Here is a 144,179-nt window from a genome sequence, read left to right as displayed (position 1 = left end):
TTTAGGGAACGAGAATACAAGCGAAGAGCAGGGGTATCACGTATGGGCGGAGGGGGCCGCCCCTAATGTTTTCAGTCGGTTGGTAAGCAAATTTGAGTCGATAAAACATTGGAGCTAAGCGCCACTATTTTACTTACTCTTTTTTCTTATTTTTTTTTTAGAGATAAATGAGGTGATGAAAATGTATGACAAAATCAATGAAAGAAGATCAGTCTTTATCGGTAAAAAAAAAAAAAAAACGAAGCGATTTTAACTGCAATATAACCAAAATCAGTTTGTAAAAATGGCCAGTGAGTTAATAAAATACATTCCTCCCTCCCCTCCCCAACATTCTGGCTAGCGACGCTTCTAGCAAAGAGCCAATTAGGTATCTTTAGGCTTCCTTCTAAAAATAAAAAATTGCCTGTCAATTTTGGAAGCAGGTGCGTGTCTTTTTCAGGAGGAAGTCATACAAATCAATAATGACAGGTGTGTTGTGGAGAGAATGTAGGTAAATATGTAACAAATTTGGACATTTCAGGTAGGGGAGGGAGTCGAGAGGTCCCGGCGTGCATGCCAGTCCAAGAGGCTCGGTGAATTAAGAATTCCCCCGCTAAGGCAAATATTTATTAAACTTTTGGGGGAATAATGTTCCGCATGATTCACATCTTACCACAGAGGTAGAAGGGGGCATAATCCCTCTATAGATTGCCAGGGAACGTAGTTAAAATACCCTAAATTTATAGAACAATCGGGATGTATTGGCCATGGAGCATTTTTGTGCATCTACCCTTTTGCTCCTGAGCGAACCACTTTCTGTGCCCCAGAGCAACCCTTTTATTATCCTCACTTTGCGACTATGTGTGCCAATGAATGTAACCTTATAACATATTTATTATTTAAAAAATTTATTACAAAAAGAATTTATTAATAAGGACACATTAGAAAAAAACGTGCAAACATTCGCTCAATGATAAATCATCCTTTATTTCTTCGCTGGATTATTTTCTTTATTCGAACTCATGATTTTTCTATACAAACGTTATATCACACTTTCAAATGACTATCAACATTAGCTATCGGAACCTTTCAACTGTTAATCAAGTTACAGAACCCCTTTCATCCCCCCAAAAAATTGCAAGACGGTAAACCTACCCTAAAACTTAGATTCACGAACAGTTCTCATTTCCTTAGATTAGTGACGTCATTAGGATGAATAAAAATAAGAGTTTGTGATACCAAATAAGAAACCACCTATGAAATAGCCGTCCAACATCACAACGCACTTAAAAGAAAAAAATAAATATATTTCAATTGATTAAGTTATAGCTCCCTAAGAAAGATGATGTTAAACTTAAAAAGAAAAGAAGAGAGACAACCACTTAAGTCCTGTCTTCATTATGGCTTTTTCAGGCGTGTTTTTTTTTACTTTTTGCGGCAGCTCCAGTCTCTGTTAGTACACGTGGTGGATGGATGAAAAACTATTTTCACTCGGCCGACTTCGCCTGAAAAGGCCATAATAAAGACGCAGCTATACCAACTTTGAGCAGTTCACGTTATTGCAATACGGCACACGACACGCTTTGAGTCACAGCGAATGCCAGAAACTTTGACATCTCCTAGTCTGTGGACCAGTAGCTTCCTGGAAACGAAGACGAGGAGGACAAAAAATATTTAAGGAGGATTCGGAGCCATTGGGAGAGTCCGAAGATATAGCTAAAGATAGGGTTACAACTAAATATTACCAAAGGACAGGGACAAAGGACCAGGAGGACAAGAAATAACTAAGGAGGATTCGGAGCCATTGGGAGGGCCAAAGACATAGCTGGACACAGTAAAGACTGACTAAAGATTACCAAATGACAGGGACAAAGGACCGGGAGGACAAAAACAAATATTTAAAGAGGATTCGGAGCCATTGGGAGAGTCCGAAGACATGGCTGAAGACAGGGTAAAGACTGACTAAAGATTACAAAAAGACAGGGACAAAGGACCATGAGGACAAAAAAAAATCTAAGGAGGTTTCGGAGCCATTGGGAGAGTCCGAAGATATAGCTAAATATAGGGTTACAACTAAATATTACCAAAGGACAGGGACAAAGGACCAGGAGGACAAGAAATAACTAAGGAGGATTCGGAGCCATTGGGAGAGTCCGAAGATATAGCTAAAGATAGGGTTACAACTAAATATTACCAAAGGACAGGGACAAAGGACCAGGAGGACAAGAAATAACTAAGGAGGATTCGGAGCCATTGGGAGGGCCAAAGACATAGCTGGACACAGTAAAGACTGACTAAAGATTACCAAATGACAGGGACAAAGGACCTGGAGGACAAGAAATAACTAAGGAGGATTCGGAGCCATTGGGAGAGTCCGAAGATATAGCTAAAGATAGGGTTACAACTAAATATTACCAAAGGACAGGGACAAAGGACCAGGAGGACAAGAAATAACTAAGGAGGATTCGGAGCCATTGGGAGGGCCAAAGACATAGCTGGACACAGTAAAGACTGACTAAAGATTACCAAATGACAGGGACAAAGGACCAGGAGGACAAAAAAAAATATTTAAAGAGGATTCGGAGCCATTGGGAGAGTCTGAAGACATGGCTGAAGACAGGGTAAAGACTGACTAAAGATTACAAAAAGACAGGGACAAAGGACCATGAGGACAAAAAAAAATCTAAGGAGGTTTCGGAGCCATTGGGAGAGTCCGAAGATATAGCTAAATATAGGGTTACAACTAAATATTACCAAAGGACAGGGACAAAGGACCAGGAGGACAAGAAATAACGAAGGAGGATTTGGAGCCATTGAGTGGGGTCCGAAGACATAGCTGGACACGGTAAAGACTGACTAAAGATTACCAATGACAGGGAAAAAGAACCAGGAGAACAAAAAAAAATATAAGGAGGATTCGGAGCCATTGAGAGGGTCCAAAGACAAGGCTGATGATAAGATAAAAACTGACTAAAAATTCCCGAAGAAATTACAAGTGACAGGTCAAAGTATTCTTCAGAAGTAATTTCTAGGTCCTTAGGTGTTGGACTGGACAGTTAATCTTCCCACCGAAAGTAGGTAAAATAAAGAATCTGCGAAATGTCTGTTGATAATACTGATACTGTTTACCAAATGACAAATGTTGTAAAAATATTTTGTTTACCAAATGTTGTAAAAATATTTTGTGTTGAGAAAGATATTCAGAAGCTAATTTGGCGATTAAATAAATTTTTTATAGATTTTGCCGACATTTTATCAACAATATCTATTTTATATAGTTTAAATGGTGTATATTTGACTTGACTTAACTTGAGTATATTTACTGGAGTATATATATATACTATGGAGTATATTTATATACTTTAAAAAAAATTTATACTTTAAAATGGAGCTTACATAGTTCAATTCAATTTATATATTTATATCAAATAAATTTTGCCATCAAGCCATATCTAGCTCTAAAGGAAGGGCTGAGCACGAGTGTCGATTTGGGAGGCGAATTCGTCTTAAGAATTGCATATCCATTTTAATCTTGACAAATAGGATTATTTCTTTCTGTAAGATTCGTCTTAAATTACACAGTCTTAAGTTAAACAAAATATAAAGATAAAAACACACTTTTTTTAACTTTATAAATGACATACATATTAATAACATATATTCATTATATAGAAAACTAAATTCACAACGCGATCTTGTAGCCAAGGGTTGCAATAGTTAAAAAAGATTAACCGCTTATATGCAAAAGAAACTTTTATATATGAATTAATAAGATTTTTAAGAAATGTATATACAAATATACACAAATGCGAATATAAAAACTTGGAAAATTAGTATGTATGTATAAATCAATAACTAATGAGATGATTAGGCCCAACTGATAAAATAGATAGTTAGACTTAAAATATTGTTTTTATATTTTAATAAATATTTTAAAAAATAATGTTTATTATAAGGGAGAGCGTTCGTGAGGCGACTGACTTAATATCATACGTATGAAGTTAACTTATGCGCATGATTTTATCCATGCAAAAGGAAAGAAACCAATATATAGGACTCGTGGAATAATACACATTCGTCACAGAAAAACGAAAAAAAAGATCTCCAATAGTAGACATCTAGTGGTTATTTCATATGTTATATACAGAATAGCCGTGTAAACCATCCAAAAAATAGTATATTTGTTCGGTTAAACGCCGTTATATATGCTTATGACACATCTATATCAACCAGAGATACTTGAGAAACTTCTTGATACCTCTTTTTTATCCAAATAAATACCTAATCTAAAAGAGAAGGGCGTAACTCCCGTTTTCGTAATTTTAAATGAGAGAAAAGGTAAGGATTGGATTCTAATCTTGGGGTTATAGGCAAAGGGCTAAAACTTTTTCAAGGGGTAGTGAAAGGGCTGGGCAACACAGCTAGAAATTTGAATCTTAAACTCTTCCCCCTTTAGTGTCTTTCATTCTTTTCAGAAACAGTGTTGTATGCACAAATGCGAAATTTAAAAAAAAAAAAAAAAACACCATAAGAAGTAGTTGTTTTAGGCCCTGTAATTGTATAAGATAGCTTACACTATAGAAGATATTTTTACTCATATTATTATGCAAATTTTGTTTCGCACCAAATAAAAGGAAAACATTCTTAGTAAAAGTGTATAGTTAATTAAATCCTATTCATAGCAAATTATTAAAGTTACAGAAAATATAATCACAGAATTGAAATATTTTGAGTAACGTGAAATATTTCCTTGCCTTAAAGTACCAGAGGAACATAGAAGCTACTTATAATAATACTGTGACTGAAAAAGTTTTTGTTCTTTTTACTGGTTTAAAACTTCACACAGTAAAACAAATCAGATGAAATTCAACTTTTTGTTCTCTTTATTATTGAGCCCAATGATGCAAATTCCGTAAAAATAAACTTCAACTACGATCGCTCTGAACTTCTTTTTGTACTAAATATACTCTGATCTTGGACGGCTATTATAGATTATTACTAAAATCATAAGAAAAAAGATTCTCCATAACCAATACTGGCACACAGGACGTCGAACCGTTTCAGCTGCTGCGTATTTTTTACATGGGGATAAGGAGCAAGCCTGTTGCCCAGCCTTGCCACAGCGGGGATAGATCCCTGAGCTCCGTATTGCCAAGCAGACAGTCAATGTACTGTGCTACAACAGGGTCACAAAAAAAAAATTATATAAATTGTTGGGTATATACGGCAAAAAAGGATTATTGACTTAGATACAGTATTAATAAAAACTGGTCTGTTAAAGGCAGCGCCCATTTTTAGGTAGGCTCATTTTGAGTAGCTGCTGGAAGCAAGCGTTAATACCCTCTAGTTTGTATAAAAATAAGAGACAACTTTGTTGATAAATTGACATTTGAGAAACTGAAGAAAGAACAGTTAACAGAAAGGAACAAAACACTAAATCAAAACAGGTCAAACAAATCGCAGATGCCTTCGTTGTCACGTAGATTAAAGTTGTAATCTTTCGAACATGGTGGCGGACTCAACCGGAAAAACACTGAAAAAAAAAAATGTTTTTTATTAATTATTATCAAACTTACATACAGGGCAAAGAGCAGAGAGAGAATGAGGTTGGGATCTAACTCTTCCCCCCCCCCCGCCCCTCTGAAAAAGGACCATACTGTAGCCAAAAGTAACATAAACTGTGATAAATAAGAAGGCATAATGTAAGACCTTCTCGAAATTGTACGAAACATTTTTTTTATGCTTACACCCTAGGGCCTTCAACTAACCACAAATGGTTGATATAGTTTAACAATCTTTCCAGCATCTAATCTGATTCTCAAAACACTGGGAGTTTTTACTTTCCTAAAATTTTGATCTTTAAAACGTCTCTACTTTTTATGTCGTTTGTTCAAGGTCTAAAGAAATACTCATTGTTTAAGTGATTGGTGATTAATCACATTACATTCTAATCCTACAATAGGAGAACCGTCAGACTACTTGCAACAGTTTCCCATACCTTGAATGTTTTTCGGTAAAACGAAGTATTTGTGAACGTTAAGTGAGGCTTTGTTTTTTTGTTGTTTTTTTTTTCTTACCACTCTTTCTCGTATCCCGGCAATATTTTTTGTATCTCAAATAACGATTCGAGGTCAATTATCTTTGATTATTATTGTTTTCTTAATCACCCGTTTTTTTACTTCAATTATAATCAATCACAAACGACTTGATTTTGCCTAACCGGGCGTGTTAGTTGGTCATCACTTCTTCCTAAATAATAATTAAATTCCACAGTACCCACGGAATTTTTTTATCTAAGAAAATCAATTATGATTTGCAATCACATTCTCTCTTCACCCCTCTACGGTGTATGTGTTGTAACTTTATACCTTTTGTATCCCTTCACCAATTATGTCTGTTTTTAAAACACTATTTATACGCAAATGTACATTTTAGAACACGAAAACAAGTATTGCATACATGTTTTCAAGACTTTCGATAAGTTCGCCATCTACATGGCGCCGCCATACTCCCCGATTTAGCTTGCTTTTTTTCTTTTTTCTTTTTTTTCTATCTACTTCTTGTCTTTTCCTCTTTCTCTCTTTTTCCTTTATTCCTTCATCCGATAATTTTCTTGTGTGTTGAGTAGCAAGGTATGAATGTTATTTTAATTAGCTGAGAGTGATAACCTCGCTTGCCCTTTCAAGCTTATTGTCTTTCTTGGCAGGCGAAAGGCGAATAGTGTTTGTTTTCTTTTTTAATAAATGTATATCTCATATCTCACAAGTCTGGTACCTACGGATTAGATGACGTGCCGATCGGCGCGCGCCACTGATGAGAGACTGCCGACATGGAGAAAAAATTCGCCGGCGTGCCAATGTCATGTATTAACAAAACATTTGAGCTGCTTGGACCTATGATAATATTGAAAAGCCACAGCAATTTTGATTTGTTTTAAATTTTGCGTGCTAAAAACTGGGGGGATAAACGAATTTCGCATTTTATCGAAATTAAAGTTAACGAATTTCAAAATGTTAGTGTAAATTTAAAATGTAAAATGTAAAAAATAAAGTGTAAAATTTAAAATGTAAAGTTAACGAATTTCGCATTTTAAGTTCGGTAAGCAAATAACTTATTTTCGGATAGAAATAAATTTTACTTTCTTCGTCTAAAGTGAGCCGATTTGGCGAAACTACGAAAATGTAAAGTTAACGAATTTCGCATTTTATCGAAATTAAAGTTAACGAATTTCAAAATGTTAGTGTAAATTTAAAATGTAAAATGTAAAAAATAAAGTGTAAAATTTAGAATGTAAAGTTAACGAATTTCGCATTTTAAGTTCGGTAAGCAAATAACTTATTTTCGGATAGAAATAGATTGTTACTTTCTTCGTCTAAAGTGAGCCGATTTGGCGAAACTACGAAAATGTAAAGTTAACGAATTTCGCATTTTATCATATCCATTGCAAAAAATTTACAGAAAAGATTTCAGAAAAGAAGAGAGGAGTAAGATTAAAAACTTGTGCGAAATTTAACAAAATCCTTAACTTTTTTTCTAATTTCTGAAGCAATTTTAGGTTTTGATTCGTATTTAACTATATTTATTAACTAGACGTATCACTATGAGACTTCTTTCTACAGAATTTTGACCTTCTCCGTCAGATCTTGAATTAGTATCAAAATAGGATTGAAATTTTGAACCCTGAGATTCTGCTGTAACTACTCCGTTTTTTTTCTCGAGTTCAGTACAATTTTGGACTTTCGGTCCAAATTTTACCGAATCTTAATGATTTTCGGGTGCTCCCCCCTCCATTGTGACCCCCCCAGCCTTCTAGAATGGAGATAGAAAGCAGCATCCACTTGCTTTTACATGCATTGCGGCTTCCAATGTTCAAATTTTGTCCTAGCTATGGCCTCCAAACTGGGTCTATTTGATGTTTTTCTTCCTCTGTCCCCAAAGGAACTGAGTCCTTAACTTCTTCTGTGTTGTGCTGCACTAGTGCTGTTGTTTGTGTCACGTTTTTCTCGAATCTACGTGCGTCATTATGTAGTACGTGCCCTCAGAGTTCTAAAAGGCGTTAACAGACTCGTCTGTTTATTCAAATTTGAACGATATGTCATTCCGAGTGTTTGGAACAGGTTTGAAACTCCTTCCTAATAAGAGAAATGGCTTCAGCCGGCGGTCCATTACCGGAAAAAAAAATTGGCGGCACGCTTGAGCTCTTCGGCGGCATGCCTAAACTTTTTGGTGGTGCGCCTCGGCGCGCCGCCGTTTTCCCTGAAAATCAGACAATCGCTGCCATTGTGGCATCGGGGTCTACTAAGGATCCTCCTGAGAAACTCGAAGATCATCCAAAAGGATCTTTGAATTAATCAATGAATTTTATTTCCCACTAAATAAAGACAAAATGTCACTAGTGGAGTAATAAATGAAAAAAAAAGAAAAAAAAAGAACAATAAAAAATAATTACCGCACAGGTACGTAATATACAGGACAACAAATAAACATTAACATCGCATAGCATCATATAGTTCATTTCCCGTTAAGCTCGTATACAACATCTCTGCTCTTTTCTGAACAACCGTGTACGGGTCTGGTATATTGCATCGGTTACTAATCGCTCTGTTACATTTCCAAGGAGGCACTCGCAAGAGAAACTTACAAAACCGGAAGAAGCAACAACGCACCGTACGTTTATTCTGATCACATAAAAGAGCCCAAAATGGAGAGAGCGCTAGCACATATGGTGTAACCATCGCCGAAAACAGCTGGGCCCGAATCTGTCGACTACATGAAGCTTTCGAAAAGACAAGCATACCGTAAGTTTTTTGGAATTTGCTAGCAAAATCATCGATTAACAAAGAACGTGTCAAAGCCAATAGAACATCACAATGAACATCACAGCCAATAAGAACAAAGAACAAAGAGAAAGAACAAAGAACATCACAGCCAATAGGGAGACCAAGGTACACTGTGCTTGATGATGGTTTTACTATTTTGTTACCGAGTTTTACTTCGGAAAAACTCATTCCATGGAGCTCGCAAAAACCCATTCTATCTATAGCAAGGCCGTATTCAGGATAGGGGGGTTAGGTGGTTTGGCCCTCCCTTGAAATGTTTGTCTAACTCGTAAAAACGTAATAAATATAAATATAACATTTTTTTTGATGCGTTTATAAAGTTTTTTTGTACCCCCCCCCCGATTAAAAAAAACCTTTTGTACCCCCCCCCCCTACCACCGACAAAAGTCTTGGATATGACCCTGATTTATACATGAACGTACGGAAGGGGGGCAGATGCCCCCCCCCCCTAGAACTTCAAATTTACACTAGATATGGTTTAAAAAGCATTTGATAAAAGGTAGATAGTTGAAAAAGCTGGAAATAAACAGCTGAAATGACAGAATAAAAGTTAAACAAGAAGCAATTATCCATACTGTCTTGGAAAGACTTAGCTCTAATCCAAGAAGATTGATTAATGCTGAAGCTTATTGATGATTTTTGGTGATTACTTATTAATAAAGATTTCACAGGTATGTTAGAACGTGCTGGCAATGTAAGGTTTAGTGACTTGCCAATATAACTTCAGCCCCCACCCTTCATCACAGAATTGGCTGCCCCCCCCCTAGAGAAGAAGCTACGTACGCCCATAGATCTATAATCTATTATAAATCAGTATGTTTATGATAGAACGCCTTTTACGGACGAATGATAGGCTTCCAAATATCGTGTTTATCGGCCGTCCATCCGGACCTAAAAGAAAAGCAGGACGTCCTCGAATGGGTGGGGAGAGTTTACAAGAAATAATTTAAAAGACATTGGAACTTCAAGGGGTGGTAGTCAAGAGTTCAGCTTTGAATAGATGGGGTGTAAGGGGAGCATACCCAGCTGTGTAGGCCCCCTGCTACTTGGTACTACAATAAGTTCTTTGCAGTATTAGAGAATGGGATATTCCAATTAAGGAATTAAAAGAAAGACTCACTTTCTTGTCCAGGTGGTAATTGAGACATATAAGGCATTGCTTCCTCGAAACTGGTTCCCACTTTTATTTCTGAGGCGATTTCTATTTCTTGAACAGTCTCTATTTTGATATCTGGGCTTATGCCTATTTCTTCAACCTCAGTCTGTACATCTTCTTCTATACAATTCATAACCTGAAGTAAAAAAGAAAAATAAAGCAACCTGTAGTTGAATGATGTAACCATAAATTTTAAATAACTAACCAAAATAACCGTAAATCTTTTATTTTGCTGAAATTTACAAGATTTTTACAACAATCTTTCCACCATATGTTGCTAGTCTCTATTGGTTATTTTTGTCACAATAGGGAAGGAGAGAGGCTGGTTAACAAGCAATTTATACAATTGTCATAGAACATTATGAAAAAAAAAAAATGAAACGGTAAATTACTTAAGGCGACCTCCAATAATCGGGGGATCAGAAGTTCCATAGGGATCTTGACATCAAAAGAATCAGCTCGCAATATTGATTCCAAAAATATAAATGTAATTAATTAAGTAATTTTTATGTTTCTCCCTAGTGGATTAAACCTTGACTTTAAACGCTAAACTACTATTTTTGGCCCCAATTGGGCAAAAATATTGTTTTGTAAAACAAATGGCCAAAAATGGCACTCAAACATGCTGCTATCAGTAAGTGGGTTTCATCATTAGCTTGCATGCGGACATTACTTCTCTATGACTTCCCAGCTACACAGTTCAAGGTTTGTAATTTTTATTTTCAATGTTGTAGAAACTGAATATTTGATATATAATAAGATTTAAGTGCTGAAAGATACACAGTTCAAGATTTGTAATATAATTTGTTTTATAACTAAATAATCATTTGATAAAAATATGTTATGAAAAAATTCACGCAATATTTGAGAACAAATACATTTATTGAAAACTTATTTCGTTACACACTTGTGATAGGTTTCAGATAGGTGTGATGGATAAACAATGGAATTTTCTTAAAATTTAAGTTTTTTTTATTATATCCTCGGCTCCCAATTTCATTACAGTAACATTATACTAAATTAATCTGCAACACTATCTCAAGGAATATTTCTCTCTGGAAAAATAATTATTTGGGAAAAAATTTTGTAACAAGGAAATATTTTGTATGAAAGGATTTCATTATATACTGCAAAGGTATGGGTTTGACCAACCACATCAGGGACGTAATTTCCAATTGGGTAGGAGGGGTAACTGCCCCCTCCAGATCCCAATTTGCACCCCAGACCCCTTCAGCTGAATTTTTTTTTTAATCTTGTCAAAACTTTGATAAGCCTGCATAATTCAAGCACCCAGCGAAATGGGTCGGTTTTCTTTAGTACATCTTTTCCATTATGGGACTATATGGCTCATTTTTCACTGTCATTTCCCCTTGATCTGGGAAAGCTGGCTCCAATTTTACCCCCACCCACGATTTTGACGAAATTATGCCACTGAACCACAATCTTTATTTAGCCACCGTCCCCAAAGAAAAGACACTTTATCCAGTTTTATTCATCTAAAAATTCCGATTTGTAAAGACTATATGTAGATATCCCGATTTAAAATCGAATGAGCCCCCTTCGAAGTTTATACGACCATCCCTTCCATAAAAACTTATATGCCCTCGGGGCATAATTTATAACACTAGTTCCCGGGTTCTAGGGGGCTGTGTTATTCCTGGAGTTTTTGTTGTGTGATCTTTGGTCTATTTTGAACAAAAATGCTGTATAAAAATTCAATCGGGCGCATTTGGAGAAAAGCAGGTTGGGTGGGGGGGGGGGCTAGTTGCCATAGGATCACTTTTGAATCTTAAAAATGGAAATAGAACTTTTACCTTCCAATCATCTGAGTACCCTCCGAAGTTTTAACGATAACTCCTTCCTTAAAAACCTTGTATGCCCCGGGGCATAACTTAAATCTCTTACCCCGGGCTCTGGGAGGGAGGGGGTATGTTGACCCCGAAGTTTTGTTATCTGATCGTTGGACTCTTAAAAAAAAATTGCTATCTGAAAATTTTAACCGGATGCATTTGGGGAAAAGAGGGTATGTGTGTATGGGGGGGGGGGGGGAAGATGCCCTCCGATCACTTTTGATGATTCTTAGAAAGGAAACTAGAATTTTCAATTTCCAATCAAATGAGCCTCCTCTGAAGTTTATACAACCACCACTTACATAAAACCTTATACTTCCCCGGGGCATAATTTATAACACTTACCCCCCGGCTCTGGGGGGCTATGTCGACCCCGGAGTTTTTTTTTTATTTTATCTTCAAACTATTTTGAACAAATGGGTATCTAAAAATTTTATTGGATGCATTTGGGGAAAAAAGGGCCTTGGGGGGCTTCCGATCATTTTTAACTCTTAAAAAAGGCACTAGAAATTCCGATTTACAATCAAATGAGCCTCTTCCGAAGTTTATACAACCATCCCTTCCATAAAAACCTTATGTGCCCCGGGGACATAATTTACAACACTTGCCCCCGTATTCTGGGGGGCTATGTTATCTCTGGAGCTATTATTATATGATATTTGGTCTATTTTGAACAAAAAGGCTGTATAAAAAACTTGATCTTCGAAAATTCAGGGGTAAATGCCCTGTGATCACTTTTGACTCAAAAACATGTAACTAGAAATCTCAATTTTTAATCAAATGAGCCACCTCTGAAGTTTATACGACCACCCCTTACATGAAAACCTTATATGCCCCCGGGGCATAACTTAAAATACTTGCCCCGGGCCCCGGGGGGCTGTGTCGACCCCAGAGTTTTTGTTATCTGATCATTGAACTATTTTTAAATAAATGGCTATCTCAAAATGTTTATCGGATGCATTTTGGGAAAAAAGGGCATGTGGGGAGCTAGTTGCACTCCGATCACTTTTGACTCTTAAAAGGGGCACTAGAAATTCCGATTTCCAATCGAATGATCCCCCCCCCCTCCCCCGAAGTTTATATGGCCACTCTTTCCATATGAAGTGCCTTTGGGAAAAATAAACAAATAAATAATAAAACATTGGAGCCTTATGGCCTTTACTATAGGCACTCTGAAAAATTGTTGCCTCTTTTTTTAACTAATCGTTCTCAAGTGCTTAAATATAAAACATTTATTCCGATTTTATCCCTTATAAGGATTGATAGCCTCATGAGTGACCACACAGATCGATGGAAGTATGTGGACGACCTGTCTACAATAGAGCTTTGTCGACAAAATATTAAAAGCTCAATTATGACATTACTTGATGACGTCCACAGGAAGATTCTTCGTCGAAGATGAAAGTTAGCGCTAATAAATCGTCAGTTATGAAAATTATTTTTTTTAAACCCACCGCTTCTTTCCCAAACCTCATTCTTCCCAAAATTCTGTTACATGTATTAACCTACTTGAGGTGACACTTACTGCTGACTTGAAGTAGGATGCCCATGTTCAAAATACCCTCAAGCAAGTGTCTCCTTCGGTTTCTTTCCTAAAACTTTTTAATGAAATTTTCCTCCTAAGGATCCCCCTAAGGATCTTCTCCGACTTTAATATTCTTTAATCCGGCTAATACTGGAGTATGTCATTCTGTCTTTTTTTTCAGAGCCTATTTATAAAATTGGAAATGTCCGAAAACAAGCACAGAGTCATAAATGGTGGAGCCTAGGTTTCATACCATTATCTACTAGGTAAGTTCAAACTCACCACGTTGCCCGCGAGAAGGAATCTCCTGTGCCTCCATTTCAGTGCCAGGATCCTGTTCCCCAATTACGTTCCATCATCCCCGAATCCTACTTTCCCACCCGCAACAAACCGTCCCGTATACAGTCCCAAAAAGTCCCAAAATTGACTCCCGTCCCTGATAAACATGAAAGAGATCGCAAATTTTATTCCGAGTTATGTTGAATCGTATAATACTCAGGGAAACTAGTCATTAATTTTTTATTGATTTTTTTAATCAAGTTTTGACTCACGTAATTTATGTATTTTGTACAATGAATTATGTTTGACGTGAACATCAGCGATGACAAATTTTTTTGATACGATATATATGCACTAGTGCTGTTTGTGACGCGAAATTCAAGTCCGGCAACCATACTGTGAAAGAAATTTTTAAATTAAATTCTATTCTATTCTAAGTTTCTAACACGCCTAAATAAGAGAGTGCCTGTTTGTAGCGGGAGCAGTGACGATTAATGTGGTGCGTCTAAATCTTAGTTGTGTTTGACCCCCTCCCCCTACATGACAGTCAGATAAATTCCGAGCGCAGAATCGATTTTTGCGCAGGTAAAATTACTACACTGAAGCATCTGAGTTGTTTTTTTTTTTTTTTTAACCAAACAGGCAAGCACAAAAATGTTGCTTTCCGAGGATAAACAATGACAAAAAAAAAAGTTCAAATTTGCAGCTAAGTAAACACTCAATGGTAAATACTTAAATGTGTAGCATAAGGGTCTCTCCTAGGTAATTTAGAAGACCACACTGCCTTGCCATGACGATAAATAACAGTTCGAATAGAGATAGAATAGAGTTCGAATAGAGATCCTTTTATTAGACAATGAATAAAAAAATACTATATATTTCGATCAAATATACAGTGATCGTCATCAGCAGAAATACTGGTGATGACAAATTTCTGCTGATGAGGATCACTGTATATATGATCGAAATATCCAGTATAATTTTTTTTTTCATTGTCTAATAAAAGGATTTGTCCCTATTCGAACCGTCAAGGATCCCTCCCAACGTTTGCTCTTCTTTCTTATCTAATTTTATTCTTTTCCTTGACAGAGACCCACAGCAAAAAAAATAGCCATTTTAATAGCCCAATAAATTAGAATAACCGCAACAAATCAAATTAATTAATTCTCAAGATTAGCTAAAAAGCAGCAATATATCTCAAAATGTGCCAAAAATACTTCCTATCATTTGTTCCTCTATTATACCCATTTCCCTTCTTTTCACTGAGGGAGAGCCAGAGTAGAAAATTAACTATTAAATTAGCCACGCAAGTTAGATTAGACGAAATAAAATTAGCTTAATTAGCCAACAAATTGGCCACTTACTTGACAATGTGTAGCAATAGGAATTCCTCCAACCATCTGCTCTTTTATTCTGGCCATTGTTATTCTCTTTCGTAAAGGGGGGTTATAGTAGCAAATTAGTTACATAAATTAGCTACAGCAAAATGGTAACCTAAATTAGGCAAAAAATCAGTCACATACTGCAAATTTTGCAACTAAAAATTTTCCAAAGAGTTTGCTCCTCAAACGAATCAATTTTTGCCCTTTCCTTGAGGAAGAGCCACGGTAAAAGATTAGCTTTTAAGCTAGCCACAACATATTAGTTTAATTAGCCACTTAATTCAAAACATTCAGCAACATAATTTATTTTACCGTCTGCACTTCTAGCCTATCCATTTTTATTCTTTTGACAGAAGGAGAGCCGCTATAGAAAATCAACTATTAAATTAGCCACATCAAATTCAGCATCATTTGCCACTTACTTCAAAATGTGCTGCAATAGGAATTCCTCCAACCGTCTGCTCATCTATCCTATCCATTTTTATTCTTTTTCTGGAGGGAGAGCGACAGTAGTCCATTGTGGCTTGCATAGATTCTGAGAGGGGTAGTTCCACAATAACAGGGTGCTGTTGTTCAGGTTCTTTATTGACTAGCATCACAGAGATTGGTTCATCCTCCGATTTTAAGTGCAGTTGAAACTGATGGTGCTGCAAAAAGAGCTGTTAGATGAGGAATATTTCCAATAGTTCCAAAACAGCTTTTATAGCATTACAGACTCGATGGTCAATCACATACAACTTGGATGAGCAAGCCCTTAAATGCAAGCCCTTAAATTGCTCTATACGAAATTATTCTGTAGATTAACCAGTACAAAAAGTAGCGTGCAATAAAATAGAAATAAAAATTATGCATGATTCGTAAAAAAGTAACTAAAATGCATTTAAACAATTTTTGAAGTGAACTGTAAAGTTTTTAATTAAAATTTGTTCGTTTCTCGTTTTTTTTTGAAAATATATAATATATGCTTAATTCAATGAAATTACTCCAAGAAAGGTATTTTTAAAAATTCTGGAGAAGGGGGGCAAAAGAATCTAGGAGGACACAGGTCCTGCACCCCCCCCCCCCTAATTGACGTCACTGAAAATTATATGACAATACTTATATTTCATCTTCCTTGTCACAAAGGCCGTAAAGGAAGCTAAGCATTTTTAGGAACAGGCATAAATTTTTTTTCAGTTTTATCTTATTTAGGGTTCAGGGACACTGCAATGAGTTTTTAGTTTTAAAAACTCATATGTTTTTCATTGGTTAAACTAATACATTTCCTCAAGTTGGGGATAATTACGAAATGCAGTTACTTTGAGAAAAGAACTAACTTCTGTTCCACTTAGACGAGTATGACGGGAAAACCACGTAAACAAACTATCTCAGGAAAGAGTTTCATTTCCTCGGGTCATTGAGAAGACGAAATTAATCTGAATCCAAGAACTAGTTTCAGAAGAAGAATAAGAAAATACAAAGAAATTGTGTCAATGGTTGATCGCGTACAACTTGGAAGAGCATAAGTTTACTGAGCAAAATTTTAGCACTTTTGCTCAGGGTTGCCACCTATAGCAGGAAAGTGCTATTCCAGCACTATTTTATATGTGTAGCACTGTAGTACGTGCTCAGGATTTCCAAGATACCACGAAAGTGCTATTTTAGCACTTTTAGCCCACATAATTGTAGAAAAAGCCAAGACATATAGTCCGAGTGATTGAGAGGCAAAGTCTGGGATACGGCCTTTTTAGGATTGTATAGAAATGATGTGATTTCATTTGTTGATAGATAAATCTATCTATCATTCATCCATAAGCCATTCCTAGGGTAGAACTAAGGTAGATAGTCATAGAATTAAGGGATGAAAGATTTGATTGATTTTGGGTTGACGCGTGACGGACAATGTCCACTGGACTTGTATGCAAAAGTCTGGGACTGATAATCGCTGCGTAGCACGCAAATTTGGACAATTGTAGCAATCTAGGAACTGATCGCACTGACAACCCTGCCTACAATAACAACAAAATAGGAATATTATTCCCCATTCAGCATTCTCTCTCCATTTCTTTATGTCTAGGCATTGGCACGGGGGGAGTGGAGTGGGGCTAGTATGGAGTAGACTGGGAGCGACTCTGAACACACAATAAGTAGACATTTTTTTAATGTGATGAAGCAATAATTTGTTATCAAGTTCAGAAGAAGGGATAAGCTAAACTGTTATTATAGCGAGTTGAGAAGCAAGCCTGCCAGTTTTGAATTCACTGTCAGTTAAATTTTGTCCCACATGCACCCTTCCCCGAGATTTTATTGCCTCCCCCCACTGATTATGATAAAATATTTTTTTCGCATCTTCATCGAAATTGAAAAAAAAACCTACATTTTCCTGGGTTGTTGCCCCTTCAGACCTTTAGCTAACGAAACTCTAGAATAATCTTGAATATAAACTCTAGAATAATTTAGAACTATAATTATTGGCCACTTAATACCAATTTCCCAGGAGAATGCCAATTTTTATCTCTAGGGGAGTAAAATATCATCCTGTGAAAAAAGCTTTTTGATTGTTTAATATTTCATATTCCTCAATCAGAATACTTTCCAAATATAATATTCGCTATTATGAAACTTGTGCAAGTTTTCAAGTCCAAAAGTTCCAACTGAAGTTGATGGTTATGCAAAAAAAAATAATTCAAATCATCGAAAAGAGTTGACTTTGCATAAAAAGAAAATTTTAACATAATATAGTCATAAAAAATGCAAGTCAATGGCTATTATATCTAAATGTGTGCATTAATGATAGGATGGGCTATAAAGCCACTCTTTGAAACCTTTATGTTTAAATATGATTTTGAATAATTTGTCTTAATCATACTCCTTTGAAATAAATCGCAAGCATTAAACTTAAGCTATTATGCCTAAGATGGCTTATAGTCTAATGTAACCATATCCAAGAATTAAATTATGGTTAGAATTCTCCGAGGTAAAAATTTTTCGATACTCCCCCCCCCTCCGCCCCTTTACTTCCGTCCTTGAAGAATTCAGATATCGCGACAGGTAAAGCTATATTTTGTATTCAAATCCTCTTTGTATATGATCGAAAAAACTTCTATATTATTATTATATTATCATAATACTATCGATCATAGTCTCCCAGAGTCACAGCTATAGTCTATGTTAAAAATAGACTATTCAACTCTACTAGAGAAACTGATTGAAAATGTTCCCCAAGTTATTTTTTGGAGGGTGGTTTGTGGAGTTTCGGGCTTGACGGATCATTAGTTAATGTAATTCTACTTTTATCAGATTTACAGCAACGATCGGATTTTCATCCGTGTCATGTCAAAAAAGTAACCCTAGAACAAAAAACACAAACTTTTGCATTTTGTTCGAGAAGGTTTGGCCACATGTTTTTTTTTTTTCCTTTTTTTTAGAGGGGATTGTGTCGATCCCCCTCTCGTCATTTATTACAAGTCATCAGCAATAGAAAAGTTGAACAGATTGGAAAGTCCAGGCGCAAAGGTGACTTTACTATTTTACTCTATAATTACTCTACTTTTTTCCTTTTTTGCTTAACTTATATGATTCTTTATTTACTCTATATTGAATTTACTTTGCGAGCATTTTATTATACTTTGTTATTTTATTTTTTTCTATTATTCCACGCTCCACCGTTATTTTACAATTTACTATTACATGCAATTTATTTTTTTCGACGACAATCTTTCGTTAATAAACACTGCTGTTCATGTCTTTTATCAAAGATATCAGTCCATCCATAGATTTTAAATTCTATGAATTGATATTTTCAAAACTCATTCCTTCCAGTTACCAAACAAAAGCACCAATTATAAAGTGCATTAACTAATGTAATGTAATGTTACATTAGTCAATATAATGTAATCCTGGGGTGAGGGGGCAAAATTAAAGCCAATTTTCCCAAGTCAACTGAAAGTAGTTTGAAAAATGAGCCAAATAATACCATAAAAGCAAATATATACTAATCCACGTTCGTTTTAACATAAAAAAAAAAATAATACGAAAAACATGGGTCCATTACGCTTCCTTATATATTCCACATTAACCATTAAGCAAATATAACGCCTTTGAAACTTCTGATTCCGCACCATAGACCCCATAGCCTTATCATCAAGAAAATAGGTAAGCCTGGTTGGTCGCAAAATTGTAAAAATGCTCTATACTTCTGCAACGTTCTCCTGCTTTGCAACGTTTGCTCAGGTCAAATTTTTTTCCTGATATTTACGGCTCTTTTACTCCCTAAAATCTATCAGTTCAAGGTTAGGTTTTCTTGTTTTAAAACTTTCGAAAGTGGATGTGAATTCAACATCTACATCTGAAAACGGAAATATTTGTCAAGGCAAATACTGGGATGTTTATACTAAATAGTATATGGAGTAATTGGAATAATTCATTATAATTAAGCATTATAATAGTCATATATAATTTCAAACAATTATTAACACAATTATAGTTGTATGTAATTATTACAAACCATTGAAGATACAAACAATTATTATAGTGATCAATGAAAAAAATATAATAATTAAATTTAATCAATAACTAATTATACATTTTCATGTCAAATTATTAGCCTAACTATACGGGATATAATGGGATAATTGTATACTATAAACCTAGATTATGACAAAGGAAGAAAGGTCCGTCCTTTGATTACATTACATTAACTAATTACATTAGTTAATGACCATACGACCATTTTAGAGTCGTAAACTACCTTGGATAATTATTCAAATTAAAGATCTCCTTTGCCATCTAGTGTTCATGGGCTTGGAATAAGGCAGGGCCGTAACCAGGACTTTTATTCAAGGGGTTATAATTTTGAGAGGGGGAAGGGTTATACAAAAAACGCGTCAAAAATGCGCTTTTATATATTTTTAATGTTTTTACGAGTCGGGCAAACATTTCGAGGGGGGGGGTCAAACCCCCTAACCCCCCCCCCCCCCCCCGAATACGGCTTTGGAATCAGGACCGGGGTCCTGAATGTGAACCTGATGATTTCCTTGGTGAGTTTTAATCGCACCTTCGGGACCAGAATATTCAGATTTGGCTTACTTGTGCAGAGAAATCTAGCATCCTGCGTTTTTACAACAAGATTAAAGTGGTGTATGGTGAGGAGTTTGATTGGAAACCGAACCTACCGTAAAGAGCCCTCAAGTGTGGACAAACTGTTTACAACTGCATAGGGAACACTGGGAGTCATATAACGAGGATGCCTTGGGAGGTAGGTATCCTTATTCCCTTTGTAGAGAATACTGGGATGGAGTGAGCATTTTATAAGCAATTGCCAAAGTTTAATAAATTCCCATGGAGAAAACTTTTAGAGGGGATACAAAGTTTTATACAGAAATATGTGAAGCCACGGAAGGTGATTTAAATGTGCTGAGCGTTATTGCTGTTTCGTTCATTTCTGTGGCTGTTGTTATGTTTATAGCCACTGGTTTTTGATTACACACATATAAATAAAATCCATTTTTCACTCATAGTAAAATTGACCCCAGATGAGTTGAGGGTTAATAGAGCATATATTTGAAACAGTCCCAACCATTTTATCATTATTGTCAAAAATTGCAAAATACATCGAGTGAAATTTCAAATTTTCAGAAAATAGTGAGAGGAGAATAATTTCCCGGAGAGAGATCAATTGTCCATATTTTAGACGTAGATTATGTTACTGGTAAGATGAATTTATCATACAGCCATTGAAAACATTTAGGAAAATGGGGACAGCTAGGTATCAATCCATACGACAATACTGAACTGGAATATTAGTTTCCCCCTATTATGTTATCCCCTCTAGCGCCCAAACTAGTAATCATTTTTGAGGAGATGGTATCATTAACCAACTAGCCCTCGAATATTATCGGGTAATAGCCTAGATAGCTACCTTCATATAAGGAAACATGTTAAGAAACCAATTCTTACTTCATATATGCAGAATAATCATAGCTAACACATTATATATGAAGCTATCCTTTATCTTCGTTTCTTTTATTGTTTTACACTTTTTCTACCAAATTTCTGAATTTCTTTTTTGTATCTATTCGCTTAGTCTTTGTTCAGTTTTGAAAAATGTTTTCAAAGAAACGCCCAAGCGCCATCTTCATAACCCAGCCTAACCTAACCTAATTTCTCACTATTTTTCTATTAAAATGTGTTATGAGAAATAATTAAGATGGCAGTGATGGTGTTTAATTTGTATTTTCGCCACTGCGGTTTGTATATAGTGACATCTATTAAAAATTTTTATAGATCCCGATTGTTTCAGCCCGAGTTTGAAAACTGAAAAAATACTTATCGAATTCATGCCTTTTTTAAACAATTTGGTAGAAAGTGTAAAATACTGAAAGAAGTGAAGATAAAGTTTACCTGCATGCAAAATGTGTTAACTATGATTATTCTGTAAAAGGTTAGTTGGTGTAGATTATTAAGTAAGGTGGTGCCTAACAACCAAAATATAGTAGCCAAATGCAGACTGAAGTAAGTGGTTAGATGGTGCAGAATAGTAAGGACGGTGGTGCCAAAGAACTAAAATATAGTAGCCAAATGCACACTGCTGTAAGGGATTAGTTTGTGCAGATTATTAAGTAAGGTTGTGCCTAACAACTAAAATATAGTAGCCAAATACAGACTGCAATAAGAGGTTCGATGGTGCAGAATAGTAAGGAAGGTGGTGCCAAACAACTAAAATATAGTAGCCAAATACAGACTGCTGTAAGAGGTTAGATAATGCAGAATAGTAAGGAAGGTGGTGCTAAAGAACTAAAATATAGTAGCCAAATGCAGACTGCTGTAAGAGGTTAGATGGTGCAGAATATTAAGGAAGGTGGTGCCAAACAACTAAAATAGAGTAGCCAAATGCAGGCTGCAGTAAGAGGTTAGATGGTGCAGAATATTAAAAAAGGTGGTGCCAAACAATTAAATATAGTAGCCAAATGCAGACTGCAGTTAGAACCATTTCTAAAATTTGAGTAGAAGTATTATCACTTACCTCACTTTGAATGGGAACTTGTAAGGAAGCTGAAGGTGGCGCTTGGACTGTTAGAATAGTATCTTCTGGAAATGATTCACATACATCATTATGAGTTAAATAGGCAAATGGTACATTATCTCTTTCTTCTGTAATATTTTTCAGACTCTGCGTCATCCACTGGAAAACACAAATTTTTTGTATTTAAATGGGCATAGTATATAAAGCAACAATAAAGAGAAAAAACTTTCAGTCCCGATACGTACAATATCTGCCCCTTATTTAAACAATTGCTCTTCAAACTAAATATTTCCCCATATTTAAAATAACTAGATGTAGACTAGATGGTAGAGCTAGGTGAACAAAATCAGCTCAAATATCAATTCCTCAGCTTTCTCTGAAGTATTAACCAAAGTTTGTGTGGAAAGCGATTTCTTTAAGTCTGATTCACACCCATGCTTAGCTAGATATCATTGTCTAAGTATAATTATCCTCTTTTGATCATAATTTGGCGTCTCTTTTATAAACAGCATAGATGATGACTCGCAGGGTTCGAGTTTGAACAAAACTTTAGCCCAGACACCTACAAAACGGTTTATTTTGAATAAATAATTCTAAATTCATCAAACAGATAATTTTTTTCCCGATCTTAGTCGTTGATATTTTTGAGAGAAACAGTTAGTTGTATATAGACAGAGTATTGAACGAGGAATAGAATGGTTTGTTTACTTTTTGGCTATGTCTTTAAGGACATTTGTCATCTTATACGGCCACAAGGTTTGCATTTCTGCACACATAAGTTAAGAATAAAATATATGAAACTTATGAAGCCAAAAAATGCATGAAAAACATAGAACTTGTCCCAATTCATCCAAGTTCAGAGCCATTTCAGGGGAAAGGGAAAATTCAGGGGAAAGGTTGGAGTAGATACTTCAAAAAATTGAAATGTGGATTGAAGAGCATTATCTGAAGCGTGCATAAGAGACCAAATTACAGGAGAATGCTTAAAAAACGGGGATTTTAAGGGGGGGGGGGTGTATTTTCAACAAACACGATAGTTGTTGATGGACAAGAAATCTCAAAATCTTCATTTATTGGAATTTTACCCCTACTTTGCCAAATTTGTTGTGTTGTTGCAGAAATGGTTCTATAAGATAAGTTTATTTTTGCCCGCTTACAAACATACAAAAAGAAACAGAGTAAAGAAAAGAACAAAATTACAAAAATCAACTTCAAAATACAAATTAATTTTTAATTCAAAATTTAAGAAACGAGGGCTAAATAACAGCACTCGTAAAGAAAGCTAAATGGGAGAAAACGAAACAAATTGTCCTTATTAAACACACAAACTCCACATATTTTCCGACATATAAAGCATCGGGAATAGGATAAACTGCAAAATAAAACTATCCTGCAAAATAACACATAACATAAAAAAACTCAAATAACACAAAAACTTAACAGCGGCTTACAGGGCTAGATACAAACTAGATACGGCTTACGGCATTATAAACAAGAAACTCAGTCATTAACTGCAAGTTCTACGAGTTTATAACCAAAAGTTGGTGAGCTAACGTTTTCCTGTAAGGTTGGCAGGCAGGAACTCATAAGCAGGACAACGTGTGCACAGCAAATCAAGCTAAGATCGCTGAGGTGAATGTAAAATCCGTTGTTAATCATCCTGGTCAGAGTAGCTGTAAAAATGTTAAACAAGCAGGACTTATAGTTGAAGAGCCAATCTAGGCACCCTTAAGGAAAGGAGAGCAAAACGTTCCCTTGCGTTTCGCTATTTATGCGCTTCATAACCCTCGGACAGATAACCTCATTCCCTAGTCAATATTCACCGCTTCAACCCCACCTCCCGCGTTCTGCTTCAACAAAAATCCCCCTTCTTGCCCCAATAAAAGTTTCCATTGAAAAATATAGAAAAACTCTCATCCCTTACATAGTTGACATACACAATCAGTGAATCTCCTCCCTCCTCCTCCCTTTTTATCTTATAATTTTTAATCTTCATTTTGCAAACTTCGAGCTTTCTATTTTTTGGTCGTATAACTAAATTGTTTCTGTTTTAATTATTTTATTCTCTTTTAATTTTACGATTTTTCATTGTTTTGATGTTTTGCTGATTCGGCATTGACCCTTTATAATTTTTTCGTTGTTTTTTTTGGATTTTTTTTTTTTATTGACACTAAAGTGCGAATTCGGCACATTTGGGCTTGTGATAGCCATTTTTCAGTAACAAATCTTATCTTAACCCTGCCTCAGTCCTTAATAAGACGGATAGACCTGCTGAAATATCCTTTTCAAGTTCGACCATAACCTTACTATGGCTATACAAATGTGAAAGTAAGGATGTAACACCAAAATCAGGAGACACATCAACATTTTAGATTGGACTATTGAATTGAATGCTGCTTGTATATTCACACTAAATAAATCCATGGGATTTCCAGAACCCTCTGAATTTCATAAAACTGTCTTGCACCCCTTTTAAAACACAATATTGCAATATTTTGCAAAATATTTATTTACATAAGTACCAAACTGGTGTTTACAAGTCAACCTTTAGAAGGAGATGATAGAAGATTATGGAAGGGGTCTCAGGGGATTAGGAGGGAGGCCTCCCCCTCTCATTGTGCTTAAACATCCTATTTGAATCAACCAAAAGTCTTTTACCCTACCACCTGGGGTATATGCCTACTTAGCTAAGAAATTTCTTACGTAGATGGCAATAAGTTAGAACTGTCTCAAAAATCGACAAAGGCATTTTTGTGTGCTTCCTGTATCAAAAATTTATATTATAAGTATTTACACTCATCTTCCCTCTCCGACAACATGGGAAATCATAAGTGAATTATGTATTTTTGTACCACATGATGTAAAAATAAACACATTTCCCCCTAATTACAGTGAAGCTGGTAGCAAGTCACTTCAGCTAAATATGGTACACCTTTCAAAAAATTTAGAACTATACGCCTTTTTTTCTAAATCAATCTGCTATCGTCTTAATACTCTAATTTAACACTTTTCTTTGTTGATTTTTTTCTTTTCCGTTGCTTTTAAGTTTCCAGACATGAATCCAAAAACACAAAGTTACTCTTTAATCAAAGCTATTTACATAAAATCACTAGTTCCTAGCCCAGTGGCTTGCACGCTACACTTGAAATCCATTGTCCGTGAGGACAAGGGTTCAAATCCTGGTGCTGTTGGCTTTTTAGTTCGGAACTTTGGTCAGTGGCATGACTCTGTAAGCTTAGCTAGTCAACCCAGCTCAAAATGAGTACCTGGAGAAATCTAGGGAAGGTAAACAGGAAGGGTGTGCAAAAGCACAGGATAGCTGGCCCCCAGTGCGCTTCTTGGCTGCCATGAAGCAAAGATCAGCACCGCCGGTAGGAGCTGTAAAGGCGAGTGCTATATTCCTTGCTTTTTTTATATAGCCCCACTATTGCCATACACTTACATAAGAAAATAGGCAATGACTAACCCGTCAATAGGAGGGCACCCCAACCAGGACTCTAATGATATTCTTATGAAACTCTTCCAGTTCTCTGATCAAAGAAGTAATAAGTTTGATGATAGCAAAATATGTCAAAGGACTAAGAGCTTACTTCTCTCTGGATCTTAAAAATCGGTCCTTTGCCATAGAGAAATAAAGCTGGATCTTACTAGCTTAATTTGCACAAAACTACCTGAAGATACTTCGTACTTCCATTTCTAGGACTTTACATTTACAACTAGCAATAAGAGTTCCTAAACTGTGCTCTTTTGAGGATCTAACATCTTTTTAATGGAACAGGGTCTTCTACTCCCGTGACCTAGCTAATTTGAGCTACTAGCTACCTAGCTACTTAGCTACCGAGCTACTTAGCTACCTAGCTAGCTAATTTGAGCTACCTAGACCATGGAAATGCACAAACAATATTCTATGTGGGCTAGCCTTCAAAAAATCCTTCCTATGAGAGGGCTAAGGTTTTAAAATGGTTTCCTTTTTTGTCAAAATAACTTATTTTTTCCTTAGTGTAAATTGTTCATCTTGCCCTTGAAGGATCAATTTCAAGCAAATTCCTTTTCTAATTTTACTCCATTTCTAAAACCTGGCATCTAGACCTACAAATAATGATAAGATGCTCAAACTCACACTCTTCTGAAGATCCAGTATCTTTTCAAATGCTTCCAAATTGGCAATTTCAGCCCTTAATTTGAGAACTCTGAAGGATAATTCTTCTGTATTTGTTGATGCACTGCCACCTCTAGAAAAAAAGGAATATTAAAAATAAACTCAATGAGCTAAAGAAAATGCCGTGGCGCTAGTTCACGAAGATTTATGGGAAGGAAGGGATTTTTTCAATTTTTCTTAATGAAAATACAAATAAGAAGTATTTTTTATAACTAGAGGGGACAATTTTTGTTTCTTTTTTCAATTTTTTCTATGGACACACCTAAAAAAAAAAAATCCAGAGAAGGCATTTGCCATCCCTAAAAATATAACCTGAATTCCAAGGTGTCAGCATGCAGCACTGACACCTTGGAACTTATCTTATATTTTTAGTTTAATTTAGCTCATGGGTCAGCATTTTTTGGCACACTGAAAGATTTTGTTGGCATATTCTTTATACTCTCCCCCCCCCCAACTCAAAACTCAAGCTCCTTCCCAGCTTTAGAGGCCACATTAAGGACCAAAATGAAAAATTACAACATTTTTCTAAAGGCTTCTGTATTCATTATTGAAATGTGGATTGGCTGTCCAAATTCAAAAAGACATTAAAGTCATTTCAACTGAAATTCAATTCAACGGAAATTGAAATTCAACTGAAAAAAATTCGAATGAATTTACTGAAAAAAATGTGCATTGTCAGTTTAAAATACATAAGCTGATATTTATTCCCTAAAATCTTAATTAATTTTTGTTTTCTTTAAGTTATAAGTGAAAACATTTAAAAGAATTTTTTTTCAGTAAAGCACAAATTATATTCTGGCTTTTAGAAAGCATAGGGTTTAGAACCCTACTCAGATTAATAAAAAATACTTAATTTCTGCTCGTTTTGAGTTTGACTTATTTTAATTTCTGTTTGTTTTGGGTTTCATTTATTTATTAATACTGATTTGTGGTAGTTGTATGTTTGGTAGATTATTTGATTCTATTTTTGTTCATTTTTGTTTTAATGGAGTTCTTTACTTTTTTTTTTAAAACTTATACTGTGCAAAAAGATTTTTTTAATTAATTTCTGTTCGTTTCATATTGACATAGTGTTTTTCAGGAAGAAAGAACGAGCCTTTTCTAAAGTTAAACAACCATTCCTTCCATAAAAACCTTTAATACCCCCTGGGGATAACTTACAACCCTTGCCCCTAAACTCTTGGCTTTGTTTCAACCACAAAATTCATTTAGACTATTTTGAATAGAATGGCTATCTCAAAATTTCTATTAGACACATTTCGGGATAATATGACGTGTGTGTAAGGGGGAAAGTATAGCTGCCCTCCGCTAACTATGACTCTTAAGAAGAGCACTAGAACGTCTGATTACCAATCCAATAAGCCCCCTTTGAAGTTTATATGACCACACTTTCTATAAAAATCCTATATGTCCCCAGGGCACAACTTACAGCCTTTGCCTTGATGGCTGGGGGGATTTGTTATCCTCAAAGACATAATTTCCAGACCTTTCTGACAGATTTAACAAAATGGGTACATCAAAATTTTAAGTCGAGCTATCTGAGGAATTGATAGGTTCAGCGGGGGACAATTGCTATCTTATGGCTGTCGGAGAATAAAAAAGGCACTAGTCCTCTCAATTTCCCATCAAATGAGCCCTTTTTGAAGCTTCTACAACAAAACTTTCTATAAAAGCGTTACATGCCCCAAGAGCGTAACTTACGACCCTTGTCATGAGTGCTATGGGGGGAGGGTTGCCATCCTCAAAGACATAATTTTCATATCTTGCAGTTATGTTGAACACACTGACCATATGGAACTTTTGGCTGTAAATGGTTTGGAAAATGATGGGCGTTGAGGGGGGGGGATTATCCCCCTGACTACTTTCGACTATTAAATAGGGTAATATCCCTCTCAATTTCAAGTTGAAAGAGCCCCTTTTGAAGTTTTTACGATGACATTATATGCCCCCAGGGCATAACTTACAACCTTAGCCCTGAAGGCTTTTGTGGGGCTGTCATGCTCAAAGACATAATTTCCGGACCCTTCAACTAACTTCGAAAAAATGGCTATATCGAAATGTTGATTGTCAGTGTTTGGGGAAATGATGGTTATGGGGGGGGCATTCACCCTCCGATCGCTTTTGACTATTATATAAGGGCACTAGCCCTCTCAAGTGCCAATTGAATGAGTCATTTTCGAAGTTTCTACGACAACGCTAAAAGACCTAATTTCCAGAACTTTCAATAACGTTGAACAAAATGTCTACCTCAAAATTTTGATTGGATGTGTTTGGAGAAATGGTAGGCTTAAGAGGGGCGTTAGTTGCCCTCCAATCACTTTTGACTTTTAAATAGGGCACTAGCCCTTTGAAATTCCAATTGAATGTGCCCTTTTTCAAGTTTCTACGACAAAGCTTTCAATAAAAACCTTACATGCCCTCAGGGTATAACTTATAACCCTTGCCCTGAGGGCTCTGAAGGGGTTATCATCCTCAAAGACCTATTTCCAAAACGACCTATTAGAAAGACCTATTTGTGTTTGGATAAATGGTGGGCTTTCCATTCACTTTCGACTATTAAAAAGGGCACTAGTCATTTCAATTTCTAATCAAATGAGTCCCTTTTGAAGTTTCTAGGACAATGCTTTCTATGAAAACCTTATATGCCCCAGGGCATAACTTATTACCCTTGTCTTGAGGGCTGTGGGGGGGGGGGAGCTGTCATTCTCAAATACCAAATTTTAAGAACTTTCAATTGTGTTGGAAAAAAAGGCTATCTCAAAATTTTGATTGGATATGTTTGGGGAAATGTGGGCGTGAGAGAGGGGTTAGTTGCCCTCCAATCACTTTCGACTATTAAAAAGGACACTAGCCCTTTGAATTTAAAATCAAATAAGTCTTCTTTGAAGTTTCTACGACAACGCTTTCTATAAAAATCTTATGTGCCCCCAGGGCATAACTTATAACCCTTGCCATGAGGGCTGTGGGGGAGTGTCCTCCTCAAAAATATAATTTTTATCTGGAAATCAACTACGCTGAACCAAATGGCTATCTCAAAATTTCGATTGCATGTGTTTGGGGAAATGGTGGGCATTGAAGGGGTGTTAGTTGCCTTCCAATCACTTTCGACTATTAAAAAGGGCACTAGCCACTCCAATTTCCAATCGAATGAGCCCTTTTCAAAGATTCTACGACAACTCCTTTGATACGAAGTGCCTTGGTCTACCCCCCCCCCAAAAAAAAAAATAATACATTGTGCCGACATCATTCTTTACTTAGGCAGCGCGACTGCGCTGCCTATGATAATTCTAGTTTACATATTTAAGTTCATTTCGCCCTCCTGTTTACAAGAATCAAAAGGTTATTATCAAGTTGAAAATCAAAACCGTATGTTCTGATTTCTATTTTGATGTAAATCAAAATATAAATTTGAAATCATAAATTTATAATAAATCAAAATATAAATTTCTTCCATAAACCATTGGAAGAAATATTTCTCATGTGAATTCTTCTAAGCACGTTTGGCACTCCTGACTGACTTCAAGAAGACTAGGAACTCTGCTGTCCTGTCTACGTTTAGGGGGAGATAATCATCTATAATAACTAACCAAAACGTTCAATCTTTGAGAATAATGTATAAATACATAAAAATGTATAAAATTGTGGTTTAAAATGAATTTTTAGACATCAGGCACCAAAAACAAGAATTACAACATTCTTCTAAAGCTGTGATACCCAACGTGGAGTGTAGGCTCCACTAGTGGGGCATGGCAACTTTTTATGAGTCATGGGCAGGACATGCAACCTTTGGCTGATTATACTTTAGAGCCTTAATTTTTAAAAAAAAAAAAAAACATTTTTCATTTGAATGACATCACATTCAAATGCATTTAAAGAGCAAAACATGATAGTACAGCAATGACGTTATACATTGTAGACAAGGTGTTGTATTTAGACACATTTTTTCATTAGAATAAAATATGCCTAGAGGACAACCCAAAAAAGATACCCAGTTAATGCCCTTTTAAGCTTCCTTTAGGTGAATAAACATAAAATTTGAACAACAAAATTTAAATATTACAGGGGAGATCACATGGGCACCCATATGTGGGGAAGGGGGCGGGCTCTGGCCCCCCTCTGGTTGAATGATGCTACCTTATATTTTATGTGTTTTTGTTTTGAGATTGCTATTATACAGCAATATAAGTGCCGATTAGACCACTTAAGCCCCCCCCCCCCTAAAGTTCAGCTTATGGGCGCCCATGGGGGATCAAGATTTTTGAAAGTCCTACGTGGAGTATGGCCCAAAAATCGGTTGGGAACACCCGCTCTAAAAATTTTGCATTCACACTTGTAGTGTGGAATGGATGTTCAAATTCAAAAAGATATCAAAACCATTTCTTATTAATTCTAATGCAATCATTTAATTTTGTTTCTTTTTTCTCTTTACGATTTTTTCTCTCTACTCTTTACTATATCAGCTCCTAAGTTTTCTCACTCAGTTTATGCCACCTTAAAAAAGTGGACTATATCTATTTTGATTTGATCAAATCTTTAAGCTTAAGAGAGGTCTTAAGCAAGAGCTTAAGTAAAAGTTATTCCAACTCTTACTCTTGACTCTATTCCTTAAATTCAGAAAGGGACATGGCCCCAAAGTATATGTCATCGGTGAATTACCTACCAAAACCAAACAAAAAACTGTCTACAACTTGTTATTTCACACAGACATACTAAGAAAACTTAGCATTCTGGTAGTAGATACTAGGATGATAAGATAACACTGGTGAAAAGAGGGTTTGCTCGTAACAGATGAATTATCTTTGGAATTTTTAGAGGTGTCTGTGCCCTGATAAAAGAGGAATGGTGGTCCAATAGCATTCAGGTTTTAATTCTCTTTGTGGCAAATAATTACGTCTATAAAAATTTAAAACATTCAGTTTCATCAAAAAATGGGCTGCTGCTTTTAGGATATCCTATGCAGAATTATGGCATAGCTCTGATATAGACACACGTAGAAAAAAATACTGAAAGATAAAAAATCTGATAAAGGTACAGCCTACTATACATGCTAGAAAGAATCACAAAATAAAAAAAAGTGCAAAATAAAAAAACTTACTTCCATTTGACACTATTTTTACTGATCTTCTCTATGAGTCCAATTCCTTCTAAGACATTTGTTATATCATATATTCTTCTTTTCTGTCTTACTTCTAAAATTTCTACAGCCTAAAATTTCACATAAATTAAAAATTTCAAAAAATTTCTACAGTCTAAAATTTCAAAAACAAAATAAAATTTTGTTTTATCACTTAAGTTTTATGTTACTCAACAAAAGATTGTCAAATATTAAGTGGGTAAACATTCAGTTTACCTTTGTTTTCTGCAATCTAGGGTGGCTAGCCTACAGGGGTATCTATAAATTAGATTATTGTATATAAGATGTCAATCTTCATAGGATAAGAGACAAAGCCTTTACATCTATTTTCCAGCAACTAAATGAAACCACTTAAATAGTGACTAGTCTAGGCTGCTGATTATATTTTATGATAGTTTTTCAGTAACAATTTAAAAACTAATCTTGCAGCTTCTGTTGTAATGTTTAAAGTCAGTATAGAAATGGAAGATCCAATACTAAAGTTAACTAATACTACAAAATAGAATGTCTTTGGAATGCCACAGTAGACAGAATATACAGTATCAACAAATGTTATACTCTCCATTAAAAAATGTGACACAGAGTTAAGACCACACAATATTCATTCTCCGTCTTCGCGCACGCGCAATGACAATTGTTTCCAATCTACATATCACAATGAGCTTATGGAAACTGAAAAAAGGTTATGACGTATATTGCCAGAGACGATATGCGCAGTATCAAATGTGTATTACGTTTGGAGAAAGAAGACGCTACAGTCTACAGTGTTGGAGTGCATAATACCAAAACTATTAACAAAAATTGAGGTGTCTTGTTTTTACATGGGCAATATTTAGTTATTTTGGTGCAATCTAGAATGCCCAGACCACTGGGGTGTCTAGAAATTAGGTTATATAAGATGTAAATCATTCAAATTTTCAGTTTGTTTTTGTTTTGGATCAGAGTTGAAATTTTTTTTCTTGACAAAATCTACCATCTTCTGTTAGAAATTAGCTTAAGATTACCTAATAAGGTTATTGCTACTACTAAAAAAAAGTTGCAAAGCAAAACGATGACCCACCCTGTTCATCATTTCTCATTTAGCCACTTCTTTTAAACTACTGAAAGTTTTGAAATTTTTACAACCTCACCTCACAGCAATCTGGAGTGTCTAGAAAACAGCTCATACAAGATGTCAATCTTTTTAACAAACAAAAATTAGCATTAATGAAAAAATGAAACTTCAAACAAACAGAAACTGCAATAAAGCCAAACTAAAAATACAACGAAAATAAACTTAATTGATTGCTCAATTAGAAAGTTTGTTTAAATAAGGCACATTTGAAAAGAATAGTTTTAAAGGGAAAGGAAAGTGATGAGAATTAGGACCTTTTAAAACTAAATGAATTGTTAAAAGTTTTATGACAAGATATTTACCATAAACAGGCATGGTTTTACTTATCCTCAACAACATCCATAAGGATAGAATATCATTTATAGTTCATATCTAATAATATAGATATAATATCTAATCAGCTGTCCTCCATAACAGCTCATGCACAATTATATGTCATTGTACATAATTTTATCAAGCCTCAAATGAAAAAAAAAACTTCGTTAAATGAACCTTTAAAATAAATGTTTGTATTAACTAATTATTTTGTATGAACTATGTGGATCTTTAAGAACAAATGCACCACTGTGTGATATTACTATCTCTAAAATTGAAAATTTCAGTCTATAGTTTTTCAATATCTCAGAATTTTCCCTTGATGTCTTTTTGGGACAATTTGTGCCAAAACCATCATTTTCTACCATAAAATGGCTGAAAATTCCACTTCGCTGTGGCAAATCTGTCAACTACTTGAAAAAGGCTGATAGAACTTTCAATCCACTCTAACGAGCTCTCCCCTGATATTCTAAGACCATTGGTTTCAAAGAATCACCCCAGAGGAAAAAATAACAAGCAAACAAATAAACCCAATGCCAAGATCACCCTTTTCATAAGAAATAGAAATTCCATAGTTTAAGACCCCCCCCCCCCCATCTAACCTTTCCAGTTTTTGTGCTGGTAACCATATGAAAATAATATTTTTTAATATAAAGAAAATATTTTTCTGCAATGAGAAGGGAGTTATTGCCCTACAGTGCCTATATTCATTTTTAATCATAGGCGGCGCGTTAGCGCTAAGTAAAGAATGATGTGGGCACAATGTGTTTTTTTTTCTTCAGCCGCGCACTTCGTACCGAAGGAGTTGTCGTAGAAACTTCGAAAAGGGCTCATACGATTGGAAATTGAAGTGGCTTGTACCCTTTTTAATAGTCGAAAGTGATTGGAGGGCAACCAGCCTCCCCCCCCCCACGCCCATAATTTCCCCGAACACATCCAATCAAAATTTTTGAGATAGCCATTTTGTTCAGTGTAGTTGATTTCCAGATAGAAAGTATGTTCTTGAGGACACTCCCCCACAACCCTCAGGGCAAGGGTTTTAAGTTATGCCCTGAGGGCTTATAAGAACGATGTTGGCACAATGTACTATTTTTTTTCCTTTAGAGCTGGGCACTTTTTAATAGTCAAAAGTGATAGGAGGGCGACTAGACCCCCCCCCCGGCCCATCCTTCCCCCAAACACATCCAATCAAAATTTTGAGATAGCCATTTTGTTCAGTGTAGTTGATTTCCAGAAAGAAAATTTGTTTTTGAAAAGGAAACTCCCCAACAACCCTCAGGGGAATGGCTTTATGTTATGCGCTGAGGGCATGTAAGGTTTTTATAGAAGGCGTTGTTGTACAAACTTCAAAAAAGGCTCATTCGATTGGAAATTCAAAGGGCTAGTGCCCTTTTTAAGAGTCAAAAGTGATTGGAGGGCAACTAGCCCCCCCCACGCCCTTCATTTCCCCAAACAAATCCAATCAAAATTTTGAGATAGCCATTTTGTTCAGCGTAGTTGATTTCCACATAGAAAATGTTTTTGAGGAGGAAACTCCCCCACAGCCTTCAGGGCGAGGGTTTTAAGTTATGCCCTGGGGGCATATAAGGTTTTTAAAGAAGGCGTTGTCGTAGAAACTTAAAAAAAACCTCATTCGATTGGAAATTCAAAGGGCTAGGGCCCTTTTTAGTAGTCGAAAGTGATTGGAGGGCAATTAGGCCCCCCCCCCCCGCCCATATTTCCCCAAATATATCTAATAAAAATTTTTAGATAGCCATTTTGTTCAGCATAGTTGATTTCCAGATAGAAAATATATTTTTGAGGAGGACACTCCCCCACAACCTTCAGGGCAAGGGTTATAAGTTATGCCCTGGGGGCATATAAGATTATTTTTGAAATCTTTGTCATAGAAACTTAAAAAAGGGCTCATTCGATTTGAAATTCAAAGGGGTAGTACCATTTTTAATAGTCTAAAGTGATTTGAGGGCAACTAACCCCCCTCTCACACCCACCTTTTCCCCAAACATATCCAATAAAATTTTTAGATATCCATTTTATTCAACGTAGTTTAAATTTTTGGAAATTAGGTCTTTAAGGATGACAACCCCTGCCTTGAGCCCTCAGGCAAGGGTTCTAAGTTATTCCCTGGGGCATATAAAGTTTTTATTGAAAGCGTTGTCGTAGAAACTTCAAAAGGGCTCTTTCAATTTGAAATTGAAAGGGCTAGTGCCTTTTTTAATAGTTGAAAGTGATTGAATAGCGACTAACTTCCCTCTTACGCCCACCATTTTCCAAAACACATCTAATCAAAATTTTGAGATATCCATTTTGTTCAATGTGGTTGAAAGTTCTGGAAATTAAGTCTTTTAGGATGATAACCCCCTCAGAGCCCTCAGTTCAAGGGTTGTAAGTTAGGCCCGGGGGGCATATAAGGTTTATACAGAAAGCTGTTGTATATGATTTATAGAATAGATTTTAGTCTTCCTCAAACCCAATTTTTATTTACAAGATACTCTACCTATTCATGAGGTAGACACTTTGCGAATCGCTGGCTGGACGCTGGTTTTCTTCATTATTCAACAAGAGAAGTAGAAATCTGGTAAAAACAAAATGGCTGTGGCATTTCAGAATCATTGCAGAATAGTTGAAATATCTAAGAGCTACGTTTTTATAACAGAATTAATAATCAAAAATAGTATTATTTTTATTCCTCAAAAATTACTGTATACAAAACTTCGAATACCGTATCACAAAATTAATCATTTATCTGTGAATATTAGTGTGTCGAAAAAAAACTCCTTCAGGCAAACTTCAGAAGTATATTAGAACTGCGGGATGTGGCTATACTTATCGTGAATGAAAATCAACTGATCCACTCTGTATGGACTGAGGCCATTTCCTTTCTAAGTCACTATCAGGCCTACCACCAAAAATGGTCTTTCTGTGGTCACACTAGTAGCAGGAATAGACAATAACTTTTCCACACCACCCAGGAGGTAGATATCAAGGCGCGTTTTTTTTATAGAGGTATCGCCATTAGCCACTCATCCTCTGATTAATTTTCATTAAAAATAATTATTGAATATTTCGAAAATTGTTTTTAATGAAAATTAAATAAAACAAGTTCTTACTAAGCCAAATTTAATGAATGTATATTTTTAAAAAATATTTAGTATGGTCCACTTAGCCTCCTATAGAGCCCACGGCTTGGTTTTATAAAATTGACATATACTTTGCGTAATATTTAAAAAAAAAAACTCTTTTCCATACCATACAAGAGGTAGAGATCTAGGTACAACTTTTTTTTTTTTAGAGGTTTCGGCAATTTCTTTTACTCGTTAAGATTAGTCAAATATTACTTGTAAATAGTGCAAGCAAGTGAGAAACTAATAGCCAAGTTCAAGTTCTTTATGAATCAATAAAAAATGTTTTGACAAAACCATCAAATTAACAACTTACAGTGAGAATAACTCGTGTGTGGGTTTATATACACTCAACAATAAATAATAATACTATCTCCAGATACTTGAATAAAAAGATTGCTCTTCAACTCTCCGTACGGTAACAACAAACAAAATCTGAATAAATTCAAAATAACCAAATAAATAAAGTGAAATGAGGAGCATCCACCCCAGAAAATAAATCAAATTAATAATTACTGATTACGTGATTCATTAATCTAATTTTATTATTAACCAACGATTTATTCAAATCTATAAAACTATGAAAATTATTCCAATTATATATAATACTATGCCTTGGTGAAAAATGGGACCTTTCAGATTTTATTAAAGCCTGATGGACTACAGAACTGCCATGGGTTCAATATACATGCACAACCTAATCATCATCCTGAAAAAATTTATTATGCAAATAAAAATACTCAGGCAAAAGACCTTGAACGCGTTTAATCATATAAGGCACAGAATGGAAAGAAGGGAAAAGATCTAGTGGAAGGATATTTAAAATTTGATACATACTTTTTGTTGACAATTTACAAGGGTAAGAAAACGGGCTAGGCAGGCAATTTTTCAATAGACGCAGAGCTTTATTTTGTTGCCTCTGAAGGGGAATAATATAAGTTTTAAAAGGATTCAAAAAAATAATGGGACAGTGATTTATATATCAATGTACTAGAGAATGATAGAGAGATTTCAGGGCAAAAAAAGACATAATAAATTTCAGATGATTCATCATTCCAATATTTCTTGCCAGTTTCATTCGAAGATAAATTGCATGGCTTTTAAATGATAAACTTGAATCCAGTATTATCCCGAGATATTGAATATCATCAAATTTTTCAATTTCAATGGGTAGGCCTTGAATATTAATCATCATAATTTCTGGTGCTGTTTTACCAGTACAAGAGAAGATGATGAATTTTGTCTTAGTACAATTAATAGTAATTCATTTCTCAAAAACCATATGTAAGCCTCTTCAGTGCTGATTCCAACCTAAGCTTCAAAGATCTAGAGTCGGGCCTACTTACTAGTTGTCTACTATAGCCACTAACCCTCTCTTTGATTTTTATTAATTATATTTACTCAAATTTAATATATATACATTTTGAAAAAGTATTGAGTATCTTCTGCTAAGTTTCCCAGAGCCCAAGTTTTCCCATATGAAGTAACTTTATGGGGCAAGTTTATTTCTAAAATTTAAATAAAACACGTTACAATCAGTGTAATTTTAATAAGACATTCCAGTGTTCGAACTTTTTTTTAGATATTTTAAATGGCGGATCCGTAAAATGAATGTGCATTGTCTGTTTAATATACATATTCTGATATTTAGTAATCAAAAAGTTAATATTATTTGATTTATAAAAGTTATAAAAGTAAAAACATTTATATTTTTTCAGTAAAGTGCAAATTATGTTCTGGCCTAGGGAAGGCATAGGGGTTTTGAGCCCTACTCATGTTAATTTTTGCTTTTTTTTAGTTTGACTGTGTTATTTATTGTAATTTCTGTTCGTTTTGGGTTTCATTTATATACTGATGCTGATTTGTGGTAGTTTCATGCTTGGTAGATTATTTGATTTTATTTTTGCTAATTTTTGGTTTAATGGAGTTCTTTACTTTTCTTTGAAAAACTTATTTTGTGGAAAAAGTTTTTTTCATTAATCCCAATAAAGGAAGATTATATATTTATTTATACCTCCTCCCCAGACCCTTTTCTATATTTATCTGAAGACTCATTAAGATTTCAAAAATTTAGGTAGAAAACTGCACTTTTTGGGGGATCAAGCACACTCCCACCTGCACAATGGCCAACTGGATTCATAATAGCTGATGTACAACTATGCACCATTGTACACGTTTTTAGTAAACATCAAGTTAGTCAACTTATTTAAGTGAAACTCTGAAATAGTGTGTGCATGTAACTGTTAGTCAACAAGTTAGTCAAACTCTGAAATAGTGTGTGCATGTAACTGAACCACAAGCAACTGAACCACTGTGTAACTGAACCAGCATGCAACTGAACCCCTGTGCAACTGAACCCTCGTCTAACTGAACCACCGGGCAACTAAACCCCATTTAACTAAACCCATGTGTAGCTGAACCCCTGTGTAACTGAACCACTGTGCAACTGAACTGCTGTGCAACTGAACCCTTGTGTAACTGAACCATCATGCAACTGAACCACTGAACTCAGACTTTCAGAACTCTAAAAATATGAGGCAATATCAATGGGTAAAACACAAGTTAGAATTTTTGCTTGTTCAACCTTGTTGCAATTGTTTGTTTCTTAAAGCCATGAAATAGACGCCTGTCAAGACCATTCATACAAAAGCTTTGTTTTATTTTTATTTTTTTTAGAAGATCTGAAGTCACAAACCATTAAAGCTGATTTATTTCCCTTTTCCTTAGATGAATCAGACCTTTCTGGATGTTAAGTAATAAACATATGTGTTCAAAATATTTGACCTTTGTTAATCTAGATGATGGATTTTGATCAGATGTCTGAGGAGATTGCAGCTAAAAAGGATATGGGGTGAGGACTGGTTGCACTCTAGCCCTTTTTTCAACATTCCTTCAACATGTCCAGAAAGTTTAAACTTCATACCCTCAGGTTAATACCCTCAGCCATTCTCGACACATTGCAGATATGTCATCTTGCATAACTGGATGCACAAAGTACTTCTTGATTTATTTGAAGATGTTCCTAAATATTTTCCAAATGATGTGACAGCTGATACCATCATTCATTCTAGATACTGGTATTTCCTTTTAAAGCCAACAAAGGAAAAGATGTGTTTTGATTGTGTTTGGCATTTTTCTTGATATTTCCCTAAGGTTTGACCTTAATGCTCCATACTTCTTTTATATAGGATCAAACATACCCTCTTTTCTTGATAAAAAAAACCACCTTGTATGTTAACAATAGGCAACTTGCATAACTTACACCCCTTGCACCAGGGGCTGTGAGCCCTGGTGGCATAGTTAGATTAACCTTTGATCTGTTTTCAGTAAAATGGTCATCTAAAAATTATTGATGGAATGTATTTGGGTAAAAGAGGGTGGGGTGGAAGCCCTTCAATCAATTTTAACTCTTTGAAGGTGCACTGAAACTTTTGATTTCCAATCAAGTGAGCAGCCCCCTGGCCCCAAGTTCATACAAAAATATTTTTCATAAAAACTTTATGCATTAACATTGAGTAACTAGCTTAACTTACAGACATTGCTCAAGGAGCTGCTGGTGGGTTTGATAGCCCCAGAGACATGGTTATTTGACCTTTAGAATGTTTTGAATTTTTTTTTTTTTTTTGATAGGATGCATTTAGGAGGAAAATGGCAGTTAAGAGGGAGAGGCTGATTGTCCTCTGATTCTCCATTGAACTTGAAATTTCAATTGAAGGAGCCTTCTCCAAAGTTTGTATGACCATCGCTTCTATAAAAACCTTAAATTTTAACAATGGGTAGCTTGCAATAACCAACAGCCCTTGCCCCAAGAACTGTGAGGGTTTTTGTTAATCACGTTTTATTGTTTGATTGGAAATTGAAAGTTTTAGTCCCATTTTAAAGTCAAAAGTGATGGAGGGTAAAGAGCCCCTCCCCCCCGGAAAAACACCTGTGGAAAATACAACCTTGTGGAACCCCCCCCCTGGAAAATACCTCCCCGCAAAAAATACCCCTTGCAGTTGGTTGGTATCCCATCCCTTTTGACTTATCAAAAAAGGACTAGAACTGCCTGGGGATTTTAACTAATTTCTATGTCCATCCTCCTCTTGTCTCTCCCCTATAGCTAATTCTGTATTTATCTAAAGGCTGAAGTTGAGATGTTTTGGCATTAAAATGCACTTTTAGGTATCTCCCTCTCTCCATAGCTATAAAACAATCAGAGAACCCCAATAAAAAATTTTAGGTACCTTTTTAAGTTTTGTAATTTGTCCATTGCTTACAGATAGTTTTTGTTATTGGGAAACATGGACTTTTTTTGCGTGGGAGTTTTCTGAAGGGGGGGGGGAGAGTTTCTAGACGATTTTCCATGAGAAGAAAAAATTTCACAGAGGGGGGATGGGGCAAGACTTACACATAAATTCCTCTTTTACACTTTCCTTAGCTAAACTAAAAAATAACAGAACCCAAATAAAATATTTCAATTTGGAAAGCCATATTTTCTGCAACTGGTTATTTTCCAGGGGAAGTTTTTTCCAAGGGAGGGGGGAGTAAACGCAAAGACCCGTAGACAGTGAAAGGGCAAAGGGAACCGCCATTAGCAGACATAAAAAAAGGAAAATTAAATCTGGTTTTAAGAGTTTGTGATGTCCAATTTTCTTTGTTTTTGGGACAACAAAACAGAGCTATTTTATTAATTAATTAAAAAAAACTTTTTCCACAAAATAAGTTTTTCAAAGAAAAGTAAAGGACTTCATTAAACAAAAATGAGCAAAAATAAAATCAAATAATCTACCAAGCATGAAAGTACCACAAATCAGCATCAACAAATAAATGAAACCCAAAACGAGCAGAAATTACAATAAATAACCAAGTCAAGCCCAAAACAAGCAGAAATTAACATAAGTTGGGCTCAAAACCCCTATGCCTCCCCAATGTCAGAACATAATTTGCACTCTACTGAAAAATATATAAATGTTTTTACCTTTATAACTTTAATAAATCAAATAATATTAACATTTTGATTACTAAATATCAATAGAGGGAGAAGGAGATAAGTACTTCAAAATACCTTCCCAGGACATATTTTAGCCTGTAGACCCATCCCTGAAAGTTTCATTTTCCTAACCTCACCCCTCTCCAATATAGGTAAAAGTAACTAAAGTAGAATTTTACTGTATTTTTTTCAGTAAAGTGCAAATTATGTTCTGATCTATATATATTTCTTTAATAGGCTATAGATTTCTTAAAGAAAACAGCCAACATTTTCCATCTATATTAGTTATTTTGGGACATCCACCATATGGCTAAAGTGGGAGTAAAGTTCATTTGGGATGCAAATGGATGTTAGAGGCTATTTAGATTGAGGATGCAATTCCAGATAGCCTATATATATATTTGCACATTAGGGGGGTGGGGGTATATATTCTGTGAATATATAGGTCCTAAGAACTTCAAGAATTTCTTAGAAAAACTGTAAAAACAAGGAATGAAGTGAAGATAAAGGCTCTCCCCCTGCAAAATGTGGTAACTAGGAGGATTATTCTGCATATTATGGAGCAAGAATTGTTTTCTTAATATGTTTCCTTATGTCTAGCTGGACTCCTAGGCTTAAAATACTATTTGGCTGGTTGGTTAATTTAAGGATTTGTATATAACCTATATAGACTGTCAAATAAGCTAGGCCTATCTGGTGGTATCCTGTTATTTTGTTAGCCTAGGCCTATTAAAATTTGACCATTAACATATTTAATTATCAAATATTATGCTATGTGAGTATTTTGAGAGTCGTTAGGTGAAACCTTCAAGCTCTAGCTTGAATTGCATATATTTAGTCCATTGATTTTTGATCTACTATTGTTGATTGGCTATATTCCAATGCTTAAGGTCATTAAATTGTTAGCATCAACATACCGACTTTAAATCAACTATTCCATCACTAGCTTCTTGTAATAAAGAGACAAACTTGGATGTTAATAATCCCAGTGACTTTTCAAATCTTGTTTCATTAGGATTCAGCAAATACAACGTTTCAGACATGTTGTAAGATCTTCAAAAATCGAATTTGTAATTTCTTCGCTAAATTCGATGATGATTTTGGTAGTTCTAGGTACTTTATAGATGGCGTTGTTGAACCCATCGGAAAAAAAGAGCCAAAACTTACATTGCGTTCTTCTGACGAAATTAACCAAAGAATTAAAAGGGAGAAAGATGAAATCTCAAATATTTCAGTTACTCGGAATGCAAAATTTAAACATTTATAGATAAAAGAACGACTCAAAAGACAATCACAGTAACCTTTGAAATTTTTAATTAGGTATTTGCTTCAACATATCGAAGTCAATATAGAATTTAAAAAAAAAGAAAATCTCATCTGGTGGGAGCTACTGGAATGAAATTTTATTCTTAGGTTGTGACTGTTGGCTTTTCGGCTTTAAATTTTTAAACCATTCGTTGAATTTTGATTTTAAACCGGGTTTAATTTAAGCGGCGTTATTTGATTTTTTACTAGTATCTAAAAAAGAAAATATTTACTGGTTAAAATATCTACTACAAAAGGTAACACCTCTCTGGATGTTACTTGTTCTAACATGAGTAAGTATTACATCCCCCACAAGCGCTGCAATTATTAGGAGGCAGTTACCACTATTGTCTTCTTTTTTCTCCCTCTTCAGCATTGAACATTCCTTTACTACCTCCATTGGGGTTTGCCGTAGGCCTTTTTTTCTTTTGGTTCATGGCTGACCAGTGAAAGTTGGTCAGAACTTTATAATTCTAATAACGTTGATGATACAATTTTGATTTTTCACAAAAAATCAATTGATTCCTACTCATTATGTTTCCCAGAAAAAAAAATTCAGGAAACACTCCAGTGATAAACCTTACATAAATAATCACATAAAATGCTAATCCACACAAAAATAAATTTATTTAACATAAGTAATTTAGCTGAAGCAAATAAATTAAGAAAGGAATTAAAATGTCAAATTAGAAAAGCTGCCTGAACCTACAATAAAAATAAAATTTAAAACTTGTGCCATGATAAACCAAATAATTGGTGCTCTAAAATTAAAACCCTTACCGGCAAGAGTCAAGAACAACTAAATTTTAATTTAAATGAACCTCCAAAGACCCAGCTAATAACCTCAATAAGTTTCTGACTTCTATTGTCCAGAGTCTCCCACCACTATCTTACGTATTTCCAGATGTTCCTGATCCTTTTTCATTCCCCCATATTTCCCCACTTGATGTCGGAAAAAAAATTGAAAAACTAAAACGATCAAGCATTTGCCCCTTAGATATTCCTTGTCCTCTTATTAAAGCTTTCAGTGACTGCCTTTCAAAGCCCCTATCCACCCTGTTTAATGAAATTACTGAATCTGGACAGTTCCCTCAATATTGGAAACAAGGTTTTATTACCCCAACCAAAAAGAAAAATGGGAAGCCAGGCATTGATGGTATTCGTCCTATTACCCTCACCTCAATTTTTTGAAAATTCTATGAAATTTTTCTCGCAGACTGGCTTAATAAGAAAACCTTCCCCCTCATGGATCTTAGACAGTTTGGTAATCTCAAATCCACGTCAACCTCTCATTACCTGATCCTTCTTGTTGATACCATGGGTAAATCGTAAAAAACAATGTTGGCACAATGTATTGTTCATTTTTTTTTTTTTTTCATACCAGGGCTCTTCGTATCGAAGGAGTTGTCGTTGAAACTTCGAAAACGGTTCATATGATTGGAAATTGGAGTCGCTAGTGCCCTTTTTAATAACCGAAAGTGATTGGAAGGCAACTATCCCCCCCCTCCCACCCCCCTCATTCCCCCAAACACATCCAATCAAAATTTTTAGATAACCATTTTATTCAGCGTAGTTGATTTTCTGATAGAAAATAAGTTTTTGAGGAGGACACTCGCCCACAACCCTCAGGGCGAGGGTTTTAAGTTATGCCTGGGGGCACATAAGAACGATGTTTGCACAATGTATTATTTTTTTCTTTTAGAGCAGGGCACTTCGTATTGAAGAAGTTGTCGTAAAAACTTCAAAAAGGGCTCATTCAATTGGAAATTGGAGTGGCTTGTGCCCTTTTTAATAGTCAAAAGTGATTGGAAGGCAACTGACACCCCTTCCAAGCCCACCATTTCCCGAAACACATCCAATCTAAGTTCTGAAGTAGCCAATTTGTTCAGCGTAGTTGATTTTCAAATAGAAATTATGTTTTTGAGGAGGACACTCCCCCACAGCCTTCAGGGCAAGGGTTGTAAGTTATGCCCTGGGGACATATAAGGTTTTTATAGAAGGCGTTGTCATAGAAACTTCAAAAAAGGCTCATTCGATTGGAAATTCAAAGGGCTAGTGCCCTTTTGAATAATCGAAAGTGATTAGAGGGCAACTAACCCCCCTCTCACGCCCACCTTTTTCCCAAGAACATCCAATCAAAATTTTGAGATATCCATTTTATTCAACGTAGTTTTAAGTTCTGGAAATTAGGTCTTTGAGGATGACGACCCCCCACAGCCCTCAGGGCAAAGATTGTAAGTTATGCCCTGAGGGCATATAAGGTTTTTATAGAACGCGTTGTCGTAGAAACTTCAAAAAGGGCTCATTCGATTGGAAATTGAAATGGCTAGTGCCCTTTTCAATACTCAAAAGTTCTGGGAAGGCAGCTAATTTCCCCAAACACATCCAATCAAAACTTTGAGATAGCCATTTTGTTTCACGAAGTTTAAAGTTCAGGAAATTATACCTTTGAGCAGGACACTCCCCCGACAGTTTTCAGGGCAAGGGTTATAAGTTATGCCCTGGGGGTATACAAGTTTTTTTCGAAATCTTTGTCGTAGAAACTTCAAAAAAAGCTGTTTCGATTGGAAATTCAGAGGGCCAGTGCCCTTTTTAATAGTCGAAAGTGATTTGAGGGCAACTAACCCCCCTCTCACGCCCACCTTTTCCCCAAACACATCCAATAAAAATTTGTAGATATCCAATTTATTTAACGAGGTTGAAAGTTTTGGAAACTAGGTCTTTAAGGATGACAACCCCTCCCCCCACAACCCTCAGGGCAAGGGTTGCAAGTTATGCCCTGGGGGCATGTAAGGTTTTTATAGAAAGCGATGTTGTAAAATATCAAAAAGGCCTCATTCAATTGGGATTTGAAAGGGCTAGTCCCTTTTAATAGCGGAAAATGATTGAAAGGTAACTAACCCTCCTCTCACGCCCACCATTTCCCCAAACACATCCAATCAAAATTTTGAGATATATATTTTGTTCAACGTAGACAAAAGTTCTGGAAATTAGGTCTTCTAGGATGATAACCCCCTCAGAGCCCTCAGTTCAAGGGTTGTAAGTTATGCCCTGGGGGCATATAAGGTCTATATAGAAAGTTGTTGTAGAAATTCCAAAAGGGGCTCATTTGTTTGGAAATGGAAATTGGCCTTTTTAATAGTCGAAAGTGAGTGGAGAGTAATTGACCCCCCTCTCACACCCACCATTTCCCCAAACACATTCAATCAAAGTTTAGAGATATCCATTTTGTTCAACGTAGTTGACAGTTCTGGAAATTATGTATTTTAGGATGAAAAACCCCCCAGAGCCCCCAGGGCAAAGGTTTTAATTTATGCCCTGGGGGCATGCAAGGTTCTTATAGACAGAGTTGTAAAAACTCCAAAAGAGGCTCATTCAATTAGAAATTGAGAGGCTAGTGCTCTTTTTAATAGTAGAAAATGATTGGAGGGTAACTAACCACCCTCTTACGCGCACCATTCCCCCAAACACATCCAATCAAAATTTTCAGATTAGCCATTTTGGTCAACGTAATATAAAGTTCTGGAAATTAGGTCATTGAGGATGACAATCCCCCCCCCAACCCTCAGGGTAAGGGTTGTAAGCTATTCTCTGGGGGCATATAAGGTTTTTATTGAAAGCGTTGTCGTTGAAACTTCAAAAGGGCTCATTTAATTGGAAATTGAAAGGGCTAGTGCCTTTTTTAATAGTTGAAAGTGATGGGAGAGTGACTAACGCCCCTCTCACCCCCACCATTCTTTCAAATACATCCAATCAAAATTTTGAGATAGCTATTTTGTTTAACGTAGTTGAAAGTTCTAGAAATCATGTCTTAGAGGATGACAACCAACCTCACAGCCCTTAGGGTAAGGGTTGTAATTTATACCTTGGGGGCATATACGGTGTTTATAGAAAGCATTGTCGTAAAAACTCAAAAAGGGATCATTCGATTGGAAATCGTAAGGCCTAGTGCCCTTTTTAATAGCCGAAAGTCATTGGAAGGCTTGAAATTTTTATAGTAAAGATCGATGTGGGTATAATGCATGATTTGTAGTTGTTGTTGTTGTTTAGACCAGGGCACTTCGTATCGAAGGAGTTGTCGTGAGAATTTCGAAAAGGGCTTATTCGATTGAAAATAGAAAGGGCTGATGCCCTTTTTAATAGTCGAAAGTGATTGGAGGGCAACTAATCCCCCTCCCATGCTCACCTTCCCATTTGCCTTTATGTTCAAAAACTAAATGTTGCCTTAAGATGAAATCAAAATGCACTTTGTTAATGCTATTCCCAATAAGGCATCTCAGCAGTAACCCAAGAACGACTGAGGGTATTATGTTCAAACCTTCGGGGCTGCTTCTGCTCTTAAAATTTAACCAAGTCAAAATAGCGTAAGTGTATAGAAAGCTATCAAAGAAAGTAAGCAGATTTTTTGGCGAATGGTATCAAGTTTTCCATTTCAGGTCAACTAGAGGAGGTATGAAACGAAATTAAACACTAATATTTGTATCCAGATTTTTAAAAGGATGTATGTTGTTAAAAATTGCTGAAAATTTTTCTCCGGCATACAAATAGCAGATCAAACTATAAAGTCTCAAAAAAACGAAAAGATTTAAAGTATTATTTTCTTTTTCCCTGGAAAGACTATGTCAATATAAAACGAACAGAAATTAATTAAAAAAACTTTTTCTACAAAATAAGTTTTTCAAAGAAAAGTAAAGACCTCCATTAAACAAAAATGAGCAAAAATAAAATGAAATAATCTACCAAGCATGAAATTACCGCAAATCAGCATCGATAAATAAATGAAACCCAAAACGAACAGAAATTACAATAAACAACCGAGTCAAACTCAAAACAAGCAGAAATTAACATAAGTTGGGCTCAAAACCTTTATGCTTTACCAAGGCCAGAACATAATTTGCACTTTACTGAAAAAAATAAATGTTCTTACTTTTATAACTTTAATAAATCAAATAATATTAACATTTTGATTACTAAATATCAGTATATGTATATTAAACTGACAATTCACATTCATTTGTGTTTTTTTTTGTAAAGTGCAAAATATGTTCTGGCCTTGGGAAGGCATAGGGGTTTTGAGCACAATTTATGTTAGTCTCTGCTCGTTTTGAGTTTGACTCGGTTATCTGTTGTAATTTCTGTTCGTTTTGTGTTTCATTTATTTATCGATGCTGATTTGTGGTAGTTTCACACTTGGTAGATTATTTGATTTGATTTTTGCTCATTTTTTGTTTAATAGAGTTCTTTACTTTTCTTTGAAAAACTTATTTTGTTGAAATTTTTTTTTATTTAATTACTTGAAAAACCTAACATTTGGCTTAATCTGATTTCTATTGATCTTCAAAAAGCTTTCGATTTGATTAACCACAATTTACTCATAGATAAACTTATAAATGAATTCTACATTGAAACTTTCCTGGTTAAGCTCGTTGCCTCTTTTCTCTCTAATAGATCTCAAGCAGTTGAATATCTAAATTGTTTCTCAGATCATCTCCCCATATTTAATGGCATTCCTCAGGGGACTATTCTAGGCCCTCTACTTTTTTCTCTTATGATTAACACCCTTTCAGCCCTTTATGACAATAGGTAGAAATTTGTTGATGACTTGACAGTATTAGAGATATGTCATAAAAACACTTTTAGCAACCCAATGGGCACACTCCACGATATCGCATGTGAGGCATCTTCCCTTGACATGACAGTTAACCCTTCTAAATCCACAATTATCTCAGTAAGATTCCTTAAATCCCATCCCCTTTTTCCTATTCCTCCTGAAAACTCTGTCACATCTCTTAAGCTTCTTGGTGTTACAATTTCTTCCAATTTGAAATGGGATGCCCATATAAATAATATCCTCACTTTCCCTCCTTAAACTTTGAAATTAATTTTGCTCCCCCTAATTACATTTACTGCACGCATACATTTCTTTCGTGCATCCCATATTAGAGTATATTTGTCTTGTTGTGCAACCTTGCCTCTCAAATGAAGCAACACAAAAGATTGAAAATGTCCAAAAGAGGGCTCTAAGAATTATCTTTATAGAGGGCAAAAAGTACCATATTTGCTTTTGTTAAATATTTCTAAACTAGAGACCCTCGAGCGGAGAAGAAATAATTTGTGCCTCAGTTTTGGTAAGTTGGCATTTCTGAACCCCCGTACTCCAAACCTTTTCCCTGAATACCATGTACCTGATAGAAATCGTCCTCCACGAACTTTGTCCCAGCCTATCCCCACCTAATCTCCCATTCTTTGTACTACCTTGCGGTATAATAAATCTTTTATCCTTTTTTTTACTGATATAATAAATAGTTGTTAATTTGTACATAAATCTTATCTTATCTCTAACAGATAAAAGAAACAGCTCGTTTTTTTTGTTCCCTATCCCCTTTTTATGTTGTTTTTTAAGCATTTTTTAATGTATATATTATTTAATTTTTTTAGTTTTATCAGTTTTTATCTTTTTAACTAGTTGCGATTTTGCAGTGTTTAATATAACTTACAAAGGAATGATATATCATTCCGATATGTATATTTTTTTTTTATTGTTTGCCAATTTTTTAGTTGTTGTGCTTTTGTTATGATTTTCTTGTTTATTTGTTTTTTCATGGACTTTGAAATTGAAATTCGGCCCTTCGGGGCTTGTGATAGTAATTTCTCGAAATAAATATCTATCTATATATCTAGTATAATAGAGTAATAAATATTACTTTTTGTGTCACAAAGCTCTCTAATTTTGAATCAGTAATTGATTAATAATCCGCTTTGGTACTTTTGGAAATAATTTTCTCCGCTATGCTTTGAGAGAAAATATTTGATTGGATATTTTGTCAATTTTTCTTCAAAACTTTGATTTTGATCAATGAACCATTTTGTAAATTTTTGATGCTAACCAGATCAGGCATGAATTAAAAGGAAAATAAAGTCCCTTTAGCTAGGAAAATTTTCCACACTTAAAGTTTAATACCATAGTTAATTGTTTTTAATCCTTTTCCTCCTTTAAATCTTCGGTCCCATGGTATTTGTAAAGTATTTCAGCTCATCTATATAAGACTGTAGAGTCTAGCAATTTTTGTGAAATCTAGCATCCGGCTAGTGTAAGCAAGATCTGGTAGAGTTGTGCACCCCTGTAAGTGGTTGGGCCTGTAGTCTAGAAAAAAAAGCATCGTAAATAGGGTAGGAAATGCATTTCCTCATTATAAAGTGAGTGTGGTAAGACAGAATACTTACCTTAGGTAACAGTTTATTAAGTGCTAATTATTTCTTTATTCCTTTTTCGTATTTACTGCAACAGGGAAAGAGGGAAGATGTAGAACATGTAATAATCTTCCTGTCTTTTCTAGGTGTTATGAGATTGGGTTTCAAATATGAATCTTGAATTGTTTACAAGGTGACCATGTTGAGGTTCTGTCAATGTTGTGTTTATTAATTAATCTTTATTTCATCAAAGAACCGGTACTTGTTAAGAATCCAGAAACACGCGAAAAAGACCGCATCGAATTCTCGAAGATGCTTACTGAAAAACAGGTTTTCGCTGCTTAGTGAGGTAATGCTCACTCCCTGACTACTTTAGTTTTTTGGGATTGAAGGGGAAAAAGAGGTACCTAGGTTAGGTTAGTACCGAAACCAAAGAACCTTTTGACTGAGTTGGATTTTATTTATTAGTTTCTTCGTTAAAGTTTTCTCTTATATCTGCTTAGCTTTTATATTCTCTTCTTCAGACAATTCCTCACTCCGCATCTATCATTTCTCGGAAACTTTTTAAAAGTTCAACAGAAGTGTCAATTATTTTCGCTTGATCAAACAATATACAATGGTACAGAAGGTCAAACAGATGCTCTGCTGACCGAAAATAAGTGAAACTTCAGCTGGACTTCTACAAAGTTTCCGAAAAATAATAGAAATTAAAAAATTATCTACGGGCATATTAGTATCAATAGAGATGAATGAGAATATACATTAAATCCGATTTACAATAACTTAATTAGGGGGCAAGTTAAAATTTCAAATAACTTTAACATTAACGAGTTGCAAAATGATCCACAAAAAGAGTCAACATTATAATCAAAAATCAGGATGAAATCAATACTGGGGAGAGTCAACGTATCTCAGCTAGATTAACAAGTTAAAAATTCATTTAATATATAATACATAAGTTTTCTTGACCTGTGTCCATTTATAATCTTACGGCTTTGTAAGAAAAAGCAAACAAACTCCTCAGTAGAGTTTTTCCAAATTAATATGTTGACTGCTATTAAGTAAATTTTATAAAAAAGCGCCTTCCCAGATATTTGCGATAATTTTTGTTCCCTTGATAATTCTCAATGATAGTTTATACCATTGAACGCTAATGAACCGAATCCAAGAAGGTCAAAGAGGCTAGCTTCCGCCTTTACTTTGAAAAGAATTGGAGAATTAAACAATATGTAGTTTTATTTGATTTCGTATATAAACTTTTGTTTTAAATTTTTTTAGTTTAGTTTTTCTACTGATGACGGTCACTGCATATGTGAGCGAAATATCTGGTGTTTTTGGTGAATTTCTAAAACTGTTTGTGAAACACTGTCTATTAAAGGGATTTTATCCCTATTTGAACTTTTGTTTAAAATTTTTGTTCCTTTTAAGCTTTGACACAGCTCTTTCTATTCATGGGATTTTTTTGATTTTTTCACTGAGGAAAACCAATCTTTATACGTAAGGCTATTTTGTCAATAAGAAAGAAGGCTGGTCAAAAAGAAAGAAGATGCCAAAAACGTAAAATGCCAAAAACGGTCAAAAACGTAAGGCTGGTCAAAAAGAAAGAAGATGCCAAAAACGGTCAAAAACGTAAGGCTGGTCAAAAAGAAAGAAGATGCCAGATTTTCACTACCTTGAAACTTAAAAAAAAATGGCACACGCAATCACAGGCAGGGCCTTGGGAAATGGGATGGGCGGGTGTCCCTGGAATCCTTAGATTCGTAGAGTATATAACAATAACTGAGGTTTTTTCTCAAAACGGAGTAAAAACAATTTTTCTTATTTTTAACCATTACAAGACATTGCAAGAAAACATAAACAAGATAAGCCGTTAAGTTTTTCGAGATAAATATGTAATATTTTTATGACTTTCGTGACTAATATGCGCAATTCATTACATCTACACTAACAAAATATTTGAGCATAAATTTGATTTAAAAGCGAGCCATTATGCCAGTTGAACTCAACTGAACCAAACTGACAAGTTGAACTCAACTGACAATTTCTGCAATTGAAGCATAACTGGCTTGCAATTGATTCTGAAATGATTGATTATTTAAAACTTCAAATATTAAATTTGAAACACGAAAGGTTTGGAATTTTATATATTTATCAAATTAATTGCATAATTCATAGTGTTTCTAGAGTAATTCATAGAGGGTGTTTCAAAGAAAAATATATAAAGAAACCCCGAAGACCTTGACGATAAATAAAAGTTCAAATAGGGATAAAATCCTCTTAATAGACAGTGTTTCACAAATAGTGATAGAAATTCACAAAAAATACTAGATATTTCGGTCACATATGCAGTGACCGTCATTAGTAGTAAAACTAAAATAACACACTTTAAAACAATAGTTTATATACGAAATCAAATAAAACAACATACTGTTTAATTCTCTAATTCTGTTCAAAGCAAATGCGGAAGCTAGCCTCTTTGACCTTCTTCGATACGGTTCATTAGCGTTCAATGATATAACACTTGGAAAGAGGTCAACCATATTGGGTGAATTGAACTTCACTCTTTCAGATTTTAATAAATTATCGTAGATAGAGTTCAGTCCCAATTCACCTGTGTCACGATTTAAAGTTATATTATTGAATAAAATTTTCTTTATTTCAAGAGTTTCACGACCCCGGTCCCTAGAAATCAAAGAGACTTTATCGAACAAAATAAAATGGTCTGGAATATTGAGAATGTGTTCTGAAAGAGCTGACGTAAAATCTTAAGACTTAGAATCTTGCTTTAAAGCCGAAGAAATAGAATCTTTATGCTGTAATAATCTCTTTTCCAAATTCTGGTTAGTATGTCCCACATATAAGATTCCGCAAGTACATGGGATCTGATAGACCCCACTTTGTTTCCCCAATGAAGTTAGATCCTTCCCAGAATTTAAAAAACTACCCAACGTATTATTACTCTCTAAAGCTACCTTTAGACCATTACTCTGTAAAATTCTTTTAAGTTTTTGACTTAACCAGGGTAGCCTACATATGATAAGGAACAAAAACATCCTTTTACTGAGTTGTCTCCAAGACTTCCTTAGAAATCTCTAGAAACCTTTTTCTTCTTTTGGAAAAAGTCTGGTTAATTAACCACTCTGGATACATGTTACTTATTAGTATTTTTCTCAGAGAAGACAACTCCTCAAAAAATTTTGGAGAGCAAATACTAAAGATCCGGTCAGTGAAAGAAATGATCAAACCAATTTTTACTTGCCGAGCGTGACCGGAACTATAAGACAAAAATCTATTGTTATTTGTCGGTTTTCTATAAATTTTAAAATCCAAACTGTTGTCATTTTTAAAAGAAGAACATCAAGAAAAGGAAGTTTTCCATTCTATTCTAATTTGACAGTAAAATTTAAATCACCCCCCCCCCCAACAATTAAGATGTTCCAAAAATCCTTCAATTCTTCCTCCCCACAATCCCCTACTGAAATTATGTTATCCATATACCGGTCCAAAAAATAAGTCTTAAAAAATATAAATCTAACGCAATTGTTTCAATATTCTCTACAAAAACATTAGCTAATAAAGGGGATAAAGGGGCCCCCATCGGTAAACCATATACTTGTTCAAAAATTCTCCTCTGAATTGAAAAAAAAATAAGAGAACTTATTGCACAACATTACAAAATACATAATTAGAGAAACTTCCAAATCCGTTTGCCACTAATCAAGTCCAAATTTCTCAACAGGTTTTTTAAGAAGAGTTTCGGCTGCTTCTACATCAATATTTGTGTACATTGATACAATGTCGAAGCTTGAAAGCAAAGAACTTGAAGAAATTTTTACTTTTTTCAGTTTTTCAACCAAATTCGAAGAATCCTTAATTCAAAAAATTAGTGCAGACAAAAGTGGCTTACAGATTGACACTAACCACTTGCTCAAAACACTTGTTGGCGACCTTGTATTTGACACAATTGGTCATAATGGTAGGTTAGGCTTATGAATTTTGGGAAGTCCATATAATTTAGGGCACAAGGAACAACGTGACAGGAATTTGTAATAAAGTTGAACTGTAATTTTCCCTTCATCCTTTAAACACTTTAATTCGTTCTTAAACTTGTTTGTGAAAGAGTCTGTTGGATTATACGATAGCTTCTTGTATGTTTTTTCATCATTTGGTAAACTTCTTAATTTTGATTCGTAGTCCTCAGTATTCATGACAACTAAAGTGTTACTCTTATCTGCTTTCGTAATGGTAATTGAACAGTCCTAGTACGACCATCAAAGACATAAGAATTCTAAAAAACTGGAAAAAGGGTGGCTCAATTCGTTTGGATTAAGTCTGTATTTTGTGTGGTTTAGAAGTTAAATTCTCTTTATGTTTTTTAGTTTGTTCTTTTTCTTCTTTTTTTGTTCTTTTTAGTTTAGTTTGTTCTCCGCTCCTTTTAGTATGTATCTAAGCGGGCAAAAATACAATTATCTTATTGTAAACAAAAGTTTAGAACCACAGATCAGCTGACACTGACTACTGACACTAGCAAAAATTTATTTTCAAATCAACTGAAGGCACGTCAAAATTACGTATCAAAACTAACAAAAACCGGTTGAGCGATCGAAATATTCTCCCCCCCCCCATCCCCTGGCCGCCCTAACCCTCCAATTTCTCATCACAACCAGCAAAAAAATTAACCTACCTTTCCATTAGAATTCTTATCGGGATGACTTAACTGTTTAACTTATTCGTGTACAAAGTGACAAAATATATAAGTAAAATTTACAATTGATTCTAGAAATAGTTTAATTAAAATCGACAGAAGGCATATCAAAACGATGAAGAGACTCATGATACAAATCTTCTTCTAGCTCAACACCATCTTCAGGAAAATAAGTGGGAAATGGAGGAGCGGTCTTTGGAAACCTGAAATAAACACGTCATTCAAAAAAAAAAAAAAAAACTACGTGGAAATACTGTAGGACTAAAGAAAAATTATGTGAAACTAATCAATTTATGGAATCAGGTAGAATCAAGATGCGTTAAAAATTACCAATATTGTATACAATATACAATATTATTATAACGCGGTAATATGTTAAAAATTACCAATATTGTTTCCGCCTGAGCCATACTACGGTCATAATCGTACATAAAATCTGTACATAATCTTGTACACGACTACATAATCTTACATAATCTATGAGTACAAGATTATGTACATAATCTGTACATAATTTTGTACACGACGTTCGTGATGTTTTGAGTTGAGCAATGCCCAATTTTGAAGTATTTAACCAATCAAAGAGAATAGTTGAAGCAATTTTTTTTTTAATTAGAAAAGATGGAAGCTCGGAGCAACAGCTTTCCTATATGTTTGATAAAAATTGGCAAAGGATACAAAAAAATAGTATTAGTAGACAATACTTCAGAACAAATTAATGTTTAGAATAGGTTTTCCAAGTAAAAGTTCTAGCTGCTTCAATATTTCCACTCTTTTGGTACAGTGTGTAATGTTGAAAAATCCATATTATTTATAAGTATTATAACTTTCTTTTTTTTTGTGACCATCGTATGGTTTGGGCATTATGCGAGTTACAAAAAGCCAAAACAGAAATATCAGTTTTATCTCCTCTTTACATTAAATTTGCAAGAAATTCTTTAGTATATCTTCACCTTTATGGCACTATATGGCTCATTTTTCTATTTTCAGTCCTTTTCACTTGATTTGGGAAAAGTAGCAAAAGTATTTGCTTTGTAATTCAGGCGAAATTTTCCATACCTATGCAAATACTGGTTATTCTTACATTTCATATAAGAAATGTATTTACATTTCATATAAGAAATGTATTTACATTTCATATAAGAAATGTATCTACATTTCTTTTTTATCTGATCATCGTTGGTTCTGAACGTAAGAATACCCCACAAATTCACACACGACAAAATTGTCTATATTGTTTTTCATTGTCACTTATCTAGTAACCGCAGATAATGTGAGCCTCTGCTTGATGTCTTGGCGTCACCATAGGTTCGACAAAACCACCCTAGGAAAAATACAAATTCTTCCTTATAGTTGTGACCTTTTTAGATGGTTTTAGTGCCAGAAATGTCAATATGCCAGTTAAAGAAAAAAAAACAAAAAAAACTATGTAGCCGAGTTGGAACCCAAAATCGAGGACTCAACATATGGTAAACTTATGTAAATTAGTCTTCGTTTTACTTAGCAACCTCTAAGCGAGTCAGTCATCTGTGCTTGCTACTGTTTCCTTAAGAAAGTGGAGGGCGCCCCAGGGAACACATAGAACGTTGAAGGATCCCAATAACTTGCATTAAACAGTTGCGTTGTTTATGGCATCTTTGTAGGTTTGTACTGGGTTTTGCGCCACATTTTTTTGGCGTTGAAGATAGTGATGACGTTGTTCTTCTAAATTAATATGTCTCTCTTCTCCACTTTCATTTTTGACTCGTTCTGATTTTGCTCTCGCTTGTCTTCTAACAGCACAAATCTTTGTTTTTCACTCCATTTTTGACTTGAGCTTGAGCTTTTCACTCCATCTTGAGCGGGGGATGGGGCCTAGTTGCCCTCCAAATTTTTGGGGCACTTAAAAAGGGCCCTAGAACTTATAATTTCCATTCGAATGAGCTGTCTTCCTTTATTATAGGACCAATGGGTCGATACGATCACTACTGAAAAAAAAAAAAAAAAAAAAAAAAAAACTCGCGTCCGTGATATTTATTCAGGCAAAAAATACAAAATTCCGCTTTTTAGACGGTAGGGGCTTGAAACTTATCAAGTAGGGTTATTCAATGCGCTGGTTCTGGTGGGGTTATTTTCACTGAGGTGACTTAATTTTAAGGGATTGCTTCTCCCTTTTTTTATAAATCAGGAAAGTTTACTCAGGCTTGTAACCTTTGATGGGTAAGACTAAAGTTAATAAAATTTATACATTTGAAATTATCATAAAAAGCCGATTCTTTTGATATATCTATTGGTATCAAAATTCTGTTTTTTAGAGTTTCGGTTACCATTGAGCCGGTTCGTTCCTTACTTACAGTTCGTTGGTACGAACTGTTTGGTTCCATTATTTTTCTGATGTTTTATTTTTTGCTGGACACAATTTTATGATATGATGATCTTATTAACAATACAAGGCTTTACTAGTCATGGTTAAAAAAAATACAACAATTTAAACATTACAAACCCCTAAATCTAAATTAAATTATAAATAAATTATAAAAAATCGCTTCTATGCATAAAACCTGTACCCACAAAATTTCTCAACTCCTTAATCCCCATCAAACTTCAATCACTTCATACAATATCCATCCATTCCTCGTATACCACCCCCAAAAAAGTGTCTCCGTCAGACCCTTTAATCCCTTAAAAAAAAATGAATTAAGTCATCCTCCCCATCTCCACATAGGGCAAAAGTAAGGACCTATTTTCGACTTCATCTTTCCCAGATACTTTCTCTTGCCACCAAGTGGTAAAATATTTGCCCTTACTGATATTATTCATTTTAGTTCTACCTTATTAAGCCTTATCTTAAAATAAAGTTCCTCCTTCCATGCTCCATTAATCGTAGCATACAGAGAGAGAGAGAGAGAGAGAGAGAGAGAGAGAGAGAGAGAGAGAGAGAGAGAGAGAGAGAGAGAGAGAGAGAGAGAGAGAGAGAGAGAGAAACGAAGACTATTATATCACAATGCCATTTCTAGATTATCTGGTTCTCTAAAATAATCCTCACCTGTTTGGATACCACTCCCCATTCTAGCCATAATTTTTTACCCTTATTTGACTCCCTAGCTTCTCCACAATTTTATCAGGTATACCCTACTTGGCTGGCCCAAGAACCTTTCCTCCCATCGCTCAAGCACACTTTGTATGCAGCCTATAATATTTGCAGCCTATATATTTGTTGTAGCCTATAATAGCCTATCTCCTTGTAAAGATACTTGTTTCTCCCAATACCAAACCATGCTAACTAATCTGTTTACTCTTACAGTAATCAACCCCAAATCGCCACTATGTTTAAGAGAAAGAGGCGTAAAAGCTTAAAAAGGTGTCAAGAATAGGGTGGTTACAGGCTGTTATAGAATAATTGTAAGAAATTAATTGATTAAAAATGAAGAATCAACTAGAGGAAGAATCAATAACTAATGAATTATGAACGAGATATATTATTATTATATATATTATTATTTGTTCGTAAATTTGGTTTTATCGACAAGTATAACCATAACGTGGCTTTGACATAACTCAGATCAAATCGGGTAGGGTGGCGTTTATCTGAAGTTCAAGGAGCGGCTGTGTTAATTTAAACCTTTTGTCACCAAGTATCTACCAAGGTAACTAGTTTTACCTGCATCAAAACCTTTAGGAAAACATTAATAATTATTTTAATTGCTAGCCGTATTTTTCAATTTACTTTGACTTATTACTATTTTCAGACAGATCACCGTAATGATCAGTCGTTTTTTTTATATTTCAAGATACAGTTGGAAAATTGAGCGCTTTTATTCAGAACTACTCTAACAAATATGATGTATGCATTTTGGGTGATCTGAGTTGCGATTGGCTTGATTCACTTTGTGCGCATTCTTCCCTTTTTTATTTCTTCGCTATCAAATTCGTCAATTTTCAAAAAAGTTGATAATTGTGCATTTGATCACGCTTCTGTTAAGTTTCCTCACACTAGATCACTTTTCAGGAAAAAAACCGCAATGAGCTCGCGAAGACACATGCTGTCACTTATATGCAGTCTATATATAGTCTATATCAAATAGTCTATATATATATAACTATACGTAAATAGTTATATATAGTCTTTTATAGACTAATATGTCTATGTCTATAACCAGAGATTTGCTTTTTGTTTTTGTAAATGTATTGAAAGTAACATGGGAAAGTCTTTTTTGAACGTTTAATTATAAAGTTAATTGGGCGTTTCTGGTAGACGGATTGGTAGCGTTGTGCAAAAAAAGCTACGGGCATAATTCTTCCGAAGTGCAAATACTGAGCCGTTTATCATTCTTTGGTCTTTCACCGAGTTTCGTTGAGAAATTTCAGAGTGGAACATGCGAGCTAAGCAGTAAAGTTGAGCTAGAAATTTTTCGTTGAAATCAAACTTGAATTCCCCCTCCCCCCTTGGCTGTTCAAATTATATTATGTTGCTTTTTTGGCTGTTTTCACTTGGTGCAGGACAATCATGCAGGGTACACCCTCATCAAAGTATACGCTTCTACTGGTAGCAATAAAGGAAATACATCTTTCTTTAGATTTTTTTTTCGATAAGTCTTAATTTTCTCTTTTTTATATTTTCAATAGGTTTCTTCCGTTCAGCTGATAACTGTGGTTGTTTATTTGCTCGCATACGGATTTTTGTACAGCATTTTTTTCTATTCAGGCAAAAGTTCTATATATATATATATATATATATATATATATATATATATATATATATATATATATATATATATATATATATATATATATATATATATATAAAGGACAGCAAACACTATTATCAAAATCAGAAATTAAGGCAGCACCCGTGTTCGAACACGCTTATCCAACTTATCAGCTTAAAATTAAAGGTCCCTGGGTTTTATCCATAAAAAAAATACCAATAAATACTTACCGCACAAACTATAATTCTTAAATAGCCAGAATATCTTAATAAATAAATAAAGAACAAATAACTCTATTCAAAACATAAAAAAAATATGTATGTTCTAGGAAGGAATAGAAGAGGCTTCAAATGAATAAAAGGAAATAAAAGGAAATACATAGGAAAAGGAATAAAAGGAAATACACGTAATTGAAGAAAAATGTTTAAAAACAGAAAGAAAAGAAAAACTTACTTGGTAGGGATTAACGTGTCAAAGATCCGAACGTATGAATTGGTTATGCCCGGTATACCAGTACTTTTAACATATATCACGTTATATTTTGTGTTTATTCGAAGAATCTAAAAGGAAAAACATATACAATAAACCGTTTATACATTTGTTTTGTTTATATTATCACTTTATATTTGTGTTTACTCGAAGGATCTAAAAGGAAAAACATATACCGTTTATGTATTTTGTTTTGTGTTTATTTTGCGTATATTATAACGTTATAATTTGTGTTTCTTCGAAGGATCTAAAAGGAAAAATACATACAATAAATCGTATATACATATGTATATATATATATTTATATATATATATATATATATATATATATATATATATATATATATATATATATATATATATATATATATATATATATATACTTCCTAAGACCAAAAGACGAAAAACCAGCAAATATTTCGACTAGGACCTCCGCCAATTCGTCCCCAGTGCTTTAAAAAAAAAAAAAAAAAAAAAAAAAAAAAAAAAAAAAAAAAATCTAACCTTTTAGATTTCACTCTACAAGATCTGAACAAACACTGAATGAAAGACCAAAGCCGAAACCAATGAAAAAAAGGATTTTACCGAAGAGATTGTGCAAGGATGTTTTGCCTAGCAATACTTTTTGCTCTTCTGCCATTTCGGTTTTCATTAGATATTTTAATAGGTTCTCTTAAATATGATTGGGTGCAAATATCAAAAGAGTCTTTTAGTATTAAATTGTTATAAATTGGGCTTAATGAAATGTCTCCGGTGTCCCTATTTATAGTTAAATTCCTGTTTATATATTTTTTCAGAACTTCAATAGATAAGCCCCTGAGATTGAAAAATAAAAATGACAACTTTGATTCCGCATTGGCCCAGCATATTTTCGAAAATCCTACACATCTTGTTCTTTTTGAGGAGACCACTTTATTATCTACTGTAAATGGCCTACCGCAATCTTTCAAAGAGACAATTGAGATAAAAAATAATAGTGCTAGTCGAAATATTTGCTGGTTTTTCGTCTTCATATTTTACCACTGGCTGACAAAATCCTCGTTTTCTCACCCTTTTTTGGTTTTATTTATCACTTATTATTTCCTTTCCTTTCTTAGCTTCATACGTCATATATATATATATATATATATATATATATATATATATATATATATATATATATATATATATATATATATATATATATATATATATATATATATATATATATATATATATATATATATATATATATATATATATATATATATATATATATATATATATATATATATATATATATATATATATATATATATATTGTTTTGTGTTTATTTTGCGTATATTATAACGTTGTATCTTGTGTTTATTTGAAGGATCTAAAGGGGAAAATACATACAATAAATCCCTCGTTTTTCGTCTTTTTGGCAACAAGCAATAAGAAATTAGATCAGATCCTTAAAAAACAAAACAACAGAGATAATTCTTCAAAGAAAAGAAAAAAGGAAATAATCGACTTGGTTGCCTTTCAAAGCATTAATTTAAAAAGAGATTAACGACGAGATTCGGAAAAAAAAAACTAGACCAAATATTCACAAAAACAAGTTAACTATTCTATTAAAACAAAAAAGGGAAAAAAAATCAAACGAAGGATGGGGAAAAAACCAAAGGAACAAATCACAAAAATACATCATCAATACCAACCCCTCCCTCCCTGAAGAGTGTTTAAAGACAGTTTGGAAAGTTTATTCAAATCATTTAAAATATACAAAGCATGTATACCTGTCTACTACTACTACTAACAACTCATCGCAGCACCAAGCCGCCTGAGGCCAACACAGCTACGCACGCTCCTCCTCCACCCCAATCTATTCAAAGCCTCCCTTTTTACACCTGCCCACGAAGTTCCCATTTCCTTTAAATCTTTCTTTATGAGGTCCTCCCACCCCAGACGGGGACGACCTGCTTTCTGTTTAGCCCTAGATGGTTGGCCGAAAAGAACATTCTACGGCAATCTGTCATCCGCACAACGTGCCCTAACCACCTCAACCTTTCTTTCATTATAGACCTAGAAAGCGGTATTGAACCCCATTTTTCGTATAGCCTATTGTTTGAAATACGGTCAGTAAGCCGGGTAACCAGAACAATCCTTAAGCAATTTCTCTGGAAAACCTCTAGCAATTCTTCATCCGTTTTTCGGATTGCCCATGCTTCAGAGTCATATTTAATCATTGTCATCACTATAGTTTCTAAGATTCTAATCTTCGCTTGCAGACTTATCTTAATGTCCTTCCAAACTTTTTTTAACTCTAAAAAAGCACCCTGAGTCTTGGCTATTCTACATTTAACATCTTCATTGCTCCCACAATCTTTACTAAGAATACAACCAAGGTAAGTAAAGCTATCAACCAGATCCATCTTTTCATTATCCAGTATCACTTTTTCATCTTTACTTGTTCCTAGACTTATTGACTTAACCTTCTTAACATTATTTTTCAAACCTATTCTAGCACCCTGAACTTCCAGAACCTCTAAATCTCTATTCATTTTACTCTCATTTTCATCTAGAATGATTAAACCCTCAGCATAATGTAAGTCCAGGAGATATTTTTCTCCCCATTTTGTTCTATGACCTCCCATTGCCTTTCTTGTGCTTCTTAAGACAAAATCCATCAAAATGATCCATATAAAGGGGGATAGAACACAACCCTGCTTAACTCCTGATTTAATACAAAACCAGCTGCTAACCTCATTTCCTACCTTAACCGCAACAGTGTTATTCTCATACATAGCACTAATCACTTTAATGCATTTGTCTGGTATACCATACAAGGATAAAACCTTTACTAAAGCTCCTCTATCAACAGAATCGAACGCTTGCTCATTATCTATAAAACTGAGGACTAAAGGCGTTTGAAAACTTAGGCACTTCTCAATTATTAACCTAAGAGTGAAAGTTTGGTCAACACATCCTCTACCTTTTCTAAAACCGCACTGCTCTTCTCTTAAAACTTTGTCTACGGCATCTCTCAGTCTGAAAAGTATCATATTACTAAGCAATTTGCTACCTACAGAGACCAGACTAATGCCTCGATAATTACCACACTCACTTTTATCACCTTTCTTATAAAGTGGCTTAATTAAGGTTTTCCTAAAATCGTTAGGTACTTCCCATTTTTCTAAAATCATATTCATAATCTTCAGTAACTTATTTCTAACCTCAGAGCCACCATATTTAAGACACTTATTTACCACACTATCAGCACACGGAGACTTATTATTCTTGTAATCCTTTTAGCACTGTTGCTATTCCCTCCTCACAAAACAAATCTTCCTTCACATTAAAGGTATCACAAACTTTTTCATTTTCCTCTATATTTTTCCATGCAATTCTATCTAGGTTAAGCTAATTCTCTAAATGTTCGGCCCATCTCGCTTTAGCTTTTTCCTTATCGCTAATTGCCACCCCATTCCTATCTTTAACTGGGACAAGTCAGGATTGACTACTACCTCTCAATTTGTTAACGTGCCAATACAATAGTTTACTATTATGCCGTCTAGCTGCATCTTCTAAATCCTCGGCAATTTTATCCATGGCCTCCACTTCACACCTTTTTAGTTCATATTTCAATGCTTTCTCCACTTTCTTTACATTTCTTTTGTTTTCATGCGATCTATCACTCAGATAATTCTTGTACAAGTCCTTTCTCATTTCCATTAAACATAAAGCTTTTTCACTAATATTCTTAACTGCAGTTCTAGCTTTCTTCCCTAATACACCTTCAGCAACTTCACAAATTATTTTTCTAAAATTATTCCAACCATCTTCCACACTATCAAATTTTAAACTCTCAAGTTTAGTATTCAACTGTTCCTGGAAAGTTTGTTTCAAATTTTTATCCTGGAGTCTACCAACATCATAACTTCCCGGGAGGTAATTACCCTTCCGATATTTCAGCTTTAAATTAACCCTAGTCACTACTAAATGATGATCTTTACTTTTAACATCAATAACAGCACTCCTATATATCCTAGTATCTTGTATTGATCCTGCCAGTCTCCGGTTTACTATAACATAATCAATAAGGTTTGCTGTCTTACCGTCACGTGAATACCATGTTAGCTTTAGAGCCATTTTATGACCAAACACCGTATTGGTTATAACTAGATTGTTATACCTACAAAATTGCAAAAGCCTGTATCCATTACTGTTTTCTTTTCCTACACCAAATTTACCTAAGCTGGGATACCATCTATCCTTATTTCTACCAACCTGGGAGTTAAAATCTCCCAGTAATAACATAATATTTATACCTGGGACCTTGTCTATTTGCTCCTGTAACTGTAAGTAAAATTCATCTGAGTCACTAGTATCTCCGTCAGTCGGTTCTACAGGGGCATATACTACTATAACTGATACCCTTAACTTTCTAGTCATAAAATGAGGAATTAGTATTCTATTAATATTATCTTCGCATCCTAAATAAAAGTTACCAGTGTACTTGTTCATTATCAGTCCTGCTCCTTGTTAGTGTGCTACATTCTTCCTGCCTGAATGAACAAATGCTGTGTAGTCAAATTTCATTATTTCGATACCTGGGATATGAGTTTCTGAAACTCCCAATAAGTCCAGTTCGAATATTCTGAATTCGTCAGTCAAAATTCCGATACGATAGTCATTTTTTAATGTCGTAACATTCCAATTTCCAATTTTCATGGTCTTTAAATCATTGAAATTTTTTTCGCCTCAGGAAAAGCAATGATCCCGGATACCAGTGCAGGACGGGGATCTCATAGTTTCTCAAGTTTATACCGAAGTGCTTAAGCCGGCTTATATCCGGACAGCAAGAAGTCCCTGGAACCTCCATGAATGGAGGCTTTGTGCAATCCTGCGCCTATCCTGGTCATAACATGGTTTTCACCACTTGGTAATGCTCTTCTATCAACAAGAGTCGAAATCCTACACAAACAATCTCAAGCCTATTAACTCTAGTTCATAGTATATTCATGCTTACAAATCGTATGTTACCATGAGGAGGCAACCCGTAATAGATAAATTAGCTAGGAAGAGGTTTTTCAGCCCAAAGACGTCCATCAAAAAATACGAATCCCAGACGAATTGTCCATTAGTCAGAATCCTGTGCGAATGCTGTGTCGTTTACTAGGCTCTAATTTCCTCGAGGGGCGCCACTTCTCAAGTGAGAATAGAGTTAGCTGGTAGAAACTAACAAAAAAACCGTTTCTGCAATGGATCAATGAATGAACAACTTGAGCCGTAGGGGGTTTATCACACCCCCTACCTTTTCATTATCATTAGGATTATCATTAGGTTTATCATTAGGATGCCCTTTTCACTGAAAATTAAATCAACGACCTAAACGTAAATTAATAATGATATTAGAGCATGATAGTTTCAGGATAATTATTTTGCATCGGCCCTAAATAGTTCATTTCATAAATCCAAAAAATGGTGGAGAGGTAAGGGTAAGGGATCTCCGATACTTTACCTAGGAATTATTCCTCCAGAACTTCTTATGTTTATATAATTTAATGACAATCATCCATTTTTTAAGGTAAGGCCACACGGCCCTTCCGAATAGTATCCTCGCAACATGAGGCCAAACCTTACTTTAAAGTTAATATTTAGTGAATTGGTTTAATTTTTTTATTTACTAGTATTATTTTTGATTTTTTTTTTTTGTCGTTAACTGTTATCGCTGAGAATTAAAAGAACTTTTTTTTTTGGTAAAATAATAATATCCAAATTTTAAGGTTTAAGCCTTTTTCCTGATTATGTAGTGCTTTTTGCGTCATTACGATCTAAAATGCACTAGCCTTCGAACGGCTTAAGTTTCAGGGATGAATACGATAAATAATGGAAATTTTGATATTAAAAAGTTTAACTTTTAAGTCTAAGTTGTATTTGTATATATTGAATTGTCTTTACTTCAGTAATAATTTATGCACTGTCTTAAGGACTCTTGTCTTGGTTTTAACAAAGCATACTCCTTTTAATGGTATGCGTGTAACTGAACCCCAAGCAACTGAACCCCCGTGTAACTGAACCACCGTGTAACTGAACCCCCGTCTAACCGAACAACCATGCAACTGAACCCGCGTATAACCGAACCCCCGTTCAACTGAAACCCCGTGCAACTGAACCCCCGTTTAACTGAACCCTCGTGCTACTGAACCCTCATGCAACTGAACCCCCTTTAACTGAGCCCTCGCGCAACTCAACCCCCGTGTAATTGAACCCCCATGTAACTGAACTCCCGTGCAACTGAACCCCCGTGCAACTGAACCCTCGTGCTACTGAACCCTCATGCAACTGAACCCCCTTTAACTGAACCCTCGCGCAACTCAACCCCCGTATAATTGAACCCCCTTTTAACCGAACCCCCGTGCAACTGAACCTAATTGCAACTGAACCCTCGTACTACTGAACCCTCGTTTAACACAACCACCGTACTTAAATTGGGTAAAACGCAATAGGGTTATGAACCATAGTTCTGTAACTATTGTACATTATTTAACATTTAAACTGTTTTAAACAAAATGGCCGTCCCAAAATTTAGATCGGATGTATTTGGGGGAAAATTAGGGTGGGGTGGAAGCCCTCCGATCACTTTTAACTCTGAAAAAGTGCACTGGAAATTTTGATTTCCAATCGAATGAGCACCCCCCCAAAGTTCATACAAAATTTTATCTACAAAAACTTTATGTGTTAGCAATGAGCAACTAGCTTAACTTACAGCCCTTGCCCCAGATGGTGCTGGTGGGGTTGTTAACCCCAAAAACATGGTTATTTGATCTTCAGACTATTTTGAACAAAATGTTTATTTTTATTTTGATAGGATGTATTTGGGGGGGGGTGTCGGTTAAGAGGGAAAGGCTGATTGTCCTGTGATTACCTTTGATTCTTCAAAATTGAACTTGAACTTTCAATTTTCAATCAAATGAGCCTCCTTCAAAGTTTTTATGACCATCCCTTCTATAAAAAACTTAAATTTTAACAATTGGTAACTTGCAATAGCATACAGATTGCTGATACAGATGTATAAGCAATTTTTTTGGAACAGCTTAGCGTATCAAGATGAAACTTCTGGGGCATCTACCTGCTACTACTGCTATTAATACTGCTACTATTACTACTACTAATTCAACACTATTATTACTCCTACTGCTCCTACTACGACCTCTGCTACTATTAATCTAGCACTATTAAGGCTACGCATATCAAGTTGAAAATTTGACAGAATGAGGTATTTGAGGTGGAACTTGAACTAGATCAAAAGACACTATGTGCATGCAGATTTTCAAAATGGCATACCTCAAAAAGGGATTTGTGTATTAAGTTGGAACTTTCAGAGTGTGCTTAAAGGGAAAGTCAATTCACCAAAAGGAAATATGTGCACACTCAGGCCTGGATTTACTACTAGGTCCCTAGGCCCGGACCTAAAAGCACATAATGCTAGCGAGAGCAATAAATTATCAATGAGTAATTTTTTCCTGACAAAAAGTAGACTGATGTGATTTATCGTCGCCAGGTGCACTCTGCCGCCACGCTGCCTATTCACAGAAAAGTGACTTTAAACAACACAGGAATTCCATGGTCACTTATAAACTGTCAGATGCCTCCCAAGAATGGTAGCTGAGAGTTCGGTGTTAACCCTCTCTTTCATCACTTTTCGCTCATCAGTTGTGTTCTGTTAACACAGTTACATGGTTAAACACAGTTACAGTTACACGGTGGTTCAGCTACACGCGGGTTTGAGTTAAATGGGGGTGAGTTGCACGCGGGTTCAATGTACGGGGGGTCATTTGCGGGTTCGGGCGAATAGGGGGTACGTAGCATGAGGGTTCGGTTACATGGAGGTCTGGTTACACGGGGGTTCGGTTATACGAGGGTTCAGTTGCACGGTGGTTCGGTTACACGGGGGTTCAGTTACATGGGGGTTCAGTTACACGGGGGTTTAGTTAAAGGGGGTTAAGCTACACGGGGGCTCAGTTACACGAGGGTTCAGTTAAAGGGGGTTCAGTTGCATGAGGGTTCAGTAGCACGAGGGTTCAGTTGCACGGGGGTTCAGTTTTACGGTGGTTCAGTTGCACGGGGGTTCAGTTACAGGGGTTCAGTTGCTTGGGGTTCAGTTACACGGGGGTTCAATCACAATGGAACCCCTTTTAATAGCCCCACTCGCATATTATCAAAATATTCTCAAAATTGTTATTTTGAGTATTATTATTGTTATTATAACAATATGAGTATTATTATTATTGTAATTGTTATTATTGTAATATTCTCAAAAGTCTTTGAAATTTACTTTAAGAATTACGGCATTGACTAATTTTACCCATTAGAGAAACCCTGGAACTAGTGCTGTATCAGACAATGTCAGATTTTTAAGCAAGATTTGTAAGCATTAATGAAATCTCAAATCTCAATAAAACCTTTTAATAGCACCACTCGCCTCTTAATAATAAATTTAAGATAATAGCTAATATTCCCTGAAAATGTTAATTGGTCACCAACTTTGAAATTTATGCAGTGGCACTGATTAATTTCGCCCAATAGAAACACTAGAACTTAAGTGCTATTATTAGGCAACTTCAGACTTCCAAACACTAATGAAATCTCAATGTGAATGCGCCTTTACTTTCATAAAGATTCACTGTGTTCCTGTAGGAAATATTAACTATTTTTTTTTTAAATACTACAGATCAATGCAACTGAAGATACATACTTGTACTCCACGATGAACACGGTGTTCTGAACCCATATGCCCAGGCATTTTCTGTCCCGGCATCACACGAGCTCTTTCCCTTCCACTACCAATAGTTCCACCTCTCCTGTGGTTTTTGGTTGTTCCGTGGCTGGCTGGACTACCTTTGAATGCGAATCGCTTGATGACTCCTTGAAATCCCCAGTCTCGCCTTGAAATAAGAAATCGTTGGCCCAACAAGAGAACACTTTATCACCTTTGCATTTAGAGCTTGTATGTTGAAAAACACAATGTTCTCAGGGGAAAAAAAATTTGCTTCCAACTTCATTTTTTTTAGAATTCATAAACTCCACTCAATTTTTTTCTTAATTACAACGCAAAAATTACAGGAGACAAAATATTCTGACTCAGCACAACTGAGAACAATAAAATAGGGACGGAAACGAAAAACAGGGAAGCTAGTTAAAAACAAAACAAAAAAAACACAACAAACTATACAAAATAAAAAAGGTTTGGTATAAAACTACCAGATTTGGAGTTTCGTTCCCACCTAAAGATTGCTGCCAGGATTGATTTGACGGTTTGGTAGGGGTCTTCTTGTTGGTGGAAAGTAACGCTGATAGCTTCACTCCTCAACCAAACTTGACAACAGTCTAGGCGCTAGACAGAGCGTATAATATCTACCGGATTTGGAGTCTCGTTCACGCCTAAAGATTGCTGCCAGGATTGATTTGCCGGTTTGGTAGGGGTCTTCTTGTTGGTGGAAAGTAACGCTGATAGCTTCACTCCTCAACTAAACTTGACAACAGTCTAGGCACTAGACAGAGCGTATAATATCTACCGGATTTGGAGTCTCGTTCACGCCTAAAGATTGCTGCCAGGATTGATTTTCCGGTTTGGTAGGGGTCTTCTTGTTGGTGGAAAGTAACGCTGATAGCTTCACTCCTCAACTAAACTTGACAACAGTCTAGGCGCTAGACAGAGCGTATAATATCTACCGGATTGGAGTCTCGTTCACGCCTAAAGATTGCTGCCAGGATTGATTTGCCGGTTTGGTAGGGGTCTTCTTGGTGGTGGAAAGTAACGCTGATAGCTTCACTCCTCAACTAAACTTGACAACAGTCTAGGCGCTAGACAGAGCGTATAATATCTACCGGATTTGGAGTCTCGTTCACGCCTAAAGATTGCTGCCAGGATTGATTTGCCGGTTTGGTATGGGTCTTCTTGTTGGTGGAAAGAAACGCTGATAGCTTCACTCCTCAACTAAACTTGACAACAGTCTAGGCGCTAGACAGAGCGTATAATATCTACCGGATTTGGAGTCTCGTTCACGCCTAAAGATTGCTGCCAGGATTGATTTGCCGGTTTGGTATGGGTCTTCTTGTTGGTGGAAAGCAATGCTGATAGCTTCACTCCTCAACTAAACTTGACAACAGTCTAGGCGCTAGGCAGAGCGTATAATATCTACCGGATTTGGAGTCTCGTTCACGCCTAAAGATCACTGCCAAAATCAATTTTCCTGTTTGGTGACGATTTTCAGCTGCTCGAGCCACAACCTTTTCCGAAGTTTTCCGCTAAAGTTGGGCTCTTACTATTGGAGAACTACATTAGTAGCTTCACTCCCTCACCCAAAATTGTCAACAGGCTTGGTGCTAGACGGGGTGGATAAACCTACCAGATTTGGAGTCTCGTTCATGCTTAAAGATTGTTGCAAGGATTGAATTGCCGGTTAGGTGACAATTTTCAAAAGCTTGAGTCAAAGCCTTTACCGAAGTTTCGAACTTAATTACGTGAAGAGCTGCAGTAGCAGCTTCAACTTCAACTAAGCTTGTTAAAAAGCTTCGTGCTAGGCAGGGAGAGACTACCAGATTTTCAGCAGCTTGATGACCTCGTTCATGCCTAAGAATTGCTGCTAGGAATACTTTACTGGTCCGGCGACAAATCTTCAGCTGCTTGAGTCACACCCTTACCGAAATTTGGCAGTATAGTTGAGAGGAGCTTTGTGTTGGTGAAGAACTACATTAGCAACTACACTCTTCCACCAAACGTGTCAAAAGGCTTGGTGCTAGACAAGGCGTATAAAGCTGCCACATTTGGATCGTTGTTCAAGCCAGATTGCTGCTAGGATTAATTTGCCGGTTTGGTGACGATCCTCATCAATTGATAGCTAGAGCCAGAGCCTTTTCCGAAGTTTTGCAGTAAAGCTGGGAGGAGCTTTTAAGAAACTTTATTTATTCCATGAAAAAAATTTAAAGGCAGTAAATTCGCAATTTGAAACATGAAAAAGGACTGTGAGTAAAATCAAGAATTTGTTTTTGCAAACAAATTAAAAACCAGAATTAAAAACAAGGCCAAACTTTTGGCTTAGAAGAGGAAATCTTACAGCTCGGTTGATTGGGTTTCATTTTTGGGGTCATATTTTCTTTTTTTTTTGTTTCTTTCGTTTTTTATTCTTTTGGAAGAGAAATTTAGAATTTTTATTAAATATAATGTTGGCTTAATTTTATTTATACACTTTAGTTAAATTGGAAAACATCTTACAGCTCAGTAGGTTGGGGCTTACGATGGAGAAAAGGAAAAAGGAAAAAAAATTAAGGGAAAAAGTAGTATCATTATTAAATGTGATGTTGGTTTAGTTTCAGTTACAAACTTTTGTTTAAAAAGAAGAAATCTTATAGCTCGGCAGGTTAGAGTTCATTGTCGAGCTTTGGGACGAAGAAAAGGAAAAAGGAGAAGAGAGGTAATTTTCATCTTTTTTTTTCCTATTTTTCTCTTTTTTTGTTTTGTTTCTTTTTGGAAGGAAAAAGTAGTATCATTATTAAATGTGATGTTGGTTTAGTTTCAGTTACAAACTTTTGTTTAAAAAGAAGAAATCTTATAGCTCGGCAGGTTAGAGTTCATTGTCGACCTTTGGGACGAAGAAAAGGAAAAAGGAGAAGAGAGGTAATTTTCATCTTTTTTTTTCCTATTTTTCTCTTTTTTTGTTTTGTTTCTTTTTGGAAGGAAAAAGTAGTATCATTATTAAATGTGATGTTGGTTTAGTTTCAGTTACAAACTTTTGTTTAAAAAGAAGAAATCTTATAGCTCGGCAGGTTAGAGTTCATTGTCGACCTTTGGGACGAAGAAAAGGAAAAAGGAGAAGAGAGGTAATTTTCATCTTTTTTTTTCCTATTTTTCTCTTTTTTTGTTTTGTTTCTTTTTGGAAGGAAAAAGTAGTATCATTATTAAATGTGATGCTGGTTTAGTTTCAGTTACAAACTTTTGTTTAAAAAGAAGAAATCTTATAGCTCGGCAGGTTAGAGTTCATTGTCGAGCTTTGGGACGAAGAAAAGGAAAAAGGAGAAGAGAGGTAATTTTCATCTTTTTTTTTCCTATTTTTCTCTTTTTTTGTTTTGTTTCTTTTTGGAAGGAAAAAGTAGTATCATTATTAAATGTGATGTTGGTTTAGTTTCAGTTACAAACTTTTGTTTAAAAATAAGAAATCTTATAGCTCGGCAGGTTAGAGTTCATTGTCGACCTTTGGGACGAAGAAAAGGAAAAAGGAGAAGAGAGGTAATTTTCATCTTTTTTTTTCCTATTTTTCTCTTTTTTTGTTTTGTTTCTTTTTGGAAGGAAAAAGTAGTATCATTATTAAATGTGATGTTGGTTTAGTTTCAGTTACAAACTTTTGTTTAAAAAGAAGAAATCTTATAGCTCGGCAGGTTAGAGTTCATTGTCGACCTTTGGGACGAAGAAAAGGAAAAAGGAGAAGAGAGGTAATTTTCATCTTTTTTTTCCTATTTTTCTCTTTTTTTGTTTTGTTTCTTTTTGGAAGGAAAAAGTAGTATCATTATTAAATGTGATGTTGGTTTAGTTTCAGTTACAAACTTTTGTTTAAAAAGAAGAAATCTTATAGCTCGGCAGGTTAGAGTTCATTGTCGACCTTTGGGACGAAGAAAAGGAAAAAGGAGAAGAGAGGTAATTTTCATCTTTTTTTTTCCTATTTTTCTCTTTTTTTGTTTTGTTTCTTTTTGGAAGGAAAAAGTAGTATCATTATTAAATGTGATGCTGGTTTAGTTTCATTTATATACTTTTGTTTAAAAAGAAGTCTTATAGCTCGGTAGGTTAGAGTTCATTTTTGAGGTCTGGGACGAAGAAATGAAAAAAGGAGAAGAGAGGTAATTTTCATTCTTTTTTCTTTTTTCTCTCTTTTTGTTCTTTTTGGAAGGAAAAAGTAGTATCGTTATTAAATGTGATGTTGGTTCAATTTCAGTTACATACTTTTGTTTAAACAGAAGAAATCTTAAAGCTCGGCAGGTTAGAGTTCATTGTTGAGCTTTGGGAAGAAGAAAATGAAAAAGGAGAAGAGAGGCAATTTTCATCTTTTTTTCCTTTCTTCTCTTTTTTTGTTCATTTTATTTTTAGAAGGGATTATTATTAAATTATTATTAAATTTGATGCTGGTTTAGTTTCAGTTACATACTTTTGGTTAAAAAGAAGAAATCTTATAGCTCAGTAGGTGGGGGTTCATATTTGGGGTTGAGGATAAAGGAAAGGGAAAAGGAGAAGAGAAAGAATTTTCTTATTTTCTTCTGTGTCTTTTATTCATTTATTTTGTTTTCTTTAGTAGGAAGATTGAGAACCATCAGCTGTGAACTTGGTTTAGTTTCAGTTATATAACGGAATTCTCCACAAACTTCTGCTTCAGCAATGATGTAATCTGTGCTGTTGTTTATCTTATATGCCCACTTTTGAAGAAAAAATATACACAAATATAACAAAACCGAAACTTACGTTTTCCCAGCCACATCAACATAATCCCCTACCCTAAAATGATTTGCAAATAGAGGCGTTCCCGGGGGTAGCTCACTTCCTGGCGAAACAAGAAATCTTGACAGGGCCTTCTTCGGTAGTACACCAGAAGGTCCAAAGAGAGAACAGTATTCTTTGGTAAACTGCAAGTAAGAACATTTTTAAGTAGCATTATGCTGTAGTACTAGTCAAGGGCTAACAATCACAACAATCACTAACAATCACAAAGCAGTGTGATTTTCCTCAGTCTTTTTCACAGTTTATAGAATTATCCAGTAAGTTTATCGCAGATCATTTCTGGTCTTCATTCTCGGTACGAACAAAAAGCTCCTCCCACTTATTTCTACATTAGCGGGTTAGTCTGTTTCCGTCAATCAATGAGAAATGGTTACAAAATGCATTACTCGTAATAGCGGGTTTCCACTTGTTTCGTGTCCAAGAGAAATCTGACTTGTCTACCCGTGAAAAGATCTAATGCCGCTTATGTTTATATCTGCAAAAACGTTCTCTGGAGCACTCGCACCTTGGTCCGGGTTTTTATAATGGGTGAGATAGGGTATGATCATACTGCTAATTCTATAAACTGTGGTCTTTTTCCTAAAAAGCACACTATTATGAAATGTTCAAAGTATGAAGGACATCAAAAATAACGAAAAACCCGGAATTCAATTTGTAACGAAGAAGTACTTCAATTACATATTTTGCTTTTTACACTTTCGGGCGCCAAGTTTAAAAATAAAGAACGCGTGTGAAAAATCAGCAGAAAACAAGCGAAAGGAATATATCACCTTGGAGCTCTATGAGTACAACTTTCATGATGTCACACTTATTACTTAATTTTCACTTATTCTAGCCTATATTTGTTCAACAGCCTGACTAAACAGAATAGGTGTTTCATCCTATTGATGTTGTATTACTCGAGGATTAGCTGCAGACAAATTGGGTGTTACAGACAGTTGGTAGGGCTTATATGTAAACAAGAAAAGTTTCCACTACCCTCTTTTAAGATCCAATTGCGGCATCAATGGACAGGATTTACACAGCAAAAGTGATATTTATAGGTGTATAAAAACCCAAGGAAAACCGTAGAAAATCCCGCTTTTCCGAATAGAAGGAAGATGGAGCCAGGGGAAAGACTGTGTTTTCATCTTGATGCACTTGGTATTATAAAGATTATATTATGCTCATTTTAGCCTTATATTTTACAAATGGAAAACAAACGAAATAATTTGAGAGAGAATAAATGAGGATATATGAAATAAGACACATAATCTTTCAAATTTGGTAACGTGCAGCGGTTCACCTGTTTTTAGACTTTTACCCTTATTTTATTTAAATGTTTATCAATTAGATTTTTGCTTGTATAGGATGTTACATTTTATTTAGTTCTTTGCTTTGTTCGATACTTACACTTATTTATCACAACCTGCCTTCGGCAATTCTTTTGATAACATGATTGCTTTCCTTTTACTGTTTTTACTTGAACCAGGAAAATTATTTTAGATTACACCCTCATTGAAGTACATGTTTGATGTAGCATCAGAGTCAAAACACAAGCAGTCACTGAGTAAAGAGTGATATATCCATGATGTGTAGGATTTTTTCCAGCCCCTTCAAATTTAAAAAAAAGTCTAGGACCCATGTTCTTCCTCCAAATTTTTGACACTACGCCACATACTGGCAACAGCAAAAGAAGCGTTTTTTGCCCCCTGGACCTATGCTAGGTCTATTCATGACTGAAAACCCCGATTTCTAAATATATTTCGTTTGGCTGTTTTAAGATTATGAAATTCATAGAGCAGTACTACATTTTCGTCAATGTTGCCACGCCAAACTGAACCAAGAAAACAAACAAGAACAAACAATTAGTAAAATATGTAACAATTAATTAGTTAATAATTAATTAGTTTTAATAAGTAGTTTATATAATTGGTTAATTAATTAGTTTTAAAATAGTTTAAAATTAATTAGTTAATAATGAGTTAGTAATTAATTAGTAATAATTAGTAAAATTTGGAAACACTTTTTGACCGGAAAAGTCAAACATTAACAATCTGCTGCGCTATACCTTCTTAGGCTATTTGACGCTATATGTTTTAAGCTGATTTTTTAGCCATGTTGCTTTTGTTTGAAAATGGTGCCTGCTACTACGAAAACCTGCATAACTGCATATGTAGGTCTTTTTCATTATAAATTAAATTCCCGATTTTTCCTAATTTTTTAAAATACATGTAGTTTCCACTTAATCAATTCAAAAAATCACATTCTGTTTTCACTGTCTTTGGTGCTTTAAAGTTAAGTGAATTATTTCAATTGGCATGGTGGTGATAAATCAAAACATTGTCCATTTTCATCCAAATTTTTTTTTTTTTCAAAATGCTAGGTTTGTCTGTTGACAAACACATTATTTGCAGAAATTAAGCAAAGGTCTGTGGGGACCAAAAGCGTACCCAGAGAGGGGGGGATTTTTCTGATTTTCTGAGCATTTCTTACGCAAATTATCTGATAAAATTTGTTTTGCTTTTATTATCGTATACCGTTCATATCTGTTCATTTTTAAAATTGGTATTTTTTTAATTAAATTTAGTTTTTTCTTCTTTTTTGTTAGAATGTCCCACATAAGGTTACTAGACTAATCAGGTCTTTTAAAAGTTGGGGCTTTTTGTCTCTCCAGAAATAAAGAATAGCCTAACTGATTTATAATTACATCATATAAACACAAACAATCAATGAAATTAAACCTTATTTTTTTTTACCACGGAACTAATAAATAATCATTCATTTTTTCTTTGGTTTTATGGCATCTGATGAGCCTTCGCTTTAAGGAATCAATAGACAGCTTTTATAGGTTCTCCCTTGATGAAGAGCAATCAACTTTGTCTATAAGATATATAGAGGTAGCGACTCAAAAAAAGAGTATGGGTATTAAAAGAATTGCAACGATTTTTCAAAATTATCATAACATATCTCTTTGGTACATATCCAAAATTCATAGGGTACAATAAGTCTGTTTACGATCGTCTCTTATTATGGTTTTTCAGGCCCAAATATCGTGATTTTGCACACTCCAGTATAATATTTTCTCTCACAACTTTAACTGAATCATCAGAACCAGACTCATCTATGACCAAAACAACAATCCTAGTCACAGCCGAGGCAAGACTAAATGATATTGTTTTTCACAAGTAAAATAAACCGCGAGTCTTCAGATGATTCAAATGAGGCACAGAATAACTTTCCAATATATACAGTGTTCTGGACAGTGTTCAGTGGTTTTCCGAAAGGAAAACCACCAGGTAGGAATGTGGGCCGTTCGGGTTCTCTACAATTTCAGGACGGAGTTGGAGAGTGTAGCAATTATTTAGGAGTAACATATACATTGAATTAGGGTGAACCAGTAGCATCGACTAAGTAAAGAGTACCGTCTCTTCCGTGCATTTTTTTCCCCTGCCGCTTCTTATAGAATTCTTAGAAACTTGGGAGGGAGCTGATTCGAATGTATAATGAAAGTTATTACCTTAAATTACCTTAAATCACACTTGCTAGTGATAGGGCAAATCCTGTGTCCGCCTGCTTTAGTGATGATACTTAATCATCATTTGTGGCGTCGCACATGGTTCACCATAGTTTGTTGAGCCACTCCCTGTCCACTGAGGACTTGAATGTATACATGCTGGCAGATGTTACTGTTTTTTTCACTTAGGGAGTTCCACAAACTGACAACTCTATTTGAGAAGAACTTGTTCCTCAGTCTGGTGTTGGCTCGTTTCCGGAAAAGCTTTTGAGAATGACCCCGAGTTCTGTTTGAATTGTCCGGTTGGAAAAGGCCAGGAATGGTATCCTCAGCATTTAGGAGCTTGTATGCTGTTATCACATTGCCTCATTTGCAACAATATGTTAGAGATGGTATACTAAGCTTATGGAGACGGGATGGATAAGGGACATCATAGAGGTCTCTAACACATTTTGTTGCCCTCCTCTGGACTGATTCAAAAGCTGCTTGGTCTGTCTTATTGATTGGGCATGTAATACCCATTCCAAACTCTAGCCTTGGTCAAACTAGACTCTTGTATAGCTTGGTCATAACAGTTGGAGATCTGCTAGTGAACGTTCTTTTGATTAAGCCAAGAGTCTGATTAGCCTTCGCAATAGTCGCTTGTGCATGAATATGAAATTTCAAATCGTCGTCTACCAGGACACCAAGATCTCTCTCCGCGTGGCTGCTGGAAATGGCATTTCGGGACCCATCCCTACAATCCATATGGTACTGAGTGTGTGGGTTTTTCTTCCCTAGGTGGAGAGTCTTGCATTTTGATGCGTTGAATTCAAGCCTCCAAATATTAGTCCAGTGAGTGAATGTATCGAGGTCCAGTTGGATTGACTTAATATTCTCCACTGTGTCTGCACGACCAATAAGTTTCGAGTCATTAGCGTAGAGGCTTACTTTGTTGTTTAGGATTTTTGGCATTTCATTTATGTATATATTAAATAAAGTCAGACCCAAAACTGTGCCCCGGGGGACACCATTTCCAGCAGCAGCCACCTTGGAGAAAAACATCCCTCCATCCTCGCCAAATACTTTAACCATCTGTTTCCTATCTCTTAAGAACTCCATCAGCCACTCAACAACACAACCACTCACCCCAATAGCTTGGAGCTTGATTCCAAGTCTTTAATGGCAGACTTTGTCAAAAGCCTTTGCCAAATCGAGTAGTATGATGTCGACTGGGAACCCCTGGTCTAGAAGATCGGTGATATAATTATAAGAATCAATAAAGTTTGTTTGAACCTACTGACCAAACCTAAAGCCATGCTGATATGATGAGAACAGTCTATTGGTTGTCAAGTGTTTCAGGATTGCAGTGTTAACAATCGCTTCTGGTAGCTTCCCGACTGCAGAGGTGACACTGATTGGCCAGTCATGCTTTGCGTCTTCTTTGCTGCCACCCTTATGTATGGGAGTTATCTGGGCCGTGCGCCAATCCTGCAAGATACACTGTTCATCAAGGGATTTCTGAAAAAGGTGAGTGAGCGGGCCTGATAGTTCAACATGCAATTCTTTAAGAAGCCTTGGGTGTACACCATCAGGTCCCACCGACTTATTTGGATTCAACTTTTTTTTTAAATGGTGTCCCATTTAAGGTAAAAAACGATTGGATGCACCCCTCCCCTATTGCATAGAATTAAAGTTTTTAGATGAACATTTCAATCCGTAACCGAATACCTAAATCCAATTTACCCTCAGGGAGGACATAAGCCACGGAGCCCAAACGAAAAGGGCCCAATTGTTGGCCTATCCTTCACAGGTGCATTTTAGTAAAAAAGACGAACATGTTGCACCTTCTTGAAACCGGAGCATGCAAGGATTCTCAACCTTAGTGCTAAAATGAGCTAAGTGCCAACTGCGGTCTGAAAAAACGAGCCAAGCCCTTGTTAGGTGCTAAAAGGAGCTAAGTCCCGAATCAGAACCTAAACCAGTCAAGTCCAAGCTACAGACTTACCCGGTCCATGTCCTCACAAAAATGAATCAAGTCCTCATTCAGTGCAAATGAGCTTACTTCAAGCAATGAACATACCCGGTGCCTTTCCAAAAGCGGAATACTCAGTCTTACGAAAACATGGGCTTCTGTAGACTATTTCGCATCCGCTAGACTCAGAAGGTAACGAACGATTAAGTAAAGAACATTTAGTGAGCTGTCACTGTAAAGACGATTCTAAGGTAACGACGGAGGTAACCTCAGAAACGTGCTGCGCATTGGCGATTTCAGAATCCCCTAGTGGATATTGTTTGGTTATTTAAAGGCGCCTGTCACAGAGAAAAACCCAAAATTATACCTTGTTGTACGAACAAAAATGATCTATAATACACATGTCAACTATCAAACAATTTTGTTTGTTTTTAGGTTACTTTTTTTTATTATCATTCAAGCAGAAAGAACCGGCTCATCATCACAGTAAATATAATAATTATAATTAATTACGATTAAGCATCGGTCATCTGTAAGTCCATACCTTCACAAACACTTGTTTTCAAACATGCAGCCATTGCATGTTGCCCCCTCCCCCCCCCCCATAAAAAAGCTAAAATAACAATGAATATAATTTATTATAATTTAACTAGTAACAGAGCCTATCAGGAGAAAAGAGTTCAAGGAAAACTGCAGCGTATACAGCTTTGTGAGATTTGAAGAGCTACTGACTGTACAATGAGAAATACTCACTTGGTAGGATACTTCAGATGCCCGTTGTAGAATGTTACATAATTGTTTTCCAATCTGAGAGTTATAAACATTAGCCAATCATATAGATGGATATGACTACAATTAGATGTTAATGGAACTAATAAGGTGACCAGCGTTGTTCCACGGGCATTAAGAAATGTGCTACCATACGGAAGTCCTTTACCGAGATAGTTAAAAATTAGTTAAAAATAAAAAACCCTTAAAAAATAGTTACAAATTAAGATTTTTTTCCCGCTGGCGTACCTTAATAGGTTCTTAATAGACTGTTGTAAATAATATCGCTCGTAAATTCAAAATTCCCTTCATTCATATTAATTTATATTCTTGAATGACGTTTACCAACACTACATTAGTAGCTAGACTTCAGGCACCAAGGCCTGGTGAAGAACAGCAGAAATTATGAACCAAGGATCATAGTTGTGGATAAGCATAGTGAGATATGCATTATAGGGAAAGACTTGTGTATCCCGTTTTCCGTTTGTCGTTTGCCATGGATTACAAAAATCCTAGAATTTTCTTTTACGTGGATAAAGCAACGATAAATAGATGCACTTGACTGCTTATCATCGGTCTCCGTATCCACAAAGTTCATGCTTAATTAGCTTCATAACAGCCATAGACAATTTCACGCGATTATAGAATGTCCATAAAACTTTAAAATGTCCAAATAAGAAAAAAGACAAAAAAGAAGTTTTCGACCTGTCAATTTTCTCGGACGTTCAGTACGTATAAACTTATTTCATGACGAGCCTTATGTCTCAAGAGGCCAAACGGGGTAACTTACCCAAAATAGGTAATTTACAGGGAAAAAATTAGGTAAAAAATCTGTAGACTACACTGTAAAAAAAAGAACTGGATTTCCAAGAAAAATTTTTCGCTGGAATTTTAAACAAGTCAAAAAATCCATTTATTTTTGTTGAAACTGTGATTCGTGTTTGAAGTCCGACAAATTATTGAAGTTGTTAAGGTTTATGTACTTTTCAGTAGAAAAAAAATTTTTATTCTCAACATAAATAGGTTTTATTAATCAAAATGATTTGGATTTCAATTGTGGATTGAAATTTATTGAAAACATTCTTATGTATATACATATATTGATGTACAAACATTTTTACCTTATAATTAATGTTTTGAGAAATGGAAGAATATTACAGGATTGTTTCAGTCTCGTATTGCTTATGAATAGTTACAGTGCATTAATAAAAGAGAATAAATCTTTTTTGGCCATCTCAATATAAATACAAGACAGAACTTTCTTTAATAGGCGGTCTTGCCTTAATAAAAACCGTTTTATGGTTGACCTTTAATAGGCGGACGACCAGTAAACAAGACCAAAAACCGTATATGGCACTTGCTTCTACAAGAAAATACCCTAAAGGCTGTCAGATCAGACTCACCCTCTCCACTCTTAAGCCATCATTAAAAACCTAGCTGATAATAACTACATGATTTAGTTGATACATAGTTAGCCCTTTTGATGAATGTGCATGACAAAGAATCAAGTCCTTCCTCAAAGAGACTGGAACGAGTGCGAGCTCCCTGAACCGTAAGTCCAGCTATATGGCATGATTGGATGAATCAATGCCATAAGACCATCTAGTCATTAGGTAGATTAATAGAAATTTTAAGTCCCCACCTTCTATCCCACAACAAAAGTTGTATCTAATGCAGACAATAAAAATAAGCCTAGCTATTACTTTCCACTATGTTTAGGGCCCTCCCCACCCCAAATCCCAAAATCCTTATCACCACAGACCAACCCCAGGATCCTAAAAGGCAGGAATGTTACTTCGGATCAGGTTTGATTGAGATATAACAGCCTCTACTGGTAAATGTCTTCCAAACAGACGTTGGACTAACCTGGGCCTTGAGTCCCAGGTAGGTCTAATGTAGAAATTAGCCATCCCTTTTCTCCAAGTTTTATTGAAAACCGATAGCCTGCTCAGGTAGATGTCTAGATTAAAAGACTCTAGGAATCCCCTTTCCAGAAGAGATCGGGTTGTTTGAACACTCAAACGACAAAACTAGGTCTCTAGCTATTACTTCTCTCCACATCTGGTGGCAATTAAACAATCTTTAGCTTTATGAGCACGTAGAATCTCAGAGAGTTTGATGCAAATGAAAGATCCTTTTTAATCGGAAGTTGGGATTTTTATATTGACTTATCAAGAACTACTTCCTGAGATCCAAGAAGAGTACATAAGGGATTTTGGAAGATACAATTACGTTTTCTACAGGAGTCTATTTCGCCGGGAAGTTTACTCTTCGAGCTAGCTCCATTTTCTAAAAGCTGAATAGACCAGATAATTTTTTTTTTCTACAAGCTTACTAAAAAGTTCAGTGGAATTTTTCAGAGGGACATTTTGCAATGAGTTACGAGTTTGTCAAGCAATATTTCCAAGCCACAATGCCACCAGTACACGAAAAAATAATGGAGCAACACAATGATTCGCTGGAAAACTTAAAACGAATAATTCAAGCTAGAGAATTTGTGTAGTCACCAACTTAATTAGTTTGTATAATTTCCATTTATATATCGAATCAAGTTTGTATGCAGCGGCTGTCACTAAAGTTCCGGTAACGATATTTTTCCACTGTCCCAGTGCGTTTGAGCATCCCAAATCCTGGCAAGAATATTGGTGGAAGGATTCAGCCAAAGTGAGTCATGTTCTGCTCCAAGAATGGAGCAGACACGATAAAGATAATTTAGAACTTTCAAGTGGAACACGAGGTACTTGACGGGGAGGGATTCCATTGACGACGATGAGCGCTCAGGGCGTCCTTCAAAGACCAAAACTGACGATACGGTGTAAAACCTGTGACATCTTTTTAGTTGTGATAAACGATTGAATGTTCGGATGGTAGCTGACATGAGTAATGCGGCGAAAACAGTGGTGCGCCGAATTTTGACCGAGGATTTGTACATGTGGAAAGTGTGCGCTAAAATGGTTTCTAAAGTGCTCACAGATGGAGGGAAGGTTAAACGTGTCATTACTTGCTTGAAGACGACAAAACGGATTCTGAATCATTAGAGAATGTCATCAAAGACTCACCAATGAGTCTCCTCCACCAAAGAAAGCAAGAACGAACAAATCGCAGGTAAAGATGACGCTTATCGTGCTTTTTGACAAAAAAGATTAAGTGTATCTATGCCCCAAGGATAGACTGTTAACAGCCCAGTATTAAGGTGAAGTGCTACAAAGATTAAGGGACAGCGTTGGACGAGCCCGAAAAGGAATTCGTGACGATTAGATCGATCTTGCACCACGATAATTCGCCCACTCATATTGCGCTAATTGTTCATGAGTTACTAGTGACAATGGGCATCGCTACGTTTCCCATGGCGCCTTAGGCCCGATTTAGTCCCAATCCCACAAAATTTTCGTTATGGTGCATCCATAAGCGAATCATCGCATATATAAATCGTCGCAGATATATCAATACCTATATTTTAAATATATATAAACTAAATGGCTAAACAGGCTTTTTTTTGCCAGAGAATTGCCAACGTTGCTAATATTGCTCGTTTGAGAAATCTCACATTTTACCTTTGAACCGCTGCAGTAATCCGTGCAAAACTAGAAGATTAGCAGTCTTTGCAAGATTAAAAGACAGATAAAAATAAACTTGAAAAAATACTCACCAGACGAGGGTCAGCACCATCTGCACCAACAACCAAAACACCACGAGGATATTTTCCTTTATATTTCGAACCACCAACCCTTTGAAGATACTCTTCTGGAGATATATACTTAATCACATGATTATCAAGGACCTGAAATTATATTAAAAGGAAGCTTAAGCGATAACTATTGAAGATGAAGATACAACCCACAGGTCGATGGGACTCCATAAATGGAGCTCGTCCTTTGTTGGCTCCTCATATGTAAGGACACTTGGGTTAAGACTAGAGCAGTATTTTCTTTCCACCATTAAATAGTCTACAGAAGCCATGACCTCTGGTGCTGCAGTAAGAGCGACTGGTAGTTTTACCAAAAATTGTCTCCCGGGAAACTAACATTTGTCTTAAGTTCCTCATATTTCCTCTCGTTGTTACTTGGCTGTTTTAGCCTGTTATTTCGACTTGAGTTTAGAACAAACATGGGTTTTTAAAAATTTTTTTACGAACACAAAGATCTTCAAGCTACTTGAATGCTTAGTTTTCCCAAAGCTAAAATGGACTAGTTATTAAATTTTTGATATACTGCGCGACATCTGTTTTACTGCAGGTGTCACGGTATTATAAGTCCATAATAGATAGCACTGCTGTACACAATAAAAATAAATTCATTTGGTATTTGTATGTTATACTCCCGACCTAATATTCTTCATCTAAGTAGGACCTGATTCGCTGATTAATCCAAATGAAATATACCTAATTATAGTAAAACATAAAACTTTAGAAACAAATTTGGGCTATATACTTGCACATTAAGGGGGTGGGGGTGGGGGTCGGGGGTTAAAGTATAGCAGGTCTGCATGCCTAATGTATTATGTACAATTATTCTTCATATTATGAAGTAAGAATTGTTTTCTAATTTCATACTGTACAAATACTTAACCCCCCCCCCCTGATGTGCAAATATATAGCCCAAATTATATATTTCCATCTATTCTGTCGCTTCTTTTTGTCTTGTCTCACACTAAGCTGAAAGAAACTAACGAAAAAAAAAACGGTTTTACAATGCGTCAATGAATGAACAACTTGAGTCGTCGGGGGTATATTATACATGTACCATTCAACCCTCTAAAGTATCTAAATCTTTTTGTGAAAATTTTTGTACCGTACTTAATAGATCAATAAATCCTAAGCGGATTTGTATTCAAATAGCAAAATGTCAACAACCCAGCAAATAAAAAACAATCAGATGATGAACAAATTTTCAATAAATGTCAGTAGGGAAACCATACAAGTTCAAACTTTACTGTATTAACAAGTTAATATCTAAAAAAAGGTGTTTAAATAAGAAACTCAGTCAAGAAATTTTGACATTTTAAAGACGGAGCTACTACACTAGTGTTAATGATGGTAATTTGTTTTGCCTACATTACCGTTCTAAGGCTAAAATATACCTCAGAAATTTTCCAGCTTTCCAATTAAAATACTGAAGAATAGCTTGACCTTGCTAATAAACAAAAGCTCGTATTCCGAATAGAAATGACTGATAATCACTAACAATAGAAAAAGATGTGTCAAAAAATCGCAATTAACCGTCAGCACATTAGCCTAAGCCAAGAATCTCAAATTCTTGATTGTATTTGATTTTAATTGAAAGACGGAGGAGGACTTGCTGGATGTTTTCCAGAGAAATTGCCTAAGAATAGTTTTGCGAAAAATTAAGCAAGAAATTCTCTGTTGAGAAAGGCCCCCAGACGTGGGGCTGAAATATTCGGAGTGTGTTTGTTTAATTAAGTTTTTATTTTGTTGTATTTATTCACTGCTTTATCAAAATTAAAACCCTTTTTTCTTGCTTAAATTTTTCGTAAATGGAAAAGAAGTGTGGTCTAAGAAATTATTTACGAACTGTTTTGGGTACCCGTATCTCATTGACCGTATCTCAAACAGTAAGCTGTACGAAAAATGCAGTTCAATTCCACTTTCTAGGGCTATAACGAGAGAAAGATTGTGATGGCTAGGACAGATTCTGAAGAAAAAGCATGAAAGATTTCCAAAGATAGTCCTTGTCGGCCAACCGTTTAGGGCTAAACAAAAACCAAGTCGTCCCCCAGTGGGGTGAGAGGATAGCATAAGAAAAGATTTAAGGGAATGGAACCTTCTTAGGAGGGTGCAAGAAGGAGGATTTAAATAGATTGAGATGGAGGAAGAGCATATGTAGCCATGTTGGCTCGGACGACTTAGTGCAGCAGTGAGTTGTTAGTAGTAGTAGTAGTATTTACTGATGGATTACACTATCCCCTTAACGGTCAAGCCACATAAAAAAAATGCAACTCTCAGTAATGGTAATCTTTGTATGGGTAACTTTGGTATTTGGTAAGGCAATTAATTCTTACACGACACAGCCTCCAACTCCAAGCCTATCCCAAATGTGAAAGTCAAATGTAAATACTGGATGAAATAAACCTACAACAACTCCGACAGCTAGGCCACATACAACGGATGGATATTATTATTATTATACAACGGATGGATAGCACTCATCTCCCGAAGTTAGCATTCGACGGGAAAGGAGAGGGTTCCCGCCCCAGAGGTCACCGCCCAAAATGAGGGAAAGAAGACTTTTCATCTTAAAACCAACCGTAATTCCTTCACCTGGCCGAAGGCAGAAGCTCCTACACTAAGCGCATCAATGAACAGGTGAAAAAAGAGGCCCCAAACGGCCTTCGAGGACGGTGGACTTAAGTAAAGTAATGGAGTAAAGTCACAAATATATATAGTTTCTTATACAGCGGCTGTTGATGAGTTGGACGGTTGGTAAGTTCAAAAAGTATACGACTTAGGTCACACAATTAATGTCATTAGCGTCGAGTCATTATTGAATACCGTTTTTATGTCCTCCATTTGTATAGTTTTCTTGTATAGCATATATGTCTAAAATCACTATATTAATAAGAAGTTCCGGAATTACAGATCTTTGAAAATATACATTGTATTATTAAGAAAGTAGTTATTTATGAAGTATGATTTTCGACTTGGTAGATGGCGCAAAGCCTTAGCAGAAAAAGAACTGAAAAGTATAATACTAGGGATTAGAAAATGCACCTAGAAATTACTAAAAAATTCACCAAAAATTTGTATATCTTTCAAGGTGTTGAGGAAACAAAAATTTTAACATTTTTTTTTCAAAATCTAAAACAAACAACCATAATAGAAGCTTTAGGGCCGTAGCAAAAATTCTTTTAAATAAGATAGATGTCGCTGCTATGCTTGCTTACTTTTGCTATAGTTTTAGTGTATTGACATAAATTAAAAAAAAAAAACTTGGGAAGGGCAGACTCATTTTCGAAGAAACTGCTGAAAGTGAAGTGAACTACAGTAGCACGAATGGTAAAGATGGTAAATGGTAAAAATTAAGTTAAAATGAGGAGTAAGCAATTTGTATTGTATCTTGTATTTTTATTGTATCTTTGTGTTGTAATCCTGGGAAGGGCATACTCATTTTCGAAGAAACAGCTGAAAGTGAGGTGAACTACAGTAGCACGAATGGTAAAGATGGTAAATGGCAAAAGATGGTAAAAATTAAGCTAAAATGAGCAGTAAGCAATTTGTATTGCATGGATAACAAGGCGTGCAACATAAAAATGATATAATTATGATCATCAATTTAATCATAAAAAATATTTATGTTTTGAAACTGTTGGAGAAGGAAATTAAAATATGGCAACAAAACTAGATCTAGAGGGAGCGAAACGATGTACTACCCGATAGTACTACCCTCCCAAATCCCGCACCAACTTACGCCCTTTGTGAAGGATCCTGGATTGTAAATAACTATTTTCATTATGTTTATTAATTGATTTTGTTTAATATTCAATAGCCTAAATTGACTCTCATTCCTGCTAAACATGAAAGATATCGCAAAAGTTTAATTCCGAGTTTTGTTGAATTGTATAATAGCCAGGAAAACTAGTCATTAATTTTATTTTTTTAAATTTTTTGACTAAGTTTTAATTCATTTTATGCATTTATTTTGTACTGACGTCAACATCAGCGATGACAAAATTTTCGATAAAATCTATATATACAAGCGCAATTAGTGACAAGAAATTCAAATTCGGCAACCATGCTGTGAAAGAAATTTTTAAATAAATTTCCATTCTATACTCTATTGTAAATAAAAGCAAGATTATTTCATTTTCGTGGAAACAATTCCTATAATTCGTCAACAAAGGCAAATAAAGATAAAAAAAAAACTACCTGTAATAAGGTGGTCATTACTTTTCTCCCATCCTTATTATACAAAGGGTATACTCCAATATTTCTGGCAATTAGACCTGCGCGGAAAGTTCGAGGCGTCCACTCAACAGCTTTAGCAGGGACTCCCTTCAAAGGGCTGCCTGTTACACGAATCAACGGCAATGGATCAGCTTCTGGGGGCGGAAAAGACTGGCCGACATACTTGTCCTGGACAACTTCAGATAGGAAACTCTGGTTTTCTTGGGTGAGACCTTCGTGAGATTTCTAGACAAGATGAAATAGATATTAGTGTTTTTTTTCTCTAAGTTTTCGGTTCTTTTTTAGAATGAATCTTATAAATCTAAATTGAGAGGTTTTCTGGATACATGTTCGGATTTTCATGAAGAAGTGTGAAGTTTTCCTTCCTTTCAATTACTGCTTTTTTCAATACCCTTCCTGGGAGTGGTTCGGAGGAGCTCCTTGAAAAGATTTTTTGTCCCCCCCCCCCCTACACACAAATAAATGGATCGAGTAAGTGTATATGTGACTATATAGATTATATAAAAGCTGTCCATATCTAGAGCGTTGATTACAAGTGAAAATCTTTATTAGTTACTGACTACTTGTTATAACTATTTGTCTTGGATTACTGAGAGCCCAGTAATGAGTAACCAGTAATTATTTGTATATTGCTATTTTTCCTTTAAACTATATAATTATTTTGATTTCTGATTCTTCAGGCATTAAGTTCTTCCTGCTTTGTTAGTCAAAAGAAATACAAGAAAGTAAGCAATGTAAAAATTATGCAAGGAATAAGTAGTAAACGAATTCATAAATGATAATTGTACAAAGTAAACACTTGCATTATTCGTTATAAACGTAAATAATATATAAGCTAGGGAGTCTTACTTTAAATTTAATCTCTTAATTACAATTTTTGCAGGAAGAGGGTCCATAGGACAAATCTTAAAGTCCAAGACTGCGTCCCTAGTCCTCGCCTTATATTGAGTTAGGCGGAGTGTATATAAGCGTAAAAAGGGGCTCTTAGAGCTAAGTAAAAATGCTTTATGTTTAAAAGAGAGGAGGAGGGGCTAATATTCCTCTTATCCAGGTTGCAGTGGTAGCTAGCAACCTAGTAAGAGACGATCACATCCAATGCTAAGAAATATAATAATCCATAGCTCCTAAAAAGAGAGTTAGATCAAAACAAAAGTACACCATTAGAACCGCCTTGTCCGAAACCTCTATATAGGAAACTTACCATCCCTTGGCTTGAACAACAAGGAAAATATATTGGCTTGAAAATCAAGAAAAGTGCCAGCTACTACGATATTTTGCGTAAACGGCATCTTTTTTTGTTTTTGTTTTTTTCGCTTTTTTCCCCCCTCCTCAGCTATCTGGACACTGGAAATACATAGAGACCTGTATAATGGCTCATTTTAAAGGAAATTCCTACATCTAGTGCCTTTTGTAATTAAAAACAAGATAGTTTTTAAAATCGAATCAATTTTGACAAGAAACTGTATTTTCGTGTACAAGCTTGATGAATGACAATATAATCGTTAAGGTTATCAAACAGTTCGTGGTAACGAACTGTATAGTAATTTTCAAATAAGAGGAATTTAAAGAAAATGGAGAAAGCATTAAAATATGAATTAAGGAGATGCGAAGAGGAGGCCATGGATAAAATTGCTAAAGATCTGAAGGATGCAGCCAAACAACATAATAGTAAAATATTGTACTGACATGTTAATAAATTGAGAGGGAATCGTCAATATGGACTTGTCCCAGTTAAATATAGGAATGAGGCCACAGTTAGCGATAAGGAAAGAGTTAAAGAGAAATAGGTAGAAAATTTTGAGAATGTGTTAAATCGTGAAAGAGTTACAGGAAAGGATACAGAAGAGAATGAAAAAGTTTTTGACATTTTGGATGTGACAGTAGATTCATTTTGCGAGGAAGAATTAGTAACAGTACTAAAGGGGATACATCTAGCGTTTCTAGGAAAACTTTACCCCTCTATATGAAAGGTGATGAAGAGACTCAGATATGTTGATTTCGCTGAGGATTTCAGCCTCCTAGAGTCCTACAAACAAAGGCTCCAGCATTACCTTAAGCAACTCAGGAATGCTGCCTAATTTGGCCTTAAGATAAATGCCAACAAAGCAAAAAGTATGGTGAACACTAAATCTCAACTTGACCGACAAGGCAATAATCAAACAATAGAGCAATTCGCAGAGTTCAAGTACTTAGAAAGTACCATCCATATTTCAGGATTGTGTCACTGAAAAGCCAAGTTAAAAATCGACCCGACTAATGTCTATGTAAAAAAATTGTCTCAAATTTGGCGAAGCCAGAAGCACAATCTCCGACTCAAGCCGAGGCTGTTCAACAGCAACGTGAAGCTCCTCAAGTTCGAAAACATATGTTTAAAATGCATTCTAAATATCCAATGGTCCCAAAAAGTAACAAACGCTACTATTTGACAGCAGACATCTCAGCCACTGGTAACCAAAGTGTTCAGATATAGGAAGTAGAGATACCTCGGTCATGTGATCCACATGTCCGAGACTCGACTATCGAAGTTCGTCTTTCATTGGCAGCCACGTGGTACCAGAAGAAGAGGACGCCCCAAAAACATCTTACGACGCAGCTACCGGGCTGACCTCACAAACCTCAATGCCTCTATCCAACCTGAGTGGGAAGATTTCCGGGCAGCCGCAGCGATGAGAGATGACTGGCGAATCTTCTTAGACACCCTAAGCACCTCTGGAGGCACAGAAGGATCTAACGGAAGGTAAGAATATGAAAAGTGATTAGAGTGACTGAGGTAATTATACAGGCACTAGCTTGTTTTCTGTGGGAAGCGAATTACTTACTATGATGATGTTTTTCAGACTTAGAGATGTAGTAGATAAAGTTTCAATAGAGGAACAGTGTAGGTTTAGAAAAAGGAGAGGATGCGTCGACCAAATTTTTACTCTAATATTAATAATTCAGAAGGGCCTGGGCCATCAAGCCCCTTTAGCCCTAGGTTTACCGATCATGCTCAAGCGTTTGATTCAGCTGATAGAAGAGCTTTAGCGAAGATTGTATGGTATGATATACCAGAAAAACACATTAAAGTGATTAGCACTATGTAGGAAAATAGCACTGCTGCGGTTAAAGTAGAAAATGAGATAAGTAGCTGATTTCGTACTAAACAAGGGCTTAAACAGGGTTGCGTCCTATCCCCATTTATATGGACCATTTTGACAGAATTTGTCCTAAGGAGCTGAGCAAAGATAATGGGAGAATACGGAATCAATTATCGTGGTAGGTTTAGATTAAGCTGATGATTTAGGCATTCTAGATGAAAATGTTAGCAAAGTGAATGAACTTTTAGAGGTTTTGCGAGTTCAGGGTGCAAGAATAGGTTTGAAAATTAATGCTAAAAACACTAAGTCATTATAGATAGGAATAAGTGAACGCGAAGAGGCGATATTGACCAACGAGAAGATCGACCAAGTGGAACTCTTCATTTAACTAGCTAGCATTATTATTAGAAAAGACGGTGAGTGCAGTGAAGATGTTAATAGTGGTATAGCCAAGGCCCATGGTGTTTTTTCGCGGTTGAAAGAAAGTTTGGAAGTTTAGGAAGATCTGTCTGCGAACCAGGATTAGAATATTGGAAGCTACATTGATGACAGTGGTCAAGTATGATTCTAAAGCGTGGTCACTCCGAACAACGGACGAAGATAAGCTAGGTGTTTTCTAGAGAAATTGCCAACGGATTGTTTAGCATACGCGACTGACTGACCGTATCTCAAACAGTAATCTGTGATTCGACCAGTTTCTAGGGCTATAATGAAAGAAAAGTTGATATGGCTAGGACACATTCTGCGGATAAAGGATGGCATAGCGCCAAAGATCGTCCTTGTTAGCCAACGGTATAGAGCCAAACAAAAAAAGGTCGTTCCCGGATGGGGTGGGAAGAGGTCATAAGGAAAGACTTAAGGGAAATGGGAAATCTTTAAAAGAATGTAAAAAGGGAGGCTTAGAATAGATTGGGATGGAGAAAGACTTTGCGCAGCTGTGTTGGCTTCAGGCAGAATGGTGCTGAAGTGAGTTGTTAGTAGTAGTAGTAGTAGTATATGCCCTAGTATATTTTATGTATCATGCCAGTCTTTGGTTTGCAATATTATAATCCAAAAGATTGGCCGTCTCACCATCATACAATTAACATGTTAACTTATGGGTCATTTTACTAGATTAATTTAAAAAAAAAAAACTTTCCGAAAAATAAGTTTTTCAAAGGAAAGTAAAGGCCATTTTAAACTTAAGCTCAGCAGATACAAATACCTCTTAAAATTCAAACTCAAAACGACCAAAAACTAATTTTAAAGAATAAATAAAACCCAAAACGAACAGAAATTAAATAAACAATCATAGCAAAAAACATACAACAAGTAATAATATAAGTGAATAAATAGATCTTAAGGCGAGTAATGCTTAGATTGAATATGAAAATCAATCTTAAAACGAAAAAAATATTTTCCTATTGAAGTATAAATCAAACTTAAAACAAACAGAAATTAAATAAACAATCAATGCAAACAAACATACAATAAATAAATAAATCTTAAAATGATTGAAACTTAAATTGAATATGCAAATCAAGCTTGAAACGAACAAAATCACTACAAACAAGAACTTGGGTATCACCTCCTTCTCTCACTGTAAAAGTCTAAAACCTACTGCGTCACTGGAGTTTTACTGAAAATCAATTTTATGACAAATATTTTCTTTTGTACTTAATATTGAAAATAAACATTAAAATTATAGTAACATTTTGAACTGATGAGCATTCAGCAATTAATATCATTATACATCAAATATTCAGTTTAATTTATTAGCTCTTTTTAAAGTTGTTCAAGACGAATATAGTTTCACTTCAAACAAGCTTGGATACTGCCTCCTTCCTTAACTATAAATAAAAACCAAAGGCCCACTGCGTCATTGGTGCTTAACTGAAAACAAATTATATTATAAATATTTTCTTTTCCAGTTCTTACAGCATTGAAAATTAAAATAAATTACAGTGAAATAAATTCTTGAACTAATAGATCTTTCAACAATTAATATCATTATACATCAAATATTCAATTTGATGTTGTTATACTTTCCAAGACTGTTCAAGACGCATATAGTATTCAGTAAAGCGCCAATGACGCAGTAGGTTTTAGACTTTTAAAGTGAGAGAATGAGGTGATACCCAAACTCTTGTTTGTAGTGATTTTTGTTCGTTTCAAGCTTGATTTGCCTTTTCAATTTAAGTTTCACTCGCTTTAAGATGTATTTATTAATTTACATTAATATCTGTTGTATGTTTGTTTGCATTGATTGTTTATTTAATTTCTTGTTCGTTTTAAGTTTCATTTGTACTTCAATAGGACAATATTTTTTTTCGTTTTAAGCTTGATTTTCAAATTCAATCTAAGCATTACCCGCTTTAAAATCTGTTTATTAATTTATATTATTACTTGTTTTATGTTTTTCGCTATGATTGCTGATTTAATTTCTGTTCGTTTTGGGTTTCATTTCTTCTTTAATAATAGTTTCTGGTCGTTTTGAGTTTGAATTTTAACAGGTATTTGTATCTGCTGACCTTAAGTTTAAAATGGCCTTTGATTTTCTTTGAAAACTTATTTTTCGGAGTTTTTTAATCAATTTTTGCTCGTTTTGATTGCAAAATATTACAAGTTTTTAAAAGTTACTTATTTCAAAATCAAACGTTTAAAATAAAATCAAATGTTAATCAAAGTATCAAAACTGGTATCAAAGTAACAATATCAAAAGTGAAAAACGGGTTTGTGTCAACCTCGGAGTTTTTATTATCTGATGTTTGAACTATTTTGAACAAAATGGCTATCTCAAAATTTTTATCGGATCGGTTTGGGGAAAAAGGACGGGGGGGGGGGAGTCTAATTAGCCTTCGGTCTCTTTTGACTCTTTAAAAGTGAACTAAAACTTTTTATTTTCAATCAAATGAGCCCTCTCTGAAGTTTATACGAGCATCTCTTCTATAAGAGCCATATTTACGTCCAGGGTAAAACTTAGAACGCCTGCACCTAGGCCCTGGGGGGTTGTGTCGACCCCGGAGTTTTAATATCTGATGGTTGAACTATTTAAAAAAATGATTACCTCAAATTTTTATCGGATGGGTTTATCCATCCGATAAACCCAAAGGCGTGGAGGGAGAGGGGGCTAGTTGCCCTCCGATATTTTTTCACTCTGAGAAAATGAACTACAACTTTTAATTTCCATTCAAATGAACCCTCTCTGGAGTTTATAAGAGCATCCCTTTCATAAGAGCCACATACTGTCAATGTAAATAGCTTACCATGTCAGCCCCTCAGGCCCTGGGGGGATCTATCTACATCGGAGTTTTCGTTTTCTAAGGGTTGAACCATTTTTACAAAAATATGTCCCTTGCAGTTCGTATCAGATGGGTCTGAGGAGAGTAGGGCTTGAAGAGGGGGGCTAGTTGCCCTCCGATCTCTTTTGACTCTAAAAAATTGAACTAGAGCTTCCACTTTCCAATCATATGAGCCCTCACTGAAGTATACTAGAACATCTCTTCCATGAGAACCATATACGCCCCCAGAAGATTCCTTACGACACCTGCCCCGGCTCCTGGGGGGGGGGTTGTGTCTATACTGAATTTTTTCTCATCTGGCCCTTGAACTATTTTGAACGAAATGGCTATATCTAAAGGAGTTTCTGTTATGTGATCTTGGAACTATTTTTAATAAAAGGGCTACCTCAAATTTTTTATCAGATGTATTTGGGGAAAACGGGCTTGGGGGGGGGGCTAGTTTCCCTCCGATCACTTTTGACTCTTAAAAAGGGCACTAGAATTCCTAATTTGCAATCGAATGAGCCCCCTTTGTAGTTTATACGACGACCCCTTCTATATGAAGTGCCTCTGGGAAAAAAATTAATGGAGTGTGGGGGGAGGCTAGCTGCTCTCTAATCACTCTTGACTTAAAAAGTGAATTACAACTTTCAATTTCCAATCAAATGAGCCCTCTATGAAGTATATACGAGCACCCCTTCCATAACAACAATATATGTCCCAGGGCATAACTTACAACGCCTATCCCGGGCCCTGGGGGGCTGTGCGACACCGGAGTTTTTTTTTATCTGAACTTTGAACTATTTTTAACAAAATTTCTATCTCAAAATTTTCATCTGATGCATTTAGGGCATGGAGGGGGGGTAGTTGCCCTCCGATCTCTTTTGACTCTTAAAAAGTGAAGAATAACTTTCAATTTCCAATCAAATGAACTCTCCGAAGGTTATACGAGCACCCCTTCCATAAGAACTATATATGCCCCTAGAGCATTACTCATAATGCCTGCCTCCAGGCCCTGGGGGGTTGCGCCGACACAGGAATTTTTCTTATCTGCCCTTTGAACTATTTTTAATGAAATGGCTACTATTATAAAATTTTATCGGATGGGCTTGGGGTAATTCCTTCCATAAGAACAATATATGCCCCTAGCGCATAACTCATAACCTTTGCCCCTGAAGACTTTGGGGGGAGTGTCCTGCTCAAAGATATAATTTCCAGAACTTTCAACTACGTTGAACAAAATGACTATCTCAAAATTTTTATTGGATGTGTTTGGGGAAATGGTGGGCGTGGAATTGGTCTTAGTTGCCTTCCAATCACTTTCCACCATTACAAATGGAACTAGCCATTTAAATTTCTAATTGAATGAGCCCTTTTTGAAGTTTCTACGCCAGCTCTTTCTATAAAAACCTTGTATGACCCCAGGGCGTAACTTAAAATTCTTGCCCTGAGGGCTGTGGGGGGGTTGTTATCCTCAAAGACCTAATTTCCAGAATTTTCAAGCACGTTGAACAGAATGGTTATCTCTAAATGTTGAGTGGATGTGTTTGGGTAAGTGATAGGCGTGAGAGGCGGATTAGTTGCCCTCTAGTCACTTTCGACTATTAAAATGGGCACTAGCCATTTGAATTTCCAATTGAATGAGTCCTTTTTGAAGTTTCTACGACAAAGCTTTCTATAAAAACCTTATATGCCCCCAGGGCTGTGGGGGAGTGTCCTCCTCAAAAACATAATTTCTATTCGGAAATCAACTACGCTGAACAAAATGGCTATCTCAAAATTTTGATTGGATGTGTTTGGGGAACATCATGAGCCCAACTTCCTGCCTATGTGCCCCATCCTTCCTGCATGATTAAATAAATTGCACGAGTAATTATCAAATTTGTTGAAATGATTATGGCTTCAGGAAAAACAATGGTACCAAACCAGTACAGAACGAAGACTAATACATTTATTCAAGTTTTAGCGAAACACTTAAGCCGGTTTAGAACCGGATAGCAAGAAGTTCCAGGGACTTTGAGTATGAATGGAGACTTTATGAAATCCTGGGCCCTTCTTGATCACAACTTGGTTTTCCATGCTTGGCGATGTTCTTCTATCAACAAGATTGAAATCCTGCACAAGCAATCTCGAGCCTATACCTCCAATTCATTTTATATTATAACTACAAATATTATCCTACTGTGGTGTGGTAGCCCATATTAGATAACTTAGCTAAGAACAAGTTTTTCAGCCCCCCTCCCAAAAAAAAACAAACAACATCCAGAACATTATCCATGAATCAGAATCCAATGCAAATGCTGTGTTGTTTACTAAGCCATAATTACCTCAAGTGGAGCCACTCCTCAAGGTCACCCTGCATTACCATTTGCATTCACGGTTGTGGTTAGGCAAATCCGCACTAGGTCTACCCAGACGACACTATGAGGTGACGCAGGCAGAATTCTCCTTTCGGAGATAGGTACAGAGGAAGAAGCTTACGGCGGAATGGAGATCCCATACTATCTTGCAACACTAAAACAGCTTCAAACTCTTATATCCAGCCTATCCTCGTCGGGGCATTCGTCAGGGTGATAATTATAATGAAAAAAAACTTATTACTGCGAAGGACCAATATTACGATACTAAAGTGTTTTTGGGGGTAGGCCTTTGACTTTTTTTTAAAGTTAAATCACTTTTTTTTTTTTTTTTACGAACTTGTTTCAGAATCGTTCAAACTACTGTTCTTGGGGTTTTAACTCCTTGTTTAACTTTAAATGAGCGTGTAAAAAGCCCTAAAGTACTAAGAGTAGTAAAAATTAATCTCATTGTTTAAATTGGTTAAGTGGCAGCTTACACAGCCATATACGTTTTCAAAAATGGCGAAAAAACTGGGAATCCAATTTTCAATGAAAATGACCTCCATATGTAGTTGTCTAGTTTTTGGTAGCATCGGGCATCGAATAAAAAAACCAAAAAAACTTGGATAAAAAAAAAATCAGCCAAACAGTAAGCTAAAAAATATAATATGAAAGAGCTGAAGAATGTCTAGTTCCCATTGAAGGTGTCTTGAGGAATGTATAGATTGTTACTGATTGAAATTTACGGACGAGAAGCGTTTTATAATTTAGTTTTGCTTGTTTATTTTCACGGTTCAACATGACAACACTGACAAAAACGTGGCATTGCCCTAAAAACTTCACAATTTGAAACAGCCAAAGTACTTTAAAAGTCAATGTTCACTTTTACCTCCTGCTATTTCGAACACATCTGCACGGCCGCCCAAAGGCAAAAACGATATACCACTGAATTCAGCTCAAAGAGGCGATTCTAATAAAATCCCCCGCAAAGAATTTTCTGACAAAAACACGTATCTGCAGCATTTTGCCCCGTTTGCCAAAGTTGAAAAAGCTGCATTTAGCAGTGTCACCTAACTTCTACATGTATTTTAGTAGCTTAACTGGAAGAATACTGTATAAAGCCAATCCTAACAGATTTTTACTTCAATCATGCGTCTAGTGTGGCGCAATGAATGGGAAAAGTGCCGAAAAACTTGAGAAACTTTTAAGACGATTTTCTCGGAATAATTAAGTGTATACATGCGTTTTTACATTTGGACGACTATGCAGCTCTTCAAATTTGATAACGTTCAGTGTCCACTGAAAACCTATTTTTACAGCCTCCACACCACCGAAAGGCTTTTCTTTTAGGTTTTTTTTCATTCTCAGAAAACTACAATTCCACGCAGGGTTAGATCCCGCAAATACGGAGGCAAGGGATTGATATACCACCACTGAGAGTCCAAATACCGGCTCATGCAAAGTTCATATGTGCTGAGGCGTTGTCACAATACCAGTGAACTGAATTCCAGGCACTTCCACATCCTCCTCCCATGACCTTCTTAGAATTTCCAAATAAATTTCGCTTAATAATTTGGCCAAGGGATAAGCGTTTCCGGTTGATAATTTCACGAATATTAGCGCGCTTTTACGCTCGTTTTTTCGGGTTCATCAAAGAAACTAATAAAGAAGAGCAGATTGTACTTTTTTCGCTACTTGTCTGTTATAGCGCCTATGTATATAGAAGCTAAGTAGAACCTGTTCTTCTGACTAATTCTAATGAAATATCACAAAATATGATGGAAATATAATACTTCAGAAACAAATTTGGGCTATATATTTGCACGTTAGGCGGGTGGGGTGGAGGTAAGGTATAGCGGGTCTGCATGCAAAATGTGGTAGGTACAATTATTCTGTCTATAATGAAGAAGGATTGTTTTGTAACTCACTTTGTCCAAATACCTTACCCCCACTCTCCCCCATAATGTACAAATATATAGCCCAAATTATGTATTTCCCATCTATTCTGTCACTTTTCTTTGTCTTGACTCACGCTAAGCTGACAGAAACTAACGAAAGAAACCGGTTCTACTTTGCTTCTATAAACATAGGCGCTATAACAGACAAGTACTCTCTTTTCTAATTTTCTTATACACGAATTTAGACAAAACCCACATGCAAACAACGGGCAAATTACGATTTTTAGAGTCCTTGCCCCAAATACTGTGACAGGTATGTCATCCCCAGAGACATAGTTATTGGGCCTTGCAATTATGCTGAACAAAATGGCTATTTCAAAATTTTGATCGGATGTGTTTGAGGAGATCAAAAAAAGCCGTGCGAGAGGGACTAGTTGTCCTCCAATCATTTTTGACACTTAAAAAGGGCACTAGAACCTTAAATTTACAATCGAATAAGTCCCCTTCAAAGTTTCTACGGCTTCTTCCATACGAATTGCCTTGGTGAAAAGAACAAAAATAATACCACTTGGTTCTTTACTGAAGCAGCGCTAGCGCTGCCTATAATTTAAACAAGGTAAAATCTGCTCCACAAATCGTAGATGTAAGGTCCCTAAGGCGTAGAATGCTTATGGTCTTTATTACACCAAATAAGGCGAGGCTTATAACTTTTATTATTTTCCAAAGTATAAAATTGAAAAAAGGATACATACCGTCCTAGTTTTCTTCAAATATTCTGCGAAAGGATGTGTTAGTCTTCTTTTTACACGAGACATTTCTCTGGTCTGTATCCATGTTCCCAGGGCTCTATAAACAAAAAGTAAGCAAATACAAGCGTTGTCATTTCAAAGGATTAGTGGCATTCCAGTTATGTCTTAAGCCACTTTTTATTTGTCGTTTTACAGAAAAGATGGAAAGCTAATCAATTAATGTAACTGCGACAGGAGTTTTTTTTTTAACGAAGCATAAGAAATAGAGTTTCCATTTAGCTGATTTATTTAGCATTTTTCGCTTAAAACACGTCTTCAGTTTACAATAACATAATCAATAAGTTTAGCTGTCTTACCATCATGTGAATACCAAATTAACTTACAGCTATTTTGTGACCAAACACTGTATTGGCTATAACTAGATTGTTATACCTACAAAACTGCAGCAGTCTGTAACCATTACTGTTCTATTTTCTCCACCAATTTTACCTAGGCTAGGATATCATCTACCCATATTTGTACCGACCTGAGCATTAAAATCCCCTACTAAAAATACCATATTTCTACCTGGGACCCTGTCTATTTGTTCCTGTAAGTAAAATTGATCTGAGTCACCACAATCTCCGTCAGTCGGTTCTAAAGGAGCATATACTACTTTGACTGATACCCGGCAAATTTTAGTCATAAAATGAGCAACTAGCATTCTATATAAATAAATTCCCAGCCTAAACAAGAATTAGAAGGCTTCCTCATTCATTATGAGCCCTACTCCCTGCCTATGCACCCCATCCTTCCTGCCTGAGTAAACAAATTCTATATCACCTAATTTCATGCTTCTTACCCCTGGGATATGAATTTCTGAAACTCCTAATAAGTCAAGTTCGAAGCGTCTGAATTCGTCAGTCAAAAGGTCAACACGATGATAGTTTTTTTAAGCGTTGTAGCATTCCAAGTTACAATTTTCATGTTCTTTAAATCATTGAAATTGCTATAGCCTCGAGAAAAGCAATGGTCCCAGAACCCTTTTGGGACGGGGACTAACATATCTTCTCAAGTCTACTCGAAGCGCTTCAGCCGGGTTAGAACCGGACAGCAACCCTCCAGCATGAAAGGAGATTTTGTGCAATCCTGGGCCCGTCTTGGTCACAACCTGGTTTTTCTCACTTGGCAGTACTCTCCTACGGCGAAGAGTCGACACCTGCGCAGAGTCGACAACAAGAGTCGAAATCCTTCAAAGACAATCTCAAGCATATTACCTGCGACTAATTATATATTCATGCCTACAAATGTTATACTACTATGGGGAGGCAACTTAGCTAGGAAGAGAATTTTTAGCCCAAAAAGCCAGACAAAACCCAGAAAAATTATGCATTAATCAGAATCACGTACAAATGCTGTGTCGTTTGCTAGGCTATAATTTCCTCGAGGGGCACCACTCCTCAAGGTCCCCCAGCAGCGCTGTTACCAGTCACAGTTCTGGTTAGGCAACCCCATGAAAGGTCCACAATGTTGCCAGGCAAGCAGGATTTCTCTGTAGGGATAGGGACGGAGAAAGAAGCTTATGATGGAGCGGATACCCCAAACCATCTCGCAGCACCGGAACTGCTCAACCTTTTATATCCACCCTATCCTCGTCAGGGTATAAAGGGGTTTCCTACAGTCTAGATAAAGTTTGTGATATCTTGGATGTGAAGGAATATTCGTTTTGTGAGGAAGAATTAGCGGCGGTACTAAAAGGATTAAAAACTAATAAGGCTCTAACTGCTGATAGTGTGGTAAATGAGTTTCTCTAAGTATGGTGGCTCTGAGGTTAGAAATAAGTTACTGAAGTTATGAATATGATTTTTTAAAAACAAAAAATACCTAAAGATTTTTAGGAAAACCTTAATTAAACCACTGCATAAGAAAGGTGATAAGAGTGAGTGTGGTAATTATCGAGGCATTAGTCTGGTCTCTGTAGGAAGCAAATTACTTAGTAATATGATACTTTTTAGACCGAGAGATGCTGTAAACAAAGTTTTAAGAGAAGAACAGTGGGGTTTTAGAAAAGGTAGAGGACGTTTCGACCAAATTTTCACTCATAGGTTAATAATTGAGAAGTGCCTGAGTTGTCAGACACCTTTGGTCCACAGTTTTATAGATTATGAGCAAGCGTTCTATTCTGTTGATAGAGGAGATTTAGCAAAGGTCTTATCATTGTATGGTATAAAAGACAAATACATTAAAGTGATTACTGCTATGTACGAAAATAACACTGCTGCGGTTAAGGTTGGAAATGAGGTTAACAGCTGGTTTTGTATTAAATCAGGAGTTAAACAGGGTTGTGTTCTATCCCCCTTTACATGGATCATTTTGATGGATTTTCTCTTAAGGAGCACAGGAAAGGCAATGGGAGATCACGGAATCAAATGGGGAGGAAAAACCCTCCTGGACTTAGATTATGCTGATCATTTAAGCATCCTACATGAAAGTGTGAGCAAAATGAATAAACTTTTAGAGGTTTTTAAGTTCAGGGTGCTAGAATAGGTTTGAAAATTAATGTTAAGAAGACTAAGTCACTAAGGCGAGGAATAAGTGAAGATGAAAAGGTTCTGCTACCTTGGGTAACGGAAAGATTGATCCGATGGCAGCTTCACTTACCTTGGTAGTATCAAACAGTTCGTGGTAACGAACTGTAAGTAAGGAGCGACCCGGCTCAATGGTAACCGAAACTCTAAAAAACGGGATTTTGATACCAATAGATACATCAAAAGAATCAAATTTTAATTCTGATTTCAAATATATAAGTTTCATCAAGTTTAATCTTACCTATCAAAAGTGACACGCCTGAGAAAATTTGGCTAATTTTCGAAAAAAGGGGGAAAGACCCCCTAAAAGTTATAGAACCTTAATGAAAATCACACCATCATATTCAGCGTATCAGAGAACCCTACTGTAGAGGTTTCAAGCTCCTATCTACAAAAATGTGGAATTTTGCTTTGTTTGCCAGAAGAAAGATCACAGATGCGTGTTTATTTGTTTTTATTATTTTTTTTCCCAGGGGTGATCGTATCGACCCAGTGGTCCTAGAATATCGTGGGAAGGCTCATTGGAACGGAAATTAAAAGTTCTAGTGCCCTTTTTAAGTGACCAAAAAATGGAGGGCAACTAGGCCCCCTCCCACGCTCATTTTTTCCTAAAGTCACCCGATCCAAATTTTTGAGATAGCCATTTTGCTCAGCATGGTCGAAAACATTATAACTATGTCTTTTAGGATGACTTATTCCCTCGAAGCCCCCAGGGGGAGGGCTGAAAGTTATGAAGTTTGCCCAATGTTAACATATAGTATTGGTTATTGGGAAGTATACAGACGTTTTCAGGGGGAATTTTACTGGTAGTGGGGGGTGGGGGTGGGTCGGGGGTTATATGGGAGGATCTTTTCATGAAGGGAATTTTCATGGGGGAAGGGACATTTCTATGAAGGGGGCGCCGGATTTCCCATCATTATTTTTTTTTAAAAATCAGCAATTAAATATAAAAAAACAAGTTTTTCAACTGAAAGTAAGGGGAGGTGAAAGTAAGGGTGGTATTAACTAAGGGGAGAACCCCCTCATATACGTAATAACATATACGTAAAAAAAAACAAGCGATACGGCTCAATAGTAATCGAAACTTTTAAAAACGGAATTTTGTTGTCAATAAATGTATCAAAAGAATGGGCTTCTAATGCTGATTCTAAATATATAAATTTTGTTAAGTTTAGTATTACTCATCAAAGGCTAGGATCCTGAGAAAATTTACCCGATTTCTTAAAGAGGGAGGATACATCCCCTACAAGTGAAAGAATTTTAATGAAAATCCCACTGTCAGATAAAGCGTATCACAAACCCCAGCAACATAGGTTTCAAGCTCATATATGCAAAACTCTACAAATTTAACCACAATGTATTTGCTGCCAGAAGAAAAATATATGAACATACAAGTTGGTTTCGTAAGTATACTTGTAAATTACATCAGAACCAAATTTAAAGACAATCATTTAGCAAAAGCAGAGACCATTTTTATGTAAATTTTGTTTACTTATTCAATGACGGTGGGCCAAAATAAAAGCTGCATTAACTAAAAAACGATCAAAAAATTAAATTAAAAAAAAGTTTTTTAAACTGAAAGTAAGGAGCGATATTAACACTTAAAACGAACAGAAATTATTCCGTATATGAAAGGGGCTGTCCCTTCTTCAAAACCTCGCTCTTTACGCTAAAGTTTGACTCCGTCTCACAACTTTATTTTTTAAAACAATAAAAAACTTTAGCGTAAAGAGCGAGGCGTTGAGGAGAGGACAGCCCCTTTCATATACGGAATAATTTCTGTTCGTTTTAAGTTTTAATGTCGCTCCTTACTTTCAGTTTAAAAAACTTGTTTTTTTTATTTAATTATTAGTAAAGACGGTGGGAACAGTGAAGATGTTAAAAGTAGAAGGCTCAGGGTGTTTTTTTTTACAGTCAAAAAAAAAGTTTGAAAGAATAGGATGATAAGTCTGCAAATCGAGATTAGAATATTAGAAGCTACAGTGATGACAGTGGTTATATATGATTCTGAAGCATGGGCGCTCCGAAAAGCAGATGAAGATTTGCTAGATGTTTTCCAGAGAAATTGCCTACGGATTGTTCTGGGTACCCGGCTGACTGACCGTATTTCAAACAGTAGGCTGCACGAAAAATGTGGTATAATCCCGCTTTCTACGGCTATAATTAAAGAAAGGTTAAGATGGCTAGGGCAAGTTGTGCGGATGACAGATTACTGAAGATTGTCCTTATCAGCCAACCGTCGAAGGCTAAACGGAAAGCAGGTCGTCTTCGTCTGCCGTGGGAAGAAGTCATAAAAAAAGATTTGGAGGAAATGGGAACTTCCTGGGAGGATGTAAAAAGAGAGGCTTTGAATAGATTAGGATGGAGGAGGAGCGTGCGTAGCTGTGTCGGCCTCAGGCGGCTTGGTGCTGCGGTGAGTTGTTAATAGTAGTAGTAGTAGTAGCAATGAGTATCAGCATATTTATCTCCAACTTCGCAACCCCTATATTTTAAAAATTCATTTACCACACCATCAGCGCCTGAGGCCTTATTATTGCTCATTTCTTTTAGTACTGTCTCTAATTCCTCCTTGCAAAATGAGTCGTCCCTCCGCCTCTAAGCTGACAACATAATTTAGCTAGGATGAAAGTGAATCACTTAATCCCTTTTACTTTTATCTTCTTTTATTCAACAATCGCTTTCTGAGGGAAACCCCGCAGCGAAACTGACGTAATTTTGGAAGTTTTCGGCTCTTTAAAAAAAAGAATTAATTAAAAAAAAAAAAAAGTTTTTCCGAGGGAAGTAAAGGGCGAAGCTGAAACTTAAAAAGAACAAAAATCTTGTTTTTTGTATAAAAAACAAGAATATTGATTTAGGAGTCGAAAGTGAATAGGTGGCCTCAAAACAACAAACTAATTTATAGCGCTTTTCATAGTCCTACAGGAGCTGTGATATCAGAAATTTTTAGTATACAATTAAAATTATCTTAAAAAGTTAGGCATAAAAATAATAAGTTTAAAGTCATTACACAGTATACGAAATAATGGATTAATTTGTCAGGTAACATCTTGGTCTTACCTAGTATTAATCAAAAAACTTTCAGCACAAAACAAGTTCTTGAAAAAGAAGTAAAGAACTCCATTAGACTAAAAATAAAAAAAAATATAATCAAATAATCTATCTAGCATACAACTACCACAAAGCAGTATCAATAAATAAATGAAACCCAAAAAAAACAGAAATTGAAATAAATCAAACTCAAAACAAGCAGAAATTAATCTCAGTAGGGTTCTAAACCCTATGCTTTCTAAAAGAGAGAATATAATTTGTACTTTACTGAAAAAATCAAATGAATTTACTGAAAAAAATGTGACTTGTCAGTTTAATATACATATGCTGATATTTATTCCTTAAAATCTTAATTAATTTTTGTTTTCTTAAAGTTAAAAATGAAAACATTAAAAGAATTTTTGGTTTAATGGAGTTCTTTACTTTTTTTTTTTGAAAAACTTATTTTGTGCAAAAAGTTTTTGATTAATTTCTGTTAGTTTTATATTCACCTATTCTTTTTCTGGGCGAAAGAGTGAGCCTCTTCTGAAGTTAAACAACCATCCCTTCCATGAACAACTTTAATATCTCCTGGGCATAACTTACAACCTTTGCCCCTACTCCCTGGGGTTTGTTTCATCCCCAAAAGCCTTGTTATATGATAGTTTGACTATTTTGAATAAAATAGCTATCCAAAATGTCTATTAGACGCATTTCAGGAAAATATGACGTGTGTGTCGGAGTGGGAGGGTAGCTGCCCTGTGATCATTTTGACTCTTAAAAAGAGCAATAGAGCGTCTAATTACCAATTCAATGAGTCCCCTTTGAAGTTTATATGACCATACTTTCTATAAAAAAAAAAAAAAAACATATGTCCCCAGGGCACAAATTAAAACCCTAGCCCTGAGGGCTGGGGGGATTTGTTATCCTCAAAGACATAATTTCCAGACCTTTCTGATAGGCTTAACAAAATAGCTATATCAAAATTTTGATTTGAAGTGTTTGGGGAAATGGTAGCCGCGGAGGGAGACATTTGTCCTCTCAAATGTCAAAAAGGCACTAGTCCTCTCAATTTCCAATCGAATGAGCCCTTTTTGAAGCTTCTACGACAGAACTTTCTATAAAAACATTATATGCCCCAAGGGCATTACTTAGAAGTCATGTCCTGACGTCTATGGGGGGAGGGTTGTCATCCTTAAAGACATAATTTCCAGACCCTTCAAATACGTTCAACAAAATGTCTATATCAAAATTTTGATAGGAAGTGTTTGGGGAAATGATGGGCGTTGGGGGGGGGGGATTCTCCCTCGGATTGCTTTTTACTATTAAAAATGAAATATCCCTCTCAATTTCCAATCGAAAGAATCCTTTTTGAAGTTTTTACGAAGTACTTTCTATATGACATCATATGCCCACAAGACATAGCTTACAACCTTAGCCCTGAGGGCTGTTGGGGGTTTTCATACTCAAAAACACAATTTCCGGACCCTACGACTACATTCAACAAAATTGCAATATCAAAATGTTGATCGGAAGTGCTTGGGGAAATAAGGGGTATGGGGGGGGCATTCACCCTCCGATCGCTTTTGACTATTAATAAGGGCACTAGCCTTCTCAATCCTCTCAAAACCTAATTTCCAGAACTTTCAACTACGTTGAATAAAATGTATATTTCAAAATTTTGATTGGATGTGTTTGGGGAAATGGTAGGCTTGAAAGGGGCGTTAGTTGCCCTCAAATCACTTTCGACTATTAAATAAGGCACCAGCGCGTTCAATTTCCAATCGAATGAGCCCTTCTTGAAGTTTCTACGATAATGCTTTCTATAAAACCTTATATACCCCCAGGGCATAACTTACAACCCTTGCGCTGAGGGCTGTGGGGGGGGGGGGGAGTGTCATTCTCAAATACATAATTTTCGGACCTTTCAACTACGTTGAATAAAATGCCTATCTCAAAATCTTTATTGGATGTTTTTGGGGAAATGGTAGACGTGGGAGGGGTGTTAGTTTTCCTCCAATCACTTTTGACTATTAAAAAGCCCTTCAAATTTTCTACTACAATGCTCTATAAAAACCTTATATGCCCCCAGTGCATAACTTACAACCCTTGCCCTGCGGGATGTGGGGAGGGGGGGGGTTGATCATTCTCAAAGACATAATATCTGGAACTTTTAACTACGTTGAAAAATAAAGTTATCTCAAAATTTTAGTGGATGTGATTGGGGAAATGGTGGGCGTGAGAGGGGGATTAGTTTCCCTTCTAACCTTTTTGACTAGCCTATTAAAAAGGGGAGTAGACCTTTAAATTTTCAATTATTGAAGCCTTTTTTGATGTTTCTACTCCTAAATTTTCTATAAAAAACCTTATATTCCCCCACGACATAACTTAAAACACTTGGCCTGAGGACTCTTGGGGGAGTGTCATCGTCAAAGACCTAATTTTCAGAACTTTTATCTACGTTGAACAAAATGGCTATCTCGAAGTTTTTATTGGATGTGTTTGGGGAAATGGTGAGCTTGAGAGGGGGGCTAGTTGCCCTCCAATCACTTTCGACTATTAACAAGGGCAATAACCCTTTCAGTATATAATCAAATGAACATTTTTTAAAGTCTCTACGAAAATGCTTTCTATAAAAACCTTATATGCCCCCAGGGCATAACTTACAACCCTTGTCATGTGGGGTTTGGGGGGTTTGTCATGCTCAAAACCATAAGATCTGAGTTTACAACTATTATGAAAAAAAATGCTTGTCTCAAAATTTTAATAGAATGTGCTTGGGGAAATGATGGGCGTGAGAGTGGGGTTAGTTGCTCTCCATTCAATTTCGACTATTAAAAAGGCCAGTAGCCCTTTCAATTTCCAATCAAATATACCCTTTTTGAAGTTTCTACGACAACACTCTCTACAAAAACCTTATATGCCCCAGGGTATAACTAACAACCCTTGACCTGAGGGCTCTGAGGGGAGTTGTCATCCTAAAAGACCTAATTTCCAGAACTTAACTACGTTGAACAAAATGAATATCTCAAAATTTTAATTGGATGTGGCTGGAGAAATGGTGGGCGTGAGAGGGGGTTAGATGACGTTCAATTACTTTTAACTATGATAATAAATACTTGCTCACTCAAGTTAGAATCATACGAGCCTTTTTTGAAGTTTTACGACAACACTTTCTATAAAAACCTCATACGCCCACAGGGCATATCTTAAGACCCTTGCCGTGAGGGCTGTGGGGGGGTTGTCATCCTCACAGACATAATTTCCGGAACTTTCAACTACGTTGAAAAAAATGACTATCTCAAAATTTTGATTATATGTGTTTGGGCAAATGGTGGGCGTGAGAGGGGGGTTAGTTGCCCTCCAATCTCTTTCGACTATTAAAGAGGCCACTAGCCATTCAAATTTACAATGGAATGAGGCCTTTTTGAAGTTTTTATGACAAAGTGTTTTATAAAAACCTTATATGCCCCCAAGGCATAGCTTACAACCCTTGCCCTGAGAGCTGTGGGGGGGATGTCATCCTTAAAGACCTAATTTCCAAAATTTTCAACTACGTTGAACAAAATGGCTATCTAAAAATTTTGATTGTATGTCTTTGGGGAAAGGTGGGCGTGAGAGGGGGGTTAGTTGCCCTCCAATCACTTTCAACTATTAAAAAAGCCGCCACAACTTTGAATTTCCAATCGAATGCGCCCTTTTTAAAATTTCTACGACAAAGGTTTCAATAAAAACCTTATATGCCCCCAAGTTATAATTTATAACCCTTACCCTGAGGGCTCTCAGGGGGCTATCATCCTCAAAGACCTAATTTCCAGAACTTTCAACTACGTTGAATAAAATGGCTTTCTCAAAATTTTGATTGGATAAATGGTGGGTGTGGAAGAGGTGTTAGCTGCCTTTCAATCAAAGGAAGAAGTTCAAATCCTCCGAAACTTAAAAAAAGGACAAAAACACAGTGATTACGAGAGCGGACAATGGAAACACAGTTGTAATTATGAATTCTGCAGATTATGAATTAAAAGTTAACACCCTTTTAATGGATAAAAATATTTACAACGAAATAAAAATTGATCCCACGGACAAATACACACAGCAGTTGAGAATAGAACTAGGAATTTTAAAAGATATTAGACTAATTACCCCTCAAATGTACAGAAAATCTTAGCCCAAAGGTTGTTCAGCCCCAAAGTTTTATAGTCTGCCTAAAATCCATAAGAAAGATATTCCGTTACGTCCTATTATACTATGCTATATATCTTGAGCTCCCTGTATAGGAAGTTTTTTAGCAACCATTTTAAAGCCTCTTTTGAGCTCGCTGGTATCTTGTATAAAAAACTCCATAATTCTTTTTGAGAAGTTAAAAAATCAAAGTAAAACAGAAAATACTATCTTATCTGGTTTTCATACAGTTGCCACGTACACTTCCTGCGATGTCCATAAATCTGAGCATGCCTTAGAAAAAAAATTAGAGGAGAATTCAGCTTGGTCGGATTACAAAACTTTGGAAATTGATACAATAATGACCCTTGTTCGTCTTTGCAACAAGTTCTCATTGTATTTTAAATTCCGAAAAAAAATTTCCTTCAAATCATGGGCTTATCCATGGGTACTGTTTTGTCTCCTTATTTGGCAAATTTTTACATGGATTTCATAGAACAGTCTGTTTTGAATAGTTTCCACTTAAAACACTCTATCTGCTTTCGTTTCGTTGATGATATCCTTTCTGTTTGGGAACATGGACAGGATTCTCTAAGAGATTTTTTGGCACATTTGAACTCTTTTGATTCGAATATCCAGTTCACAATGGAACACGAAGATTCAGGTAAGCTGCCTTTCTTGGATGTTTTGATTATAAAAATTACTCCTAGCCTTGAATTTTCTATACATAGAAAGCTGACTCATAATGACCGATATCTACATTTCTCTTCCCATCACCCTCCTTCTGTGAAAAGAGGGGTAATAATCTCTTTAGTCGACAGAGTTTTAAAAATTTGTTCCCGTAATCATATAAATTCTGAATTAAACTATGTCAAGGATATGCTTTTCTGCAATGGTTACCCAATCAAACTTATTGAAAATATCATAGATAGACGATCAAAACAGATAAAACAAGAAAATAGGGAGCCCGTTCCCCTTGATTCAGTTATCCCGGCAATTGAGAAAAAAACTTTCATCACTTTACCATACATCCCAAAACTTGGCGATAAACTTGGAAAAATTTTAAACAAAACATTAATCTCTCTGTTTTAATCTCTCTGTTTCTTTCAAAACCGAACAAAAAGTTGAACATTTTTTCAACTCGGGAAAAGATAAAACTGACCCTGTACTGGGTAGTGGTGTCTACAGAATCCCGTGTTCATGTGGGAAATTTTACATCGGTAGGAACCATCAAAAACTAGCTGAACGTTTGCATGAGCACAAAATTTCAATAGATACGTCTCGGAGATTTAAAAAATAATAATGAAAACTTTGATTCAGCATTGGCATTGCATATTTTTGTAAGTCCAACCCATCTGATTCTTTTTGACGAGGCAACCTTAATATCTACAGTAAATGGCCTACCACAAACTTTTAAAGAGGTAATTGAGATAAAAAAAAAATACATGAACCAAAATTTAGCAATAAATAGAGATACTGGAGATATTTCATTAAGCCCAATTTACGACAGTTTAATTTTGAAGGACTCAATCAATAATTTCACCCGGTAAAACTTTAAAGAACCTATTTGCACATCAAATGTTGAACGAATTTGTAGGCCAGCCAAAGCAATAGCAAGACAAATGATTATTGCCCAATCATCTTGGTAGTTTTCTTTTTCATTGATTCCAACCTGGTTCTTATTTAGTTTCTTTTCTGTCGTTGGCAAGTAAACTTCGAAGGGTTCTATTTTCGTTGGTTTCTTTTTCTTTTCTTTCTTTTTTTGTTTAGCACTGAGGACGACTCGGCGGAGGTCCTTGTCGAAATGTTTGCTTATCTCTTCTTCTTCATGATTCGCCACTGGCTGACAAAATCTTCGTTTTTACACCTTTTTTGATTTTATTTTTCATTTTGTTATTTTCTTTCGTCTCTGAGTTTCACTGAGCTCATTGTGCAGAAGTGATGCCAAATTAAACGAAAGAAAAAAATAAAGCAACAATCTAACAATGCTTTATTTTTATACTGTTAAAAGTGTTCTTAAAAGGTTTAATTTTACAGTAACAGAATTCCTACATTGTTTTGTGTTTTCAGTAAAGCGCTAGATTTCTGTAATCCTACAAACATAGGGAAATATTACCGGTTGTTTCATTTGCATTAGTTTTATTGATATATGTTAGATAGGCTGTGAAGTAATAATTTTTGTTCGCTTTAAGTTTCAGCTTCGCTCTTTACTTCCCTCTGAAAAACTTTTGTCTTTTTTAATTAATTTATAATTTATGCTCGCTTTTGATTAAAATTTAATTTAGAAACAACACTGCTATGACCCTTTCTATTTATACAGAATAATTTCTTATTCCGTTTCAGGATTCCTTAGTTTCAAAAAAAAAATTATTTAAAAAAAAATTTAAATAAGAAATAGATCTTTAATTCTTTGTTTTAAAAATTAAATTTTGTCACACATAACAAAGTAGCTCTAGGCGAGTAGCTTCGACACAAAAGGTTATCTGAGCGGACGTATATATCGACATACTTGCGGAAAATTTTTCTAGCTCAACAGAAATGTGCCTTCAGACTTAGGGATTTATTTCACCTGTCCCTAAATAAAAAGCCACTCATTACTCAGAAATGAATGGAATTTTAAAAAAAAGATCATTTTTTTAGTAGGTAATATAAATGGTATTACAATCTAAGTTTGTTTTCATTTCAAAAATTTTGGGAAGAATTACCTGGATTCTACTAGAGAACTATTTTCATTTGTCTTTCTTCCTCTTTGGATGCACAATCTTACGTACTGAGAGAATATTACGGTGGAATTGTCCAGTAAATAATTTGAATAAGCAAGCATAACAATAAGTAATCCTTCTTTTAATATAAACTGTGACGTCACTGCCTGCTTGATTGGATTGAGTTTTCATTTGGATTGAATTATTTCATTTGGATAATTAGAAGGCGTTTATTGGAAAGTGGGGGACTTAAAAAAGCCCCCCTTGCGGGTAAGTCATTGTTTTGTGACTTTACATTGAGATTTAATTACGCTTGGAACTACGATGGCTGAAAGTGAAAAAATTATTTTGAATCCGTTACTGAATTGTGTTACGAGAGCACTTACAGATGGAATAAAATTGGACTGTATCGTAAAAGCGTGTGTTGCTTTCTATACACATGAAAATTTTATAAAGGCAAAGCGAATCCTTCATACTGAGTTGAATATTACGAATCGTCTTGTGACCTACTCTAAAGATGAAGACAATATCATTGAAATATGCAAAATTCTAGTTTCAGCTGCAAAAAATAATGTGAGCATGCCAAAATTTGTCATCTTTAACCCCTGCTCGGTTCCGGTCATCAGAGATGCGGTGAATGCAACAGTTACTGCCAAAGTAAATGAACTCTCTCGGAAGCTTGATAATTTTTTGGCTACCCAGTCCGCTCCAGCCACCAGTATTTTCACAAGCAGTCGTAGTGCACCTGAAACATACAGGCCCGGAAGCTCTACCTATTCTGTTGTTTTGAAAAATCCCCCCCAAGGAGCCTAATGGCTCAAATGACCGGACAGCTTTCATAGATAGTTTCTGTGAAAATACAAATGACATTACTGAACTTTGCAAATCTGCAAATCAATGGAAGCTTGGGGTCAGGTCGAAAGCTGCAGCAGCGAAAATCGTTGAGAAAGCGAAATCTTCCAAGCCCGATCTCAAAATTACTGTTCGAAAACCCCTGCACATAGCTGTGCTTCGAAATGTCCCTGAGGATATAAACTGTGAAGGACTAAAAATCTAATCCCGAATAGTACGAATACCGAACAGTGCGGAAAATCCCATTCTTTCAAAGTGTATTTTGACACTTTCAGTGAGTTCCAACAATTTCTGAGTGTTTTGGTGATTATTGGTTACGAGCGTCTGCCTGCTGATCCATTTAAGTTCTTGCCAAGACGATGATATAGTTGTCACAAAATTGGTCGTCTCGCTTCCCAGTGTACGGCTGAACCTTTATGCTCTAGATGTGCCTCAACTGAACATTATTCTACGCGAGATGAACCATGCAGACAGCCGACATTCTGCGTTGAATGCAAAATCGGCAGTCACACGTGTTACAGTGTAAAATGTCCCTCAAACAGTAATCCACAAAAGAAATGACATCTGAAGCTTCTGCAGTTAAATGTTTATCGTGGAACATTAATGGCTCGCTCGCGAATAAAATTCCGATCTTAGATGTTGTTTTTGAGCAAAATGAAGTTGTCTGTTTACAAGAACACTTCGTCACAAGCCGCAGTAAAAGTATTCTTAGTTTTAATAATTCAGTATCGGTTTATTCAGTTTCAGCGAAGCAGCTAAGTAGAAAAGGGCGACCCTCCGGCGGTATTGCCACTTTTGTTCGTTCGACTCTAAGATCTAGTGTATTTGAAGTCAGTAATAATTTTCTGGCGATTCGTGTTGAGGGCTGTGTTTTCATTAATGTGTATTTGCCTAAAAATTACCATGATGAGCGTTCAGAGCGTGCTTTTAATTATTCTAGTGATAAACTCGGCCAGTGTATTAACCGTATTAGATTCTTAACCCTTCAATGCATATAAGTTGGCGACTTGAATCGCAACTTGAATGAACCGCTCTTATCCACGTCTTTATGTTCTACGTTGTTGCTTAGTACTTTTGGAGACCAGTTTGACCTCAAGTGCAAATATTTAAATTTTACACATGTACACACCTCAATGTCCACATCAGATCTTGATCACGTCATTGCGTCCACATATCTCGGAATTTTGCCTGTCAAGGTTTTGTTTGATTTTCAGCTGTCTTATCACTTACCAATACAGTTCTCAGTCAAGATTCCTTGCTATAGCTCGGATACACAAACGCAAACCACTTCGAAAACACCTCCTAGGTCTCGCCGTGATTGGCGTAAAATTAATCCTCTTTTATTTCAAGAAGAAGCCACCAGAGTCCTTTGTAAGATCCGTGTCCCTTTCCATCTTCTCTCTGGATTAACTGCTCTTTCAAGGGAGGGAACACAACTATCAGTTGACTTTTATTGCGCAGAAATTGGCCATGCCCTTCGCTGTGCTGAAAAAGCTGCCGTCCCTCTAAGTAGACCCCGTCATCATACCCTTCCTGGCTGGTCTGAAAATCCAGAGTTAGTGGATACCCATTCTAAGTCTAAATTTTGGCTTCAATTTTGAGTTTCATGTGGACGACCCCGTTCGGGGGTAGTCAATTCAATCCGCCTGCTCACAAAAAGAAAATTCGCAAAGGAGCTAAAAGCTCACAGAAAAAAGATGATTGATATCGAATCTACACGGGCCAAAATTAATCCTTCTCTCCTTTGGCGTTTTCTGTCCTCTAAAAGCGATGAGTCTTTATCCGCATCTGTTGTCCCTGATTCTGAATGGTACGCATATTATGAGTCAGAATTTTTGCCTCCTGATCCATCCCTCAACGAAAGACACGAAGCTGAGTTGAACGACTTCTTAAATAGTTTTCGTCGGAGTGATTATCTTGTAACGGAGGGAGCTGTATGCAAGGCCATCTCTCACTTAAAACCTAAAAAATCTCTTGTGATTGATAGTATCAGTGCACTCCATCTAAAAAGTGGTGAGCCTGCTCTTATTAGTCATGTAACCCTCCTGATGCAGATTATCCTCATTCAGGGTATTGTCCCAACCACTTTCTAAATTGGAGATCTTACGCCAGTTCCTAGAAAAGGAAATGTTACCATGCAATGCTCCTTTTTCCGTCCAATCACGGTTGCTACCTCTCTCTGCAACTTATTTGAACTTTTATTCGTAGATGAGTTTGAAAAACTGTGTTGTAGTCCACCAAGACAATTCGGTTTCCAACGCGGCATTGATTGTGCGGAAGCGCTCTATGTCGTTGCATATGCACTCCTGGATGCACACAAATCAGGAGAAAGTCTAGCGATCGGGGGCTTAGACCTGCAGAGAGCGTTTGATTCATTGATTCATGCGCTTATGTTGCTAAACTCAGCTAAAAGAGGAGTGAACTCAAATATCATCCGGGCTTTCCGTGATCTTTATTCTCGCCTTCGCGTGCGACTCAAGCTCCCTCCCGATAAAGGCCTTCCACCAGCCCCACGGTCAGCTTTGATACCAGTCCGTAAAGGTGCCCGTCAGGGAGCAATTTTATCCCCCAATTTCTTCAAGAACTACGTTATTGAACCTGAAGACAGCTGTCCTTCATCAAGTAGTCTCAGTTCCATTGACATCTCTCTAATATGCTTTGCTGGTGACACGCTGAATCTCAGCCGGACGCTTAACCGCCTTTCAGAAATATTCTCATGTCTGCAGTCCAACTACGAGAAAGTCGGTCTGAGATTTAACTCCCAAAAGTCGGAAGTCTTGCTTTATAATTGGAAGAATCACCCTCCTACTAATATTACACTAGGTGATTGCTCAGTAAAACCAGTTGATAAAATAGTATATCTGGGGCTGCCAATAGGTTCCTCATTACAGCATACCCGTTCCCTCCTGATCTCACATCTTGAACGGCGAATATCCAGCTCCTATATTTTGATCGTTAAATCCACTCTGAGATTTAACCGTTCACTACTGGCAAGTATTTACAACGCTACCGCTCTGCCACGTATATTATATGTGACCCCTTTCTGGAATTTATTGGCAAACCGTGAAAAGTCTAAAATCCGCTCTTTATTTTTCCGTTTTGCAAAGTACCTACTAAAATTGTCACATTGGACAAAAAATAGTTTTTTGATTCGGCGCTACAACCTAGCGGACCCAAATCTAGCTGTTGAGACACTTATTAGCCGGCAAAAAAAAAACAGCAATTCTAAAGCACGAGTGGGTAAGTTTGCTTGTTTAATTTTCCCTCTTGTTTCCCTTTTATTTTTTTAATTTTTTTTATTTTTTTTTTATTTTTTTCTCCTTTCAAAAGTTGTTGTCTTTGTTGCTATTTTCGAAGAAGTTGTTGTTTCTGTTGTAATCTTTGAGTATGTTATCTTTCAGTTTCCACTTTTCGTACTATTTTGTATACTATTTAAGAAGTTGTTGCTTTTGTTGTTATTATTTTTTTTTCTTTAGTATATTATCGTTTTGTTTCCTCTTTTCGCATTTTTCTATACTCTGTCATTGTACATTTATTGTATACGACGGGTTTTCAATATATATTATAATATATAATTATTATATATACAACTTTGAGGGGTTCCGGAACCACATGCCTACACTTGTCCAACCACTTAGTGGCAAGTCGTTGGGGTCAGGGGCGTAATTTGCTATGGGGCAGAGGGGCAACTTCCCCTGCTAGACCTCAAGGTTTCTCCATACCCCAGTTTGCACCCCCCCACCCAGTTTAAATTCAGTTTCTCCAAAAATGTTGTCAAAACTAAGATAAGCCGGCATAATTCAAGCATCCACTGAAACAGGTCAGTTTTCTTTAGTACTTCCTTACCTTTTTTATTACTATATGGCTTGTTTTTCAATTTTCTCTGCCATTTTCACTTGATTTGGGAAAATTGGCTCCAACTTTGACCCCCCCCCCCACAGGATTTTTAAAAAATTACGCCATTCGTTGGGTATGGATTTAGAGATCAACTCAGAATGTCGTTCGAAACCATGAACTGGATTCCCTTTTGAATCAAAATGCTTGACCAAATACCTTCCTAGGACATGCTTTAAAAATGAGTGCATCACAGGATCTAACGGAAAACAGTCTATTTTGAAGTCGAACGCTTTATCAACAGAACCACGCCTCTAATAATACTATTTGATATACTAGAGCTATATATTAATGCGTAGCTTATTAAGGGGGCTTGGAGGAGGAACATACGAGAGGTGTTCATTTAAACCTCCAGTTACCGGTTTTGGAACATAATTATTAGAATGATGATTTCGTTTTATACTTCCAAGCTTTTCTACTTAAGAAGTGATATCAAAAGTATTGTTTTTAGTGCTATGTGACACTTGCGAATAGTAAAATGAATTAAGAGCATATAAATGTGAGCAATAGCTTTCAAATGAGCCATTAAACATCACTCTAAAAAGTACTGGTAGCCCACTAGCCCCGGCTTTTCCACTTGAGACATGGGCCTAAAAGTACCGTTTTAGTGCCATTTGGAACTTGCTGATGGTTGAATTTATAGGAAGGACATCGATATGAGCAATATATTTTATATGAGCTATGAAAAATCTGTCTAGATACCTGCGATACCAATACGCCTAATAACAATACGCCAATACCGATACGCGTGATACTAATATGTTCGATACGGATACAGTGTGCAGCCCTTTCTCCAGGGACTATGGAGGGTCAAATCATAACCAAAACCAAAGATATTTGATCTTTGAACTATATTGAACAAAATAGCTATCTAAAAACTGTGATTGGATGGCTTGGGGGGGGGCGGGACCTTTAGGGAGGGGGCTAGTTGCCCTCCAATCTTTTTGATAGCTTAAACTTTTTTCGAAATCACCATAAACTTCTTTTCGCAATAAACTTTTACTTTTAAGACGAACCGAAATAATAGTTACTATTCCTGAGTCAGTGTCAGATGGCAGTTTTTTTTCAAAACGAGCTGTTTAACTTTTGGTTGCGATGGGCTGTGGTTCGCTACTGTTACATGCGATACCGACACGCCCGATACCACGTACAACCCTTCCCCAGAGACTATGGTTGGTTATATCATCATCAAAACCATATTTATTGGGCCTTTGAACTATTTTAAACAAAATGGCTATCTCGGAATTTTTATAGGCCGACTTTGGGGGAGGGACCTTTCGAGAGGGGGGGGGGCTAGTTGCCCTCCAATATTTTCGGTCAGTTAAAAAAGGCACTAGCAAATTTAATTTCCGTTCAAATGGGCCGTTAAACATCTCCCTATTATTTTCTGGTCACCCGCTAGGCCTGTTGAAAAAAAAAAAAACAGAAGAAAAAAGGGGAGACAGATTAGTGCTACCCATGCAAAAAAAGTAATTTTCCTTATTGTTCAAGGAGGGGGACTGTAATTTCCCTGCATAGGATTTTTGACCATGCTGATTCCAAAAGAATACTTTTCATTTTGATCTAACGCTATTTTTGAGGGGTTTCAGGCTTTTTTTCGAAATCAAAATAAATTTCTTTTCGTAATAAACTTTTAATTTTAAAACGAAACAAAATAATACTTACCATTCCTGAATCAGTGTCTTGTGGCAATTTTTTTCACTAGGCAGTTTTTTCTAAACCCGTTTTCGACTTTTGGTTACTATTGGCTGTGGTTCACCCTTTACTAGGTTGCAGCTACTGCTGAAACCATGATTCTGCAAATTTATTTTTATAGGCTAATAACATTTTACTATTAATGCCAAGTCTATATTATAGTCACACTTGTCGACTACAGGGCCAATTATGCACATGACGTTCATAATTTCTTGAGTTGAACAGTGTGCAACTTTCAAGCAAAAAATTCTAAACTGACCAATCAGAGTCGAGATTTAAGGCAGAATTTTCGAAATAGAAAAAATGGAAGCTTGGAGCAGCATGTTGGTGCAAATCTTTTAAACCAATTTCTTGCAATTTTACTTCCCAAATTCAGAAAAAGTGTGGCGCCAAAATTTTGAGGCCTTTAAAGGATCAAAATGCGATTTCCCCCCAGAAGTGATTATCGTATTATGAAAGAGGATGAAAAAAGGCATCAAATGTAGCATTCACTTTCATCCTAGCTAAATTATGTTATCGGCTACAAGTTTACCGAAATCTTCTGCTAGCCTACTTCACAAGCTATTTTCCTAAAATTACTCTACTCATCTTCTAGATTGTCTAATTCTAAACTCTCTACTTTCATATCAGACTCAGCTTTCTCTGGTAGTTTTTAAAACTAGTCATTTCCTCCTTCATAATAATAAGTTCTGAGGGCTCCCATATACGGGGGGGGGGCAGAGGGAGGCTCCAGCCCCCTTAGCTGAATGATGATGCCTTATAATTTATATTTTCATTTTGAGATTTCGGTAAAATTCTACTTTGTCTACTTTTGGATATCTTGGAAAGGGGTTAGGTTAGGAAAATGAAACTTTCAGGGATTGGTTTACAGGCTAAAGTTTGTCCTGGGAAGGTATTTGAAGAACTTACCTCCACTCCTTCTCCCTCTAGATGGCCCTGACCTTCAATGACCTTTAAAAATCTGTGTGGTATAAAAGTCAAACTTTTTAAAATAGATCTTCTGCTTAAATTAAGTACAAAAAATTGTTTTCAGCTTCACAACTTTGCTGAATCCAAATTTCTAAGGTTTTAAAGATATGCAAATACATTTCCTATATTTTGGAAGAAATATTGAAAAGACTTGAAATTCTACTCATATAACAGAAATTCAGAACTAAAGCCAGAGAAAAAGAAACTGATAACTGAAAATAAAGCTAAAATGTTGTTTTGTCAAAATTTCAATTGTTACAGACCTGTTATGTAGGCAAATTTCAGGACCCTCTGGAGGGAGAAGCTGTAGAGGCAGGTACTTCAAAATACCTTCCCAGGACATACTTTAGTCTGTAGACAAATCCCTGAAATTTTCATTTTCCTAACCTAACCCCTTTCCAAGATAGCCAAAAGTAGCTAAATTAGAATTTTACCGAGATTTCTATTATACAGCATTGGAAGTGCCGATTAGACCAGCTAAGCCCTCCCCTAAAATTCAGCTTATGGGCGCCAATGGAGGGCTGAGTGAGTACAGAATTCACCTTTTAAAATCTTAAATAATATATACATAATCTAAATCGAAGACAAGACGAGGTGGCCGAGTGGTTAAGGCGTTGGACTGCTAATCCAATGTGCTCTGCACGCGTGGGTTCGAATCCCATCCTCGTCGAATTTTTTTTCCCAGAGGAAAATTAAAAAGGCATTACTTTTAGATTTGGTTAAATTAATATTATTAAGTAAGAACAACAATCTAAAGCAAGATAATTAGGGCATAGAAATAGCTTTGTATAAGTCTCAGAAAATTTTATATTATATTTCAGGTATATAACACCATTAAAAAAAATTACGTAATGGTTGTATCATATTTTCAAAAAACTTCCAAACATTCACGTGTCCTGGATCCTGAACACAGTGTTTTTAAAACACTTTAACATTGTTTGTACTGTAAAATTCCCTTCCCGCCCCCCGGCCCCTTTAGTTTCAAAAACAAGAGTAAACTATACATCAGCAAATGAAGATGATTTTCTTTTGTTCTTTAGCTTCCTATTTCGGATAATTACCTGATATAAATACAAATGGAGAGGTAGCCTAAGTAAAGATTAAAACGATTAGAGTCAATATTTAGCTCCAAATGACAACATCTGTAATTCAGCGATTCCTTATAACCCAGAATTCAGCAACATTTTGTTTCATTACTATGAGAAGTAAAAAAGCTCTGAGAGAACTAGAAAAGCCAAAGTGTACAATGATGAGAGAAATAGAGACAGAGAGAGAGAGAGAAAGAGAGAGAGGGGCGGGGTGAGAAAGCTTTTTGTCGTTATTATTATTAATCAGTATTTTTAGCCAAAAGTATATATTTATTTGAAAATCCCTTTTTACAGTAAAGGAAAAAGACACAGAAGATGAAAAACCGAAAAAAGACTACTGATAAGAAAGAAAAGGCACTGAAAGGTAAGAAGACTGTGGGTAGAAATTAGGATATACTTGAACACTTGATTCCAATGCAAAAAGAAAGAATAAGAATGATTCAACTACCCTTTTCTAGATACTGGTTTGCCAGGAACTAAGGCCCGAAAAGGCCAATAGTTGTTTTGCTTTTGGTTAATTTTTAACGGCTCAAAACTTGCAGCCTTCAGTTGTTTTACATCTATAGTTAAAATATTTAGCTTAAAACTAGCACAGATCGGATATATTCACTGAATATTAAAATTTAGTTTTAAAATCCAAATTGCATTTCAACAAATTAATTGTCCAAGGTAATGCTCTAGCGTCGCCTATTAGGCTACAATGTATATTTTTTTTCTCAGAGTCCCTTTATATGTAAGGAATGGTCGATAACTACGAAGGGGACTCGTTCGATTGGAAATTGAAAGTGCTAGTGTATTTTTTAAGAGTCAAAAGTGATTGAAGGGCATCCAGCCCCCTCACGCCCTTTTAAACTGCCCTCCTCCAAAGACATCTGATCAAAATTCCGAGATATCTATTTTGTTTAAATTAGTCTACAGGTCAAACAACTATGCCTCCAGGGATGATAACATTCCTCAAAACACCTGGAGGAAGAGCTATAAATTATGCAAGTTGCCGGCTGCTTACATATAGGGTTCGTTCATGGGAAAGGGAGTATATTTGATCCCGGGTCTCCAAAAATGCTTAGGAAATTGGCCTAAGAATTAGGTGAAACTGTCAGGAGATGCTGAGGGGCATGTTAAAAAAAATCAAGACACTATCTGTATTCTGGTTGTCAAAAGGCCTTATCAGCAATATCTCAGGAATGGCTAAGAGTATTAAGTTGAAAGTTTCAGGGAATATTGAGGGGTATATTTAGCCAAACCAAAAGAGGCTGGTTCAAACTATTGAAAAACTCATTTTCAATAGTTTTTTCCAGTCATCTTGATTAGTATAGCGATTTTATTTTTTTTTTATTTTTCATCAATGATTTGACAAACTTAAGCACACTGTTTAAAAAAATTCAATAGATTTGTTGATGTGAACCAAAACTGTACATTTTTTACAACATTTTTGAGGGTGTTGGGCTAGTTTTCAAATGTCTATAAATTTATTCTCAAAATAAAATCGTAATACAAAGACTAATCGAAATTTTACTATAAGACAATAGTTACAATACCTGAATCAACTACAAATGGCAATTCTTTTTCACAAGACAGTTTTTGATTACTATGGCTGTGGTTAATTCTTTACTAGGTTGCAGATATCACAGCAACCACAATTACATATATGTGGTTTATTTTAAAGTTCTCAAAAATCATCTGCTATTGACTAAACTTTGCTCACTTTCTTGAAAAAGTTAAAGGAAGTTTAAAGTTTTTCCAAAAACAGTAGAATCAACCAAGTCATGTGATAAAAATCCAAAAAAACCAAGTTTTTCTAGGGATATTTAGCCTAATGACCATAATAAGAATCTTAAAATTTCTGATTCTGATCCAGTAAAACCAAGCACAGAACAGCAAAATAATTATTGTGAATAATTGTATATTGGAAGTGTGCCAAGTGTGGTAGAACTTTGCCAATTGTAGCAGAAATGTGCCAAGTGTGGTAGGACTGTGCCAAGAGTGGCAGAACTGTGCCAAGCGTGGTGGAACTGTTCTGCAAACATAGGAAGAAAACACGTAAACTCTTTGAAGTTACCTCAACAGAAAGAACAAAACAGCATTATTTCTGTTTAAGTAACTTTAAAGGTTAGTTTTTTTTGTAGTATGAACAGCTAAGTGGATGTCTTTAATGAAATATTGGTTCTATCTTTTTGCTTCATTTCCTGGCTTAAAATCATGCTTTGGTTTTTGTTTCCAAATATTATTTTTTGCAGTTATTTTTTTGCAGTTAAAATTAATATTTTTTTTTGCAGTCCACTGGCCCCTCCAACAAACCCGACTCAATTGCCAAATTTTTGTAAAAGGTGCGCAGGTTGCACCTTGTTAGAACTAGTGGGCCTGGGGTTCCTCTAATAGAACACCACTGCCATTTTTTTGGCAGAAAGTTAGGTATATTTTTTGTTCTCATCAGCTAGAAACTTACAGGGTAAGTACCTTGGACCAATTAGACATAAAAATGATAATTTAAAGAGGTATATCCTGCTCCTCCAAGCTTTGTAAAAAAAAAAAAGTACAAGGGAAGAATTTTCAAATACCTATTCAACTTTTGAGCCCCCCGACCTACTGTGGGAATGAGCCCTGATTATCTTTGAATTTGATAGGCCCTGAACATTGGTCAAGCAGGCTTCACTCAAATGAATTAGACCACTGTTTTTTTTTTAGGTTGATGGGCTAAATTCCAAGTTTCAAAAGCTGGGGATTTGCAAAAAAAAAAGTGCCCAAACCAAGAATATTAGCTGTTCAATATTTCTTGGGGGAAATCTTTTTATCTGCAAGTACCTGTTTACCTATTTTCATACTAATCTTTTCACTTTTGACTTTGTGTCATTTCCCCAGCAAACTACCAATGAGCAACCTATCAAAGATTTTTAAAATCCACCTTTTCTCTGCTATATTAGAGTCTACCATCCACTGGCTCAGTAACTTCACAGCCTTGAGCCTCAGCCCAAAGTTTTTCCTCACTAGCCAGTTTGCATCCTTGCAACTGGCTGGATCTTTTATGATTGTACTGTATAATTAGACGCATAAAGACTGACCTTTGCCAGCTCTATCCTTCTTCCCACTGCCAGCAATGACTGTTCCTTGATTTATATCTTAGCAATAATTACATGTTTTATCTTAACATAGAAACTTGTTTTTGCTAAAGATAGGGGATAAGGATTTCATCTACATTTAGTGTCAATGTAATTGTAGGTCATATCTTTAGTGTAAAAAGATCTAACTGTCAAGAAAATTTAAAGAATTTTATCAAACAAAGTGTCTTTCAACAAGAAAAACAATCTAACAAAGAAATAAACTTAATTTCCTTAAAAAACAAAAAAAAGCCTGCCATTATGAATGGCCTGTCTAAGCAAGTATTTAGCACACTAATAGTTACAAGAAAACAGAAAAGAATCTTAAAAAATGATGTTACTAAAATAACATTTGTATTTAGAGTATTCTCATGGGGGGGGCGATCAAGGAGTATTTCACTTCATAAAAAACAGAAATTTTCTATTAGAGGATTGGATGTGCCTTAAGCCTCACTCTTAATTCAGTTGATATTCAGATTGTTGCAGGGCAACTTTAAACTGTTTGATATGCAATGACTGTGGATCACACTTCCACGAACAATGTGCTGGAATTGAACGTTTCCAATGGACTCAAAGTTGGCTATGCCTAGATTGTTCTGCAAAAAAGGATAGTTTAAACAAGGATAGTCCAAAAAAGGTAATTGTTTTTGCTGATACTTGTTTCAGTCAACCCCAGCCTCTCCCAATTATTCCCTCATGTTGTCTATCGGGCAATGACCTGCTGAACATTGTGATGGAAATTCAATCATCCCCTCCAGATCCAAACCTTCCAAGTAATAATGACCATCTCGAAGTCAACAAATCTAATGCCTCCTGCCAGACTGAACCGTTTGAGAAGGGAGAAGCAAGAAAGGAGCATGGTGCTCACGTGCTCAATAAGTTATTGCATTTGGACCCTAAGAAATTCCACAAACGTGTGGAGATCTCATGATCTCAAGATCTCATGGGAAATGTCTCTTCAAAGTTTTTCTTACTGGACAGTAATGGTGACCCAGTGGGTGCAGATGTCACAAATAATCATTTTGCTTCAATTTGTAAAATTCACCCGCCACTCCAACATATGCCAGCCAACAGTGCAATGAGTGAAATTCCTGTGATTGAAATTCATCAGACTCAACTTAAACTCGAAACTCTTGACACAAATAAGTCAGTATACCCAGGTGATATCCCTACCAAATTAATTGTGGAATGTGCCCAGTATTTAAGTGTACCTCTAACTGCTATTTTTAACCAATGTTTTGTAGATGGTATTTTTCCAGTGTGTTTTAAACAAGCTATTATATCTCCTATACTGAAAACTAAGACCCCAAAAGTTCCCTCTGACTTGGGACCAATATCAAAAACCTCCATTTTCTCTAAAATCTTTGAAAGTTTTATTTACAATTTCCTTTTTGACAATATTCGTGATAAAATAAACCCAAATCAATTTGGCTGTAGGCCAAATCATAGCACCACGCATTGCTTAATTTATATACTTGACATTATTTTCAAACATCTTGAGTTCAATAGTTCCTACGCTGAGGCTGTTTTTGCTGATATTAGCAAAGCCTTCGACAATTTTGAGATTTTGATGATTTTGCAAGATCTTCTTCTATTTAACAGCAGGCGGGCTTTTCAGTATAACTATTTAGCCCTTTTCCTTTTGCTTCACTCTGTGGGCTACAGAGCTACTGGCTTGATTGCCTCATATTTATTAGATATATTCAGATATCTTTCAGCAGATCTTTCGACTCTAGGAGTTCAAATATAAGATGATAGATGTCGATTTCTATGCTCTGTGTGCCGGTGCAGTTGGCTAGGCTCTTGGCTGATAGTGGGATTTTGTGGTGTTTGAAGTATTTTAACAGTTTACAAAGCAAGGTATGTTGTGCAGACGTCAGCATATTACATTCAAATAGGCAATGGTCAATTGTTTCATTATTCATATTACAAAGCCTGCAAAGAGGGGACAGGGGAATTGAACCACTTGAATTAGAAAGCTTATATGAGAATGCAAGGAAATTTAGTCCATTTGTTCCAGAACAAATTCTATAATAAATTTTAGAAAGATACTTATTGAGAAAGGGGGAAAGGATAGGATTAATCTTATTAAAATTAATATCTGATAGCCTCCATCGGTAAATATCTCTAATTGGGATTGGTCTCCCACTTGGCTGGTCAATATTTATAGCATTTTTTGCTATTTCATCAACCTGATGATTACCACTTATGCCAGAGTGGCTAGGAATGTACTGAAAGTAAGTTTTTATGCCACTTGAAGCAAGATTATCAATAATACTGAGACAATGATAAGTGTCAATGTCCAACTTATATTGAGGAGCTGAGGCCAGCAACTCAAGGCTTGATAAAGAGTCGGAATAGATGATAATATTATTTGAATTTTTAATCAAAGGTTGGTTTTGCTTAAGGTGTTCTAATGCCATGATTATGGCATTTAACTCAGTAGACATTATAGATAAATTATTAAATAATCTCTCTCCCATTGCAATTTTCAGGTGAGGAAGGAAAACACCACTTACAACCTTCTCATACATTTTTGACCCATCAACAAATATTTGGAAGTGATTTTTATAGGTAATTGTATTAAGTTCTGCAAATTTTTTCTGGACAAAATCAATGTTTGTTAAATATTTATTCCATTTTTAAAATTCATTATTTATTATGTGATATGAAAAATTCCATGGAGGTGATTTTGTGAAAGTAGGTGCAATAGACTTTGCTGGTACTGGGAACTTCTTTTGAATATTGGCATACTCATCTGCAATACCTCTATACATGGCTGGATTTCTTAACCAATTATGTAATGTGTGTGAGCTATTTGATTCAATTTTTGTAAGATGTTTTATCGAGAGAAAGCTACGTCTCTCCCTTATTGTTGTTAATCCACTCTCCATAAGCAGAGACTTGGTGCTTGTGGGTTTCCTAAGACCAAATATGAGACGTATTATATCATTTTGTGTTGTTTCAATTTTTTGCATCTGGGTCTTTGCACATGCACCATAGACAATGAGCCCATAGTCAATATGGGGTCTTATATGTGATTTATAAAACTGGAGTAAGGTTTTCTCCTTACAACCCCAGGGTGTGGAAAGAAGTCTTTTTAGTATATTTGCTTTTCTATAACATTTTTTTATTGTGTTTGAAATGTGGAGGTGGAAATTAAGTTTTTGGTCAAGCATGAGACCTAGGTAATTAATATTATTATCTTCTGGAATAGTTGTTTTATTTAGAGTTAGTTTTGCATTAACATGGTTTCGCTTCCGGTGAAATTGGATTATTTTTGACTTGGTGGGTGCAATGGGTAAATCTGAATGTTGAGAGAATTTTTCAAACTAGAAAAGTGACTTTTGCAGATTTGACTGTGCTATCTGTAAGGTGTTGTCAGATGACCATAGCACCAGATCATCAGCATATTGTAGATTTGTGTGGGGTAGGTTCATGTCCCAGAGATATAGGGCAAAAAGGAGGCAACTGAGGACTGCTCCCTGAGGTAGGCCTTTGGAAATTGTCTTTTGGGGTGAAGAGGCTGAACCAACACAAACAATGAAACTTCGCACTTCTATGAAGGATTTAATAAAGGATACTAGCTTAGGAGGTACTCCAAGGTTTGCAAGTTTATTTAAAAGGATTTGGTGGTTCACATTGTCATAAGCTCCTTCAAAATCTAGGAAAGCTGCCACTAGGATATTATTTTTTGAGAAAGATTCATTTATTGCATTTGTTAGCAAAATGAAAGCATCTGTTGAGGAGTGGTATTTCGTGAATCCAGTTTGAGTGTGTGGGATCATGTTATTTTTCTCAACAAACCAGAGGAGTCTGTGATAAATCATTTTCTCCATTATTTTCCCCATAACAGGTGTAATCATTATGGGCCTATAAGACACAGGATTATCTTTTGGTTTATTTTTCTTTAGGAGTGGTAGGAGGGACGAACATTTCCATATATTGGGGAACCTAGAGGATGCCCAAGCGTGATTATAACAATTTAGCAGTTCTTGTTTGTATGAAGGTGTGAGATTCTTTATCCATGTAGGGTGTATATTGTCATAGCTACTGCTAGTTTTGGACCTAATATGATGTATTGCATTATTCAATTCCTGGATTGAAAATGGATTAGTTATGTACTTGGATCCTGGGCGTGGTTGGTAACAAGGGTTCATAGGAATTGTGGACAGTATGCTTTGATTATTTGATGTTAGCTTATTAAAAAAAAGAGTTGCAAATAGGTTAGCCTTTTCATTATCATTTTCATAATGGGTATTATTATGTATAAGCTCATACAGGAGTGGGTTGGGAGAAGTCTTTTTTCCACATATGTGGCTTATGACTTTATGTATAATTGGCTCATTTGTTTCTCTGGAGAGATTATTTGCAAAATTATTCCAGTATTTATATTTAGCATCTATTATAGTCCTTTTTAGATTAGATTCTGCTTGTAATTTTTTTTAAATATGTAGTAGGTGTTGGTTTTTTTGTGAATTCTGTCCTAGCTGCCTTTTTTATCCTCCATTTATTTAGGCACTCATTTGTCCACCATGCTTTAGGAATTTGTTTAGGGAATGTTTTCTTAGGTGTTGTCCTGGGGATAGCATGATTAGCTGTATTTATTAGTAAAGATGTCAACGCTTCAGCATGTGTGTCAACTGTTGTGTTGGAAATGCATGAACTTTGGGTGAAACTTGTAATTTCATCATTTAGCTTATTTTGGAAAATAGACCAATTTGCTTTAGTGTTGATATATTTGGATGTATGAGATAAAGTTTCAGCAGGTTCATTTAGGGAGCAAACTATAGCAAAGTGGTCTGTACATAGACTATCAATTTTATTTATGTAAATTTTGTTCAAAAAATTTAAAGACACAATTTGTAGGTCAATTGTGGAGAAATTGCCACTTTTGGGGTTGAAATAGGTATTCAGTAGGTATTCCTGAGTCTTATAGGCCCATAATGATTACTCCTGTGATGGGGAAAATGATGGAGTCTTGGTCCTAATATGAAGTATTGCATTATTCATTTCCTGGATTGAAAATGGACTGGTTATATACTGGGATCCTGGGCGAGGTTGGTATCTTGGGTTCATAGGAATTGGGGGCATTTTGATACAATTATTTGATGTTAACTTATTAACAAAAAGAGTGGCAAATAGCTTAACTTTTTCATTATCATTGTCATAATGGGTAATATTATGTAAAGTTCAGACAGGAGGGGGTTGGGGGAAGTCTATGTCCCAAAGGTGTGGCTCATGACTTTATGTATAATTAGATCGGGTGTTCCTCAGTAGAGATACTTTGCAAAATTATTCCAGTAGTTATATTTGGCATTTATAATGGTCCTTTTTGGATTAAATTCTGCTTTTAATTTTTTTAAATGTGTAGTAGTTGAGTGTTTATTTAATAATGTTCTACAAGTTGCCTTTTTGTTCTCCATTTATGTTGGGACTCATTTGTCCACCATGCTTTGGGAATATGTTTAGGGAAGGTTTTCCTGGGTGTTGTCTTGGGGATAGCATGATTAGCTGTATTTATTAGAAAAGATGCCAAAACTTCAGCATGTGTTTCAGCTGTTGCGTTTGAAATGCATGAATTTTGGGTGAAACTTGTAATTTCATCATTTAGCTTATTTTGGAACATAGGCCAATTTGCTTTAGTGTTGATATATTTGGAGGTATGTGATAGGGTTTCAGCAGGTTCGTTTAGGGAGCAAACTATGGCAAAGTGGTCAGTACATAGACTATCAATTTTATTTATAAAATTTTTACTTAAAATATTTAAAGACACAATTTGTAGGTCAGTTGTAGAGAAACTGCCACTTTTGGGGGTAGAATATGTGTTCAGGTTTGAAGGGGTAGCAACAGCTAATTCATTATTATTTGAAATCATACGCTCAATGATCTTACCAGCTTTATTTGCTGGTTTATTCCCCCACAAAAGGCTATGGGCATTAAAGTCTCCACAAATAATGATATTTTTCAACATATTAGAATTACTTATATAGCTGAAGAAATCCAAGGCATCTGTAGTTAGGCCATTAGGGTTATAAAAGCTTAATATGTAAGTTTTTGTATTATTCAGCCAAACACTGATCCCAATTGCATCAACATCATTTACAAAATCTGGAAAGTTGATGCCAAAGAATTTTATATTATTTTTAACTATTAAAGCTACTCCACCTTCTTTTTTCTCTGATGATCTATCCTTTCTCAGGATAGTGTATCCCAGAGACTCAATTTGTTGATTTTGGGTTAAAAAAGTTTCTTGGAGGCAAGCAATATTGATGGAATTATTATTTATTAAAGATATTAACTCATTTAACTTATGTTCAGTAAGTGATCTTACCTTCTACTGGAGTATTGATATGTGTTGTTGATTTATTTTTCATATGACTGTGTATCAATGTTCAGCTGTGTTAATAGTAAAGCAAGATCTTTTTTTGCTTGAATGAGCATATGATTAGGGATGTAGATTTTTGCCGATTCAGCAATGATTTTGTTTTCTGTTGTTGTTGTATATTCATGGCCTGAACTGCATTGCAGTTTAGAATGAATAAGCATATATTTTGGGATTGCATGTTTGGTTGTGCATCCAGTTTGTCAGTTAAGGGATTAATTCCTGGTAGTGTTTCTGGTTTGTTTCTTGTTGGGAGGGGGGGCCAGGCCGACCTTATCTCACTAGGCAAGGAGGCTTGTTGGATCGGTGATTCTTTCTGATAGAGATGTGAGCTAGGGGGCTTAAAGGATGGTGTTTTGTATTAAGGAGTACTTGATGCATTGAGAGTGTTTGACGTAGGAGTTTTATCTGATTTCAATATAGGTTTTATTTGGTGTGATTGGGCAGCATTTGCTTCCATAGCTGCAAAAGGGTACGGAATGGCCTTCTCTGTTGCTATTTGGAGTGTTAGGGCTTGTTTCTTATATGCAGGGTATTGTGATTTATTGGTGGATTCATATATGCCTTCACAATTAATACATGTAGGCCGAGTGCTGTTGCACGTTCTAAAATTTTTAGGATGGGAGCCTTTACAATTACTACAAGGTAGGAAAATTTTATTGCATTTATTTGTTGTGTGTCCCTGTTTCAGACACTTCTGACACTGGATAGGCTTTGGCTTGTATTCCTTGTGTAATTTGATTTGCCCAAATAGGAATAACTTTTCTGGGATATTAATTTTTTCCTTCAGTGTAAATAAGAAAGATCTACTTGTTTTTAATCCATTAGAGTTGGGTTTACCCAGTTGAGTGACATCTTCTACAGGGATTGTATTACCAGCCCTATCTGAGAGCCCATCTTATAACTCCTGAATTGGTATTTCTAGGGGAACATTATATACTACTATTTTTGTTGGGGATTGTTTTGGGCTCCATTTAGATGAATTAATTGGGGTATTCAGAAGAGATTTTAGATTAAGTATTATATCTGCTGATTTTTGATCTTGGACAGCTATTAGCAAAGATCCATCACGGTGAATGTTAAGAGAAAACATTGATTTTAACATTTTGAAAATTGCAACCCTTATTGTAGTAATCTTTGTTATTTCAAAGGGGGTTATTAGGAGTAATTTTGAGGTAAATGCCCAATTTTTGGGAAGGAGAAACTTGGACAGGGTGAGGGGAAATACTTTTGATTGGGGACGTTTTTTTCCTTTTTTTTGGAGCTCCTAGAAAGGACCTCTTGAAATCCATTATCATCTATGGTGACATTAGCTCCAACACTGATCATTGTCCTATTCTCAGAATTTGAGCTTTCATGTGAGCTTTGTGATAGAGAGCTTGACTAGCCAAGATGGGGCAAAAATGGATCAATTTCATTAGTATTTAGGGTGGGATCCAGAGGGACTTTTTTTTGGGGGGGGGAGTTCTTTGCATTGCCTATTGGAATAAGCTTTAAGCTAAACAGGAAAAGATAGTAATATGATACAAGACCGTCTGCACTCTACTGTGGGGAAAACATCACCATCCACAAAAGAAAACACTACAATTTGGCCCTGAGGAGGATTTTGAGCACGATTGGTTTGGTACAACTACTGATAAATTGAGACAATAATTCACAAGAAATTTATTTTTAAATTTCTTAAAATGTTGCTGTTGTCTATGCTGCTGGATATGTTAACTAGTTTGTTGTCTGGCCATGAGCAATGTGTAGTCCTCCCTAACGGGGATTCATCAGGTTTTTCCTCAATTTCCTGTGGAGCACCTTAAGGGACTAAATTAGGTCCTTTAGCATTTTTAATTGTTTTTAATAATGTTTACCAAGTTTTGGCAACTCTTTTAAATTTGTGGATGATTTGGCATTACTGAATCTTTGTCAAACATCTAACCCTTTGAATGTTACACTCAACTCTTTTCTTATTGCTGTTCTGTCCAGGGTAGTACTGATAAATCTCTTCTCTGCTCACTTCAAAGAGCCCAAAATAGGGCAGTGAAGGCTACTTTTCTTCTACCTTGTTTTTACCCTTCCTCTGATCTTTATACTGATACCAGAATAGCTCCGCTGGATTGTATTGTGGGTAAAAGTTACCTTTATTTAGCACATTCTGCTTTTCTAGGTACACTTCCACCATCTCTGCAGCAGTTTTTCTTTCTATCAGGCTCAGGTAGGTACTCTTCTTTTTTACGTAGCTCTTATTGCAGATTCATTCTACCTAAACATCATCAACAGCAGGTCAGAGGTCTCCTGTTTATCAATCTATTTTACTATGGAATTCCATCCCTCCTGATGTCCCTCTATCTCTTTCTGCAAAGGCAGTTTCTCACTGGGTTGTTCCAGTATAGTAATTTTTTTCCCCTTTTTTGCTTTTTTTTGCATTCCATCCAAATTTATATCTCTTTCTTTTCATTCAATATATTTTTCTGATTTTAATTTTTTTTTTTTTTAATTTAATCCTTATTTACAATCTCTTTTCTTTGTTTAAATATTTTTTTCAGTTATATGTGTAGTTTCCTTTTAATTCCCCTATTTTCATAAATGTCTCTTGATCCAGTTTTTTTTTTTTTTTTTTTTTTATGTGGTTTATAATAGTGTATTATTTTGTTTTGTTGGCCCTTTACAAGCTGAGCTTATTGGGCATGTATACATTTTACGTTTGTAATTGTTTTGATTTTATTATTAATAAATTGATTGATTGAACTCACTCAATAACAGTTTAAAGAATGATCTTAACAATGTTAAACTTAACTTAAGCATACCCAAAATTAGTTTCATGCTATTTTCTTTTTTTTTAAATATACCCCCTATGAATAATTACCTTTGCTTACCAAATTTAAATATGGTTAAACTGCTTGGTGTGCTGTTGGACAACAACCTTAAATGGGACTCCCACATATTTAAATCTGGTAGTTTTCTCCTTAAATTTTTCTCCCATCTCAAACGGTTCTCCATATCAATCCAAAACCTTAAAATAATTTACTGTTCTTATATAAGACCCTGTCTGGAATATGCTTGTCCTGTCTGGCACCCTGGGTTGACCAATGACCATTGTTCTGAAATTGAACGTATTCAAAAAAGAGCAATAATAATTATACTAAGGACAGTCTATACTACATATGATGAAGGTTTGGCTAGACTTGAACTTACTATACTGGAATCACAATATCACATCCTCACCATGAACTTGGGTCACAAGTGCCTTAGTTCTGACTATCATCGCCGTTTTCTCCCTCCCTTTAAAGAAAATCCTCCAATCCTCCCTAATACAAGACTCAATGCTTGTAGGGCTAAATCATATTCTACTCTATTCTAATTTGGTAATTTTTGTTTATGTTTGATTGTTAATTTTATTTTGTTTGTTCTGGGTTTCACTGATTCATTCAAAGGGATTATGTTTATTTTAGGTTTTCTTGATTATTCATTTTAATTTCTGTTGGTTTTGGCTCTACTTACAATTACATAATTACAATTTGTTATTTTTAATTTACATGTGTTTTAGGCTTAATAATTATCTGAATATATTCCTGCTTGTTTTACATTTTTATTTCTGCAAGTGTATTACAACTCACTTCTGGAAGACATAGGCCTACTTCTACATAGTTCACAGCAAATGAGAACAGGGTCATCACGTATGGGGGGGGGGACGCCCCCCTTTAATGTTTTTGGTCACTTGGTAAAAGAAATAATTTGGTAAAATCGTGGTGCTTTGTGCCACAATTTTTCCAGTGCCATTAAAATTCTATGTTGGTTCAATAAAGACCATGAAAATGCTGACATGTTGTCTACAGAAATTTCAAACTTGGTCAGTAAACGCAGAAGTTTTACTGGCTCCTGTCATGATTTCATAGATGGTGCCAGAACTTTCCATTTGGATAAATAAACAGCATGAACATAGTGACATGATATGTGCCAAAATCTGAATCTTGGTTGGTAAATGCAGCAGTTTTACTGAATTGTGCAGTGATTTTATGAATCGTATTTGAAATGAACATTATGCTAATTATTGACAAAAAAACAGTCAGTAAAATCTCTTGTTCCCCCCCCCCCAAAAAAAAACATTTTGGCTAGTAATGACACTGAATGAGAGTGGAGATGGGGGGCTCACTGATAATGCAGCATATACTTGGGTTTTGTATCCTCAACTACTCTGACCCTGCTTATCTCTTATAATAAAAAAAAGGGAGGAAATAAAGTTTTTAAGCAGAACAATCTAGAGTGGACCAATCAATATCATATATGGATTTTACCAAGGCTTTGTACTCATTTTAGGCCAATATGGCATATGTTTCTTTTTCTGTTATGACAGCTGTGCTCCCTTTGTGGTTCACAAATCTTGGGTATAAAGCACATGAAAAACTTTTGAAAATTCAGAATCAAGTTCTTCAAATCTTTAACAATATGTGGTTATCTTTAACAGGCAAGTACACAGAGTGGAGGGTTTATTTGGCCCACACTCTTTACCAGGATTTTGAGATTCTGGTATTTCTGTATTTCTGAAATAATTTGGCTATATTTGGCACTGTTTTGCATTCATATAGTTTAATAATAGTTTAATAAGACCTGGAGTGCCTATTTAATCATTCTTTGTACCAGGCAGTTAACTTCCCGACAAGATATAGAAATAGCCAGAACCCTTCGCTACTTGATCTACTACTAGCAAAAGACCAAGAGTCTATAATAAGCATCAAGCCCCTACCACCATTTGGAGCTAGTGACCACATTGTCATAAGTTGCAGTTTTAGACTGTATCCCCAAAGACTAGAATTTACAAAACACGTGTACACTGATTACAGTCTAATTCGTCAGGAACTGACTCAATGTGATTGGTCTTTCATTGAGAATACAGATGTGGAAGAGTCATGGACAACTACGAAAAGAATATTACTGAAGGCTATTGAAAATCACTCTTCTACAAAATGGAAAAGGAAACCAAAAACCCTCCCGTATATTACAAAAGAAATAAAAATGGCTAGGAACAGAAAAAAGAAATACTGGAAGCTGTACACAAAGAATCAAAACCAGGCTGACTATTACACAAAATATAAGCAGGCGCAAAACAAGCTTAGAAGTCTCTCCAGAAATATCACCGAGAAGTATGAGGAATCAGTGGCAGCTGCAACAAACACTAACCCTAAGAAATTTTGGAGGTATGTGTCATCAGGTAAGCCTGGAAGGCATTCTGTCACTCAACTTGTACAAGATGGATCTAAAATCTGTGACCCAAGGGAGATAGCTAATGCATTAAATAAGCAGTTTATTTCAGTATTTACAGTTGCAGATAATGCCCCACTTCCAGACCCCCCGCAGTACGAAATTCAAAAAAGTATGCCGCCCATTAATATTACTAAGGTAGATGTAGAGACTCGACTAAAGAAGATTAACCCAAATAAATCAACAGGACCTGACGGAGTGCCCCCTCGGCTCTTAAAGGAGACGTATGCAGTACTATCACATCCTCTCACCCTACTATTCCAAAAGTCCCTAACTACTAAATCTATTCCACAAGACTGGAAGGAAGCTTACATTACACCTGTTCATAAAGGAAGCAGCAGAGATGAAGCCAGCAACTATCGACCAATTAGTCTCACCTCGGGAGTGGGAAAACTTCTTGAAGGCATAGTTAATTCAGCCATTATTGAACATCTAAATGCGAACAAGCTACTATCTCCTAGCCAGCATGGCTTCCGCCCCAGTTGATCAGTTGATACTAACCTCATTGATGCTTACGAGCATGTCACAGAACTTATGGACACGGGATCCCCAGTTGATATGATATTATTAGACTTAGCGAAAGCATTTGATAAAGTATGTCATAGGAGGCTAAATTCTAAACTCCACGCAATAGGCCTCCACGATGAAGTCATAAATTGGACGATGCAATTTCTTACCAACAGGAAGCAGGTGGTAAGAGTATTTGGGGATGGTGGATCAATTTTCTTCTCAGAATCAGCAGATGTAGATAGCGGAGTACCCCAAGGCACGGTTTTGGGCCCAACTCTATTCAACATCTATATTAATGATGCATCTTCAATCATAAAGAATAAGATTTGCTTATATGCTGATGATTCCAAAATAATTGGTCCAATTTATGACCCCCAAAGTACCAAAGACATCCAAACAGATCTTGATGCACTCTCAATGTGGGCAAAAACCTGGCGACTAGAATTTAATATCCAGAAATGCAAGGTCATACACTTTGGAGCAAACAACCCTCTCAGCCAGTATTTTATGGAATCCAATTGTGGTTTTAAACAGCCACTTACAACCAGTCACTGCGAAAAAGATCTGGGAGTCTTGGTTGATAACAAGCTCAAATTCAACTTACACATGCAGTCTGCAGGAGCCAGAGCCAACCAAACTCTCAGTATAATAAAGAGAACATTCTGCAGTAGATCTCCAGCAGTGATTACTAAGCTCCTAAAGGGCCTGATCTGACCAAAATTAGAATTTGGGATGTCCATTGCCACGCCAGTTAACAAGCTTGACCAATCGATTATGGAATCGGTGCAGCGGAGAGCAACGAAATGCATAAGGAGTTTTCAAAATTTGCCATATTCTACCAGACTTCAGAGGCTCAAAATACCATCTCTCACATACCGACGTAAGCGAGGAGATGTATTGATGACATTCAAATTGATCTGCAACCACGATATCATCCCTGACTTATTCCAGTTAGATAGTTCGTCAAGAACAAGAGGGCACCCCTAAAGCTCTACCGGAAACGCGCTAATACCAGGCTGCGAAACAAATTTTTCTCCAACCGTGTGGTTGGCTTATGGAATTCCCTTAGCCAGAATGCAGTCATGTCCCCTAATACTGAAGCCTTCAAGTCAGCTGTTGACAGAGATTGGTGCAGCAAGCCATGGCGCACAGTTTGGGATGCGCCCGATGAGCTGAGCCACCATCATCATTGACCGGCGTCTACAGGATTCGTCCTTATCGCTGGCTAGTGCGATTTAAGGTAATTTTAAGGTAATATCCACACCAAAACAACACCTTTTCCAAAAAAAAAGGTGCTGCATGCATGCATTTCACCCTCTTCTGCTATTTGAATATATATTGTATTATTCAAATCCTTGAAGCCATTACAAGGACCCATTGAAAAGGATTAGAAATATCTCAAACCTGTTTTTGTGATATAAATACATAAAATGTTCATACAGCTGTACTTTTACCATAGTTGATTTGAGGATATTTGATCAATAATAGCCTATGAGTAAATAAAATCAGAATTGGTTCTTAAGAGATGCTTCAGAAATTAGCAAGTGATATTGACTGATCTAGTCTAACTTATATTGTTTTTTTACATTATTGTTTTACTTGTATGCCAATAATTGTTGTTGTCATGTTGTTCAACAACAAGCTAGATTAGCATGTACTGCACAAAAAATAAATAATAGACATGCCATCTATGTAATTTTTAAGCTCTAGAAACTGGGAAAGAGCAGAGATCAGAGCTTCTAAGATCCTTCCAAATGTATATTTTAGGCTTTTAATTTGTTCCTAAGAGTTTCATTTTCTTAACTTAGCTACTTTTCACAGTACCAAAAGCATTTCATCTAGGCATATAATTTTACCATTTTTCTAATTGACCTAGAAAGCCTAATATGCTAGAGGGGAATTCTCTTCCAAAATTTTTGACATCTCTGAATTCATAAACAAAATTCCAAAAGCTACTGCATCCTTTAACATTATCAGAACACTTAATTGTATAATTAAAACATAATTATTTCCAATCAAATCTTGACAAAATGCTGGCTCAAATTCTCTACTACCCTGTCATTGAAAAAAATGGGTAACATTCTATATTAGCAACACTATAGAATGAATCACATTAATAAAATAAATTAGTACCACTAGATTCCTTTTTTTATGCTATTATGCTATTATACCTATTTTATGCACAAATGCAAATATAATATTTGCATTTGTGACAATGCATAACACTCCCTTTATAGTCCCAGATAGCCAATTGCCCTAGTATATATAAAAACTAAAAGAAAACATTAAAAACACCAGGGCTTTTTGAGCCCTTAATAGGGCTCAAAAAGGTAATTTATTATAATTTTTAATTTAGGCCAGATTTAAAGCTAAAATATTATTTTAAAGCTAATTAGATAAGAATCAGCTTTTGAATGAGCCCTTAAACAACTCTCTATGATGTTTCAGTCCTCTGCTAGCAAAATAAAAAAGAAAAAAAAAACACATCAGTGCTTCCTATATAAAAATGTGATTTTCCTTGTTGTTCAAGGTAGGGGCTATAAGTTTCCTATTTAGGGTTTTCAACAATGGTGATCCAAGTGGTGTACTTTTTGTTTTGCTGTTTTGTGGGGTTTCAGGCAAATTTTTAGAACTCCCTACAAATTAGTTTTGAAAATAACATTTTACTATTAAGATTAACCAAATTAATAATTGCAATTATTTAATCAGCTACAAATTGCACTTTTTTCTCACAAGACAGTTTTTTATGAAAATATTTTTAAACTTCTGGTTACAATGGGCTGTTTTAAGGCCCTTTAGGGACTCAAAAAGAATTTGCCCCAGAAGAAGTTATATTTGGAAAGAGCACAAAAAAGGCATAAAGTGATGTGCACATTTTTTTCCTAGCTAAATTACATGAAAAAGTTAAAATTTACCATAACTCTATTGTGGTAACTCAGACAGGCTAGATTCTTTGGTATAAATTTAGAATTGTGACTTCTGATAAGGAGACATGTTAAGAAAACAATTCTTACTTTAAAATATGTATAATGATCCTAGTTAACATATTATCCAAGGGGAGAACCTTTATCATTAAGTCTTCCCTCTTTTATCCTTCTTTTTCCAACTTAAAAGAAAAAAATTACAATTTTAGCCATACTCTCAATGCAATGTGTAAATCTTTTGAAATTTCTGCTATAAATTGTTCTTATAGATAGAGTTCATCCTGGTCATTGTTAGTTCCATTATTTTAAATGATAGATAAGGTAGTGGCAAAAATACAAAATATTGCTATAAATATACATATACATGCAGAGTATATACCCCCACTCCCTAATGTGCAAATATATAGCTAAAATTGCATTCTGATTCTAAATATAACCTTCTTTTACATAACAAATAAATGTTGCCCCCACCCCCCTGATGTACATATATCTACCCTGATTTGGATATATTCAAGGGTTGGGGATCAGTTCATTTGGTTATTTTTAGGATCATAATGCATTTTTGGTTATATATTTACACATTAAGGGGGGGGGGATATATACTCTGTATGTATATGTATATATATAGCAATATTTTGTATTTTTGCCACTGCTTTATCTAGCATTAAAAAAAACCTTATTAACAATGACCAGGATGAATGCTATCTATAAGAACAATTTATAGCAGCAATTTCAAAAGATTTACAAATTGCATTGAGAGTGTGGAAAAATTGTAATTTTTTTTGTTTAAGTTGGAAAAAGAAGGAAAAAAGAGGAAAGACTTGATGATAAAGGTTCTCCTCTTGGATAGTATGTTAACTAGGATCATTATTCATATTTTAAAGTAGGCCTAAGAATTGTTTTCTTAACATGTCTCCTTATCAGAAGCCACAATTCTAAATTTCTACTGATTCTTCCACATCAAGAATACAATAGGCTAAACTGATTTACAAGGTAGACACAACATGCCATGAGAAAAAAAAATGATGTTATTTAGGCCTAGGCTATATCAGGGGCCCTCAGAAAAACAAAGAGTATAAATCACAAACACAAATATAATATTTACAAGTGGCATGCAATAATGAATCTACTGGTACAACTTCTATTTTATTAGGCTACCATGGTTCTTTCTGTTGGGTTACTAAGATATAATAGGCCTAGGCCCTATTTGAAAAAAATGACTGGCAAAAAGCATTATAAATACAAAATTTCGGCTAGATATTTACAAATTATGGGGATTGGGGTTAAATCAATAGTAGAACTGCAGTCAAAATGTGATAACTAGGCTACAATTATTCTACATAGGCTATCAAAAAATGAGAACTGTTTTCTCAACAGCCCCAATTCTAGGCTTATACCAAAATTTGAACTTTAACTAATCCAAAAAAAAATTCAGCCTCACCCAATTTTCCATGATTCTCCAGCTGATACTTTAAGGCAAGAAAGGGTAATTTGTAAACTAGAACGGATTACCATTTTTCACTTTTGAAAATGTTTGCGCTCCCACTTATGCTGCCAAGTGTCATCAAAGCATCATTGACGGACAAAAGCATCCAACTTTTCATGGGGACTCAGCAAATATCCCCGGTTCCGGAAATACTGAACAATAGGATGAAGCATTCATTAACCTGCAAGATCAATATCTAAAGCCTGGTCTTGAAATTAAAACTGGTAAGTGTGTGTTCTTCATTTTCAAAAGTGGTGAAAGTTACCATGTCGCTTATATAACCTATGACCCCTCTTCGATTCAGTCAATGACAAGAATACGTATCTTGGCCTTTCAGTTGGTTCAACTTTTTCTCATACCCATGGATTCATGCTAAATCACATATACAGTAGAATTAATCACTGCACAAACAGTCATACTTATAAAGATATTTTACTTCCCCTCTTTTGATGGTTTCTACTAAATCAAGTAAAACAAAAATTCGTTCAAGCTTCTTTAGGTTAGCTTCAACTCATTCTAAGGGACCAAAAATTCATAAGTTCGGTGTAGGCAACCCTGTGACATCATTAAATGAAAAACATAATATTCACATAAAGAACCTTCCTTGGCATAAACTTGCTATTATTCTAATCTATTTGAGTACTGTTTTAATTTATTTTTTATATAAAATAAGTTTACTTTATTTTTTGCTTTTTTTCCGTTGCTCGCAATATTTGCTGTATAACAGGAATCGCAATAAACAATTACAACAATAATAAAAGAAAGTTAGCGTAAGTCAAAGCAATATAAAATTAAAGACATTAATTTTAGCGTCCAATATTTTTTAAAATCCTCCACCCGGCGCCCTTTGGATGATTAACAGTTATTTACTTTTCTATTACGAACAGGAAACAAAATAAAGTCAATTAATGTCAGAGTACAAAAAGCAGGGGCGTAAATAGGGTTTTTCCTAATCAAGCCAACGTCCCTAAAATTTGGTATATCAAAACGGGAATTAAACATTAAAAACAATCATTACATTGTTATTGCTTACCTTCGTTATATATAAATTATCCCTCAAAATAAAAGATTTTATTTGCCATCAGCTTCGTTTCTACTGAAGCATTGAATCAAAAATTCCCGTCCAGAGTAGGTTATGAAAAGAAACTTTCTTTTTCGATCATTTACACGAGTGCATTAGAATCTTAGAAAGTTATTTATTTCGACAGGTGATGTAAAAGAATAGGAATGTACTAGTGTTATTAGTACTAGTACTAGTGTTCAGTATTGATTCAGAGTTCAAAGTGTACGCATCTGCTATTAAATTGGATATTTTTAACCAGTACGCTTTTCAGTGAATTCTAATCTCAGTGAAGCTAGTTTAGATTTGGCAATGTTTTCAGGTTTCGTCAAAGGATTATGATTCCGAATGAATTGCCTAGCGTATCTTGACTACCTGAGTTAACAAAAAAGGAGTTATTGACTCGTAACAAAAAAAGAAAATAGGCCAAAGTACTTGGTTAGATTGCGCAATTAACTATTCGTGAAAAAATCCAGCTGATTTAAATACGAGGGATTGCTCACTTCATACCACCATTTGTGTTAACACGCTGCATCCTGAGCGTTGATTTGCCTAAATTAGGACCCACTTGATAACTCTAGTGCCGGAGCATATGGCTGGCACATTCTAAGGTAGGCCTTTGCAATTTTAGTAGGCATTTAGAAATAGAACTATGAACTATATACCTATCAATTGAGTGATTCCTTAGTACCTGGAACAGTAAGGAAAGACTCTCTGTGTATCTGACCCAATAAGTGAAACATGGAAACACCTATGCTGCTGGGCATCACTGCTTTTAAGCAAGTTATCAAAATGAACCCAAGCGAGTAAGACCTTTTTATGCTCGGGGAACCTGTTTTGTTGATTAACGAGTTTAGCATTGGCGAGCGAGAGAATCCTGTTATTATCAAGTGTCTGACTGCGTTAAATTGAGACTGAATGAAACATAACATTTTTTTTTTTTTTTTTTAACATATAATGGGCAGAAAGAGAAAAGTTCGTATACAAGATGGGTCTATGCAAGAGATTAATTTGGATATGTCTCAGGAATCCACGGAATCTAGCAATGAGAGACACGAACTAAAAAGTCTATCAGATAATTTCAGCAAAATCTTGGAGATTGTTACTGCAAATAGCTCTAAATTGGATGTATTAACAACTGGGTTCAGAGGCCTTGAGGATCGTGTTAAAAGCCTAGAAACTACAGTAACTGACTCGATATCGATAGTTTCAGCGCTAGAACCGAAAGTTGTTGCAATTGAGAATGAGAATAAGAATATGACAAATCAAGTGAAAGTCCTCGTTGATGAAAATCAGCTTTTGAGATCCGAGTTGACTAGTATCTCGACACGAATGATGAATTTAGAAAGCAAGCCTTCAGAAAACAATATTTTGATTTGGAATATTAAAGCAAAGGATGAAATTGAAGGTGCTACAATTTTCAAGGAGATTGTTGTGCAGGGTCTGGGTTTAGATGATGGTCCGTCATTTAAGATTTTGGACTTTAAACCAGATAAGAAATTCTTGAAAGTTGACTTATTTTCGAAAAGCTCTAAATTACTACTGCTGAAGAACGCGAGGAAACTGCAAGGTAAGTCTATTTGTGGTTTTCAGAATATTTATATATCAGATGATGCTCCGCAATGTGTTCGAGAAGCACGAAAAAAGCTGATCTTGACTCGCATGAAGCTACGTGAACGCGGCATAGATAGTTGGGTCTCTAAGTCCGTGCCCCCCTGCTTGTTCATAAGGCGTCCAGATGGCTCAGTTACAAAGTACAATGCTGGTGAATTTGTACAGGAGCTTATTAATCCCCAAGATGGTGAAATGGCGACTAGCAGTGGGCGTATCCAAGCTGGTCGGAGAGGCGCTAGAGGTAGTGGAGTGGCGTTCTGAAATGATATTAGATGAAATTTCCCTTAGTCTGTTTGCTAGTGAAATACAATAAGTGAATATTATGTTATGATGAAGTTAATTATCAGGTTCCCTGAAGTTAACATACCAGAGTATTAAAAAGTATGTGTTTTGACAATAAGCATGTTTTCGTTGTATCTTTTCGTTATTTTGATTTTTTCTATGTTTCTTTTGTTTTTTTTATATTACTTTCGTTCCGTTATATGATTGAATATTTGGGATTTCTGTTGCTGTGTACAAGTTCTGCCCTACAATGTGCGTTGAAATTTGATAATGGTATTAAATAATGAGAGACTGGCGCTGCTTGAGAATAGTCACGTAAAGTTTGCGGATCGAATGAATGAGACGTTAAATCGAGAGTTTGATGGAGATGGGAATAATCAGGTTTGTTTGGAAAATTCTAAGTATGTATTTGCAAGTGATCTTAAGGATTATGTGACGCGGCGGGGGCCACAAACTCTGCATATATTACATCTAAACTGCCGGGGGTTAAATAGTTCTCTACATTATATTTCAGAATTGTGTTCGGATCCGAATTTTGATGTGTTGGCGTTGACTGAGACATGGCTTCGGAATGATAATTCATCTTTGTTAGATATTAATGGTTATGAATTTATTAATAGGAATAGGGAGACTCGACAGCATGGAGGATTAGCAGTTTATATTAAATCAGGTTTTGCAGTTAAGACTAGACAGGATATTTGCATTTATCGCGAAATGATTTTTGAGTCAATGGTGTTGGAAATAAGTAGAAATGGATCCAAGTTTTTGGTTCTTATTTTGTATAAGCCGCCTTCTGCTTCAGAGATAGAGTTTTTAGAGTTATTGGAGCAGCAATTGGAAATGTTGAATGTATCAGGTTGCCCAAGTTTCATAGCGGGTGATTTTAACATAGATATGATGGTACTTAGTAATCGTGCAACTACTAGTTTGTTAAATTTAATGTCTAGTTTTGGATTGTTCCCAGGTATAAATATTTGTACAAGGATTTGTAACACGTCAGCTAGTTTAATTGATAATATATTCACGAACGTGAATTTTTGGAAACCAGGAGTGCTGGTAAATGATGTTTCAGACCACTGTGGAGTGTTTCTTTCTGCTGAAGTGGACCATAATTATACAGCTGGGAGTTTTTGTAGCCCAATTGTACCGACTGTGGACGCGGATTCTCTTGTACGATTTAAGAATGAATTAGAGTGTATGGATTGGGAGTTTTTGAATGCAATAAGTGATCCGGATATTAAATTTTGTAAGTGGTATGATCAATTGTGTAGTAGTCTAAGAGAAAACTGCCGGATGAGTAAAAAAAAAAATAAGAGTAAATATGATTCTGCAAGAAAACCGTGGATTACCAGTAGTCTTCTTAGATCTATGAAAAGGCGCCATGAATTATATAAAAAGAGTATAATTGAGGCAAGTGTACTAAACCAGCAAATTTATCGTAAGTATAATGTTGCTTTAAATAAATTATTGAGGAAGGCTAGAATTGAGTATTTAGCTAAAGAATTTAAAAAGAGTGAGGGTAACCCGGCAAAGACGTGGAGTCTCCTCAGGCCTCTTATTGGCAAGAGAAGAGTTACGTTGCCAAATCTTCAGTCAGATCAAACTCCAGTTCAACTTTCCAATCAGATGTGTGATTATTTTTCTAGTGTAGGTAGTAATGTTGCCGGATATATTTATTGTGATAGGAGTGATGGTCCTGTTGATCAATATCTTCCTCCCAGTTGTGATACTTCTATTTTAATTACTAAGGTAACGGAAAGTGAAATAACAGATTTAATAATGGCTATGAAAAATAAAGCTTCAGGTGTTGATCTAATATCTATAAGAGTGCTAAAGTTTGTTCTACATTGTGTTATTAAACAACTGGTTTCACTAATAAATGGTTGTTTTAAAAGTGGTGTGTTTCCAAAGTGTTGGAAACGAGCGAAGATTGTTCCAATATTTAAGGGGGGTGATAAAAATGATATAAGTAATTACCGTCCCATTTCGCTGCTACCAGTTATTGCTAGAATTTCCGAGAAGCTAGTATATATAAGGCTAGAAAAGTATCTTGAAAAGAATTTATTTTTTTATCAAAATCAATTTGGTTTCAGAAAAGGTTATTCTAGTGAGCATGCAATGTTGTTTTTGACTACATATGTTAATGATGCATTAGACAATAACCTTAAAGTTGCATCAATTTTTCTGGATATTGCGAAAGCGTTCGACACTGTATCTTATGATATTTTGTTAATGAAGTTAGAAAATTGTGGTATTAGGGGAAATGCTTTGAAGTTGTTAGAATCATTCTTAAATTCAAGGTCAATGTTTGTGGAGGTTAATGATGCACGTTCTGACAGTAGATTTATAAATTGTGGAGTTCCCCAGGGATCACCCCTAGGCCCACTTTTGTTTTCTATTTATATAAATGATTTGTCAAGTGCAGTTGATGGGTTGTATA

At 35.7% G+C, this 144,179-nt stretch overlaps 2 protein-coding genes and 1 non-coding gene across 3 annotated transcripts; 1 reads left to right on the top strand and 2 right to left on the bottom strand.

Annotated features, from left to right (window-relative positions):
• Positions 1-861: 861 nt before the first annotated feature.
• On the bottom strand, positions 862-41,882 carry LOC148944761 (transcription factor E2F5-like). Its single transcript, XM_089100143.1, has 7 exons — positions 41,748-41,882; positions 31,269-31,378; positions 26,135-26,246; positions 22,015-22,173; positions 15,434-15,658; positions 9,940-10,111; positions 862-5,512 (listed from the first exon to the last, which is right to left on the bottom strand). Exons 1-7 carry the CDS (start codon positions 41,871-41,873, stop codon positions 5,418-5,420), a joined length of 999 nt encoding a protein of 332 aa, XP_088956269.1. The 5' UTR covers positions 41,874-41,882; the 3' UTR covers positions 862-5,417.
• A 12,214-nt stretch (positions 41,883-54,096) lies between these two features.
• mRpL3 (mitochondrial ribosomal protein L3) lies at positions 54,097-138,878 on the bottom strand. The gene is made up of 8 exons (XM_089100616.1): positions 138,739-138,878; positions 98,185-98,278; positions 86,820-87,083; positions 82,587-82,718; positions 72,684-72,844; positions 67,932-68,121; positions 59,173-59,279; positions 54,097-54,234 (listed from the first exon to the last, which is right to left on the bottom strand). Exons 1-8 carry the CDS (start codon positions 138,810-138,812, stop codon positions 54,114-54,116), a joined length of 1,143 nt encoding a protein of 380 aa, XP_088956742.1. The 5' UTR covers positions 138,813-138,878; the 3' UTR covers positions 54,097-54,113.
• On the top strand, positions 118,637-118,718 carry TRNAS-GCU (transfer RNA serine (anticodon GCU)). Its single transcript has one exon. It is a non-coding gene; the product is annotated as a tRNA-Ser (tRNA).
• Positions 138,879-144,179: the final 5,301 nt, after the last annotated feature.

This window comes from Artemia sp. Qi Xiang Cuo, chromosome 14, assembly GCF_049724085.1.
Source record: "Artemia sp. Qi Xiang Cuo chromosome 14, ASM4972408v1, whole genome shotgun sequence".
Lineage (NCBI taxonomy): Eukaryota > Metazoa > Arthropoda > Branchiopoda > Anostraca > Artemiidae > Artemia > Artemia sp. Qi Xiang Cuo.
Note: the sequence above shows the minus strand (reverse complement) of the source record. Positions and strands in the feature narration are given on the sequence as shown.

Bases quoted from the DNA above. Each gene is read 5' to 3' on its own strand.
- LOC148944761 (XM_089100143.1), bottom strand. From the start codon at position 41,873: ATGTCTGAAACGTTGTATTTGCTGAATCCTAATGAAACAAGATTTGAA. The intron at 15,659-22,014 runs GTAAGTGATAAT...CTCTTTTTGCAG, and splicing joins AAGTTCCCATTCAAAGTGAG to CACCATCAGTTTCAACTGCA. The intron at 10,112-15,433 runs GTAAGTGGCAAA...TTTTTACTTCAG, and splicing joins CTATTGCAGCACATTTTGAA to GTTATGAATTGTATAGAAGA.
- mRpL3 (XM_089100616.1), bottom strand. From the start codon at position 138,812: ATGGTAATCCGTTCTAGTTTACAAATTACCCTTTCTTGCCTTAAAGTA. The intron at 98,279-138,738 runs GTGAGGCTGAAT...TTTTGTTTATAG, and splicing joins GGAGAATCATGGAAAATTGG to AGCCCTGGGAACATGGATAC. The intron at 59,280-67,931 runs GTATGTATCTTC...TTTTCCTTTTAG, and splicing joins GTGTTCATCGTGGAGTACAA to ATTCTTCGAATAAACACAAA.